The sequence below is a fragment of the Hippopotamus amphibius genome, chromosome 4 (genome assembly GCF_030028045.1).
Source record: "Hippopotamus amphibius kiboko isolate mHipAmp2 chromosome 4, mHipAmp2.hap2, whole genome shotgun sequence".
Classification (NCBI taxonomy): Eukaryota; Metazoa; Chordata; class Mammalia; order Artiodactyla; family Hippopotamidae; genus Hippopotamus; species Hippopotamus amphibius.
The window spans coordinates 14,330,954-14,452,469 of record NC_080189.1 but is presented as its reverse complement, the minus strand read 5'-3'; the positions used below and the strand labels follow the sequence as shown (position 1 = coordinate 14,452,469).

Here is a 121,516-nt window from a genome sequence, read left to right as displayed (position 1 = left end):
GCCCCTTTCTCACTTCTCTCCAGGAACTCTGCTCTGACCTCATGCTTTTTACCAAATGCAAGTTTGTGTGCCTGAGGCACAGTGAGGCCAAACAAACCTAAGCATCAGAGTTTGGTGTAGAGGAAGGTTTATTGCAGGGCTGAGCAAGGAGAACAGGTGGCTCGTGCCCCAAAATCCCAAACTCCCCAATGGTTTTCGAGGAGAAGTTTTTACAGGCAAAATTTGGGGTGAGGATTGCAGGATGTGTGACTTTCTTCTATTGGTAGTGAGATAACTGGACAGTGCTCCAGGAATCTTGTGCTCAGCCTAAAGTTACCATCCTCCACCTGGGTGGGGGCCTTAGTTCCTGCAGAAGAGCTCAAAGAAATTGTTCTGTATATTCCTTCAGGAAGAACCAGGACCCTGCCCCGAGGCTTCACTATTGTGTCTCGCCTGCTCCTGCTTTGTTTCTGCCTTCCCTCCCTTCCCTGATTAGCAACTGTTTGAATCTGCCCTTTGGAACTCAGGGAAGGTCAAGGAGACTGAATGAAGCTTACTTCCTACAAACAAGAAACCAGGGACAGGAAAAGGATTTGTACCTGGGAGGGCCCAACTGGGTCCTGCTGGGTTTCATTCTGATCTAAACACACAAGTTACAAGTTACACTCTCACAACCTCAATACCCAGGCATTTCTTTGGCTAGCTCTTCCAAGCTTTTGCCAAAATGCAACAAGAAAATCTCAACTCTTGGGGGAGGGGGGTATAAACTGGGAAATTGAGTTTGACATACACCTACTACTATATATAAAATAGATAACTAATAAGGGCCTACGGTATCAATACTCTGTAATGGCCTATGTGGGAAAAGAATCTAAAAAAGAGTGGATGTGTGTCGACTAAAAAATTATTCACAACTTAAAAGTTGAGAGTTATATGTTTTATTCAGTGGGAATTTTTAGGACTTCAAGCCCAGGAGGCAGCATCTCAAGTAACCCTGAGAAGACTGCTCGGAGGAGGCAAGGGGGGAGCTAGGATATGTAGGAGTTTGTAACAAAGGGCAGGTAGCAGACACAAAAGATTACTGTTAATAAAAGAAAATCAGATATTTCAAGGTATTTAGCACTTTTCTGTGTATGGAAAGGTGCAAGAGTCTGGGCTCACTGAAATCACTTCTCTGATATTCACCTCAACTATCTGGGGCCAGTATCCTGAGTTTTCACGTTCAGAGTTTCCTCAGGGCTCCTGGAGGGAGTGGCTACTAGATAGCAGGTATTCTTTGTTTCCTTCCTGAGTCCCTCAGGGCTCACCAGGTCACCGTCAGGTGGTGGCTGCAATCCTTGGTGACTGTGACATCCTTTGTTTACTGATATGGCAGGAAATATTCCATTTATTATGTGTATAGGTATAACTGATTCACTTTGCTGTACGCCAGAAACTAAACATTGTAACTCAACTGTACTTCAATCAAAATTAATTTAAAAATTAAAACAATTAAAAAAAAGAAATTCTCAAATCTCAATTTCTCCTCCTTCCTTTCTTTTTCTTTTCTTTCTTTCTTTCTTTCTTTCTTTCTTTCTTTCTTTCTTTCTTTCCTTCTTTCTTTCTTTTTCTTTTTCCTTTTTTTTTTTTTTTGACCAGGGATTTATTGAACCCATGCCCCCTGCAGTGGAAGCATGGAGTCTTAACCACTGGACCACCTGGGAAGTCCCTGATCCATTTTTCTTTATTGCTTAGTATTTACCTTCTAATTTACTATAGAATTTGCTTATTTGTTATTTATTTTTTAATTGTCTGTCTCTCCTGGCAAGAATATAAGCTCTCTGAGGGTAGGGATCTTTGCCTATTTTGTTCAAATATATCCCAAGTCCCTAGAACAGTGTTTATGCCTATAGTAGGTGCGCAATAATATTTGGGCAATGGATGAAAGAATTCTCTGATGTTAGAAAAATTACTGTGCCTTGTCTCATATCCCTATCAAGAGGAATAATGATGTTTTGTATCATAGGGAAGCAAAATAAACAAACAGTAATCTCTTTCTCTGGGAGAAAAGTTCAGCACAAGGGCAATCCATGCATTTCTTCACTCACAAAATATTTATTAGTGATTCTGCTGGACCAGTGCTAGCCAAAGAGCCAGGTTATATAGGAATCATGAGTGAAGTTTAGTGACTGAACATAGTAGCCAGGTGACACTGGGCAAGTTCCTGCCTAAGTTTCCTCACTGGTAAAATAAGGCTTATAGTACACCTTCCTTATAAATATTAAATGAGTTAATATATACAAGGCTCAAGGAACAGTCCCTAGACTTAGTAACTACTAGGTAAGTATTTGCTATTATTTCTGTTGGTCTTTTTATATGATATTAAAACAGGGTTGCCAGATTTAGCATATAAAAATACAGGATGCCCAGTTAAATTTGAACTTCAGATCAATAACAAATTGAGTTTTAGTATAAGTATATCCCAAATATTGCATGGGATACACTTATACTTAAAACATGTTGTTTGTCTGAACTTCAAATATAACTAGTCATCCTATATTTTATCTGGCAACCCTACATCAGAACCATACTTGACACTTTTCAAAGGCCTTTTGCCCACATTGTCTAATTCAAGTCTGACAACAGACTTCTTCTTTTCCCCACAAGTACAGAGTATTATGGTTATTTAAAGCAACTTTTGCCACTATAATTATGAGGGAAATCTACTTCACAGCGGAACGTGAACATATTTTTGTTATCTCCCTCCGTAAAATGACAACAGACTTTTGAAGCGAAGCAAGCACAGGTTACTTTGCCCCTTTAAATCTGAAAAGGTGAAGTTGGAGAGACAGGCAGAGATGCTGAGTAGGAACCCACAGCCTGTGAGTGACAGAGGAGAGCTTGAAGCTTGAGGAATTTCAGCTGTGGGGCTCGTGTTCCTTCCCCTGCTGGTGCTGGCAGTCAGGCTCTCCCCTAGGGGAAGCTTTTAATTTAAAAGGGAAGACTATAGACAGGACGCATTCCCAGGTCTGTGCTGAGTGCTACAAAATTAAAGAAAGTATAAGAGATACGGCTGGCATCCTGCCAAGCCACTGAGGCTTCTATTGCTATGAGCAGATCTACTTTGCACTGTGTTGCACAAACTTTGAAAACTCTAGTCTACACAATAAACACCGATATTAATCTTCCTATTATTTTCTTCCGAAAGGGGGTTCAAATAGTGATTTGGTCCCTGTAAAAACACGTTGTATTTTCACATAGGTCAGTGGTTCCCTGCCTTTTTCAGTCTAAGTATCCTCTCCCACAGTTTATGAATTATTTTGTATTAAATGCTGTGTTAGTTTTTGGTTTTGCATAAAAAAATATTTTATGGGACTTCCCTGGCAGTCCAGTGGTTAAGATTCCACTGCAGGGGGTGAAGGTGCAGGTTCGATCCCTGGTCTGGGAAGTAAGATCTGGCATGCCTTGTGCGGTGTGGGGAAAAAAAATTATAATAACACAGTTATGTGACTAAATATTTGTAAAAGTAGAAAAGGGCATGATAAAGATTCTCTCCTTGACCAAATTCTCCTCAGGTTCCCCTGAACTTTTCAAAGAGGCCTCAATTTTTGGACTTCTGTATTCATCTCTGCATCTGTCCAATTTTAGCAAGAATCCTGTTAAATTGGTTTAGCCAGAATCCTCCATCCTCTATATCTGATCACCCTCCATATCGGATAGGGTGATCTACTGTCTCTCAGGTGATGGCTGATCACGCTGGCCTGCCTTCACCAAGAATCCAGTTAGGTCAGTTTAGCCAGAATCCCCCTCACGCCTCATGTTTCCTCTTAGAATTTTCCATCCAGTTAACTCCCTCCCCCCTCATTCTGCTCCATGGCTATAAATGCCCCCTTGCCCAAGCTGTGTTCAGTGTTGAGTCCAGCCTCTCTCCCACTACAAGACCTCACTGCATGGTCCCTACGCCCTGCGCGATGGCTTCCCTTAAATAAAGTCTGTCTTCCTGTGCTTTCACAAATGTCATTGCACAAGTTTTTTCTCTAACAGAATATTTTTTTCTTTAACACGTACAGAGTAAAAAGTCTTCCTCCCAATGCTTCTTTCCTCTCTACAGCCAACTACTGTTATGAGTTAATTTGTGTATCCTTTCAGAGATATTCTATGCAGATTCAAACAAACATGTCCATGTATTTTTCCCCCTCTTTTAAATAAAGCTAGTGGCCTGCTACATACCTTCCCTCCACACCCACCTAACAATCACTATATTTTGGAGCTCTTTCTATATCAGAACCTAAAGGAAATCTTCATTCTCTTCTATGGTTGCATAGTTCTCCATTGCACGGATATACCATAATTTAAATGACCAGTCCCCTGGTATGAACAATTGATTTGTTTACTGTCTTCTATCATAATAGCGCTTTAATGAATAACATTTTATATATGATATTTTGCACATGTGAGATTATGTCTATAGGGCCAACTCCTAGAACTGGCATTGCCGGGTCAGAGAGAATGGGCATATCGGTCCTGTTCACAGATCTGATGACTGCATCCTCCAATATGCAGTCCCACCACCAATGTATAAGGACCCGGCCTGCAAACACCTTCTCCAAGCCAACAAGCCACTAAACTTTTGGATATTTACCAATTGGGTGCGGAAATCACATTTCAGTGTAGTTTTAATTGCGATCTATTTTTATTTTTTAACTTTTTTTTCTTTCTTTTTTCAAATGTTTTTTGTTTTGTTTTGGCCATGCCACGTGGATTGTGGGGATCTTAGTTCCCTGACCAGGGATTGAACCCTCAACCCTCGCCTTTGGCAGTGAAAATGTAGAGTCCTAATGATGCTGAAAGCTCAGCCTCTCGAATCTCAGAGACAGAGTTTTGGGTGAGGTAGAAAAGGACAGTACTACTTTGCCAGGCAAAGGGGGACACAAAAGCTTCCTGTCTCAAGAAACTATGTGTCCCAACCCAGGAGGATTTGATAAGTAGTTTTATAATATTACAGAACCTCAAGGGTAGGGTTGCTGACAAGATTAGGGTGTGCACAGGGTCTCAGGTGGTTGGTCTCCTAATCTTGATGAGCTTCTCTGGTCCCTTTAATCTTGCCTCAGGTGGTTTCTTGGCCGCTCCTCACTTGATTAGCAACTTCTGCCCTTTGGAACTCAGGGAAGGTCACAGGAGGCTGGAGTCTTGCCCACAAGAAACTGGGGGTGGGGGGGCGGAGAAGGTGAGGAAAAGTTTCCCTGTCGAGGAGCCCACAGGGCCCCGTCCCCGTCCACCCCATTTCACTAAGCACTGGACCGTCAGGGAATTCTCCCTCTTTTTTTAAATTTAAGTATAGTTGACTCATAATTTAAAAAAAAAATTTATTTATTTAGTCTTTGTTGCAACATACGGGCTTTCTGTAGTTGCGGAGAGCGGGGGAGACTCTTCAGTGGTGTGCAGGCTCTTCATTGTGGTGGCCTCTCGTTGCAGAGCATAGGCTCTAGGCGCATGGGCTTCAGTAGTTTCACCACATGGGCTCAAGAGTTGTGGTGCACAGGCTTAGTTGCTCAGCGGCATGTAGGATCTTCCTGGACCAGGGCTTGAACCCATGTCCCCTGAATTGGCAGTCAGATTCTTAACCACGGCGCCACCTAGGAAGTCCCAGTCCATATATTTTTGAAGGTATATAATCTCTGTTAGGGCTATACTACTTTTTTTCTTTTTCAGAAAAGTTCTCACATTATCTTTTCCACATGAACTTTAGAATCTGATTGCTTAATTTAAAAAATCCTGTTATTTTTATTTTTAACAGCTTGGACTCTTTCTCTTCAGCTTTAGCTCTGCATTGCCCAAAATCTTTGTCGAGTAAACAAATGAATAGGTAAGCCAAAGGACAGACGTAGGACAGAATGCAAATTTAGACTTGTGCAGGCTTACCCTAGCTCGAAGCTCCCCTCCCCCACTTAAAAGGACAGGAGCTACGGTCTTAGGGAAAAAATCAGGAAAACTTGGAGCAAAGTCTTTAACTAGCCCGGTGTCTCAGCCCTTTGCCTACCTCCACCCCACCCTCTCTGCGCAGACCAAATAGCTTTTGCAGTTTGAGGGTATTCTCTTAGGGAGGGGCAAAAAATGCTAATAATGTTTCCAGTTTCCATTCTTGCCCTGGCTAGGAGTGTGAGCTGACATCAATGGGTAATCTCCAAAAGCACAAAAAGGCCTGGGGACACCCCAAGGGGCGAGTGGGAAAAAGATCAACTGGATTTGAGAAAAGGGCTCATAGTAAGCATTTAAAATACCCAGAAGTTAGAAAAATCTTATCTGCTTTAATGTTTGCTTTCTAGGATGTGTGTGTGTGTGTGTGTGTGTGTGTGTGTGTCTGTGTGTTTTAGCCATTAGAGTAAATGCTCCTCTGTCTTCTGCCCTAGTGAAACCAAGCTTTCTAGGAAAGAGGCTGGAGAGGGCAGCCATAGGAATGATCTATTTCAAAAGAATTCTTGAGTCCAGACCAAGAAATGGGTGCTGAGAATGAATTTAAGAATTCCCTAGCCTGGGATTAACATATACACACTACTATGTATAAAAAATGATAACCACCAAGGACCTACTGTATAGCACAGGGAACTGTACTCAATGTTATGTAATAAACTGTAAGGGAAAAGAATCTGAAAAAGAAAATTGCTGTTCTGTACACCTGAAATTTACATGATATGGTAAATCAATTATACTTAAAGAAAAAAAAAAAGAATTCCCTAGTCTTATTTGGTTAAGAAACAGAATTTTTTTCTTTATCTTTTTAAGAAAAAGCCTCTTAGAGGGATGGGATAGGGAGGGTGGGAGGGAGTTGTGGGAGGGAGAGGATATGGGGATATATGTATAAATACAGATGATTCACTTTGTTGTACAACAAAAACTGGCACAACAGTGTAAAGCAATTATATTCCAATAAAGAGCTTTAAAAAAAAGAAAAACCCTCTTCCAGATACAGCCTAAATGGGCCACAGTCTTAGGATAATGCCATCAGTGAATGTACTCATTTATTCATTCATTTAGATAGGGTCATTATGTAACAGGGAAGAGCTAAATAGGACTCCACGTCGGATCTGTTTCTTTGTCTTTAACCTTTGCTTTTTGCTGCTTTTGTTATTATAATCATACATGATGGCCTGCCCCAGGGAACACTGCCCCTCTGCCTGAATGTTAAACTGAACTGCCTATGTTTAGCCCACAGGCAGACAATCTGCCCCGCCCACCTGTGTGAAAGGCTGCAAAAAAGAAGCAATTAACATGTCCCCTCACTGAGGCTGGTCATTCCGGGAGATGTTTTGCTAGACTGATGGCCCTTTCACTTTACTTCCTCACAGCCTCTCCCTCTCTGATTCTATAAAAGAAACTGGCATCCAGACCCCGATAAGATGGTTTTTTGGAGACACTAGTCTGCTATCTTCTTGGTCTGCCACTTTCAGAATAAAGCCATATTCCTTGCCTCAACACCTCGTCTCCGATTCATTGGCCTGTCGCACGGCGAGCAGAGAGAGCTTGGACTCAGTAACAATCAGGGAAGCCTTTTCTAAGATGATATTTGAGCAGTGACCTAAAGGATTAGAAAAATAAGCCGATTGAAAATCTAAGGGGGGAGTTCCCTGGCAGTCCAATGGTTAAGACTCTGCGCCTCCACTGCAGGGGGCAGGGGTACAGTCCCTGGTTGGGGAACTAAGATCCCACATGCTGTGCAGCATGGCCAAAAAGAAAGAAAACCTAAGGGAATAGTGTCCAGGAAGGACAGAGGGAAGCCCTGAGACGGGGTCATGCTTGTATTATCCATGAACTGCCAGTGCCAGTGTGGCTGGAGCTCATTGAGCCAGGCTAGTGTGGCCAGAGACAGGGCAGGATGACTGGGGAGCAATGAGGAGAGAGAGTGAGAGACAGGGGTCCCTAGGAGAAGAGTCCTCCTAACACCAGTTCACAGCATGCTTTGGGTGTGAGTCTAGCAGCCAGGCAGAAGTTAGCAAACCTTGTGAAACTGCACTGAAGCAGCAGGCATCCTGGGGTGGCCACTTGACAGGAGGAGACAAGGGATGCTGTGAGTCGGGGGTAGGAACAACACAGACCCCTTTTTCACCCCTGAATAATCACAGGTACAGGGTGTCTGTCTAGCTTTCTGTCTGTTTATGCTTCTTTCTTTAACTATGCTTGGTTACTTGTGAAAATGTACTGTTCTTTGTCCCTGAAAAATTACTGGTGGCAATTCCCTCAGAATGAAGGGGACTTTCTCTACAGATGGGAATGGGTAAGGGAGAGAAGGTTGGGGATAGCTTGGTACAGATACCTGGTGGGAGGGAGCAAGGCAAGTTCTAGAAACTGAGAAAACGGAGCTTTGTAGAGATATTAAAGCTGGAGAGGCATGTAGGGGCCTGTATTAGTTTGCTAGGGCTTGCTGTAAAAAAGTACCACAGACTAAGCATCTTAAACAAAGGAAATTTACCATCTCACAGTTCAGGAGGCTGGAAGTCCCAGGGTGGCTTTCTTCTGAGGCCTCTCTCCTTGACTTGCAGACATCCTGTCTCTTTACAACATCTTTTCTCTTTGTGTGTCTGTGTCCCAAAGTCCCTCTTCTTGTAAGGACCCCCGTCATGTTAGATTAGGGGCCACCCCAATTACCTTATATAACCTCAGTTACTTCTTTAAAGGCTCTGGCTCCAAATATAGTCACATTCTGAGGTGCTGGGAATTGGGGTTTGAATGCAGGAATTTGGGGGAGAGGGGCCACAATTCTGTCTATAATAGGGCCAAAATTTGTAAGGCTTTGTAGATCATATTAAGGATTTAATTCTCATTCTAAAAGTAACCAGAAACTATGAAAAAGTCTTAAGCAACAAAATGACACAGCATCTTCAGATTTAGATCACTGGCTACAATGCAGAGCATGGAATGGGAAGCGCCAGAATAGATGCCCACAGACCAGTGACGAGGCCATGAAAATAGCCCAGCAAGAAAAGATGTTATCTGAGTTTAGGGGAGTGTCAGTGGAGATGCAAGATGGCAAATTTGAGATAGATTTCAGAAGTGAAAAGGCCAGGACTTGGGCACAGGGCGGGTGTAGGACTCTAAAATATTTCCATGTTTCTCCTCTCCTAGAAGTTATGAATCTAGTTTCTAGACTCATATTTAGCCTAGAAATTAAAACGTTCAATTTAACTATCAAAGTCAAGTCAATTAATACACTTTATCTTTCTCCCAGAAAATACAAGATCTCAGAAAACAGCCTTCATTTGTCATCTATTTTAATTAAGGCCTTACTAATATTTTATACAGTCAATGTTTAATTCAACGCATTCACATATCTGTCACTTTCTGTACTCTTCATTCCATCTTGCACCTCAGACCTTTATATGGAATCTTTCTGCCTAAATTTCACCCTTCAGTTTTCTTTAGAAAGGGCTGATGGACTTTGTTCAACTAGATGTTTATTTTACCCTCATCTTGAGGGGTATTTTTTTTTTTTTTTTTTTTTTTTTTTTTTTGGTGTAGAACTTATAAGCATCAATTGGCAGTTATTTTGAGAATATATATGATTTTCTGTTGAGAAGTCAGCTGCCAGTCCACGGTTGCTCCTTTGAAAGAAATTCTTCCTCTGGCTGCTTTTAAGAGTTTTCTCTTTGTATTTGGGTTTATGCCATTTCACTATGTGATTTGTCTGGATACAGACTGCTTTTTATTTATACTGTTAGATCTTCACTGAGTGTCTTAAATCTATTAACTGATTTCTCATCAAAACTAGAAATTGTTCAGCCAGAAATACCTTTTCAAATACTACCTCGGTATCAATCTCTCCTTCTTCACTTTCTGGATCTCTGATTAATTATGTTACATCTCACTCTGTCTGTCATATCACTTAACTTCTCTTCAATATTTTCCATATCTTTGACTCTCAGTGGTGCATTCTGGAAAGTTTCTTCTGCCTTACCTTCCAGGTAACTCTTCAGCTAGGTATAATTTGTTAAACTTCCCCCTTAGGTATATTTGGCAAAGTTTTGTTTCTGAAATTTCTATTTGGTTTTTTCAAATATATTAAGTCACTTTTTATAATCTCTTGTTTCCTGCTTGTCTTCAAATATGTCTTTAATTCTTTAAACATAACAAAAAGCAACTGTTTTAATTCCATCTGATATTTGCAATATCTGAGAATTTTGTGGATCCATTTATGCTCTGCGCTATTTCTTATTTACAGTGCCATTTCCATGCATGTTATTATATTTTTTAAAAGAACTTACTTCGAGGTATGTGTACATAAAGAAAAACCATAGTTATATGTCAATTATATCTCAATTTTTAAAACTACACAAAACGGTATTACTTGAATTCTACATACATATATCATGTAATTTTGCTTGATTTCTTTCTTTCTTTCTTTCTTTAACTATGCTTGGTTACTTGTGAAAATGTACTGTTCTTTGTCCTTGAAAAATTGCTGGTGGCAATTCCCTCAGAATGAAGGGGACTTTCTCTACAGATGATTTGCCTTTCTTTCTACCAGATCTTGAGAGTACTACCAGCCAGAAACAGAAACCATGATAAAATGGTCCCTGGATCACCCAGGCAGGACAAATCTAACTGCTAATCAGTTAGAGGGCTAAAACTATGGTCACAACTTGAAGAAGTTTTTTTTTGTTTGTTTGTTTTTAATAAATTTATTTATTGGCTGTGTTGAGTCTTTGTTGCTGTGTGCAGGCTTCTTATTGTGGTGGCTTCTCTTGTTGCAGAGCGCAGGCTCTAGGTACGCAAGCTTCAGTAGTTGAGCCTCAAGGGCTCTAGAGCACAGGCTCAGTAGTTGTGTTGCACGGCTTTAGTTGCTCCACAGCATGTGGGATCTTCCTGGACCAGGGATCGAACACGTGTCCCCTGCATTGGCAGGCGGATTCTTAACCACTGCACCACCAGGGAAGTCCGCCAAAAGCATTTCTAACCAGTGCATGACTTAAGGCTTTGCACATGCTCTTCCCTCTCTCTGGAATGATATTCCCTTCTCTCCTCAATCTTCAGACCTCAGCTCAAGAATCACTTTCTTGGGGAAGCATTCTCTAGGCTCCTGACCCAGTCCAAACCCCTCTGATACACTCTCAACTCCAATTCTCCATCCTTCATAACACTTGTCATGATGGCAATATTGTGTTTGTGTGTGATTGTTTGAATGTCAGCCTTCCCCCCAAAATCTCTTGAGAATGGGGACCGTATTTATATTTGTTCACTGTTGTACCTCCAGTATCTATCACATACTCAGTATGTGTAGAACAAATGAATGAATGAATGAAAGTCAACAAGGGCATGCATTCATTCAAACTAGAGCAGTGTCTGGCACATCATTCCAATTCAATAAGTGTGTCTCATGAGTGAATGAATGAGTCAATGAATGGAGGAAACAAAGGCAAAAAGAAGCAGCACCTGTCCTCGAGGAGTTTAGAACCTAAGAGGGGAAGCGGACCCCAAGCGACCCCATTTTACTGGGAATGTACAGCAGTAGAGGCATCTGCAAGGTGCTGTCAGAGATCAGAGAAGCAGCCTTTACACCAGACGGGTTGAGAGTAGGGGTAGCAGGGAAGGTACCACTTGAGCTGAGCCAGCCATGTGCCCTTGCCGCAGACTGCAGACGCACAGGCGGGGAGCTCAGGGACCAGATGGTGGAGGAGGGAAGCTGGAAGCACTCCTACATTCACTGTTGGAACATAAAAACCTCGGCAGGAAAGGGCAGGCTGCAGCCAGCTCTGGGGGAGGTGGGGAGGACAGGGAGGGGTTGGATTTGGCCTGCAGGCAGCGGGGAGCCCTTGGAAGGTCTTGGGCAGGAGCTTGGCGTGGGTGCAGCGGTCAGATCACAATCTAGCAGCAGAAGAAAGGTAGCTCTGGGTCCTGAGCTGCCAGCTTCACTGTGGTCACCTACCCTTCCAGGTGGGATGTTTCCGAGTCCCAGGCAAGGTTTCTCCGCACAAGCTGTTCCAAAAAACAAATTAGCCCTGTGAACTGAGTCAAGGAAACAGGTCCTGACCAATCAGCAAGGACTCCAGACCTGAAGGGCAGATGTCTTTAAAATCCACGGGGGACTTCCCCAGCAGTCCAATGGTTAAGACTACACACTTCCACTTAGTTCAATCCCCGGTCGGGGAACTAAGATCCACATGCCACGCCGTAGCTAAAAAAATAAACAAAATAAAATAAAGTCCACAGGGACCACCTTGACTCCAGTTTTCCATGCACTCACCCTCAGGGGCCATGTCCTACCTTAAAAACAAAAACAAAAACAAAAACAAAACCCTAGTATATATAAAATAGATAACCACCAAGGACTTACTGTATAGCATAGGGAACTATACTCAATATTTTGGAATAACCTATAAGAGAAAAGAATCTAAAGAAAAACTAGATATATATATATGTATGTATAACTCAATCACTTTGCTGTACACCTGAAACTAACACAATATTGTAAATCAACCAGATGTCAGTAATATATATATTAAAAAAAATCCCAGATACCTTCTCTACTGTTTATACCCAGGCCTTTTCAGCCCCCATAACTGCTTTACCTCCAGCCACTGCTCTTATAGCCCATTCTCCGACTGCAGCCTATATCTCCCCTACAGAACTCTCAATCCAGTAGGGGTTTCAGGCACAGTCATCCTGTAAACCCAGGACCCCCCAAGAAAATGCCATGCATCCTAAAATCTTTCTTGGTCATCAGATCCTCCCCTAAATCAATGAAAGGCTGCAGCCTTTAAATAGAAAGCTGGCCAATTCGATTTGATTATACTCTGGCAGTGGGGATTCTGGTTCCAACACTGCATTTGAAATGTAAAAACGTGTGGTGTGATCCAAATGTCCACCAACAGATGAATGGATAGAACAAAACGTGTTTTACATTCCCTGGCAGTCCAGTGGTTAGGACTCCACACTTCCACTGCAGGGGGCACGGGTTTGATCCCTGGTCCTGGAACTAATACGATGGAATGAATGATTCAGCCTTAAGACAGAATGAAATTCTGACACATCTCCAACATGGGTGAACCTTGAGGACATTATGCTAAGTGAAAAGAGCCAGTCACAAGAGGACAAATACCGCATGATTCTGCTTATATGAGGTATCTAGACTATTCTAATTCATAGAGACAAAGTAGAATAGAGGTTGTCAGGGCCGGGGTTGGGGAGAAGGGGGGAACTGGGCGAATGGGTACCATTTTTCAGTTGGGGATGGTGAAAAGGTCCTAGAGATAAAGAATGTCGTCATGGTTGCACGACAATATGAACATGCTCACCTCTGCCAACTCTACACTCAGGAATTGCTTAGGGTGGTCAATTTTATATCATGTGTAATTTAACACGATTAGAAATTTTAGAAATATGAATGGGTTTAGGAGTATTTGGAATAGATAACACACACACAGTTGAGTGCCTGTTCCGTATGAAGTCCTGTGTGAGTCTGAGCTGCACCAGGAGCCCAGTGTGCTCATCAGGAAGGCAGACATCACTGGAGAGAGGACCCAGCACCAGGCACTGCAGGCAGCTACCAAATAAGGAGGTATATGAGCTATAAATAGCTGTTAAGACTGGCTGAGGCATGCCCTGACTTTAAGATCAGCTCAGCTGTTGGCTGCCTGGGAGACACCAGGCTGTAGCTCAGTGTGTTTCATCCCTCCTTGTACCCCGCCTGTCCTGAAAAGGCCTCCAGCTCCTCCCTCCCTCTTGCATCTGCCCAATGGCCCCATCAGCTGAAGGCCCTGGAATCCCGCCCTGACCGGGTTTCTAGACCACACTTCCTGGTTATGGCCGCAGGTGCTCTAGCAGACAGTCAAACCTGGGGTCAGATGGGGACACAGAAGGGCGGGAGGTGAGGAGATGGGCCCCAAGTTCCACAGTCACCTAGAGGCAGAGCTGGGTGAGGATGCTCCATGCCTCACTCTCTCCCAAACCTCACTGTCCCTTCGGTGCGAGGGCCTCTCCAGGGTACAGGTAAGAATCTGGAGCAAGGCTGAAATTAATCTTTCTCTCCCCCGGGTGAGGCTAGGACATTATCAGTTTGCCAGTGAGGTGTCCATCTACTGGGCCTACACGAAACACTCGGGGGTGATGACATTTTCTTTTCTTTTCTGGTGTGTGTGCAGGCAAACAGAAGTGTGTGTAAAAACAATGTGTATAGTTCAAACTGCAGGAGAACAGTCTATGTCATCCCAAAATGGCACATTTTGGGATAAAGATTATTTTGAGCTGAAGGCAATTGAGAATCAACAGATGCTGGGAGGGTTCTCTGCCCTTTTGCCCCCTCTCCTCCTATTTCCCTTGTGAAGGGACCAGAAAGAAGAGCGCAACTCTTATTACAGAGACGGAGGCGCCAGCATTGGGATGAGTCTGCACAACCAAATTTTACTAACATAACCCTTATCTGTCATTAGTTTCCCCCATATATTTCCTAGTCATTTCTCCGCAATTTATTGTCCCTTGAAACCCAAACCATGTTTCCTTTGTTAAAATGATACGAGCCGCTGAGTCTAGCCATTTCTTTTTTTTTTTCCTTTTTCTTTTTAAATTAATTATTTTTGGCTGCATTGGGTCTTTGTTGCTGTGCATGGGCTTTCCCTAGTTGTGACGAGCAGGGGCCACTCTTCGTTGTGGTGCACTGGCTTCTCATTGAAGTGGATTCTCTTGTTGTGAAGCCCGGGCTCTAGGCGTGTGGGCTTCAACAGTTGCAGCACACGGGCTCAGTAGTTGTGGCTAACAGGCTGTAGAGCTCAGGCTCAGTAGTTGTGGTGCACAGGCTTAGTTGTTCCATGGCATGTGGATTTTCCCGGACAAGGGATTGAACCTGTGCTCCTTGCACTGGCAGGAGGATTCTTAACCACTGCACCACCAGGGAAGTCCTCGAACCAATTCTTTGATTTTCATTTACTTTTTGGTGAACTCTCAAGCATATAAATATTTATAAAAATTGTGTACCTTTTATCCTGTCAGTCTGTCTTCTGTTAGTCTACTTCACAAACCCTAAAAGCGTAGAGGAAGTTTTTCCTCCAACAAAACCACACCCAGGCACCTATCACCTGTATCAAGAATATTATCATGTCCTAGCAGACCTGCCCTCTGTGCTGCTGCTTCTTTTTTTAAAATTAATTTTTATTGGAGTATAGTTGATTTACACTGTATTTTTTTAAATGACTTTATCGGCTGCGTTGGGTCCTTGTTGCTGTGCGTGGACTTTGCTATTGCATTGGCTTCTCTTGTTGTGGAGCACAGGCTCTAGGTGCTTGGGCTTCAGTAGTTGTGGCACATGGGCTTAGTTCTTAACCACTGCGCCACCAGGGAAGTCCCTGATTTACACTGTTGTGTAAGTTTCTGCTGTACAGCAAAGTGAATCAGTTTTATATATACATATATGTCCACTCTTTTTTAGATTCTTTTCCCATACAGGTCATTACAGAGTATTGAGCAGAGTTCCCTGTGCTATATACCGTAGGTTCTTATTAGTTATCTATTTTATATATGGTAGTGTGTATATGTCAGTCCCAATCTCCCAATATATCCTCCCCCCTTCCCTCCTGTGTGCCTCTTCGATAACACATCCTGAACCACTGCACTAAATTTTGTGTTGATCTTTCCTTTGGTTTTCTTTAGATTTGTTTTTAGCTGCACATGGATTCTCAAACAGTACATTATTAGGTTTGCCTGTTTTAAAATTCTCTTTAAGCGGAATCTTACTCATATCCTCTGCTTCTTGCCGCTTTAGCTTATGTTTGTGAGATTCATCTATCTCGGTGCATGCGGTGTAGTTTACAGATTTTTCACTGTTGCATAGTGTTCTGTTGTATGGTTATCCAACACCTGACATATATTCTACTCTTGATGAATATTTCATTACCTCCGGTTTTTGGCTATTACCAAAGATGCTGCTCTGAATGTTCCTGGAGATGTCTTGTGATGCACATATGCACGCACTTTGTTGGGTGTATGCTTAGGAGGGGAATTACTGGGTCATTGGTAATCAATTACTCTACTTGCTAATGTCAGTTTTCCAGTGGCCATGCTATTCATTCCTGTCACATCCTGTTGCTCCACAATCTTACGTTTTAAACTGTATACCCAACAGGAACTGAATGCTCCCAAGCCCCTGCTCTTCTTGCTCTAGGCCATCGCCCAAGCTGCTGCCTGCAGCAATTTTAAAAAGATGTAATCTTTCTCAAGTGTTGAAAGAGTTCTAGAGTTAAACAGTGGTGATAGTTGCACAACTTTGTGACTACGCTAAAAACCACCAAAATCTGCACTTGAAAAGGGTAAATGTTACAGTATGTGAAGTGAGATATATTTCAATGTAAAAAATTGTCTGACTAATTTTTGATCATCTGGAAGGTTTGAAATGGTAACACATAGTGGTTTCAATGTGCATTTTTCTGATTAATATTGTATTTGAAAATAGTTTCATGTGTTTATAGACCATTTGTACTTCCTCTTCTATGAAATTACTATACATTTCTTTTGCCTATTTTTCTGCTGGATTGTTTGTCTTTTCCTATTAATTCCTAGGGGCTAGTTACACATATTTAGGTCCTAATCCTTTTTTGGTTATGTGTGTTACAAATATCTTTCCCCAGGGTACAGCTTATCTTTTTACTTTACAAACAGCATCCTTTGATGAAACAAAGATTTTTCCACCTGTGTTTCTTTTTCTTTTTTTTTTTTTAAATAAATTTATTTACTTTTTTTATTTATTGGCTGCTTTGGGTCTTCGTTGCTGCACCTGGGCTTTCTGTAGTTGCAGCGAGTGGGAGCTATTCTTTGTTGTGGTACACAGGCTTCTCATTGCGGTGGCTGTTGTTGTTGCAGAGCACGGGCTCTAGGCACCCGGGCTTCAGTAGCTGTGGCCCGGGAACCCTAGAGCACAGGCTCAGTAGTTGTGGTGCACGGGCTTAGTTGTTCCATGGCATGTGGGATCTTCCTGGACCAGGGATCAAACCTGTGTCCCCTGCTTTGGCAGGAGGATTCTTAACCACTGTGCCACCAAGGCAGTCCCTGTGTTTCTTTTCTTAAATTACATCTTGAAAACTGAAATAAATTACAGACCATAACATGCACAGAACTTAATTGTCGTTCAGTGAATTCTGACAACTGTGTACACTCATGTGACTACCACCCTAATTAAGATATAGAAGAGCCCCACTACCCCGGATTGTCTGTTCTTGCTCCCGTTTAGTCAAATCTTTCATCCCAACACCACAATCACTTTCTGAATTTTATTATCACAGATGAGTTTTGTCTTTCTTCGGATTTCTATATGAAGAGAATGATGCCGTGTGTATGTATTGTTCTCTGTCTGGCATCTTTTACTCCGCACACTATGCGGTTCATTCGGGCCATTGTCTGGGTCAACAGTCCATGCCTCCTTGGTAAGTAGTGTCCCATTCTATGAATACACTGCAATTTATCCAGCCTCTTCCTCGATGATGTGCCTATTTTTACTATATTCAAAATTTTCAGTCTTTTGCTTTATAATGTGCACTTTTTACGTCTTATCAAAAAATGTCTTCCTCACCTTGAGGTCAAATAGGCATTCTCCCGTATTGTCTATTTTTTTTTTTTTTTTTTTGGCCCCAACCCACAGCATGTGAGATCTTAGTTCTCCCACCAGGGATGGAACCCGTGCCCCTTGCATTGGAAGACAGAGCCTTAACCACTGGGCAGCCAGAGGGGAAGTCCTTCATACTGTCTTCCCAAAGTGTTGGATTTATGGGAATTTCCTGGTAGTCCAGTGCTTGGGACTCCACGCTCTCACTGCTGAGGGCCTGGGTTCAATCCCTGGTCTGGGAACTAAGATCCCACAAGTCACACGGTGAGGCCAAAAAATTTAAAACAATAAAAATAAATAAATAAATAAAAGTGTTGGATTTAGCTTTTCACACATTGATTTGTTCTACCAGCAGCTATTTACCAAGTTCTAAACATACTAATTTAAACCTCATAAAATATTCTTTCAATTTAATAGATGAGGAAACTGAGGCAGAGACATTAAGTGACTTGCTCCAAGTCCCACAGCTGGTGAGAGGGACGCCAGGGGTCGAACCCACGCCATCCCCAGAATCCATGCTCTTGAACTGTTGACATACTTTGTTGGCTATCTGGAATTAATTTGTATGTATGGCCTGAGGTGGGGCCCAATTATCTTCCTTTTTTCATATGGAAAACCACTTTTTCCAGTACCAGAGGACAGTGTGATTCAGGGATACTTTGAAGTAGCTTCAGAACAAATCACTGCTCTTTTAGCATAAAAAAAGAAGAAAGGAGGAGAAGGAGAAGAAGGAGAAGAAGGAGGAGGAGGAGAGGGAGAAGGAGAAGAAGGAGAAGAAGGAGGAGGAGGAGGAGGAGGAGGAAGAAGAATAGGAAGAAGAGAAGAAAAGAGAAAGAAAGAAGAAAGAAAGAAAGAAAGAAAGAAAGAAAGAAAGAAAGAAAGAAAGAGAAGAAAGAAAAAGGCCAAGTACATGCCCCATCCTCAAGCACCCTGTCCTCCCTACCCTTGGCCCTACAGATCATCAAGCGCAGTAGGAGCCTCTCTCTCCTGCCTCGGGCCCTGATCTTCCCTTTCCAATACAGTGCAAAAGCACCCAACATGCCCTTCCCCATGTAAATTGGTGCAGCCACCATGGAAAACAGCATGAAGTTTCCTCAAAAAACTAAAAATAGAGTTGCCATATGATCTAGCAATCCCACTCCTGGGCATGTATCCGGACAAAACTATAATTCAAAAAGATACATGCACTCCTCTGTTCATAGCAGCACTATTTACAACAGCCAAGACATGGAAACAAACCTAAATGTCCATCGACAGATGAGTGGATAAAGAAAATGTGATATGTGTTTTTATAGTGTGTGTGTATATATATATACACACACACAATGGGATATTACTCAGCTATAAAAAAGAATGAAATAATGCCATTTTCAGCAACATGGATGGACCTAGAGATTATCATACTAAGTGAGTAAAGTCAGAAAATGAAAGACAAATACCATATGATATCACTTACATGTGGAATCTAAAATATGACACAAGGGACTTCCCTGGTGGTGCAGTGGTTTAGAATCCGCCTGCCAATGCAGGGGACGTGGGTTCGTTCCCTGGTCTGGCAAGAGCCCACATGCCACGGAGCAACTAAGCCTATGTATCACAACTACTGAGCCTGAGCTCTAGAGCCCATGAGTTGCAACTACTGAAGCCCACACACCTAGAGCCCGTGTGCCGCAACAAGAGAAGCCACTGCACTGAGAAGCCCACACACCATAAGGAAGAGTAGCCCCTGCTCACCCTCACACAGCAACGAAGACCCAACATAGCCAAAAATAAAATATAAATAAATAATTTAAAAAAGTTAAAATAAAATGACACAAATTAACCTATCTAAAAAAAGCAGAAACAGACTCATAGACATAGAGAACAGACTTGTGGTTGCCAAGGGGGAGGGTGGATGGTGGAGGGATGAATTGGGAGTTTGAGATTAGCAGATGCAAACTATTATATATAGAATGGATAAACAACAAGTTCCTACTGTGTAGCACAGGGAACTATATTCAATATTCTGTGATAAACCATAATGGAAAAGAATATGAAAAAGAATATATATATGTATAACTGAATCACTTTGCTGTACAGTAGAAATTAACACAACATTGTAAATCAACTACACTTCGATAAAATAAATTTTTAAAAAATGCCCTTCCCCAGCCACAGAGGGGGTTACCATAGGTTTGAACTGGGAAAAATGGTACCAAAAACACTCCAGCTTTCTTATTCCTCTTTCATAAGAATCCCTGGTCTCCTTTGTAGAGGGCACTGCCCACTGTCCACTGCTCTGAGACTGGCAGTAAAATCCCAGTGTGCGGATGGTGAGGGGCCTGCAGAAGTCGGGGCGTGGTCTGGGACAGAAGGTTTGAGCTGTTTCAGGTTTTATTTCAGGGCTGGAAGCAAGGCCAAGATGGAGTGAACTATCTGAAGTCTGGATACAGCCTGTTGATGAGTCTCCGGGAGGGGGAGCAATCAGGGAGATGCTGTTGGGAGCTGTGTGTACAGAACAGGCAGTAAAGCACGGAGTGAAGGGTCACTTGAGATAATGATATCAGCTGTTGCAGTGAAAATATGCCTCTCTCTCTCTCTCTCTCTTTTTTTTTTTTTTAATTTTTATTTATTTTTTTTAATTTTTATTTTTTGGGGGTACACCAGGTTCAATCATCTGTTTTTATACACTTATCCCCGTATTCCCTCCCTTCCTTGACTCCCCCCACCTCGAGTCCCCCCCACCCTCCCCGCCCCAGTCCTCTAAGGCATCTTCCATCCTTGAGTTGGGCTCCCTTTGTTATACAACAACTTCCCACTGACTATTTTACAGTTGGTAGTATATATATGTCTGTGCTACTCTCTCACTTCATCTCAGTTTCCCTTCACCCCCCGCCCCCTCCCATACCTCGAGTTCTCCAGTCCATTCTCTGTATCTGCATCCTTGTTCTTGTCACCGAGTTCATCAGTACCATTTCGGCTATGTCGGGCTCCCCGCAGCCCTTTCTGGTGTCCGAGGCCATCTGCTGGTGTTCAGCTGGCTCTCTGTGGGAATGACTGCGTCCTTCCGTGCATTCCCAATGCATCTGTGGAGAGGGATGCACTCCACGTCTCTTCGCCGCCATCTTTTCTCTCTCTCTTTTTTTTTTTTTTGGCCCCATCACCCAGCTTTCGGCTTGCGGGATCTTAGTTCCCCGACCAGGGATGGAACCCTGGTCCCCTGCAGTGGAAGCGCAGAGTCCTGACCACTGGACCACTAGGGAATCCCCAAAATATGCTTCTTTAGTGAGCAGTCTTTAACAATTATGAGGAAATTGTAAGTGCACCTTTGTGGTAGTTAGGTTATTGGTCACAAGGGTTGCTGTGACAGTAGCCAACCGCCCTCCCCCCACCCAGAGCTGAACACCAAGACGGGGGTTTTCTCTCTCCTGCTGTTGAGGTGTGGGTGTAGCTTCTACTTTTTGCAGCCTGTTGGGTCCCATAACCTGGGGCAGCTACAGGCTCAGCTTATCCCATATAACAAGCTTATTCCCCCTTGTCCCCCAGTGGCTGCTCTTGTCTTTTTACTTTTGGCTGCGCAGCATGTGGGATCTTAATTCCCTGACCAGGGATCAAACCTGCGTCCTGGGCTTCCCTGGTGGTGCAGTGGTTAAGAATCCGCCTGCCAATGCAGGGGAGACGGGTTCGAGCCCTGGTCTGGGAAGATCCCACATACCGCGGAGCAACTAAGCCCGGGAGTCACAACTAATGAGCCCATGTGCCACAACTACTGAAGCCCTCATGCCTAGAGCCTGTGTTCCACAAGAGAAGCCACTGCAGTGAGAAGCCCACACACTGCAACGGAGTAGGCCCTGCTCTCCACAACTACAGAAAGCCCACGCACAGCAACGAAGAGCCAACACAGCCAATAAATAAAAATAAGTAAACAAATTTATAAAAACAAAACAAAACAAAAAACAAACCTGCGTCCCCTGCATTGGAAATGCGGAGTCCTAACCACTGGACAGCCAGGGAAGTCCCCCTTGTCTCTTATTTTATAATTTATTTATTGACATTGATTTGGCTGTGCATGGTCTTAGTTGCAGCATATGAACTCTTAATTGCAGCACGTGGGATCTAGTTCCCTGAGCGGGGATTGAACTTGGGCTCCCTGCACTGGGAGCCCAGAGTCTTAGCCACTGGGGCACCAGGGAAGTCCCTTGTCTTTTATTTTAATTGAAATATAATTCACATACTACAGTCAAAAAAGTTGTCATGTAACCATCACCACTATCTAATTCCAGACCACTCTCATCACTTCAAAAAGATCTCACCTCTTTTCAGCTGCTGCGGGCAGCAGGGTGTCAGGAAGGCTCAGATCCTTTTCCACACTCAGCTTAAGGTGAGGAGGTTTCGGTGCTTCCCTGAAGGTCATCGGCGGCTGTGGGGGTGCTCAGGCAAACTGTGTTGCCTCAGCCGTGGGTGGGTTTGGGTGCTAGGGGAGCTGCTTGGCTGGGCAGGCACAGTGGAGACGGGGGTGGGGTGGCAAGTCCGGGGGTAACATTCAGGACAGGCCCCACCCAAATGACATCTCCCCCTGAGCACAGGTCTTAGCTCTGCAACCCACGTTTTTGGGGCTACATCTCAAGAGTCAGCCGTTGAACCGGAAATGTCCTGCAGGGGTGACTCTCTAAACGGTCATCACCACAGCCTTTCTCTGAGGGAGCTTATCTCAGAGGCCGGAGGGAAGACGGAGCTCTGGGGCTGAGAAAGGAAGGAGGAGGGGCTGACCTAGAGAAAGCAGAGGAGAGGGAAGACCAAGCTTTAGCAAAATTCAGTCAGGCCAACCACAATGCACACGGCCTGTCCTAAGGCTCCGTTTGTCACTCCCAAACCTCTGAGGAAGGCATTGAAGAGCTCCTTCACAGTCTCCCGGACCAGCGCTGCAACAAGAGCCCAAAGTATTAAGAGGAATATATATAACTTTACCAAGTAGACTCAGTGGGAAGTGCTTTTAGGATCAATACCTGTGGCATGGAAGGAAACAACGGCATAGAGGAAGAAGTTGGCATTTATTCTGTAGAAACACGTGTGAATGAATATATGTGATATATGCCCAAGGTTAATATAATTGCACAGAATATAAAGGCACTGCAACATTCCTCCTGTGTTTTTTGGTATTATTGTTTTTTTGTGGCAGCAGGCACATAACATAAGATGTGCCAGTTTAACTGTATTTAAGTTTACAGTTCAGTGGCACTAAGTACGTTCACATGGTTGTGCATCACCTGTTTCTTGTTTTTAAAGCGCACTGTTCTGACGTGGCTGGAGAGTGCAGGACAGTTTCTGTCCTCCTCCGTGTAGCAGGGCCCTGACCCTACCTGCCCCCCAGAGGCCAAATGCCCCCATCTCAAGACAGAGGGCAGCTTTGGGCATCTCTCTGCTTCCACAGCCCCATCTCCACACAGAGCAGGGCTTGACTAGCCTCAAGGGACCATCTGGCTGGTGGGAACCAAGGACATGAAGCCAGGGGAGGCCACACCCCTGGGAAGGCACTGACCCCCTCACCCTGTGCGTCACCCTAGCACGGCTGACCCTGGCTTGGCCTTGGCAGGGCTGCTGTGCCCCCTCGGTTCCTGCCAGAGCTTCCCCAGGCCGGATGAACCAGGGCAGGGTGGGGAGAAAAGGGGCCTCAGGCCCGGGACCCAAACGGAAGGCCACGGGGCTCCCGTCTGCTAGGGTAGCTGTCGGCCGGCGCGGCCCTGCTGCCTCCCGGCTTGTCAGGTCTGGTTGCCACCCAGAGCCCCACTGGATGAGCCCTTTCACACCTGTCCAGGGCCCTGGTGAGAGTGACGGTCCGTGTGAATCTGGAGTTCTCTGCCAGAAACACAACTCGGCCCACATTCCGCCTGTGGGGATAAGGGAATTAGCTCTATTGTAGGAAGGGCAACCGGGTGCGAGGTTTGGTTGCAGGACTTAACTGTGTGCTCTTAGGATTATGGTTGGGATTGGGAGGGGTGAAGGTTGTAGGCAGAGGAGAGTGAGAGGGGCAGGTAGGGAGCCCAGTATTGATCAAAGGTGAGATGGCTCCCTGGCCTGTTGGTAGGGAAGCTGGCAACGGGCCTCTGTTAATTGTAGCGTGAAGGAAGTTGCAGGCTGGCAGCTGAACCCCACGCAGAAGCTGGGTGGGGGCGAGGTGTGGTCACTGGACAAACCAGGGAGTGAAGTTAATTGGCCTTAACAGGTGCCAGCAGTTAAGTGGCCCCTTTCACCTGCCTTTTGCTTTTCTTAATAACCTTTGCTCAGCCAGGAATCTCCTTCCTCCTCTGCCTGTTTCAGGCCCTCCCGAACACCCAGGTCCAGCGCTGAACTCTCAGCTCACATCAACCCTCCCTCAAGTCTGAGCTGAGTCTCCAGCCCCTGCTCACTTTGCCCTCCTCTGAGTTCACCCCACAGCCGTCTCTCCTCGGGATTTTTGAGGGCTTAACCTGTACTGCCTTGGGTTTGCTTTTAAGCCTAGGCAAGGTAACTAGAGTAATGGGACCTTTTAAAAAAAACAAACCAACCAACCTGAATTCACCAGGTCTGTGGCCTCTTGCAAGCTTTCATCAATGTTTTTATTCTTTAAAGCATTTTAGAAGCTCTTATGTAATGCTGAACTCAGGCCACACGTGCAAAAGTCTTACTTCCAAAACTTGGCCCTAAGATTACTCTCTGTCAGTGAAACTTAAGGGAGAATTTGCATCTAAGGGAAGAGACAGGTCCCTTGAAGAAGTGAGTCACCTAAGACAGAGGCCCGTAAGTACCTGAAGACATTTGGGGAACTCCCAGCGAATCAAGGGTTCTAGGGCCTTGGCCCTAGATAAGTCGAGATGGATCCCAGGAATCTGCACTTCAAACTAGTATCCCAGGCAGATTTGATGCAGGTGATGCCAACCACCCCTAAGAAACATGAGGTCCTCTCTGAGAGGAATGGCTGGAAGGTGATGGATATAGCTAAGAAAGCTGGATTCTGTCTGAAGAAAGGAAGGGAGCATAGGAAAGGGGGTACCCCTCATACATTGCGGGTGGAAGTATAAAATGATGCAGGCTCTATGGAAAACGGTTTGATGGTTCCTCAAAAATTTAAATGTAGAAATGACCATATGACGGCAATTCCACTCCTAGGTATATACCCAAAGAAATTGAAAACAGGTGCTTAAACAAATACATGCATACACATTTGCAGCATGGACTTTTCTGTTAGTGAATTTCCCCCCAATAAAATAAAAAGAAGGGGGGTAAAAAAGAAAGAAATGGAGGGCAGGGGGTGGGGCAGGGGTAGTGCCAAGGGTCAAGGAGCAGGCAGGGCAGATGGAGCACTACCTGGGGAAACGCCCTCCGTAAGACGAGGAAGTCTGGGGTCCCCCCCCGGGAGACGTCCCTTGGGACTCTCCAACACCCTTTGCTCCGACTTCCTACTCACCAAGCAACTTTCTGATTATTAATGTGGTCTCCTAGGAGCTTGGTGCTTGTGTTGAAAACAAGCTATCTGAGATGCCAGGAACGGCGGTTCCGGTCAGCAGCAGGCTGCCTCCCCTGGATGAAGAACTCCTTTGGCTTCATGGGATAGGCGTCCATCTCTACTGAGCTTGCTGCCCGCGATAGAGACAGTATAATACCGCTTTCAGTAGCATCGTGGGAATTGTCTCTTTGGTCGGCACACAGTTACTGAGAGATGCCTCTGTGCCAAGCGCTGGTTTTAGGCTCTGGGAATTCAGCAGTTGAACGTGATGGACACAGTCCCTGCCCTCATGGGGCTTCCATTCTAGTGATCAAATAACACACGTGACAAACAGCATAGGTATGGGCAAAGAGCAATGCTCGATAAATGGCAGATCTTATCACTATTCTTGGTCTGAGCTCAGGTTCGCTATCTCCAGCCTCTTACCAAGACATGCCAGCTGCACCTGCTGCCATGCCCCCCTTCCCTTGCCCACCAGCGTCTCCAATATTCCACTGCAATAAAATCCACCCAACAAGCCTGCTCCAGCTGTTTTTCTTGACCAGGTGATGGACCATGAATTGAAACACGATAATGGAATGCTTCTAAACACACATTCTTTATGGGAAATGTATGAGTTTTATTGGAATTAGAGGACTTGGTTCTTAGACAGCTGGTGTGAGGGAAGATGCAAAGGTTGAGTGTTCGTGATCCGGTCTAACACACGTGGCTTTATGGCCACACTTTCTTTCTGAACCCAAACAGCGTTATCCATCCAGATCTGCCCTAGACTGTGAGCAGGGGTCATGACTCTTTTTTTTCTTTTGTCCGTGATGCTCCCCAGCCCAGTGTATCACTTCGCAAAATGTAGGCAATTTGTTAGTTGATTTAAACTTACGCAGAGTAGGATGGGAGGGATGTTGGAAAGTTGAGCCTTGTCCAACGATGTTCTGCTTCTTGACCTGGGTGCTGGTTACACGGACGTGACGGTTCGTGAAAGTCTGTCAGGTTGTACGTTCATGATCTGAGCACTTTTCTGTATGTATATTTTATTTCAAGCAAAAATGAAAATGAAAATAGGGCAAATGTACTAGGATACTTTTACAAAGATGCTTTCCTCAATGCACTTTATGATATTAAAAATTGGAAATAATCTGCATGCTTGAGAGGATTGGTAAAATAACTTTTAGTATACCTAGAAAATAGAATATTATACAACCATTAGAAATTTATTTATTCACTTGGGGAGAGTCAGTATCAGAGTAGGAAGAAGGGTGCAAGGAGCCAAGAAATTCAGGTAGTCTCCAGAAGCTGGGAAAGGTCTCAGATTGCCCCAAAGCCGGAGAGGAGGGCAGCGCGACCTCCCGACCCCGCCCAAAGCCTCACTGCTGGGCTCTGGACGGACCCTGCCGGCCGAAACCCCGTCTGCCCTTCAGGCCGTGCGCCAGCTGCAGGCCTGCGTGGGGTTTGGCATGTGAAAAACGGGATTGGTGGTCGTAAATGTGGAGCCTGCAAAACCACTGGACAAGCGACCTCTGTAGTCTACATTACTTGACCGGAAATCAAGTTGGAGGCTCTGGGGAGGGAGCGCCGAATCCAGGATGCTAGACCACTCGAGAGTCCTCAACCACAGGGAAGATTAATTGCAGAGAACTCTCACGGAGCCCTCTATCAGAGCCTAAGACCCGGCTTCGCCCGACTGTCTGCAACTGCCAGTGCTGGACACCTCACACCAAACTACAAACAAGACAGGAACACAAACCCACCCATCAGCACACATACTACCTAAAGCCATATTAGGCTCACAGATACCCTAAAACACACCACCTGACACAGCCCTGTCCATCAGAGAGAAAAGACTCAGAGCCACACACCAGAAAGCTAGCACCAGACCCTCCCACCAAGAAGCCTACTCAAGACACTGGACCAACCCCAACACAGCGGGCAGAGAGCAGAAACAAGAGGAATTACTACTAGGCAGCAGAGGGAAAGGAGACAGCAAATACTATAAATTAGACAAAAGGAGAAATTTATTTATTCACTTGGAGGTGTGGCGTAAACAATATAATATGAAATAGGTTAGAAAAGAAAGTATATTATAAAATACTAAAAGTGATCATCTCTGGGCAGAATATTGATATTAATAAAGGTAACTAATCTGAGGCACTTAGTTACAAATAATTGCTGAGCCCCCATACTCAGAGCTTCTCTTTCAGTCTTCCTCCAACCCCCAGCCACACATATCCACCCAGGTTAATTCTTAGGCATAGTCTCAGTCCTACCCTTTGGGGGTAGGGATGGGGTGGGGGGCCTTGGACCCCTTTGAGAATCTGATGTAAACTGTGGACCCAAAAATGAATGGACACACCAAATCTCAGATACAATTTGTGAGGTCCATGACTTTCATTAAGGACCCTTAATGTACAATGAGAGCTCAACCTCTCCTCGTTTTCCTCTTTTCCTCTTTTTTTTTTTATAATTTTATTTATTTATTTATTTATTGGCTGCGTTGGGTTTTCGTTGCTGCACACGGGCTTTCTCTAGTTGCTGAGAGCAGGGGCTAAATACAGGCTCCTCATTGTAGTGGCTTCTCTCGTTGTGGAGCACAGGCCCTAGGTGCATGGACTTCAGTAGTTGCGGCACACGGGCTCTAGAGCACAGGCTCAATAGTTGTGGCACACAGGCTTAGCTGCTCCGCGGCATGTGGAATCTTCCCAGGGCAGGACTCTAACCCGTGCCCTCTGCATTGGCAGGCGGATTCTTTACCACTGCGCCACCTAGGAAGTCCTCCTCTTGGTCTTATTTTCCTCAGAAGACCCCCCCTTGCTCCCAACTCCCTAAAGGTCAAGAACCTCTGCCAGGCAGCAAAGCCCCCTGGGCCACTGCCAAGGTCAGAGCACATCCCTTTCGTGTGTTTTTGCAAGGTTCCTTGTACCACCCAGAGGGAGTCCACCGGCCGTGGGTTGGCCGCGGCATGGCCCTGAGGCCTGCTTTGAAAACGCGCCCACTGTTCTCTTCCTGCCTCCCCACCGCAGCCCTTGCAGGACAGCGCCCCCTGGAGTGCAGCCTTGTCCCGCACCCCCTGCTTCTTCCCCTCTGGCTGCACAAGTCCGAGGAAGCTGTCCCCAAAGCTACGATGCTCCTTGATAACAGGCAGAAATGCCTCCATTTATCCTGCTCATGTACTAGCTCACGTGTGCTGCTCCGGGTCCCTACATGGAGATGGGAAAATTTCACATCGTATAAATAGGAACAGGGTCAAAGCAGTGGCTCCAGGCAGCATCATAAACTTTAGGACCCTGAGAGTATTGTATTAACAGATCTTACGAGATTTCCCCTTTTTGTGTGCACCTCTAAAAGTCACGGACGGCTCAGGCAGGGATGGCGCTATGGCTTCCAAGGGGAAAGAGGCTGGCCGGAAGAGTCAGGTCCATTTGGGACCAGAGGAGTCGGTGACATGACAGCAAGTGGCCTCGGCCACCAGGTGGCATCACCGGCCAGCCTGAAAGTGCAGCTCATCCCCAGAAACCAAATCTTTTTACTGTTCTCATTCTCCCTTTTCAGTACAGATCTGACTCCACTCCACTGCCTGTCGATCCTTTCCCAAGAGGCCTGCCGCTCTGACACCCGTGTGTGGTGTCTGCCGTGTCTGTGGGCGTCGCCATAGTGCTTCCCCCTTAACCCCCTGCACTTGTCCCCAGTTCTGCCCAGAGGAGCACCTCAGTTCCAGGTCCCTGGTGGCCGCTCCTTCCCATCTCCTCCCCTTGGCTCCGGAGCAGAGCTGCCAGGCAGGATGAACCAGGAAAGATGACACTGGGCAGGACAGTTGTCTTAGCCTTGGCGTAATAAAAGGAAAACCCAAACACTTTTCTTTCTTTATTTTTTTTAATATCTAAGATTAAAAAAAAAAATAAAAAAAACCCCAAACCAACAACCAAAACAATCCATTTGAATGTGCCTGGTCACAGGTCCCATTTCCAGTGCTGTTCTAAAGAAGCCGCACCTTCCGGCGGCTCTGGGGTCCCGGGTCCTGGGGGGAGCCCAGTGGTGGCCAGAAACCACCCTGGCCTTTATCCTGGCACCTGGGATAACCAAGGGCCCAACATTTCAGAAAGACCACCAGGACTGTTTTTAAAACATGGGGTTGCACGAGGAGGAAGTTTTCCCTGGAGGCTGGGTTGAGGGCTATTTCTTGTGGAGAAACTTCATTTTACTGCCTAAAAAAAGAAAATGAGAACATTTCACCAGGAAGACAAAGGCGCTGAGTTAAATCCTGCCCTTTTCACCCCAGCTGTGGTGTGGACAACTGTGGCCTCCCACACCACCCCCGCCCGGAGCTTCACCCCAGTGCTCAGGAGAAGTTGGGGGGATTCACCCTGCCTGGTTGCCCCCTCTGCACGCCTCATACACCTCCCCCGTGAAAAGGGATCTTCCTCAGACTTGGGGAGTTTTGAAAGGAAGAATGTCAGAGCTGTAGATGTTGCGTCTGACATGGTGATACAGGAAGCACTGACTGGAACGCAGCCCTGAGAGCCAAGTCTCCCAGCAGCGCGGGAGGCAGGCGGTCCCTTCCTGGGCGGCTGGGCATCCTGGGCGGCTGGGCATCCTGGGTGAGGCATCAGCACGCCCTCCGAGGGGCCCTCCGCGCCGCAGTTCTTCCTCCCTGGGGCCTGTTTCCTCCTTCATCTTTTTTGCTTTCTTTTCCTCCTCCTCCCTTTCCTAGGAAGGGCCTTTTTGCTGATTAAACGGCAGTCCTTCTTAAAATTCTTATGTTTCCACTTTTCAGGGGCATTTGGAGGCTGGTCCAGATCTTTACTGCCAGACGCCCTTCTCTGGTTCCACTCTGCATGCTTCTAAGCCCACTATCCCAGAAGATGTAAGAGTGTGGGAGCGAATAGTGAAAGAGCAGGAAGACAGCCAGGCCCAGCGAAGCAGGGAGGGGCCATCTGTGTCCTTTGCTTACACTCTGGGGACAGATCAGAACAGCGGGCAAGATGCTGACTTAGCCCACGCAGTGCAGGCCTCAGAGCTCTGCAGCATCAGGCCCCGGGGCCAGTGGAGGGAACTGGCCAAGACCCCCATGGCCCGGAGGCTGCTCATGGGAACCGAGACCCCTGGGCCTCACCTAGTCCCTTCAGGAACTTGTTGACACCACTGTGTTCTCCACTGGGGAGTGTTTCCAGGTACTCTTGGGCTCGGACCTCAAACAGACCTGTGGACAAGAGAAATCCCAACCATTTTAGTTCCTTCTCTTCGAGCTTCTAAACAGATCCATTTCCTTATTGCCGCAGAAAAGAGAAACCCTGCTTCTGAGAGGAAGTTGCTCCTATAAACGTGCTCTGAATCATGAGATTTATAAGGGCTTTTACTGCCCTTATAATTGTCCAACCTGTGCGATAACTGTCTTTGGAAAGCTGGAAAGCTAGCTCGTAGATGAAATCCTTATTTTTACTCAACAAACATCTTCCAAGCATCTACACTGTGCCAGGCCCACGGTTTCAAAGACGAACCAGGTGGCCCTGACTCTCAGGCACTCCTGAGACCTCTCTTTTCCTTGCATTCTCCCATAAGAGGGCCCCTGGCCAAGCGGTTTGGCCTCCTGAGAACCCGGCTGCCACCTGTGAACTCAGGAGGGCGGGCAGGTCACCTGTGAGGGCCTTCCGTTCCTACCTGGGGCTGGAGCCTCAGGCATGCTGTCTTCATCTCCTACTGATCTTCCACGGAAACGGGGCTCCTTCTGGGCTGCTTTTAAGCCTTACGTCTTGATCTCTCTATCAAATAGTGATCTGTGTACCCAGCAGGTCTTGTATTGAAAGGACTCCTTTCATCAGAAGTTGTGTGACTCCTACCAATCCATTTTCTCTCGTGTCTCCAGACAGCCCTCATCAGAGTACCTGAAGCCGGCCAGCTTCCCTTTCTGCTTCACAAAGAGCTCTGGGAATGCAGAGCTTCAGTTCCTCAGCTCCGTCTCTGCGATCACAGCCCCACAGGACACCAAGGCCTGGGCCAGCTGCTCCCCTGGCCCCCACCCCTGGTCACTGTGTGGCATCTCCTCCATGTTAAGCATCTTTTCTGTTCTCAGGTCTAGCTCCCATCTGGGAGCCTTTACTGACATTTCTAGTTTTTAGATTCCCAAAAGGACTGAAAAAGATGTAAGAAAGAGACAGGAATGCTTTCAGCCTCCTTTTGCACACTCCCGCTGCTCCATCACTAGACGCATGATGGAGTCCAGCAACAGGGACAGGGAGACGAGGAGAGACAAAGGGAACCTCGAGGAGAGAGGCATGGGGAGGGGGTGGCCTTGTGGATGACCCACAAACTCCGCAGGTTGAGGGAGCCTCTGCTGTCCTACCTCCCCCTTGGCCAGCCCGCTGGGCGTCAGCGGCACCATGTATAGCGGAGGACGTGAGCCATCCTCTCCTCCCTCCCTACCCCATCCCCAGCCCTGGTGGAGAGGGCGAGGAAGAAGGCCAGAGGGAAGGAGAGGAGGCCTGAGGAAAAGGAGAGGAGGCACCACAGAGAAAGGACGGAAAGGGTGTCCTTGAGAGCTTCGTCAAGCTGGAGAGGACAGAACAGGAAAGGACTTGCCGCCAGAACCTGGAGTGTGGTTCCGGGAGTGGGGAGCAGAGGGAAAGCAACGCCCCAGGAGATGGCAGGACAGCGGGGCAGTTTCGCCAGCTCAGACGCAGCGAGAAAGAATGTCCTCCAGAGGAGGCCGCACACCGCTCGTGTCGATGCCCTGGCCCCTGCCCTTCCTCCCTGCTCACCACCCACCCGGGTCTGGGCATCTCCGGCTGCCTCAGTCCCCAACGGGGAAGACACCCCCTGACCTTTGGCGTCCTGCCGGCGCAGCTCCCGCTCCTGGATGAAGCCCCGAAATGTCTGGGTCTCCATGAAGACCTCCAGGAACCGGCGGAGGCTCTTGGAGGAGACGGCTTTGCGGAAGGCTTCTCGCTGCAGGGTCCTCTCCTCACGCTCGCCTGCCGTCAGGAACAGTGAGTAGTGGCCCACGATCTCCACGAAGAAGCGGACAAAGGCTTCAGACACCACCTCGTCCAAGGGGCTGGACTCAGGGCCTGAGCAAAGTGGGCAAGGACCAGGATTGGTGAAGGCAGAGGGCTGAGGCAGAGCCTCTGGGACAAGCCAATCAGTAAGACAAGGATGGCAGAGTGTAACAATCCGCGGAAAAGGTTGCCCACAGGGAGCATGTCATTCCTTCCCCACCTTTGGACAGATATTTTAGGGCCAAAATGGGGGTGCAGTGGGGTGGGAAAAGTCTTCCCTACAGCTCATTGTTGGAATAAAGGGGGTGAGCACCCAGCCTCTCTCCTTGCACACCTCTCTTGCCTATTTTCCTACTTAACCCAATGCCAAGTGGGACAGATGCCCACAGTCCATTTGCTCCCTGACTCCAATGATGGAAGAAGGGGTGCAGTCCGGGAGGTGGCTGAGCATTTACCATGCTTGCAGTCCCGGGGCCCGTCATCCTGGTCACAGGCCAGGTCATTCCTCTGCTCCAGAACGTGTTCCAGGGCCACCTGAAGCTTCCGGGGCAGGATGGAATCCTCGTCATCCATCTGCAAAGCAGGAAAAACATGTGGGCCGTCGCCCCAGTGCTTCTGGGGATGGCGGCTGCATTCTGGCCAGCAGGCACATTGGACACTGCAGGACAGGCCTGGCACAGCTCTTGGTTTAGTGGAAAGAACACAGCTTAGAACCAGAGGTCTGAGGTTTGAATCTTGATTCCACTTTTTACAAGCTATGTGTGCCTCAGTTTTCCCATTTGTAAAATGGGCTACCAATCAGTATCTACCTCATTGTGAAGATTAAATGCAACATAGAAGATGGTGATGAAAGAAACTGAAGAAGATATAAATGAATGGAAAGATATTCTGTGTTCATGGATTGAAAGAATATTGTTAAAATGACCCTACTACTCAAAGCCATCTACAGATTCAATGCAATCCTTATGAAAATTCCAATGACATTTTCCAGAGAAACAGAAAAAATAATCCTAAAATTTGTATGGAACCACATGTGTATGTGTATATATAAACATCCACACACCCTGAGTAGCCAAAACAATCTTCGGAAAGAAGATCTAAGCTGGAGGCATCATAATTCCTGATTTCAGACTTTATCATAAAGCTACAGTAATCAAGATGGTATGGTACTGTCATAAAAACAGACACACAGACAAATAGAACAGAATCGAGAGCCCAGAAATAAACCCATACATATATGATAAACCAATATCTGACAAGGGTGCCAAATATTCACTGGGGAAAGGATGGTTTCTTAAATAAATGGTGTTGGAAAAGCTGGACATCCACATATGAAGGAATGAAATTAGACCCCTACCTTATACCACTCACAAAAACTATGTGGAATAAAGACTTAAATATAAGGCCAGAAACTGTAAAACTACAAGAAGAAAATATAGTTGAAGAGCTCCTTGACATTGATCTTGGCAATGATATTTTGGGATGTGACACCAAAAGCACAGGCAACAAAAGTAAAAATAAACAAGTGAGAGCACATCACACTAAAAAGCTTCTGCACATAATCAGCAAAATGAAAAGGCAACCTACAAAATGGGAGGATATATTTGGAAATCATATATCTGATAAGGGGTTACTATCCAGAATACATAAGGCACTCATACAACTCAATATAAAAAAAGATGGGCAAAGGACATGAATAGACGTTTTTATAGACGTCAGTATGTGTATATACATGTGTATGTGTATATATACATATCCATACACACACACACACACACACAGAGTAGAATATTATTCAGCCATGAAAAAGAAAGAAATACTGCCTCTTGTGACAACACGGATAGAACTTGAGGGCATAATCCTAAATGAAGTAGATCAGACAGCAAAAGATAAATATTGTATGTTCTCACTTATATGTGGAATCTAAAAACACTGAACTCAGAGAGTAGAATGGTGGTTACTAGGGGCTGAGGGGTGAGGAAAATGGGGAAATGTTGGTCAAAGAGTACAAACTTGGGACTTTCCTGGTGGTGCACTGGTTGAAAATCTGCCTGCCAATGCAGGGGACACGGGTTTGATCCCTGCCACAGGAAGATCCCACATGCCACAGAGCAACTAAGCCCGTGTACCACAACTATTGAGCCTGCACTCTATAGCCTGCAAGCCACAACTATTGAGCCCATGTGCTGCAACTACTGAAGCCCACGCGCCTAGAGCCCATGCTCCACAGCAAGAGAAGCCACTGCAGTGAGGAGCCCGTGCACCACTATGAAGAGTAGCCCTCGCTCTCTTAACCACTGCGCCACCTAGGAAGTCTCTTTTCAATCTTTTTTAGAGTTTATATATAGATATACATACACACACACAGATATATATTTCTTTTTTGTTTCTATTCTTTTTTTAAAAAAAGATCAGCAAAATAACGTATATAATTTTGCATCCTGATTTTTCCACTTTGTATTATATGATGAAATTTGTTATCAAATATTATGTAAAAGCATGTCGAAAAAGACAAGTGTCTATAGTTATAACCTATACAAAGATCCTAACTGTCAGCAAACAGTGTTGCGACAGGCACGTGGGAATCAATCCTTTGTCCAAATCCCTCCTCTTTGGCCCCTGCCTTCTGTCCTGTCCTCAGTGGAGCCCTGGCCAGGGACTGCCCAAGCCCGCCGGCCTGTTTGGCAATTCCAGGCCCACCACGGAGCCTTTCCAGAGCTGGAAAGCTGAGCTCCAAACAACAAAGAGGTGAAAACAGAGTGAGCAGCGGGTGGAAGCCCGGCTTCTTACTCACCTGTCTGAGGAACCGATTGTTGACGAGGTCGACCACAAGGACCTACGAGATGAGGAAAAGGGACTATGATTGTTACCGGGGCTTCCGGGATACAGGGATGGACTCTTAGCCTTCTTCCTTCTTGGCACCCAGAGAGGCAGCTGGGGTGGGGGTGGAGTGGGCCATTTGTGGTTTCCTGACTGTAGCCACAAATGATGAAGAGGGGAGGTGGGGGAAAGGGCTTTCCAGAGATGCATGCTTTCAACACTGTAACCGCAGGCTGGGACGTGTGTGGACCACAGGCTGGACTCCCTGCCCGGCTCGTGGACTGGCTAAGGCAGAGCCGCTCAGGCTGTTCTTCAGTGTGTGGGCCACTGAGGCGGGGCTGGAGGCTAGAGCCCCCACCTGTTCCCATTCCACTCGATTCTGCCCCCCCACCTCCGCCAGGCCTCCCCCCTCCTACCTCCCGGGGACGCACTCGGCCCTGTCATTTCTCTCAATGGGGTAGGAGGGGACAGACCCAGAGGCCCGGACCCAACGGGAGAGTAAGTCAAGTGCAGGTGCTGGGCTTCCACCTTCCTCCTCCCTCCTCAGAGTGAGGCTGAGACCCAGGGCCACAAACCAGGGGGAGGCACGGGAGGGGCCCAGGGTGCACCCCTCAAGGAGGCGCTCCCTCACGGGGTCAGCACGTGCCGAGCCCCAGGCCTCAGCGTGGGCCACTGGCTGTGACAGAGGACAAGCGGGGGCCTGGATGGCCACCGTGATCCCACCAACAGTGGGAATCGTGGGCTCCAACACACGGTCCCGGAGCTCCGGGAGCTCCCCTTCCTTCTCACACCCTCTCCGGGGGTGGCACTGAGCCGTTTGCGGGATCAAGGGTACCCACGCAAACTCTTTGCAGTCCACAAACCCACATTTGAAGACCTGAGTCTGCTGGTTAATATCTAACGGGACTGTAGGACTATCTGGGCGATTAGCGGAGCTGCATCTGGGGACACGGGGAGGATTTCAGGGCCAGGCGTTCCCCGGGGTTCAGGACTGCGCAGCATCGTTTAGTCCCCAGGGTTCTGCTCTGACTGCTGGACGGTCTCAGTACCCGGGGACAGAGACTATTCAGAGGAAGGGGCCGGGACTAAATAACCAGAGAAATGCCAAGTAGGGCTTCCCTCACTTGGGTGCTAACTTGAAAATCCAGAACTCGATCATGGAAAACATTTTGGTGGTTGTCTTTTTAAATGATATCAAAAACGACCTGCTTGTAGGAGCACAGTCTTTGTCAAGACTTGGTTATTAGCCCAAAGATAACTTCCCGTTATCGTTAGCTCAGCGTGTGCTTTCTCCCCGCAGGGTCGGGGGCGGGAGGGGTGGAGAAGGGCACGACGTGGGGCGTGGGGGGGCCGCTGTTTATGGATTAGGCGTATGGAAAGCGGGTTACATTGTCGATTGCTGTTCTTCTCTGTGGGTATCCGCGGCAGTGGTTTCATTTACACGGGAAACCGAGTGTGCAGTCACCGAGGGTCCGCTGAAGCTGACTTTGGGGGGCTAACTTACAGACAAAGCCGCGGGGTGCCCCGGGCTCCCCCGACCCTGCCTGGGGGCAGAGCCACAGCCAGCGCCTCCCCTCTGCCCCCGCCCCCAGGAGGCAGGGCGCAGGGGACACCCCCGGAGCTCACCTCCTCCAGCGGCAGCTCCCTGAGCAGCGGCAGCGAGCTGGTGAGCAGCCCGATGAGGAAGGGGGTTGGCGAGCACACGATGTCGACCATGGCGGGCGGCAGCACGGGGATGTAGGTGTGCTGCCAGGTGAAGGGGTAGATGAGCGCCACCATGGCGTGGCAGCACTTGGACAGGGTGCTGCAGGGGGGAGAAAGGGGAGAAAGGGCCACCTCAGGGAGGGCACGCAGCCTCCACGGAGGAGCCGGAGAGAAATGCTCACGCTCCAGCCCCCGCACCCCCCACGCAAAAAAAACCCCCAAACAACGAAAGCCTCTTTTCTCACGGGTGCTCCTTCGCTTATTGAAGATGCTTTGTATTTGAACACACATCCTCTCTGCCAAGCATGAATACTTAGGCGTGGTCAGGGAACACGGGTAAGTCCTTTCGTGTTTATGTGCAGCCGTCCGCTCCAAATGGCTGTTGTGTAAAAGCGAAACTCATATACAGTTGCTTCTTGCCCAGAATTCAATACATAGGAAAATAACATTGAGAGAAACAGTCTCTCTTAAAGCAGAATGATCATCATGTAGCCTTTTTTTTTTGTTTTTTTAAATTTTTATGTATGTATTTTGGCTACCCCGGGTCTTAGCTGCAGCACGCAGGATCTTCGTTGTGGCATGTGGGATCGTTAGTTGTGGCATGCGAACTCTTAGTTGCAGCATGCATGTGGGATCTAGTTCCCCGACCAGGGATTGAACCCAGCCCCCTGCGTTGGGAGCGTGGAATCTTACCCGCTGGACCACCAGGGAAGTCCCATCATGTAGCCTTTTATTGGCAAATGCTGGGCCTTATTAATCGTGCGTGATCCACAGTGCTTTGCTCAGTGGCTGGAGTCAGGCTCAGTTTGTTGAATGAATGGTGGATTATCTGGAATTCTCAATTTGATATCAGTTCTACAGAGCCGCAGCACAGTGATGGCTGGCGCCTTCCAACATGAGTGAGCGCAGACTTTCTCTTCTTAGCCGGCTCACAGCAGCTCCCCTCTCATTTCTAACATGCTGTTTCTAAAATGCTATGGAATTGGAAACTTTAGAAGCTTGTTAGAAATGTCTAATGTAAGAATTAAACAAAAGTGAGGGCCCAGTGGATTCGCCCCTGAGTTTACCAAGTCATCTTCAGGGCCCTGTAACCAGCATTTCATTTGTTAGGACATCTTTTGAATGTTTGCCCTGGTTCTTAGCTGTGTTCTGGATAGATGAGTGCTCCTTTACCAGGTTCCCATGTCAGGCACCTATAAACTCATTGTCATGAAACTTTCCTGAGCCCATTTAAAAAAATCACTTAGCTCTGGTTTACTTAAGGAGAAAAGAGGTTCATTAAAAGATACTGGCTAGCAAGTGAATTAAGCCAGGCAGAAAGAGCTAAATATTGTATGATTCTACTTACATGAGAGACTTAGGCAAATCCATAGAGACAGAGTAGAAGAGGGGTTAGCCGGGGCTGGGGGAAGGGAGAGCGGCGCGTTGCTGCTTAAAGGGTACAGAGTTACAGTGGAGATGATGAAACAGCTCTGGAAAGGGATAGTAGTGATGGTTGCTACCCCTTAATGCCACTGAACTGTACACTTAAAAATGATTTAAACGGTAAATTTTATGGTTATGTATATTACTCCACAATAAAAAAACAACCCCCCCCAAATCATTTACATTCCTCTGAATCTAGTGAATTCTTCTGAATCCAGCACCCCCTGAGACATCCTTAAAATATACACTAGCCCTCTTTTCTATCCGGCTCCCATTTGAGGGCCCCTAACCTAATAAGGGTAATGTTGAATCTCGTCCATTTATCAGCATGTCTCCTAAACTTCCTGTTCTCTATCTTAGCAAATAATTCATCTCCTGATACTCACTGGAGTCATGAAATGCCTCTTAGTAGCGCAGCATCCACATATTTCACTGATATTTGGTCTTGTGTTTTCTTTCAAATGATCACCCCCAAATGAGAAAGTGCTACCCCAACATTGTGTTTGTATCACGATAATACCTTCATCAGCTGAGTAAGGGTGAGACAGACTAAAGTTTGGACGTAAACCAAGGAGAGCAACATCGATAACTCAGCCAGCAGCTTGGGGTGAAGTGACTTCTGCTTTTCAAAGAATCTTCTTGAGAAGCACAGAGCTTTTCTTCTTAAGGCATCACTTTCTCCCAGATAGTCAAGAACGTTGATACTTTTAGTGAATTGCTTACCACTTATGTTTAATTTCCTTGATCTACAGATCACTGTGTTGAATTCACTTTGTTCTAAGACTTTTTGATTTTTAGGACTAATCTGTATTTGTGTGTGGCCCGTCTACAAGGTTGATGTGCTCAAGTACTACGGGTATGAGGTCACGACTTAGAAAAGCAGGACGTTACAATATAAAGGATAGTTAAGTGTAGAGCAGGTTTTTGCAGACTATAATTTGTAATCCATTAGGCAGTCCTGAAATAATTTCAGTAAGTTGTGATGAGCATTAAAAACAAGTACAACAAAAAGAACAGAATAGAAAACAAGAGAGTGTGGTGCATTTTTTCCAATTGTAAATAACTCTCTGTGTCTATTATGTGCGGTGTACATTGGGTCTGAATGTAAAATGTATTTCTTATCGTGGACTGCAGTAAAAAGGCTTGGAAGCCAATGATCTGAACTACAGAACTGAGGGGTGGGGTGGAGACAGGCAGACAGTGATGGTTGAGTTGGAACTGTGATGTTACATGTTTTACGGGGATGTTGGCTTTCATTTCCAAGTGACTACAGAGAGTCCCTTAAAAGAGGCCCTAAGAAGGAATTCCTTGCAGGAAGCTTTGTGTATGAAATCCACATCTTTTTATAGCACATTTGTTATAAGTTCCTAAATATTACTTGGAGAAGGAGTGGATCATGTGATGGTCTAGGCTGTCATCCATGATCCCTTCAGTGAGTCTTTGAAACTGTCACTTTAGTCAATTCACTAAAGGAGGATAAAAATGCAGCACTCATGTTTAAGAGTTCGTTTCCATTTCAGAGGTGTGGTTTATGCATTTCTGACTCCAGGGAAGTTATAGAATCACAGAATTTTAGACCTGGAAGCGTTTAGAGATGGAGCGCATCGTCTTTTGAATTTTACAGCTAACGAACCCGAGGCTAAAAGAGGTTAAAGTAACCTCTGCATTCTGGGTGGGGGCAGGGTGGGGAGAGAGGAGTCCTGCAGACTAAGGACGTAAAGAGATATAGACTGAGGAAGGGAGGCACAAAGAGGCACAGACGGAAGCCTTTGGGTTTTTCTCAATCACTGCAATAGAAAAATAAATCTGTTTAACTTTTTTTCTCAACTGAAAGAAAAGGCGTGCTGCTGCCTTTTGCTTTCTTTTGGCCTCATGCCTAGAAGGAGAAAGTCTAATGGGTTCTCCCTTCTCTCTGCTGTTGCAGCGCTTTTTGTCTCCTGGCTGAAGCCCTGCAGTGCCAGGCAGCCCCAGCTCAGCTGCAGTGAGTGTAAACCAATTGGACAGAACAAGTTGAGAAAACAATGATAAGCAATGCCTGTGCTAGAGACATAGGGCCGGTGAGTAAATGTCACAGAAAGAAAGAAGAAATTCATTCATTTAACTGGAATGCCGGCAGCTAAGAGACAACTGTACTCAGTTTGGATGAGAAGAAATGACAACGCAACTGCATCACCTGTTGGCCACGTAGGTAGGCGCTGCCACTGTTGATGATTTCTCCTAACAAGTGGTTTTAGTTTGTTTGTTTGTTTGTTTTTAAATAGTCGGATTCACTGATGCGGCTGGGTCCCAATGTTCCACACCTGGTACCTACTGCCACCTTGGCGCCCGCGGAGCACAGGGCGTCAGGAGCCACATGGCAGGCAGGTAGTGCTGGCAGCATTGAATCCCTCTTGCTCTCCAGCCCACGCCAATATTCTAAAAAAAATTCTACCTCTTGAAACAGCAGAAGGAAAGGCCAGATTCTGTAAATAACACAGCCAGTGGCAGCTCTTCCCCCCAAATAAATGGTAGAAGAGAAAAGAAGGGATTATTCTTAGTATAGCCTGTCGAATTTTTATTCCCCAACTCATGAAGGCTAGAGGAGCCTTCCATGGGGGTGGGCGCTGCTGGGATTGGTGGCTTCTTAGGAATATGCAAAGAATAGTCTACCACATGCTAAGGATGACTCTTCAAGTTCGCGTGCCGCTTACTGTGTACCCTTACTGAGCATCTGCTGGTTGGAGCAGAGGCAGTTTTTTGAAGGAAGTCCTAGGAAGAGAGTCCCGGCAGCTGGCTCGCATTACAGTGGGGGTGGAGGAAAGGAAGGCCAGCGCCCGCAGCTGTGATCAATTTGTACAAAAGCGAGGGAGGGAGGCGATGCCCCGTGGGAGGCTGGCTGGGCCACAAGGTTAAAAAGATGGGCACAGGGGAGAAGGGTCAGGTCCCAGAATGCTCTGCGATTTGGTGGTGGTTCCTGAGAGTTGAGACGTCAGAATACACGTGTGACTGCTTAAGTTCTCCTGGAGAAGACACTTTGGTTCCGGTTGCTACAAAGCCCTTGTGCCATGTGTGGGGTTACTGTGTCTGGCAGCCTCCCAACTCACCTAGCAACCAGTAAGAATCAAGCACAGAAAAAAGCAAGCGATGAGTTTCCAGAGTTGGCCAGACCCCAGGAATCTGCAGGATGAAACCACCGGCATCCTTTAGCATTCCAAGCAAAGCGTTTCTCCTACTATGCCTCATTCCCAGGAATGGGAGAGAAAGGTAACTGTGATCTGGTCTGGGGTCTGGTGAGACCCAGTGGGACGTGGCTGCCATGTTTCCATTACTATACTTTCAAACCCAGAAGTAATTTGTCACCGAGTTAAAAAGAACACAGGCTGAACCTCAAGAAAACTAGGTCTGCTCCTCTCTACGTAATCTCAGGTAAAGCCTTTTCCAGGCTTCAGCTTCCTCATCTTTACCATGAGGAAAGTGGACATTCCAGCTTTAATGTCTACAAACTATGAACTATAAGAGAGAGACAGCCAGGAACTGGAAATAGGAGCCAGGAGCTGGAAATAGCTGATGTTGAAAAGAACCAAGGCCTGTCGTTGGAGGGTAATTCTAGAGCTCATTAGTGCAGACAGGACGGAAGAGCAAACGTGACACCTCACTCTGAGGAACTAATGCATACAAGTGTTGGAGAGTTTTTAAGCTGCTGCAGTAAGCCCCCGAAAGACTACACACAAAGCCAGCGCAGCCTGGGGAGGGATCTGACTCCAAGGGAAGAACTGGAGTTCGCTTCCAGCCCGAGATTCTGTCAGTGCTGGGTTTGGAGTAGAAGAGAATTTGTGGCTATGCTATTGTCTAAATCTTGCTTCCAGTGTATCTTCGTGGTGTTTATAGGTGAAAATAGGTAGTTAATATTTAATATGTAATCAATCTGATGGCAGTGTGCTATTAAAATTGCATTTTTCATAGAACTCTGCTGAATTAAATGTAGGTATCTCCCTGTCAGCCACTCTGAGGACCTCTGAAGTAGTATTCAAGATGTCAGACCACCAAGGTGGCAGCTACTCACACTTTCAGGTGGGCCTTGGCAAGCTCACCTGCCTGGAGAGGGCATGCCACAAACCCAACCTTTTTTCTGAGACGGCAAACATTGCTGATGCAACTGATTCCAGACAGGATAGGGGACCCCATTTAAGCTTACAGAAACCGATTAAAAATGAACCCAAAAGAACACACAACAAGATGAAGGTGCACAGCTACCCATGGACTTATTTGTTCAGTTACCCCATCTCAAGGCCAAGGCTCAAACTCTATTATTTGTCAAGATTTGACCACCTAATCCTACTTATCATTAGCTAGAAGTCTGTCATCCGGCTTCTGGTCCTAATGCACTACAAAAAGATAAAAAGTAAATTTCTTGAATATAAAAAACTTCTTCCTGTCTAAAACTTTTGTACAAATTGTTTATGTGCAGCTCTGAATTTATTATTCCGCCTAGTCTGTGGATTTGGCCAAAACTTTGGGAACCGAAATTAATAAACTAAAAAACAAAATGTTTATCATCAGGGAAATGAAGAAAGGGGCATAGGGAAATATTTATTTAGGTTGTTATGACAACAGAACAAGCCATCACAACAACATTCTTTCTTTTCCATCTGCTAAACTTTGGCTTGACAGAGCCTTAAGAAACACTCAATGTCCACCCTAAAGATGAAACGGAGCAAAAATGTTATTCTAAATTTGATAGATTTTTGGCTCAACTTAAAACCGTTTTATAACTCATACAATATTTGCCACAACTCCCAGCTATTTCCTCTTGCAGTGGGCAGATGCACTCGCAGTGATGAGTAAATGAGTTGTGTGGTGGGGGAGGGTGCTGGCGGCAGTGACTTCAGGCCTCAGGCAGGCACATGTCCACCCCGGGATGCCTCGGGGCCACTCGCTGAGTTTGCGGCGTGCCCTGTTCTCATGCCCTGCTCTGTGGTCTTGAGCAGACTGGGGCTACAGACGGGAATCAGGAGCGGCCTGCTTCCACTTCTCGCTGAGCAGGGCTGGAAGTCAGTGCCTGTGCAGCCCGTGGAGAGTGGTGCCTGCTGATGAAGCTGCAAGTACCAGCTGAACTAAGGCGGAAGGCTTCCTTCACAGACTTTCCCAGGTCAGGCAACTCGTGGCCAGCCACTTGTTTGTCATGGCCTGGCCGAAAAACACTCCAATTCCCTATAGCTACTTTCCCATAAATCAGAACTAGGTGGAGGCTGATTCCTCCCAGGGGAACACCCTTAGGCAGAGAGAGCTGGAGAAGAGAAGACGGGTTCTGGCTTTCTCACTCTGTAACTTCACACACACCATGTTCTTTGGTGGCGTTCCTGTGCTTTGATCATTAGCTAGGTCCCTGTCCCCCAGGTGAGCCAGACTTCCTGTGCGGGCTCCCTGTTAGGGGAAGGGGCACACCTGAGGGTCTGAGAGGCCCACAAAGAGAAGGCTGCACTGAGGGCCCCTGAGAAGAAGGCAACGAAAGCTGCAAGAGGAGGTGCGGAGGATGCCCCCAGCTGCTGAGCACAGGCTAGAGCAGAGGCCTGGGAATCCCATGAGAGAGGATCCACAACATGTATGTGTGTCTTTAACCCACGTAAGGTTAAGAGGGACATTAGAGGAACATGTGCAGTGAGTTACCACGGCATCTCACTGCCCCAAAGTGCCCATGATCAGAATCACTCTAAGGGCCATACTATCCAGATGGTTTCTACTGAACCAGATCCCTCAGGAGAGGAGTGGGCCACGTGAGGGTGGGGAGGGGGGATGTCTGGTTATAGGGCTGACTTTCCCTCATTAGCACCTTCACAGACTCCCAGAGCATTTGAGCTAGAGGGGTCCCCCGGGAATTACACAGTCCACTCCCCCACTCCACAGCTGGGCAGATGAGGTGGTCGCCCCCTGGGGCACTTTGGAAAGCACAGTTTGCCTGAGGGGGATGAGTCCTGGGTCAGGAACTGGGGTGTGGGGACCTTAGCAGGTCCTGGACTGAGATCACTGGGAGGGCAGACACCAAGGAGCACCGTGCCTGGAGGCCTGGGGCACCCTTGCCCACGGAATCAGAGAATGCCAGAGCTGGGAGAGACTTCAGGGGTCACCCAGTCCACGTGCCTCACTGGGGTCCCGGCTGGAAGGTCAAAGGCTGTAAGGGAGGGCGGACCCTGGGGGGTAAAGCACAGATGTCTTAGCTTCTTCAGGAGACAATTCTGGCCTGGCTGCCAAGCACAAAGGGGGTCCTAGTGGCATGTCTTTAAAAAGACTGTCCTTATGTGTTTCTGTAGACAGACAGCCTCACAGACACTGCCTCCACCCCACCCCAGACCATGGCGGCCTGCACTGCCCGCTCCTTCTCTAGAGCCAGCTGCCCGTGTCTCAATCCCAGCTCCCCACTGACCCCTTCCTCGAGCAAAGTGACTTAACCTCCATGTGCTTTTTAGTTTCCTACTAACAGAACCTAACTGATTGAGCTGTCAAGAGCCTGAGAGAATACAGGCCAAACCCTCAGAGGAGCCTGGCCCAGGGCAGCTGCCGGCGTTCCCTGCTGTCACGGCTGCGCTGTTACTCTCATCAGGCTCGCTCACGCTGTGTTTCCATCTCTTCCTGCCTCAGAGCTCTCAGGGCCTTTCTTTCTCTGTTTCCCGGCCTCTTCAGGTCCGCACGGAACTCGTGCTGGGTGGAAAGATAATTTACCGGGCAAGAGAGAGAACACTGAGCCATGCGTAACAGGACGATGACGGGCTGCTCCTGGGGACCATGAGGCACCAGAGCCCCAGCAACTCAGTGCCTCCGAGAGGCCAGGCACAGACAAGCCCTTGTTTCCTAAACGAGGAGACCCAGGGCCAGCGGCTGAGGATGTTCAGGCCTCCTCCCTATTCGGGAAGGCCCCTCCTGTGTGATGAAAGACAGACGTGCATGTCTGAGTGTCATAAAGGGTCTAAAAATGCTACTCAGGTATTTTATACACACATGCACGCGCGCGCACACGCACACTAATTCGTGCACCACGGCCTGGCTCTGAACCCAAAGAGGGCACCAAAATCATCTATGTCCCTGCTGCCGCCTCCTCCCCTACAAAAATCCCATCTCCTCAGTGCCCCACATCTGGCAGCTGCTGCAAAAGCAGACCGCCAGTGGGCAGGAAGGGCCCTGTGGTGGGAACGGCTTGCAGCAGCCACAGAGGGCATCCTACGCTCTCGTGGGTGTTTGCTGCTCGAAGAGGCTAGATCTCTCAGGGCAGAGTGCCAGGCACCACGGGAGGTGGGGTGAGGAGAGACGCTCCAGAGTCCCTCCAATCAAACCACCGTGGTGACGTGTCTCCTGCCAGAGCGGGAGGGGAGGGGCGCTGGGAAAACCGACTGAGCCCCAGCGCAGGGCAGGCTCCATTCTCAGGGGTGCGGTCCCTTCATTGTCCACGGTCTCTCACTACAGCCGCTCGTGTGAGGGGCTGCCCAGAGTCCAACCTGTCAACCCGGAAATCTGTCCAAGGACGAGGCAGAGGTGGCCAAGCCCCTTCCCAGACATCTCTGTCCTCAGCACCTCCCCGTGTCTTGGTGCCCCGAGCCTCTGACGCAAGCCCTCGCTGCCCTGCAGGGATGCGCTGGTCTTTGATGAGGCTCCCCGCCCTTTCTGTCCCCACCTTCTCTTTCATTGTCCCTTCGAGAGAAAAACAGATGAGGCTTTCCGTTCCCCTTTCCCCTGAAGAAAGCCTGGGTTAGGGCGGGGGCCACAGCCCCTGGTGGCCGTTCCTCTTGAGCCATGCCCGTCTTCTCAGACGTTTTCTCAGGCTGGACCTTTCTGGAGCCTCACATCTTTCAACCAGAAGCAAACGCTGCAAGGGACTGTCTGCCCCATCTCCACTTCTGGCGGGCCTTCCACTCCTTGTCTGGGTCTTTCTGAGATCCATCACTTTCCCCTCCCCCAAAGGAAAGCCTGACAATTCTACAACTAACGATGGTGGAGGAGTGGGGGATGGTGGGGTTTCCAGAGGATACAGACAGTTACTAGCGTGCTGGTGAAATCTGATCCTGGTCACGGGAGGGTTATTACTCACCCTCAGCTTCCAGGGCCCCAACCTTGAGAACTCTCTGGTCCGAATTCCCCAGTGCCCAGGGAGCTTGGACCGCTGCCCGGCGCCCAGCACCAGCTGCAGGCTAGAGGCAGGGCCTGTTCCTAAGCTGACAAAAGTACACAGGGAGTACAATAACTATGACATGAGACGTGAACAGCTAACGCGAAGGCAGGCAGGGAGCAGCCGGGGAGCAGCCCAGTGGCTGCCGTCCAGAGAGCAGCAGCATCAAGGTGACCAGCGGGGCCGCGGCGGAGAGAGGGCTGCGTTCCATTTCCCACCACGCCTGCTCACGGACCCCACGTTCACACACTTTGTCCTTTCTGTTCTTCTTTCCCTTTTCTTCTTCCTCCCTTTTGTTTTCTAGGGTTGAGAGTCACTTCCTCTCCAAACCACAGTTCTCCAAGTTTTGTGTTTTTGGCATTTCTTCTTTCCAGGTGGACTCTCAGCTGGCCTCCTCTGCCTCGCCTGGGTGGCTGGCCCATCTCTAGCCGGGGCCCCCATCTCAGTCCCTCCTGGAGCTGCAGCCACCACTGACGCAACTGTGCCCTCAGTTCCAACGCAAGGAAGGCTCTGATTTGACTTGGTATTTTGAAATGATGAAAATGCCGGGATTTTTTCTTCTTTTTTACAGGTCAGAATTAACCCTGCATCTCCTTCAGGATCTTCTTTGATAGGTGGCCTGGGCTTTGCAAATCACTGGATGTGACCGTGAGGATGTGGGTGCATCCTCCTGAGCAGCGAGTGTGGGTGACTTAGGTGAGTACTGAGAGGAAGGGATGCCTTAGGCCCCGCCTGTGCTCTCCAGCATGGCCCTGTAGCCCTCCATGACCCGGGCCTCGCCCACCTCTGCCAGCGTCTGGCTTCCTCTCAGCTTACCTCTTTGCTCAGCTACACCCAGCTGCTCTGCGGTTCCCACAGGCGATGCTCTTGGCCTCCCCGTCTCCCTGCCTTTGTATAGGCAGCTCCTTTTGCCTGGAATGTGCTTTCTACTTGCTCTTCGTCTTAAGATGCAGAGAACTCACCTCCTCTAGGAATAAGGACCGTCCTCGGTCTCCAGAAATGCTCTGCCTTTACAACATGGTACTGAGTGGTCTGTTTACTTCTCCATTCCCCGCCTGGGCTGAGGCCTCTTTCAGGACAGCTCTGTGTCTTTCATGCCTGTTTCCTAGCACATGGTAGGGTGCCCAGCACACAGCCAAATGAGTGAAAAGTAGGCCAAGTACCAGAAAAGCAGTGCACAGAAGTGCGGGCTCACCTCACTTTACACAGCTAGTGTCCCCCACAAACCTCCAGTCTTAGTTGCCCACTGACTCACACGCCTCCTTCAGAGGAGCTGCCCCTGCAATCCCAGGCAATCTCTGCCCTACAGATTCCAGACAGTGCGAGACTGACTGTCACTCAAACACTTTAGCAGAAGCAGCCAAGGTTGGTACCTGAGCTTGTCTGCGATGAAGATGACTCTTCTTTCCAGAAGCAGGGAGGCAAAAACACAGAGCAGGTGTCGGACGCTGAGAGAGGAGAAGAGAGACTCAAAGTCCACGTGTTCGAGCCGGGAGTCCAGCGGGCGGCACAGTTCAATCACCTGCCGGGAACGAGAGCAGCATGAGGGGCCCGCCTGCCCAGCCAGGTCTCTCACACGTGGCGCAGGCCTGCGGCTCTGCAATCCTCTGCAGGGGTGGCCCACTGCCGGGGGAAAGGGGAAGAACAAAAGGGAAAACAAAAGGGGTTGGGAGAAGAAAGATCGCAGGAGACTGCGGAAGGAGGTGTATTTGGTAGGGACCCCGTCTCACAGCTGCGTGTGAGGACAGTTTCGATGGAGGTGGTGAGAGAGGACGGCGGAAGCAGAGGCCCTCGGTGCAAGATGGCTGGGGACCCTCCCTGTCGGTGACATATCTGGAGCCCGCATGACTGTTGAGGTCCTGTCCCTTGCAGTCCCACAGCAAAGTCCCTCCGTCTCACAAGGGAATCACAGGCCCATACAGAAGGACCAGCAGATCCAGGCACCTCTTTCATGACTCACCTCCTCTAGAGGGCGATTCTTAGTGAACGTGACCCTGTTCCAACCCCTTCCCAGTGATGGCTCTTCCAGCGTGTGTGCTCCGTGTGTGCACCTTCTCGTTCCACACTTGTTGACATGTTCCTGAGTTCATCTCAAGTCACTACTCACGTGCGACTGTTTCTTTTTAAATAGCTGACCCCTTCTTGGTGAGTGGAGAGTGGCTTCTACTCTCAGCACAGCACCTGCCCTGGGCTGCCCGGACACAAGGCTCACTAAGGTGGACACCCCCATGGCCAAGCCACCCGCGTGTGTATGACGTGGTTTAGGATTCTCCAGCAACAGGGAGACGGCTCCTCTCTGTGCTGGGAAGTTGGATTGTTCCAGAATATCCCAGACACATCCTCATCCTTCCTGTCTCCAGAGGTGACCTGCTTTTCCGAGGGCCTTTAGAACTGGAGACTCAAGGCTGAATGGGATCTGCCCTCTGATATCCACAGCGTCACACCCAGGGGATGGGAAGGATGAAAACAGACTCTGGCATCAAATCCCAGCCCAGCCAAGGAAAGGGACATGCTTCAAAGTCTAGGACGAATAAAAAGTAGTGCCTGAGCTCGTCGTCCCTGAAAAGAATCCGCTTTACGCTATAAAGTGGCGGAGGTGATGCAGACTGAAAACCTAAATAGGTTCATATACAACTTGTGAAGGTAGTGGGCTATTCAGAGAAGCTAAAGATGGTCACTGCCCTGGCATAGTTCTGAGACAGAATCCTGGGCTGCACGGACTGGACTTAGGGTAGAATTTATGATACTCTCACAGCTGGGTGATCTGGACCAGCCTGAGGAGCAAGAGGACATCACTGAATGTGACAGCCCACTGAAAGGCCACCCCTGGGACCACTGGGACTTGGCCACTGTCTGGGATACTCCCCCCAGGACAGGAATGGACTCTGACGGCTTACCTCAGTTCCTGATCCTGGCAAGAAGTTCTTGACAACAATGGTTTTGCCCAGGGCTGGGAAAGGGGCTTCCAGGACGCTCCTCATGAAAGGCTGGACCAGGGCGGGAGAGATGCCGCGTCGTTTTTCTACCTCATCCAAGATCTGCAAGGGGCAGAAAAGCAGCTCAGCTATCCTGAGGTCCGGTCACCGGGCGGAGCTCTGTTCCAGATGGAGTGGGCCTGCCACAGAGGCTGAGGAACTGGGGGGGAGCCCTGTGGTCCCCATGAGGCCAAACTTACAGCCCCCTTCACCTTATGCGTTAGGCCCCAATTCTTCCCTCTATGCAGCCACTGTTTTTCCATGTGACTTTGCAATTTCTCCCACTAAAGGGGTGAAGTAGAGTTCCTTGCCCCCTTGACTTTGGAAACTGGCCTATCTGCCACATGGGTATGGCCATGTGACTTACTGGATTAATATATACATTCTCAATGGGGAGAAGAGCATTCGCAAGGGGGTAAAAATTGGTTTGGGGGTTGCTGGTGAAAAAACGTAGATATCGTGAGGGTTTGTAGCCTTCTAACGGGCCACGGTACATACACAGATATGCAATATATCTATGGAATTAAAATTTCTCTTGGGGGTAATCGTTAGGGCAGCAGAAACCCAACCCAATGAGATTCCACTTCATACCCATTAGGATGGTTCTAGTGAGAAACAGAGAACCGGTACTGGGGAGGAAGTGGAGAAACTGGAACCCCCGTATACTGCAGGTGGGAACGTAAACTAGTGAAGTTCTTCTTTGGAAAACAGTCTGGCAGCTCCTCAAAAAGCTAAATAGAGTTACCATGTGACCCGGCAATTCCACTCCTGGGTATTTAACAAACCAGTGAAAACATGCTCACGTGAAAACTTGTATATGAATGTTCATAGCAGCATTATTCATAGTAGCCCCAAAATGGAAATAACCTAAATGTCCATCAGCTGATGAGTGATAAACAACATGTGATATTCATATAACGGAACATTATTTGGCCACAAGAAGGAATAACGTCCTGACACATGCACAGCACGGAGGAACCTTGACAACACGATGCTAAGTGAAATAAGCCAGACACAAAGGGACAAATAACGTATGATTCCACTTACATGAGATCCTAGAGTCGAATTCATAAAAGAGACAGAAAGTAGAGTAGAGTGGTGGTTGCCAGGGGCTGGGGGAGGAGGGAACAGAGAGTTAGTGTTTACTGGGTACCGAGTTTTAGTCTGGGGAGACGACACAGTTTGGAGATGGACGGTGGTGACGGCTGCACAACAATGTGGGTGAACATAACGCCAACCATCTGTACCCTCAACAATGGCCGAAATGGTAAGTTTCACGTCATGTGTATTTTAGCACAATAGAAAGAAAATAATATGACAGGAAATTAAAAATAATTTCATGGGGAGGGGAGGCAGTTGAGAAAAAAATATCTAAAAAGGCTGCTTAAGGGAGCAATAATGAAGAAAAGGTTGAGGACCCCAGGGCCAGCAGAAGGAGGCAGAAGTGACAGTGTGCCAGTTCCAAGTCCCAGCCTTAGGAAGCCTGCCGATGCGTTTCTGCTTGCCCTCTTGTGCCCCTGCCACAGCCACAAGAAAAGCATGCACGGGACAGCTTACTGTCTGAGGGGGGTGACAGATGCGTGAGCCAGCTCTGCATCCAGACCTGTGGCCGAAAGCACAGCCCAGCCAGCCCAGATCAGCCAAGCCCCAGCCTACCAGCAGCACACGAATGAGCCCATGGAGACCGGCAGAGCTGAAGCCCAGCTGCCTGCCCCTCTGTGACAGTAAGCGATGGCTGCTCTAAGCCACTGTGGTTTGTTACACAGCATTATTGTAGCAACATTTATGCCCTTCTTCAGAGATTCTGAGAGCCGTTCTTAGCCATGGTACCCCTCGCTGTACCAAAGGACAACTTGTCATTTTGTTTTATTTTATTTTATTTATTTATTTATTGGCTATGTTGGGTCTTTGTTGCTGCACACAGGCTTTCTCTAGTTGTGGTGAGTGTGGGCTACTCTTCGTTGTGGTGCAGGGGCTTCTCATTGCTCTGGCCTCTCTTGTTGTGGAGCACAGCCTCTAGGCACGTGGGCTTCAGCAGTTGCAGCACATGGGCTCAATAGTTGTGGCTCACGGGCTCTAAAGCGCAGGCTCAATAGTTGTGGCACACGGGCTTATCTGCTCCGCGTCATGTGGGATCTTCCTGGGGCAGGGCTTGAACCCGTGTCCCCTGCATTGGCAGGCGGATTCTTAACCACTGTGCCACCAGGGAAGCCCCCAACTTGCCATTTTAGTCTCCCTTGTCCCTCACCTAGAAATAGCTTGAGATCTTGGAAACAGTTACCAGAGCTCTGTTTATGGTTCTATGCTGAATACTTGCTGTGTGCTCTTCGGCAAGTCTTCATACTACATTCCTAAAAACGTCGCGATCACAAAACTGACATGAAAACGTGGGATTGTGCCGCACGTGAGCATGTTAGGATGTTTACTTGCTCTGCACCCCCTACCCACGACATAGCAACGCAGCTTATGTGAACTCCAAAGCTGCCGCTGGATGCTGGGCCACCTCACGTGAGCCGTTTATGCCTGGATTCATAAGCATTCTCACAACAACAAAGGCTGTGACCTACAGCCTTATTTCCACGGTTAAACAAACCCACGTTGAAGATGGGCGCGAGCAGCAATGGGTATCTGTGCTAGAGCTTGTACATGACTGACTTGAATGTACAGCGATGACCACCTCCGTGAACTGGAGGTAAGACCATGACTCAGATTACAGTGATCCCATTAACTACTTCAGATTTGCATACAGGTTCTACTGCGACAAGAGGTCACACTACATTAGTGTAATTCAGGCTTCCTCTGACTTCAGGAGGAGGGTGGGCAGGAGGGAGTCTTTTGTTTTGCAGTGTTTTAGGGAGTTCTGCTTACATCCATGGACAGTAGATGCAGGACTTCAATTCTCCAAAAGAAAGCTCAGACTGAAACACATGCTCGAGAAGGATTTAAAATAAATTTATGGAGGGATGTCCCTGGCAGTCCATTGGTTAAGACTCCGGGCTTCCACTGCAGGGGGCACAAGTTCGATCCCTGGCTGGGGAACTAAGATCCTACACGCTGTGTGGTGCAGCCAAAAAACAAAATTTATGGATTATATATTCCTGTCTGGTTAACACAGGAAACAAATGTTGAAATATACCTACTTTTTGAGATTGGCGTCATATAGCATAGTGATTATCTCCTATACACCAATCTGGAATACTGGGGTGCACGAGCCAATCCACCATGGCAAGTCCTATGTCTCGATATATTGGCTTATTTTCCAAAGAAAAGGACCAAATTACACTAAGATTTTGATAGACTTTAAGCAGTCTTACAATAACAAATCTTGCACACACACAACGGATATACACACACATGTACGCAACACATAACGTGACAAAAGATAACGCTTAAGAGAAGGAAAGTAAAGCATATGGAACATTCTGGGGAGATCCTCTGCCCCTCCCACCCTCACATGCAATTACTTTGACCTTCTCCCCTTCCCCACTTTCTGGGCCACAACCTTCATCAACTCTTATTTCCTGTTCAAGTGATTAGAGAAATAAGGAGGCTCAAGGCAGAAGTGGGAAGAAAAACAGGGGAGGGAATACGAGGATAAGTGTCCTGGGAGCTGGGGTGTCTCTTGTGTCCTCCCGGGCCCCGCCCTGCATTCCCTCTCTCCCTTCTCTGAGGCCCCAGCCCTCACCTTTGAAAAGAGGCTGAAGCATCCCAGGCGGCTCACGATGCAGTAAACTTCGGGGAGACGCTTTCCTTTGCCACCAGGCTTTTTGGAATGAAACACAAGGAAATCATGAGTGTTACCAATCTCAGGGGAGGAAAGACCCCAGATGTTCTTAACAGGGTGCCTACTGTTTCCACACACCATAGCTTTTGAACATCAGTGAGGTAAGTAGTTACCAGTACGCCATCTTATGGGTGGAAGCACTTCTGGTTACACAGACATATTTTTAAATTCTCCCAAAAGGGACCAAATCAACAGTGTTGTACACATAGCAGGTGCTGACCACGGCCTATAGAACCACAAAACAAGGAATCTTAGCTTGTTTACCCATATCACTGCACTTCCTCCCAAGGAGCTTATTTATTCCTTACAATTATTATAATAATTCCCAATGAGAAATCATTTCTGCAAATCCTTTTTGGAAACTGACTTAATTTACAAAACAAAAAAAGGAAAACAATCTCAATACTTAAACTCTGAAGTAATTATATCCACAAAATTTATTATCCCACTTAACTTTTTCGATTATCATCCATACTTCTTATTCACTAATTCATTAAACATTTACTGAAAAGCCACTATGTGCCATGCATTATTCTTGACTATATCAGCCTATTTATAATAAGACTAAAATATAGCCTCAGGGGGAAATGATTTACCACTACAGAAGACTGTCCCAAAAATGGGCCTCAAAAAGACAAGTTCTAAAAGGTTTCATGATCATTTCACTGAAATAAGTTTCTGACTTTTAAAGGTGAATGTTCTGAAGGAGACACAAATTATTTGCGTCATGAACAATAAAACCATCCTTCTTCTGCCTTCACAACTATTATGAATGTTCTCTGTAAGCTATCAAAGTCTGTTCAGAGCACTTTATTAGAAAGGACACTTGGCTTAAGGAGAGAAAGGTCATTTATTTGGCAGGGAAAACAACGGAGAAAGTATTTTCTTTCCAAAGGAGACAATGTTCCCATCTACCAGTAAGACTCACATGGGTCCCCAAATATTCCTCCCTGTCTTTAATTGCCCTGATGAACTTGCTACACCTCCTGTCCCTTCTCTTGTGGCACATGGTGAAAGAGACCTTAGGAAGCCAGCGCTGGCTCTGCACAGAGCTCTCGCTGCCTGAGAGCAGGATGTACTGACCAGCAGTCTTCGGCAGTAACCAAACCTTCTGCTCCCATCTTCTCCAGTTAAGACAAACGAGAATGTTTCACTGTGGTTGGGAAAACGAAAGCACGTTATAAAGCAAAACAAAACCAAAGACACATCGTGGTGAGCAACCAGGGGACATTCCGGAGGATGCTGTCAAAAAGGGCTGCCCCCTGTCTGGCCTGTCCATCTCGGTGCTGGGGCTCCGGTCACCTATAGCTTCAGAGTCTGTGCCAGGGACAGGGAGATCTAAAATGTCACTGCGTCCTGAGAGGAAGTGAGGGAATTTCTTTTCACCCTGAGCCCTTGTATAATCCTACCACCTGGGCCATCCCATTGCATGCATACAGCAGTCATTACCAGGCTTCTACTGTGGTGAGCCTGGGAGGGAGGTGGCATCTGCTGAGCTAGGGATGTGACTCAGTGAAGGAGCAGTGGAAGAGCGGGACGGTTCTGTGTCCCTCTCGGAACTGCCCCTCGCGTGGCTCTCCCAGGCACTGTCTGTTCAGGTCAGCCTGAGGCTTGAACCGTCCTTAAAGACAGCTGGGTCAACTTCAAGGAACTTAGTACCCCTAAAACACGTCGGATTTGGAGCCTCCTGAGTTTGGTCAATTACTGAAACATCTGATAAAAAAATATTGGTACCCAACAACATGGGTTAAAGCAGACATGTAAACTTATCACAATCTGAGCTGGATGGGCTGTTGAAGACGTGTTTCCAGAGCACAGGACAAGGATTGGCGATGGGCAAAGTTTCCCTAGACTATGAATTACCCTATTGCCCATCACGTCCGTTTATGAAACACATTCCCGGATGGAGCAAGAGGTCTGAGGATCTGCATACTTAGCAAGATGATTCTTGTCCTCAGGCAAGTTTTAAAAATGCCCATGGGGGAAACTGCTACACTCGGGCGCATCAGGATCATGTAACAGGACCACGGGCACACCCCAGATCACGGGGTCTGCCATCTCTGACCCCTTCCAGTTCTCGCTGTGGTCTTTGCGGGAGGGGAGAGGAGACAGCAGCACGTACCTGGTAAACTGCTGGACAGGCGTCCAATCCTTGGCGTCGGGGAAACAGAATTGGGGGATAGCCTTCAGCTGGTCCTCAGCTTCTCTCAAGAACTTGAAAGACCTCTCCAACTGCAGTGAGAAGGGCGAGAGAAGGTTGGAGAATAAACCCCAGCACTGGAGAAGGAGGCAGAGGCTTGGCAAGAGCACCCCTCCCACCTTCCTGCAGCCATGACTGCCGCCTTCACCTCCATTCTGAGGAGGGTGTGCAGCTCAGTCTGCCTGGGCTTTCTTCCCCAGAGCAGTTCCAACTATAGTCTTATGGGGGAAGTGAGGAGAAAAAAAATGGTGTGCATTAGAAAAATGTTCTCTATGCCGAACATTCTGGAATATATTTTAATCAATAAGGAAAAGCTGTCACAGCAATCGCTTCCAAATTGGAGACTCATGAATCTGCAAAGACAGACCCTCAAATCCAGTCTTCCCACCTCTGGACCCAGGCAGAGCCGCCCGCCCCTCCTCCATCTAGGCAGAGACGTTTGACAACACTTTTTAGTGAATACATCCAGCTAAATTATATTATATGGTGAACCTTAACTCATTTCATGAAGTCTTTGAATGTCAGAACTAAATGAAAACTAGGCATCATCCAGCCTGACATTCTTATTTTAGAGATAAGAAAATAAGCCCCAAGAAGTTAAGTGATCTTGTCCATGATCGCCCAGCTAGTATGGAATCTAATAAAGAATCAAAATGATCTTAATCTCTGGTCTGTCTGTCTTTTTCTCTCTCTCCGATTCATCTGACACATCATAGACTGGATGAATACTATCTCATTTCAAAATGGAACTAATCAATAAAGTCTGATTTAGAAAATATATGTAAAGCCATGAGTCTGCTTGTTCTGTGTCTGAACAGGTATGAGTGCTTTTAAAAAGTACCCCATTCTGGGGAATCTGTTGGACAATGTACATGTAGTTAACCATACTGTCCTACACACCTGCAGATGCTGGGAGGGTGAATTTTATGTTATGTGTTTTTTGCCTCAATTGAAAAAAAAAAGGCACTCTATGTACAAGTTTGGGATACAGAAAGGAATAGCTTATAATTCGCATAGTTTGCTTATAAATTGGTACTTCTAAAGTGTTGGGAAGAATTATTGGCTTTTTGTTGTGTTTTTGTTGTTGATAAGTTTATATTTGTTAAATTTCCTTTATAAACAATTTAAAGAAAAATAAATTATGCTAAAATTATGTTCAGTCATTTGGAATATCAGATATTTGAAGTGAGTGGAGTATGAGTTTCTAAAGTTAGAAAATTGTAATGTCTAACCTAAATTCTTAATATAATATATTCCATAACTTCTTATTTTGTTTCTCATAGTTTGCCATTGGCCTCCACCTTAAACCAGCCTGGTAGACAGTTTCTGATGTCTGCAGGCCAACAGTACCTTTCGACTCTTTCACAGAAGATCTACAAGACTTCCCAAGGCCATGAAACGTCAGAGAAAAGAAGTCTCTGAAGAGAGCATCCTAAGGAATACAGCACCAGGCTGATGGCTTTCGACTTGAAAACCCACTTTTAGTATGATTCCCCGTTGGCTAGATCAAACCTAACTAAATCTGCTACTACTGTTAATGGCTGAGACAACTATCAGTGAGTGAAACACAGTCACCACATGTAGACTGAAAGCCAGTCATTAATTGTCTTTTAGTTTTTCTTCGTCAGAATAGTCACTCTTTCTTTGCTGTGTAAGAAAAGAATACATGTTTCTCTTTCATCCATGGAAGAATGTTCTCTCTTCCATCCATGACTCAGAAGATTCCAAATGGTCCTGGAACAGTCTTTCAGTTGATAATTCACTAGCTCAGACTGTTGCCAAAGCAGTACATTTTGATTACCCTTGGACAGTCTCACAGAGAAGCAAATACCAGCAGGGTGTTGTCGTTGGAAGGGGTCATTAATTACCATAGAGTGAAGGACCCCAAACTATAAATGATACACAAGGAAGGAACAATGACATTTCTCCAGAGTGGAAACAGCATCAGGGAACTGAAGAGCTGGCCTCGTAGGGAAGTGAGTTCTAGCGCTCTGCGCTCTTCAAAGTGGCCCAGTCACCATATGGAGGCACCCACCCTCAGATCACATGCACGATATCCACAAATACGTGTATACACACATGTGCCTACACACACTGTCATCAACATATGCGTTATCAACCCGTATATGCACACACATGCTCTTACACGCACAGGAGCACATATACAGGGAGCGGCACACAGAGATCTCTCTTACAAATGTGACCAATCACAGATGGCTGGAAAATAGCCTGACCTCCGTGAGTTGTCATAAAGATAACTGAGAGCTATCAAGGATTTTAGTGGAACACGGCAGGCATGATCTCTAGTGCGTAAACTTTGATTAAGGTAACTATAGGAGTGGGGGATAAAACTCATGAAAAAGCATTTAAAATGAGAAAGGAGAAAAGGAGCCTTCAGACAGAGGAAGCAAGTGAAGGCAAGGAGATATAAAGTAGCCTGGCATGCAAAAATGCATGTAAAGAATGACCACCGTAACATTAAAAATATGTTTCTAAAGAAACACTGGGACTTCCCTGGTGGCGCTGTGGTTAAGAATCCGCCTGCCAACACAGGGGACATGGGTTCAATCCCTGCTCTGGGAAGATCCCACATGCCGTGGAGCAACTAAGCCCATGCACTATAACTACTGAGCCTGCATGCTCTAGAGCCCAAGAGCCACAACTACTGAGCTTGTGTGCTGCAACTACTGAAGCCCATGTGCCTAGAGCCTGTGCTCTGCAACAAGAGAAGCCACCACAATGAGAAGCTCATGCACCAAAACAAAGAGTAGCCCCTGCTTGCCTCAACTAGAGAAAGCCCGCAGGCAGCAACGAAGACCCAACACAGCCAAAAATAAAATTAAAAAAAAAATTTTTTTTTTAAAGAGTAATAGAGAAATACTGGCAGCAAGATATATTTCCAACAGAAAGAGATTAGGGTATACCCACATAAACGCAGCATTAAGTAATTTCAAAAATGTTGTTTTAGAATTTGTGTTAAATATGTTTATAAATAATGATAGGTTTACAAAACATGACAAGGAAGTTACAAACTGTATGATCTCAGTTTTGTAAGAAAATTATACTATGAGAAAAGACGAAGAAAACACAATAAAATGCTATAGTGATGACCTCTGTTAATGCATAAAGATTTTTTTCTTTATATATTTCTGGATTAGTCCCCCTTTCAACAGTGACTATGCAACTTTCCGCCCCAAAAAAGTTTTAACGTGATGTCTAGGTGTCAGGAGATTCCATGTTGGAAACCCGAGCATTCCATAGTTAGGCTGAGTCATTAATTAATTCACGAATTAATGCTTTTATTCTTGGAACAGTGATTAAGTATTGCCATGTGTATAACACTGTAGTAGGCCCTAAGGGAAGTAAATAAAATAACAGGACAGCCCTTCATGCCTCGGTGCTCACTCTGTGTGGTTCTCAACTGAACGTGGGCACACCCACAGCCCTGGGGTTTTCAGGGGATCGTCCCTGGAGGTCAAACGGAGGAAGTGGAGGGGGTGCCAGCGTGGAGGGCTGACGCCTATGGTTTATTTCAGTCATACATATTTCAATCCTAAACTCCAAGCAGAGGACTTGATTGCTCTGCTGGACCCCGGTGGGCAGGATAGAAGGAAGGCAGGCCCAGGAAAGGACAGGGACAGCTGGAACTGAGGTCTTGTAGATGCTGGGATTATGCTTGGGTGGTGGCAGCAAAGGGAGGCCCTAAGGGGACCAGGACACGAGCACCCTCCCCTCTTCCTGTCTCTGAGCACCTGCCCTGTATGGACTGTACACAGACTGTCACATTTTACCTGTGAGTCTTTGTAGGCTTATCCATGCCCTCCTGTCAGAGTGTAAGCTCTGTGAGGACAGGAAACACATTTTCCTCACCTCCGTAATCCCCTGGGGCCAAGCAGAAACCAGCTTGAATGTAAGAGAGTCTCAGTCAATCCTGGCTGAACTGAATTAGAACATGATGGAAGTTCTTTATTACTGTGTCAAAGCCTAACAATACTTTATATATTAGAGGCCAAGCCATTTTAGCCTTTAGTGTGCACTGTTTCATTTTAGGAGCCATAATTTAATATACGGTAAAACCAAGTCCACACGGTGGTGACCGTGTGAGAACAGAACAGGATTCTCATGCATGCACATATACGGAGGTACCCAGGGCACACAGAGGTGTGCCCCAAGGATACAAACATGACACTCCTCACGAAGAGCTGTGTGGTTGACGGGAAAGAGGCTTCTAGGACAGGGTGGGACGAGCTGTGGCTGGATAAAGAGGCGGGAGGGTGAAGAGGATGGTTCAGTCAGCACAGCGACCACAGGAAGTGAGTGTTTCTGTGCCTGCTTCGAGTCTCGAATCTCACATCTCCTCCCAAACTCTCCAGCAGCAGGTTTTGGATTTGATATACCTTAATTAGGACCCATTTTTGAAATTCTAGACACTGAATGTTCCTCGGGCTCCTGCACCTCCCTGAAACCATGCATCCCAATAAGATTTTGGCAAGAACGCTGCAGCCCCTGGCAGGCCGCAGAGCCCGGCCCACCCTGTACCTTCAGAGGGAACTGCTGGGTGAGTTCGGGCACATACGCAGCCCCGGCCTGCTTCTTGTGCAAAGACACAACCACAAAGTACTCAAAGAGCTGCCTCTCCTGATACTCGACGAGCTCCCGGTCCAGGGATGGGTATCTCGGAGCCTGCTTCAGGCGTGACTTCACATTGACCAGGCGCTGACTGTGGGCTGGAGCGGGGTGGGGGGGGGGGAGAGAGAGAAAACACCTGAAAATGACTCATTCCCAAGGTGGAACTGCAAGAGCTGCAACAGGTTATGTAATTCCCAGCTCACAGCACTTTTTCTAACCCTAAAGCAGCGTCCCCGCATTTAACAAATGAGCACAAAGCTCTTTATCTGGGGCTCTTGTCACGGCTCTAGAAGGACCAGCACCCACCAGGCCGTCAGGCTGATCAGGGTGCAGGAGCCTGGAATGCGGCGCCTCTGCTTCACTGTGGATTCGCTGTCTGGACTTGGGGCAGCGGCTTGAGTGACCCCTGGGTTCCTCTGTCAGATGGGGTGAGGACTCCTCCCCTCACCCGCTTCCTTTATCTTTCAGTTTGGAGGATGTGACAAAATCCAGACCATAGAGCTTTTGGAGCTGAGAGATTGTAAACATCCCGTGTGACTCAACTGGCAGAGCCCTAACTCTAGAACTCCCATCTTCTCCCAGCCTTCTCTCCTGCCACCATTCTGTGCAATGGAAACGACTGGCTTCATTCCAGTGCTGGGGCAGGGGGCAGGTGGGCGCTGGAGGTGAATGAGGCAGGGCCACTGAGCAGACGGGTCCCCATCACCCCGCTGAGCAGCCCTGGACTACAATTCTTTGGCTTCCCCCAGGGTCTGAAAAATTGTGGAAAACTCACTAAAGCCTAGACTGAGATCACCAACTTTAGATCCACAGGGACCAATAATTTCAGTGACTTCATCTGACAGATGAGGAACTAGAGGCCCTGGATCTCAAGTGATTTCCTCCAGATCACAGAGCCATTTTAAAAGAAGTAGGACAAGAGCCTCAGGTCTGTGGAGTTCCAGGCCAGCATGCTGTACCTTACACAGGTGTGAAAAACACCTATGACATAAGGCACGGGAACAGGGAGTCGCTGCAGTGGTAGCCGCCCTGGATCTCTGGAGCAGAACCGTAGGCCCAGGGACTGAACAGGCCCACTGTGGCTGGGCTCAGACATCCACGTGCAAGGCTGCTGTGCCCTGCTCCTCTCCCTGAGCAGGAAGGGCCACCTTCGCAGCTTCCCAGTCACCTGCATGCACCCTGCACAGCAACTGCTCTTCTCACCTTCCAGCTTCTCCTCCGTGTCACTGTCAGACTCACTGTTCTCATCTGTCACTAGACAAAAAAACACAACAACAAAAGGAAGACAGTTGCAAAGGTGGGTTTTTCTAATGCAGGAAACGTGTTACATGGGGTAGCACAAATCCAAGATTTCTAGTTCAGAGGGGCTGTTTTCTTTTTGTCTCTTTAAACGTCATGAACAAACTATGTCTTTGTCCAACTAAATGTGTTTCCAAATTAACTTGGCTTTGGTTCAGATGGTACTGTATAAATACAGCAAAGGACACTGGCCCTTTTATGTATATTAAGCAAAGAAGGTTGCTTCCCTGGTGAGGTCAGAGGGTGCAGCCCTGGGCTGACCTGATGGGTGGGCAGGGAGAGAGGATGCTGGGAGACATTTCCAAAGCCCCCAACTTGTTCTCCTCCTTGTTGAGCCAACCCCCAACAACAGGAAGCCGCTTCTAGGAAGATTGTGTTTTCAGATTCTTGGGGGAGAGGGGCGGGTGGCGGGGCCCTACCTTTTCCTGAGTTGCTCTCGGTGGACTGGGACAGCCTCTTCACCCGTTTCTTTCCTCTCCGGGCCTCATAAATGGCATTGATTCGCAACACCAGCTGCCGGACATAGCGAGAAGAAGAGCCAGTGTGAGCCATCTCCTCCCATGGGCAGCTGGGATTCCTCCGCTGCCCATTCTCTTTTAGGACAGTGGCGGGCACGGAGAGGAGGCGGGGCAGACATTTCCCAATGGCCTGCTGGCATCCTTCAATCATTCCTTTCGGCCAGGGGCGAGCATGACTGCCAAGGACACTAAAGGACACTGCCAGCCTCACTGATGGACAGGCGGTGTTGTCTGAACGCGCTAACACATCCAGCTGAGACTCAGAGGGAGGCGATTTCATTGGCTAATGGTGTGATGGCTGCTCCCCCTCCGATACTGCAATGTCACTGTGGTTTGGGAAGGAGCTTTTATCTCCAAAACAAAATAAGAAAAGGAAGGGACAGAAAAAAAAAGTTCCCAGGCAGGGCCCCCTTCCTGGGAACCATGTCAGAGAGTGTCTGAGCAGCAGGAAGGGAGCAGGGGTTGCAGTGGCTCTTGAGTCGGAGCTCGGGACTGCAGGGAGGAGCGCTGTGCACCGGGCACGCTGCCCTCCCTGCAGAGGACACATTCGCCGCAGACTTGCTGAGGCCTCTCATGACCTCTCTGGTGCTCAGAAGCCGAGCCGCTCAGCAGACACCTCCTTACTAAGCAGCACATCCTCCAGGCTGACTACAGCAGAACCATCTGGTGACTGAGGCCCTGGGTCACTTGCCCTCAGGCTTTAGAGCACCACCTGCACCTTTCAAGAGCAGAAGCTTCCTGGGTTCCGCCTGGTTGGGAGAAAGGGAAGTCTACCCGTGCATAATTGAGGCAAAGCAACTAGTGACTTTAAAGGGGAGCTGTCTGTAAGCTACCTTGAAAAGTTTAAAAGTCTTTCATATGTTGGGAAGAACAGAAGGGGATGTGCTATGGTAAACTGGGTGATGGGTACCCGGGCAGGCACAGTTGCCAGTACCCATCTCTGCCCTCCACTCTTCTGATCTGCTCCCTAAAGTAGCTCACCAGCTCCCATCTACAAGCACTGGCTCACCAGGGAGGAGGAGGGCTTATTCTCAAGATCTCCTTGTGGCGGGCCTGGTGAAAATGGTAAGTTTTATGTAATGTACATTTTATCATGATTTTAAAAATATAAATAAATAAACAAGTGAGTTGCTAGGTCAAATTGTTTTTGGAGGAAAGGAAATTTTTAAACCCATTCAAAATCTCCCCACAAAATATCCAAAAGTAACTAGAAAGAAGACATTTACGATATAGTTAACAACCTTCCATTTATTCAAATAAAATGAACACTAGAATGGAAGCTCCACGCAGGCAGGAATTTCTGTCATTTTTGCTTACTGCCGTCACAGTACCTTCATGGGATGGGGCAGGGCCTGGCACACAGTAGATCTCAATAAATATTTGATTATTAATTTGTTGAATGAATACTAAGCATCTCCTAAGTGCAAGGGATCTGGCTAGGAGCTGTGAGGGATGAAAAGACATACGGGACATGGCACACGTTCTCAGGGAATTTACGAGCTAACAGGAAGGACCAAGATGTATTCATAACTACCATGCGAGACAATTGACGAGTGCCATGTAAGTAGTATAAGTGATATGACAGAAGGTTTTCCTCATTTTAAATCAGGTCATGGAGTAAGTGGAAGCCATATACATACTTCAGTCAAATCTCTGTTCCTTTACATTTAAAAAAAATTTCCCCAGGGAGAAAAACTCTAAACATGTTTTCACATAAGTGAACTTAGGAGATAAGTTTTGTTGTTTTGAAAAGTGTTCTGAAAAAAAAAATAAAACAAATAAAAGTGTTCTGTACCAGAAGTATTGGCCTTCTTAGAAACTTTTTTTAAGTTGAAAAAAAATATTTTTAACTATAAGCTCATTTGGAAGACAGTCTGTTTTAGACAGAGTCAGCTGGTACCTCATTCTGTCTATGGCGGCTGCCAAAGAAACAGAGGATTCCACATAAACCTGCTGCAGTGCTGAGGGGGCGCGCGCGTCTCGTTATAAAGGACAGCACAGCGTTTCATGAATCCTGAGGACATCGCACTGCTGTGCAATTAGCTGCTCTGTTTCAGCTGCCACATTAACAAAAGTACAGGGTTGCTAGGAGAATATAGGGAAGGACTGTCTCTTTCTCTCTTCCCTCCTTCACTGGGATCTTCATTCCTCTTAGGGCTGAGGCGGGAGAAATCAAGGGAAAAAGCCACACTTCCAGAAGGGACTCTTATGTTACACATAACAGCAGAGGCAGCTGAAGGAACCCCAGCCAACCCACTGTCTGATGAGCTGTGAGTAGACCTTAAGTCCTTCTTGCCAGATAAAAACACAAAAGCAAGGGTTTTGAATAGCAAATGCTTTATGCTTCCAAAACCTGGAAGTCATAAATGTGCCTGAAAAAGAACCTTTGACTTCAAGTGAAGGATTCAGAGCATTTGGAAAGAAGCCTTGTACTCAGGAGTGGAGATAAGCCTAGGTTAAGATTAAGTAGCAAGTGACAGAACTGAGGATTCATGAGATTGCTAATAAAATGTAATTATTCGTTTTCTTTTTAAACATTCCTTTGAAGAACTGTGTACTTCCACCTTTATGATTAAAATTTTAATAAGATTTTGTTGTTGTTGTTGCGAAAGTGACAGGTAAAATATGCTGATTTTTCTCCGGATTTGATTACATCTGTCAAAGCCTATTTGAATAAGTGCCTGGGCACTATTTCAGTGGTGGCAACTCACTTCAGTTACAGGCAATAAACTAAGAGGAAACAAACTACTGCTTGCAAATTAAACACATATAAAGTGGCAGAAATAGTTCTACCCTTCTCTCCACCTCTCTACTTTCATATAAAATATGTACACATATTCTCTTCCCCTCAATCTCAAAAAATCTTTTTTAAATATGAAAATAGTATAAAAGAGGAAGTGATGGGTAAAAGTGTAGGGGTGGAAGACAGAGGTTAAATGCTTATGAAGAGATCAAATAGTCAAACTTTGAGTTGTATCAAAGCTCTTTTAACCTAACAACTGATTCATTTGATTGTTGCTGTTTCATTTGCTAGAATAACAGTGGGGCTGTACAGATGTTAATAGCCACTTGTAATTATCCCATGATTGTAGGTGTTTGACATTATAGATACACGAGCCATGCCAGAGCCAGAGGAGGAGAGTTAAGGGAGCGGCTCGAGACCCCACACTTTGGGGTCCCCACGAGCAGCCGTATGACAGCACAGGACAGGGACTGAAAGACAGCCTAAGGGAGACAGAGCGATGCCACCGGGCTAAAGGAGGCTGGGATCCACGTACTAGTGGGAGCTCACTGAGCAAACATCCAATGATCGATGTGCAACCTGCACTGCGCCCTGGGTAGGGGAAGCGGAAGCAGGAGAGCAGGAAGGGGAACGAGGCCTGACTCCTGCCCGGGCCCCTCTCTGCCCTCCACCAACAAAACAAAGCAAGAAGTGTGTGTGCCCTCACCTCCTTCCACCTACAACCCCCACTGCTGGGCTGCAGGTGTTAGGTCTTTTCTTGACCACCTGACCCTAACTGCCCTTTCCCTTCAGAATGCACTTTTTGGGGGCAGGGCCGCACCCTGTGGAATCATAGTTCCCTAACCAGGGATCAAACCCATGCCCCCTGCAGTGGAAGTGCAGCGTCTTAACTACTGGACCGCCAGGGAAGTCCCCAGAGTGCCCTCTTGATTGTCAAGGGGACTTAATTTTACTTGAATAAGAATGTTGGGGGTGGGGGTGATATTATGGCTCAAAACACGGATTAACCAAACTGGGTCAGGAGGGACCAGCTTGTGAAAATGTCCCTTGACTTTCAGGTGAATGGGTCACTTTGAGAAATCTGATGTATAGACAGCCCACCCTGCCTTCCTTTTATTCCCCCAAACTCATCCATACAGTTTTACACTACTTTATGGGTTTCATGATCCCCCTAAAGTCCATCCGTGGACTCTGAAATGAAGAATTCCTGCTCTAAAAGTTCCTAGGAAGTTGCTACCAAAGTCGCCAATGAAGAATGACAGGCACTGAGAGGCTGGACCAAGCAAAAGGAGATGTAACAGCAACAGCAGCCACATTAGGTGCACATCCAAGCCGCTGGGCACGTTTTGCCTTTGGGGCTGAAAAGAGTCACAAAGGATGTATTTTTTTTTTGTGTGGGATCTTCCTGGAGCAGGGATCGAACCCGTGTCCCCTGCATTGGCAGGCAGATTCTTAACCACAGCACCACCAGGGAAGTCCCAGGATGTATTTTTGACAAGTGCTTCCTCGGAGCGCAGGCTCCACGTGGTGCCACCTCTGCGGGAGGAGGGGATGGAGTCTGAGTCAGAGCACGATGGATGGCGCTCTGCCTTTTGAGGCCATGAAGGAGGGAGATGTGGCATTTTGAGGCTGGGCATTTGAAACATGGTTTGGGGTCATAAGAATCCTTAAGGCAGGGAGAGGGATGGCTAAGAGGAAGGCTACAGGACCACAATAACTGTTATGACAAAGGCCCAGATATCTCAGCCTGCTGGCTTCACCATGTCTACCCGGCCTGTGGTGAAGCAGGTAGAAGGGCCCAGGGATTTGATCTCTGCCCAGACTTCCCCTTTGCAGGGAAGGGGGGTGCACACCTGAACATGAAGCTTGTTGCAAGTCTTACCTTAGGTATCTTTCTCTTCTTCCTGCCATTCTGTGGGTCTCCGAGGTTAAAGAAAGTGTCATCAGGGCTGCTGGGGGTGGAGGGAGGGCTGATTTTAGAAGGGGACCCAGTTCCATCCCGACTCAGCTTCCTAGTGTCCAACAGTTTGAAGTTCCTCCTCTCTGAATTTGGCCGGAAAAAAGCAGATTTGGACAAGGACTGCTGTGACGGGAGAGGAGAAAAGAAGAGTAGATAAATACAAAGGGACTAACTGAGAGATAACAGGTGGTGGCAGTGATGGAGACCAAGAAGATCAAAAAGGAAGCTGGTCTACGTTCCCGAGGGTACGCTGAGTTTGTCTATGCTATTATTAGAGCTCAATAAGCACTTCTCACCCAATTATGGAAAATGAGTATGATAAAGGATGCGAGTCTAATCCAGTCTCTCTTTTTAGACAAGTGGGAACTCACCTGGCTCAATCCCTTACCTTTACAAATGAGGTTTTCTGACACAATGCAATGGGAGTTACAAGACCTAAGCATAGCTTTGTCCCTGCCACTGGCAAGCTGAGTGCTGTCTTTTGTTTGTTTGTTTGTTTTATAAATTTATTTATTTATTTAATTTATTTATTGGCTGTGTTGGGTCTTTTGTGGCTGCACACGGGCTTCCTCTAGTTGCTGCGAGTGGGGGCTGCTCTTCATTGTGGTGCGCAGGCTCCTCATTGTAGTGGAGCACGGGCTCTAGGCGCATGGGCTTCAATAGTTGTGGCTCACAGGCTCTAGAGCACAGGCTCAGTAGTTGTGGCACACAGGCTTAGTTGCTCCGTGGCACGTGGAATCCTCCCAGAGCAGGGCTCGAACCCGTGTCCCCTGCATTGGCAGGTAGATTCTTAACAACTGCACCACCTAGGAAGTCCCTGAGTGCTTTCTATACAAGGAATTTCACTTCTCTGGGCCTCAGTGTCTCATTTCTAAAAATGAGCTGCTTTAAGGTCAAAAGGCAAATAAAAAACCAATAAAAAAAACTTTGCAATTTATAGAACTCATTTTTCTAACACATGCTACAAATTAATAAGAAGAAAACTAACAACTCAAAAGAAAAACAGGCAAAAGATGAGAATTGAAAGTTTATAGAAAAGCAACTATAATAATTTTCAGATATATAAAAGATTCTTAGCTTCACTTAACTTCACCAGAAAAAAAACATTAAAACTCCACTGAAGAAACATTTTTCTTTTTAAAAAATTTTTATTAGAGTATAGTTGATTTACACTGTTGTGCTAGTTTCTCCTGTACAGCAAAGTGAATCAGGTATATATATACATACGTCCACTCTTTTTTTAGATTCTTTTCCCATATAGGTCATTACAGAGTATTGAGTAGAGTTCCCAGTACTATACAGTAGGTCCTTATTAGTTATCTGTTTTATATGTAGTAGTGTGTATATGTCAATCCCAATCCCCCCTGGTAACCATCAGATTGTTTTCTACATCTTTGCCTCTATTTCTGTTTTGTAAATAAGTTCATTTGTACCATTTTTTTAGATTCTACATATAAGCAATATCATATGATATTTGTCTTTCTCTGTCTGACTTACTTCTCACTCAGTATAACAATCTTTAGGTCCATCCATGTTGCTGCAAATGGCATTATTTTGTTCTTTTTTATGGCTGAGTAATATTCCATCATATACATGCACCACATCTTCTTTATTCATTCATCTGTCGATGGACATTTAGGTTGTTTCCATGTTCTGGCTATTGTAAACAGTGCTGCAGTGAACAATGGGGTGCATGTATCTTTTTAAATTATGGTTTTCTTTGGGTATATTCCTAGGAGTGGGGTTGCTGGATCATATGACAGCTCTATTTTTAGTCTTTTTTTTTCCTCAGATCTTTATTGGAGTATAATTGCTTTACACTGTTGTGCTAGATTCTGCTGTACAACAAAGTGAATCAGCTATATTTATACATATATCCCCATATCCCCTCCCTCTTGAGTCTCTCTCCCACCCTCCCTATCTCACCCCTCTAGGTCATCACCCATCATCGAGTTGATCTCCCTGTGTTATGCAGCAGCTCCCCACTAGCTATCTATTTTACGTTTGGTAGGGTATATATGTCAATGCTACTCTCTCATTTTGTCCCAGCTTCTCCTCCCCTTCCCAAGTTATTTTTAGTCTTTTAAGGAAACTCCATACTGTTCTCCATCGTGGCTGTACCAGTTTACATTCCCATCAACAGTGTAGCAGGGTTCCCTTTTCTCCACACCCTCTCCAGCATTTATTGTTTGCAGACTTTTTTTTTCTTTTGGCTGTATCGGGTCTTAGTTGCGGCACGTGGGATCTTTTGTTGCAGCATGCAGGCTCTTTGTTGTGGTGCGTGGGCTTCTCTCTAGTTGTGGTGTGAGGGTTTTCTCTTCTATAGTTGTGGCACGCAGGCTCCAGGGTGCGTGGGCTCTGTAGTTGTGATGTGTGGGCTCCAGAGCGTGTGGGCTCTGTAGTTTGTGGCACGCAGGCTCTCTAGCTGAGGTGCACAAGCTTAGTGGCCCCATGACATGTGGGATCTTAGTTCCCTGACCAGGGATCAAACCCGCATCCCCTGCATTGGAAGGCGGATTCTTTACCACTGGACCACCACGGAAGTCCCATGTTTGTAGACTTTGATGATGTCCATTCTGACCGGTGTGAGGTGGTACCTCATTATAGTTTTGATTTGCATTTCTCTAATAATTAGTGATGTTGAGCATCCTTTTATGTGCTAAAGAAACATTTTTTCACTCAAAGATTAGCAAAGATTAAAAAATCTGATAACTCACTGTGTTGATGAAAGTGAGGAAATACAGTCACTTTCACACTTTAATACACTGTTGGTGGGACTGGAAATTGGTACACCTCTATGGAAGGCAATCTAGCAGTGTCAACAAAAGTACAAATACATATACGCTTTGACCCAGTAATTCTATCTGTAGGAATTTACCCTACTGATATGCTCATACTTGTGCAAAGTTATATTGTACAAGGAAAGTCACATTATGCAAAGTATATTGTGCACTGTGTCGTGGTTTGTAAATACAAAATACTGGAAACAACCTACACATTCATCAGCAGAAGCTGGTCAAATAAATTATGGTACATCCATATAGCAGAATACAGTGCAGGTATAAAAAAATATTAATGGACTGATATGGAAGGTTCTCTGATTTATATACTGTTAAGCATAAAAGGCATGGTGTAGAAAAGTTGGTATAGTATGCTGGGGTGTGTGTGGGTGTGTGTGTGTGGGGGGGTGTTGAGGAGCTATTCTGCTGGTATAGGCATAGATCAGTTCTGGAAGGATACACAAGAAACTAACAGTGGTTGCTCTAGGGAAGAGAAATAGACAGGGGTGAGAGAAAGACTTTTCACTGGTACTTTTCATACTCAAATTTTGAACATATGAATGTATTAACTACTCAATAAAGTAAGAAAAATTAATAACATAACGATTCTAAACAACTTTGACCACATGTTCCAGATGCATGTTTTATGATACCATAATTATAGCTGCAATGTTTCTTTTTAAAAATTACCTAACGAATTAGATGAGATAAAGGTATCTAGCAGAGTACCTGATACATGGTAGGCATTCAACATAAGCTTTTCCCTTCCTTCCTCTTATGACATTGACATTTTTTCATACTTTAATGTTCTAACCGCATTTTCTTTAGAATATTGTTTATGTTCTTTTCCTATTTAACCTTTGGGATACTACTGTTTTCTTATTATTTTGGATGAGCTCTCTATATAGAACAGATATGAACTATCTGTCAGTTTTGCTCCAAGTGTGTTTTTCCGTGTCATTTGCTTGTATTTTTATTTTGCTTATATGGAATTTTGTTTTTTGTTTTTGTTTATCTGTTTTGCCGCACAGCTTGCAGGATCTTAGCTTCCCAACCAGGAATTGAACCCAGGACCACAGCAGTGAAAGGTAGGAGTCCTAACTACTAGACCACCAGGGAACTCCCCACATAGCATTTTTATGTATGAAAATCCGTTCATTTTTGCCTTTGTGATTAATCTCTTTCTTCTTTCCCTAGAAAATCAGTATCTTTTTAAAGATTTAATGTATATTTAACTCCATTTTCTTTTGGATTTTCTTAGTTTATTTTGAACATATTTTATTCATTAATCCATTAGTAATTTATTTATTGTGTTAGTCGAAATTGATTTTTTTCCCCTCAAGCTAACTTATCCCTATTCCATTTAATAAATGAGACTTTCTTTCTCTATCAATTTATATAAGACCACATTTATCATATCTTAAGCTCTCACAGAATAGTCTTATTTTGCTCCTTTGATTTCTCCATTCTTGTTTAGTTCTAAACAGTATGTAACAATAACTCCAGAACCTTTTTAAAGATTTCCAGGAATAAAGACTCCCAGCCTTCCTAAGTGGCCTCCTCCTGTGTCTTATCGTGGGTCTACAGAGAGCAATCAGTTGCTCAGCACCGCAAGCCCTGAGTAGAAGAGGTTGGTCTGACTTGTTCACTATGAGCTTCTTTTTTTTTTTTCCTTTAAGAACTTTTATTGAAATACAGTTGACAAGCTTTTTAATAACTAAAGCAGCACAGAAGAAGGGATAATGACAAGGCTTCTTAAAGACCAAATTCCATTTGCAATGAAGTCCAAGGAAATGGCCCCAGTTGTTTCACTGCATTGGAATCTCATACTAAATTGTTGGCAAAAAACAGGTATCTGTTTTTATTAGAGATTTAGATTGTGATAGTGTTTGTTCAAAGAAGTTTTGACCTATGAAAAGGGCTGAGAACAAAGAAAACAAAGGGAGTGAAATGAGGCACGTGACTTTCTAAAGGGTGTGAAGTGACCTGGTGGAGGCTGTGTGTGGGCTGCATCTCCCAGTGGTCACGCTGCTGGAGAGGGGCGCCCTGGTGTGTCCCAGAGCACCCAAAATAAGCCACCAAATGTCCAGGGAGCTTTCATGAGGGGGTAGAATTTCATTAGCTTCTTAAGTGATGAAAAGGCTTAGTGAGATGTCAGGGAGAGCGTTGTCAAGTATAATAAGCACAACGTGAGGACGGGAATAGAGTCCAGGAAGAGCAAATAAAACCAAAGAGAGTCTTCAGGGCTCAGAGCGAGTGCAGTGAAACAGATGGAAAGACGGTACAACAATGACGACAGAATTGTCTGCGGAAGGCCTTTGAAAGTGAGGGTATGAAGCCAGCAGGGATCAGCAAGCTTTTTCTAAGAGGCCAGAGAGTAAATATTTTAGGCTTTGTGGCATATACTTTCTCTGTCGCAACTACTCAGCACCATCACTGTAGTGTAAAAGCAGTCATAGACAATATGTAAACAAATGAGCTTGGCTGCGTTCCAATAAAACTTTATGCACAAAATTAGGCAACCAGCAGCAGTTTGCCAAACTTGAACTACAGTACAAAAGGAAAACCACTGCAGGACCCTAGGAATGACTGTGGCAGACTATGGTCCGGAGACGATCCCAGCTTTCGATCAGAGCGCCTCAGATCAGCGCGCTCTGATGACAGCACGCCCACCCATGGGGTCTCTACGGAGCAATCTCTGCGGAGCGGCCTAGCTCTGCTGCACAGTCACACAGACAGTCTGCTTAACCTCAGAAATATTCAGTTCACAACGGACTCAACCAAAGATCTGCAGTGTCCAGAAGGGAAAAGCAGACAAGAACCCTCTGTTGAAACCTCTTGATTTATTTCAGGAGACTGAGCAGGATGGGCCCTGGCCAGGGAGCATCTTCGTGGGGGGGTCCTGGGCGGGTGGCAAGGAAGCCACGTGCCTTGTGCCTCGAAGAGGGAGCTGACCTGGACTCAGGCCAGGTTCATTCACCCTTCTTGTCTGTGAATGGTGGCTGACGGCTTAACTCCTTCCAGCCCTTGAATGTCCCTGTCTTACTGCCTCAGGAGACTGAGAGCAGGAGACTAAAAGGGTCCTTGATATAAAATATCCCATCTCCTCTTTACCTCTCTCAACCTCACTCCTACTTGCCTTTACAGAGGCCTCCCCCAGGAAATACGCAGATGCCCTATGCACACACATACACACGTGTTCACATGGGCCCACAGGTACACATAATCACAAGAATACATAGATGTTCCCTTAACTATACACACATGCAAATACACAGGAAAGCACACACCACGTTCCAACGATTGGGACATTACACTAATGTAATGTAAAGGCATTGCATTCAATGATGGCATGCTACGCAGGCAATACACGTTGTTTTCAAGAGAAAGTAATGACGTGGGGAAATACTCATGATAAATGTAAAAGAGTATATACAAATGTATATACAATATCAACCCAAATCATTTTTTTATGTATACACACACACGCACACACACGCACATGCACACACAGTGTGACATGTTCTGGAAGGAAGTAAACCAAGGTGTTAACAGTGGTTTTCTCTGGGTGTTGGGATTACATGAAATTTTTAAGAAGGCTTTTAACATGCCACACACACACACAATAATCTATTACAGGAAAAAACACAGGTGAGTGTAAAGAAAAAATAAAAATTCCCAATTATGGATGAGTTTTTTTTTAATTGTACTTCTTGGTATTTAAAAAGAATTTCACAGTGAGAGTCTTCTGTTTTTAGAAAATGAGAGTATTTTATAAGCAACACATATTGAAAAGCACTCTTTTAAAAAACTTTTTTTCTTTAAAAAAATTTTTTTAATTAATTTATTTGGCTGCACCAGGTTTTAGTTGCAGCATGCAGGATCTTCAGTTGCGGCATGTGGGATCTAGTTCCCTGACCAGGGATGGAATCTGGGCCCCCTGCACTGAGAGTGCAGAGTCTTAGCCACTGGACCATCAGGGACGTCCCTGAAAAGCATAATTCTATACATTTAGCAAACACACATAAATAGTAACATTGCAGGCACTAGTCTAAGTGGTTCATAAGAATTAATTTGATTAATCTTCATAAGACCCCTAGGAGGATTGTACTACTACCATTCTGTATTTTTACCAGTGACATACAAATATACAGAGATAGGATTATTTGCCCAAAGTCACACAACTAGCAAGTGGTCTAGGTAAGTTCTGAACGGAGGCAGTCAGGCTCCAGAACCTGCACACTTGACCAGATACGGCCTCTACACAGCCACAGCTAAGAAACAGGTGATTTGCTGGTGGAAGATGGTGTGGGTGGGCTATCCAGGCAACCAGAGAATGCCAATTAGTGATTTTTTTCCCCTTAGGTGTCAATACATAAGAAAGAATATCTCATATTAGCCTAGATTTCCTTTATGACAAAAAATGGTTCCTACCATACTCACTGTGCTGGTCTACGTGTGGGAATGGTGGGAGACACACAGCAAGGAAAGAAAATGGCCCCTTCTCCGGAGCCTGTGCTGTGTGTTTATAAGCATCAGCATCTGCCCCCAGCTGAACGTCTCTCCTTGCCGAGGAAAATCTCTCCAGTTGACCCTTACGTCTCTACTGGGACTAGGCCATGATCTAATTACATAAAAATCCCTCAAGATGTCTTAGGACCTTTCTGTGGTTGGTAGAGGAGGCTGCCACAGAAAGACGGTTTCAGTAAGTTCTAAGCCCCACACGCAGCCCAGATGTGGCAGATGCGCCATGAATATTGATGAGCTGAAGGGAGGAGGTGGAGAAGCCTGCCGCTGACCCCCGGAACGGGGACACAAACCAGACACCCAGATGTGGGAAAGCAGAGGACTGAGCATGACATGGAGTCTTGCTGATGACTTGCAAAGGCTTGAAACACCTGCAAGTATCTGTGGCAATAGGACCTGTGCACTGGGCAACTGGATTCTCTTTCTGCACGACAGCTGCCTCTGGACTTCAAGTTCTCATTACAGGATTACCTACTGGGTTTCACTGCTTTGGGGACAGACAACCTAGGTTTTCTCTAGTCTGGCAGGAAAGGGAAGAAAAGGGCTGCTAAGCCTTTATTTTCTGGTACTAGGGAGGAGCACCCAGTTCTGCAGGCAGAGCTGCTTTGGGCAGATGTTTTCCATTGTCCCTAAGAGGCCATGCAGTTCACTCCCCGCATGAAGTGAGGTAGAACGGAGTAACACACAAAGGGGGCAGACTGGGTGTGACAGCCTTCTTCTTCTTTTTTTTAAATTTTTATTTGAGTATAGTTGATTTACACTGTTGTGCTAGTTTCTGCTGTACAGCAAAGTGAATCAGTTACACATATACATATATCCAATCTTTTTAAAATTCTTTTCCCATATAGGTCATTACAGAGTACTGAGTAGAGTTCCCTGTGCTATACAGTAGGTCTTACTAGTTATCTATTTTATATATAGTAGTGTGTATATGTCAATCTCAATCTCTTAATTTATCTCACCCCCTCTTTGCCCCCTGGTAACCATAAGATGATTTTCTACATCTGTGACTCTATTTCTGTTCTGTAAATAAGTACCTTTTTTTTTTAAGGTTCCACATATAAACGATATCATATAATATTTGTCTTTGCCTGACTTACTTCACTCAGTATGATAATCTCCAGGTCCATCCATGTTGCTGCAAATGGCATTTTTTTTTAATGGCTGAGTAATACTCCATTGTCTATATGGACCACATCTTCCTTATCCATTCCTCTGTGGATGGACATTTACATTGCTTCCATGTCCTGGCTATTGTAAATAGTGCTGCCAGGAACATTGGGGTGCATGCATCTTTTCAAATTATGGTTTTTCTCCAGATATATTCCCAAGAGTGGGATATTTGGATCATATGGTAGCTCTATTTTTAGTTTTTTAAGGAACCTCCACACTGTTCGCCATAACGGTTATACCAATTTACATTCCCACCAACAGTGTAGGAGGGTTCCCTTTTCTCCACACCCTCTCCAGTATTTACTGTTTGTAGACATTTCTCCAAAGAAGACATACAGATGGCCAAGAGGCATGTGAAAGGATGCTCAACATCACTAAATTATTAGAGAAATGCATATCAAAACTACAATAAGGTATCACCTCACACCGGTCAGAATGGACATCATCAAATAGTCCACAGCCTTCTTCCTCTAAGCCAGACTTATCCACCTTGGGAAATGAAGGATTCCCTGAATGTTAAAGGCATCCGCATTCCAATGAAGATACAACACATTTCAAAGGCAAGTAGAAACTATTTGCTAATTATCAGTTGTCATAGATTATTTACGATGACACTTTTCCATAGGAGGAGAAAGCAGCAGTTAATTGGTTTGGGCAAGTATTGCAGCAATTGATTTGGGTGGGAAAGAGCCACCCTTCATGAAAGGTTCTCCCTTCCACTCTCTAGAGGGAGATTCCCTTTGCAACTACCATGTCTCAAGTGTATACCTCCTGCCCGCCAGCAAGTGCTGACCTCGAGTGGAGCCCAGAGAGGAAGGTGGTTTCTTTTCTTAGGCTGGAAAACAGTTTCTTTCACTGTGATTTAAACTGACACTTGCAGCCTGGATTTGGTTTTCCTTTATTTAGTTTCTTCAACAACTAAACCACTGTATAACAACTACTTTTGGGAGACACAAAGAAACCGAATATACACTTTCTGACCTTGAGGAATGTACAATCTATTTGGGGAGATGTTTTTAAGATATATCACATGACTTAAATCAGAATTCAAATCATCACAGAGATGTCATAAGACACTGTATACAATTTGGTGTGAAATGAATGCTGAGCCCACTGAGTGTTACAGGCAAGCACAGGGGGAACAAGTCCCAGGGACTCAGATGGCCTGGAAGCTTCCTGAAGGAGGCAGGATTGAGCCAGGCCTCAAAAGATGGGAAGGGAGAGGTCCAGGCAAGAGCCAAGGGCAGAGGTAGAAATAACCTAGCACAGGGGTGGGCAAATTACGGCCTGTGGGCCACATCTGACCCATCACCTGTTTTTGTACAGGCCATGAACCAAGAATAGTTTTACTTTTAAATGGCTACAAAAATAAATAATATCTCACGACACGTGAAAATTACATAAATTAAATTTCAGTGTCCATAAACAATAAAGTTTTACTGAAACACAGCCTCACTTACTGGTTTGCATGTAGTCTGTGGCTGCTCTGCACCACAATGGCAGCACTGAGCAGTTACAACAGAAATCATGTATTTACTCTACGGTCCTTTAGAGAAAAAGTTTGCTGATCCTGGGGCTGCAGTATCAGAGGGGCAGATAGTAGGCTCTGGCTGGAGAGAAGATTTTGTACTAGGAACTGTGGGAAACAGGTAACCAGGGATCAATTATGAAGGAAGTCTAATGCTATGCTAAAGGATACGAATTCATACTAATCTGTTCTCTGTTTCTACAATTTTGTCATTTAAAAAATATTGTAGGCCTTCCCTGGTGGCACAGTGTTAAGAATCTGCCTGCCAATACAGGGGACATGTGTTCGAGCCCTGGTCTGGGAAGATTGCACATGCTGCGGAGAAACTAAGCCTGTGTGCCACAACTACTGTGCCCTCAAGCCACAACTACTGAAGCCCATGCACCTACAGCCTGTGCTCTGCAACAAGAGAAGCCACCACGATGAGAAGCCCATGCACCACAACTACAGAAAGCCTGCATGCAGCAGCGAAGACCCAACACAGCTATAAATAAAGTAATTAATTAATTAATTAATATTGTATAACACTACGGGAGTGGCTTTTTTCACTTGCCGTAATTCTCTGGAGATTTATCCAGGTTGTTGTGTACATCAACAGCTGATTCCTTTTTACTGCTGAATAATATTCCCTCACATGAATGTACTATACTACATGTAACCATTCACCCACTGAGGGATATTAGGGTTGTTTCCAGTTTGGACCATTATGAATAAAACTACATGTGCAAAAATAAAAAAATTAAGAAAAGACTATGAATTCAATTCTGTCGGCAATGGGTTGAAATTATCATGTATGTGAATATAGTAATATTATCTGTATGCACATAGTACAAAACTGCAAAAGGTTCAAAAAGACATTCTGTGAAAACATCAGTCTTCTTTCCTGACCTCCAGATACTCAGACACTCAGACAACTCCACAGAGGTACTCACTTACTCATTCTTAGGGACCCTTACAGAGATATTCTTGTACATTCACAAACATATGAGTTTGATGTCAGGACATTCTTCTTTACAACTGTGTAACGTGGATGTACTATCTTATTTACAGCTGGGGAGAATTCTGACCCGGAAGATAAAATGCTACTTTAGGAAGCCTTGTTGAGCAGAGGGGTTCCAGGAGACCTAGAGGCAGGAAGAGGAAGGAGCCTGCTGATGTACAAATCTAGGAGCCTGGCAGTGAGGGTGGCCTGGCATCCCAGTGTAACCCAGAACTCCAGCCTGCTCAAGGCCGTGGTGCTGGGGACCCCTGTCCTCCCACCGCTCCTCTGGGGGCTCATACCTTGGCAGGTGTCTCAGGGATGGAGGTGGTGGGAGAACCTGGGAAGTTCAAGACACACTTCTTCCCAAGGCAGCGACCATGTAACTCAACATCCTCATAAGGGTTTTCCTTCATTGGCGGATCTGCGGTCAAAGGCAACAGATCAGAAAGTGGGAACACCAGGGAGGTTCTCCTTATCAGATCCCTACCCAAAACCCTGGTCTCTCCGTGTGGGGATGTCTGCTGTCTTGCTATTCATTTAGCCTTCCTCTTGGTAACAGACCTTGGTTTTCACTGGGGTAACTCCCTATCTCCCCACTCTTAGACATGTGAGATGAACTCCACTCCCAGTTTCAGGGCTTAAGCCAATTTGAGAATCCCGAATGTCTGCCTCAGTGACCATTTCGGGAAGGGCTCATATTCCAGGCCTAAGCCAATTGCTGCATGGCATTCTTGGGCTCTGAAGGTGAACCAGGGACCTAAAGCAGTCTAATCAGAATGATCCTCAGGGATTTTGCTGGGCCTTGCAGGACACAGGCTTTCCTTTCTCGCTGCAAGGCCCAGATTCCGGGGAGCTGATGGCAGCCAGCATGGGGATTGTGGGAAACCTGCAGAGAACGGAGCTAACCTGAGAGATAAGAAATGAGGAAGAAAAAGCCAGTTCTGGTCACATGAGCCAACAAACTCCGTTTGTTGTTTCAGCTGGGTTTTCTGTTCCTTGTAACTGAAAGCTTCTCTGTCAGATACACACTGCTAAGAGAAGTCCAGATCTCATGCCTACTTTGGATTTGGGGAGCCTACTGCTTTGGCAGGAACCCATCTCCGGCAGCTTGGACACAGCAATTCAAACAGCTCGGCTTAGTATACGCCCTTCCTCAAGTCTCATGTTTCCTCCTACCATGGAGTTTCTTCTAGTGCTGATGATTGCATGCATGTGTGTACATGCATATCTGCCTGATCTGCCCCTCGCATAGGGACACAGATGGGTTCCTCCCTCCTACCAGCTCACTTCTTCCCCCACTGCCACCCCCAACGTATGCAGACATGGTCTGAGTTTACACTTCACTGAAACTGTGATCCTCCCTGAAGATTATTTAACTCACCAAATCTAAGTGCACACAAGCTCTGTGAATCTGAGTCACATTTTGGAATCAGCGAATTCTTTAGAGCAAGGCCAAAGTTACTTTATAAATAGAAGACATTCATTTCAGTCTGAATTTTGATGCCGTTACTGCCACATTCCTACAGTTTTGGAAAGTGTACGGTGGTCTTTGGTTTCCTTTCATTCAGTAATCCCTACGATTCACTGAGAGTCTATTAAAAGCCATGTGTTTTACATACAATTTTCTTCAGTCCTCAAATAACCCTGTAGGTAGCTGTCATCCTCCTTAGTACAAAGATGAGAGAGTTGAAGTTCAGAGATGTTAAGTCACCAGCCCAATGTCACACAGCTAACAGGTAGCAGAGCCAAGAGATTCAGTCACGGATATTGAGGCTCCAGATCTCGTGTGTTTCCCGCTGTATGACGCTGCCTCCTTGGCCGTTCATCGCCAGCCCTTCCTCCCACCTCCAGCACATTTTCTCTCACATATTTCTCCATGGGTCACTCCTCCACCCACCTACCTGATCTCTCATTCATTTGAGTACATGTTTGTCTTCGGATGCGTGTGTGTGTGTGTGTGTGTGTGTGTGTGTGTGTGTGTGTGTGTGTGTGTGTGTGTGTGTGTGTGTGCGTGCAGTTGGCCCCATTTCCTCCCTCCTCCTTCTCACAGACAGACTCACACAGACATTTTGGCCTCTTACCTAGAATGTCTTCATAGACGTTCTCCTCCGATAAAGTGCGTGTGAGCCCCAGCTTAGTCTGTGCGTACCAGTCCACCCTGCTGTTCTCAGAGGAAGACTGCAGTAAGTCTTCAAACTCATAGGACTTTCTGGGTTGTACAAGGTGGGAAGAAAAAAAAAAAACAAAAAAACGAGACTCAAATCAAATCAGGCTGGTTCAGAGAATATACGCCAAAAATGGGTTTTTTTTCCTTGCAAAAATTTCTAATACTGAAATCAACTCTTTTTTATATGAAAGTGTGAAAATCCTCAAATATGAGATGTGGCTTTTACTTGTGAGAATGTTTATGCTATTATGCAACTAAAGATAGTAAAGTATACATATAAAATACAATCCCAACGTTGTAAGTAAATACACACATAGAAGATAAAAAGAAGGGAAGTGAAACATACAGCTGCTATCTCAAGACCGAGGGGTGACTGGTGGCTTCTGTTCACTTTCGCTTTTCTGGAGTTTTCAAATATTCTACAGTGTTTACAGAGCACACATTAATAATCAGAAAGGAACAGTGATGGCCAGTTCAGAGCCGGCAAGAGGCCTGGGCACCTCCCCCTTTCTCTCACTCAAGTGGTTATTATCAGAAACCCAAGGAGCGGCTGGGCATCCCCACCCCCCATCCCGGCCCCAACCCTGAGATGTGTGCAAATGTGGCTGGGTCTCTGTCTGGGGCCTGGCTCACCGCCACCCTCCCCCCATCCTACATCCACACAGGCTGTCCCTGTTCTGCTGGTACTGACTCTACTGTGAAGTCCAGCCCCTTCTGCAACTCACCTATGCACACACGCACACACACACATACACGGCCACTCACCTTGAGTTTCTACCATCTTCTGTAACTCTAGGAACATCTGAGAGATCGCGAGGTAGGTCATATTACGAAACATACAAGACATCACCCATCTCACGGGTTCACTCCACCTCCCCCCTTTTTCTTCTCTCTCTCCCTATCCTTCTCCAAAGTAACTCACTTCTCCCTGTTGGGACAGAACAGAGGCTCCCCTTCTATCCACCCCAAGCAGATTCATCAGGAATCTCTGCTGCACACACCCAGCCTCCTGTGAATGGAATTTAGGTGAACATGCAGTCCACTCACGTTAAGCAGGGCACCTCCCTGAGCTGACGTGGTCCCGGCCCTTCACTCCTCCTTGCACAGGGTCCAGATGCTCACAAACCCCTCCGGCTCAGGAAGCACCGCTCTTCCCTCTCACTGTGTCCACGTGTGTCTAGCACAGCGTCCCACACAAGCCAGATGGCAGAGTGCAGCTGACTGCTTAGAAACGCGCAGCACCCGTTTCCTCACCCACACCTCCAGCCCCTGGAGGAAGCACCCCTCTGGTGGCTCTAGGATTAAGCAAATCTAGACACAGATCCTGAATCCTTCATTCACACGTCTTTCCACCTTGGATAAACTACCCGAGCTGAAACTCAGTGTCCTGATTTGTAAAATAGTAATTATCTCATAGGATTGTCCAAAGAACAGAAAAGAGAATGCTTGTAAAGTCCTTGGCACCTAATAAGCCCTCAACAAATGTTAGCTATTATCATTACTGTCATGATGCTATTAATTGTTTATGCAGCCAAGGCTTTATGTGAACATTTACTGTGTGGGAGGCACTGTGCTCAGGGTTTAATAAATAAGGACAGAGTCCTGCCTCAAAGAGCTTACATTCTAGGGAGGAAGACAGATGTTCAACCAGCTCACATACAAATAAACAGAATCATAAACTGGGTTAAGTTCAGTGATGGAAAAGAACAGGTTGTAAGGATATCAAGGAAGGCTCAATTTAGGTTGTGGGATGCATCCGGGAGGCCTGGAGGAGAAAGTCACTCACTGAAGCTGAGACTTGATGGATAAAGACCTTAGTCAGGGGAAGAGTGTTCCATAAAGAAGGAAGGGCATGTGGGAAAGTCCTGAGGCTATAGAGAGTGCTCGGTGCCTTTCAGGAAACAGCAGACAGACAGCACGGGTGGGCTTCAGGGAACAGGTGGAGAGCGCCATGCAACAAGATGGCAGAACCAGGCCGAGGCCATTTGTCGGCTTTCCAAGCTTTGGGAATTTCTTGCATTTTACATCTTTCCCTGTACACTAGTCTCTCGCTTTCTTTACACATGCACGGGTTTCCTCTATCTTCAAAAGCCTTCAGTTGAAGCAATGACCCTTGTGGTTCTGCTATTTCTCACCTTCCTTGCCAACATTTTTAAGTGGGGGGCGGGGAAGGAGGAAGAGCAGAAATTATTCTCTGAGTTTACTATGGTTCACCGGTTTTTCTTTCCTTCACCCTCTCAACTTGTCCGCATGCATCCCTTTTCTCAAACTCCTAAAGGTCACTAGCGCGTTTCTGGGGGAATCTAACCACATTCTCAGTCCTTTCCCTAAACGGCACCCCTTGGTTTCTAGAGCATAAGGCAGCAGTGCTCAAAGCCCGATCCATGGGCAGGGCTGGGGTGCCAACTGGTGCCCGTCCTTGATGCCAAAAGGAGAGAAATTGAGAGTGTTTAGAACCTTTTCAAGCAATTTGACAGAATGAACTTAAGAAACAAATGGAGGTTTGTATACTGACGTCTTTTTTCACTTCTTGCCTCTGGTAATTCTTTTTTTAAATTATATTTTACAAAAGTATTGTTCAGCAAAGGACTGGAAACACCTGCATAAAGGCCCTCCAGATGGTTTGAGGAGGCAGGTGCAGGGCTGCCCTAACTCTGCTTGCCCTGTCAGACCACTCTTGCTGGGCCTGCACTGGCACTCTCTACCTCCTCCTATTTCTGGGCTATTGGTGCTTCCCAAGGCTTCTCCTCTTTAGGCTCCATACTTTTTTTTTTTGGCTGCATTGCGTGGCTTGAGGGATCTTACTTCCCTGACCAGGGATTGAACCTGTGCCCTCAGCAGTGAAAGCACCGAGTCCTAACCACTGGACAACCAAGGAATTCACTAGGCTCTATACTTTAAGATCTGCACAACTGAATTAATCACCCCTTAGCTCCGCCCCACCCATTCCTTTATGAACTTGAACCCGGCACTTAGGACAGGAGCACAAAGACAGGCTTCTAGGCTTGATCTCTAGGGCCTTAAGTCAGGTCATGAGGCTGAAACTGTCACCCGTGCCCCAGGGTTCTGATTATGAACGGACGCTTGTGCCCCCCCAAAAGGGGATACGAATCCGTGAGCCTCTTCTTTCTCCCCTTGAGGCGTCCAGCGGGGAGAGGAAGGGCTGAGCTTCAGAGCTCTAGCAGATGGGGCCTGAACATTTCCTGGTCTGGCTGCCATTAGCCCAGGGTGGCAACAGCTGACTGGGGCTGGAGCTGTGGCCCAGAGCAGAGCGAGGTAGCTGGCCTGGAGTGGGCCAGAACTCCTGGGTTTCCCCTGCTGAGCAAACCAAGTTACGTTATCTAGAGTCCTCAGCACGGACACTACATAGTAGGGAAAATACAACTGTTCAGAGACCACAGAATCATTCATTCAATACTTACTGAGCACTGACCACATGCTTGTCTTGGATCAGCACATTCAAACTTGGCAACAATCTTGTGAAGGATTACTATTGTTATACACATGCTATGCATGAGAAAACAGGTATAAAGACATAAGGTAAACTGCTCCAAGTCACTCTGGGAGAACCCAGGAAATCTGGTAGGAGACTGGTGCTCTGCAAGAGACAGGCGTTACGCAGAGCATGCAAGTAAGGCAAGGCAGGAGGAGAGCCGCAGTCACGGTCCCGAGCTCAAAAGAGGTTGAGCTTCCCAAGTTTGTTGTTAGGAACGTGAACTATTTGATTTGATTTGATTTTACTTATTTACTTTTTATTTTTTGGCTGCATGGCTTGTGGGATCTTAGTTCCCCAACCAGGGACTGAACCCAGGCCCTAAGCAGTGAGAACTCGGAGTCCTAACCACTGGGTCCTCCAGGGAATACCTGGACTAATTTTCAATATAAAACTATTTTACACATTACTGAGCATTGCCCAGGCAAGCCCTCTATTTCCCTCTATTTTCCATAATGTAACTAAACTATATGATGAAGAGATGCTATGAGGCCTCATAGGGAAAAGAGGGGACAGGTGGGGGTCACGTCACTGGGAGCTGAGCAGTTTCTGCCACAATGGCAGGAAGCTCCACTCCCAGGGACAGGGTGGTAGTCACCACCTACAGGTAAAGCCTTGACTATCTGGGATTTCAGCGTGACCCTGGCTAAGCTGGGCCTTTTCTTTGATTGCAGAAAGGGGCTGCAGCTGTGCCTTGCTTTGCCATGGAGCGCGCTCTATCACTGTTTATTTTTAAAAATCTCATTTGCGGTACCAGGGAAGCAATATTTGTACAGGTCAAATTTTTAAATAATAGAATTATTATAAAGTATTTATGAAATAATATCTGAATAGTTCAAATGTTTTTAATAATAAATGCCCTAACAATAAAGATGCTTGTATGCTAAAGGCTCTCTAAGTCCCAGTGGATGGCTCACTTATTTAGAGCATATGTGACACAATCAGGAATCTGGATCATCTGTTCAGGTTTGTTAGGATGGGATTAGCCTATAATCCAAATGGCTGCTATCAGACACTCTGGGATTTCAAGCTACAGTCTGAATGTTTTTTATGATCCTTCCATATTTCCAAGAACAAGATTCTAACATAAGGTATGAGCTATACTTTGCATTTGATTCCCAGCACATGAAAGGTACAACCAGTCTAAGTAGTATTAGAAAGCCCACTTTTAAAATGTTACGAACTTCCATGAAAAAAAAAAAAACTGATTAGAGGATGGTTACTCACAGTGCAAAACTCTTACTTAACTTACAAAAGAATTCATCACAGGATTTCTTAAATAGTAGTTCCATTTCTGTATTAAAATGTTGGTTTTCAGGTGACTAATTCTTATACAGGAAGGCTGAAACACAAATTTTAAATCAACATGAAGCTACCGTCCACACAAGATCAAGGAGAAACCAGAAATCTTTACATGCCCAGCTTCTAGAGGCAGTGGGAAAACAAAATTCCAATCACAAAGTTCGATCTCTCATTGTCCTGTGTTGGTGACATATTTGCAAGCATTAGCTTTATCAGGTTGCTTGAGTCCTCCTCAGCACTATTTCCATAACCTGCATAAATGCCTCCAGGGACTGCAGTCCTTTGGTTCTGAGCCTCAAGTAGGTGATTAGGTCCCGAAGAGGAGAAATATGATTAAACTAATCATCCAATCACTTAGCTAAGTCTTTTCTATGAAAATATTTTTTAACTTGAAAAAAAGGTTTTCATACCTCATTTACATATTAACTTTGAAAAGAAAATTTTGAAAGACTAATGATAACCACATTCGAATTGGCTTCTCTCTCCATTTAAACATTTCCAAGTTTGTTCCACATCCAGCTGCATGTTTAATAAGCACCTTCTTAAAGGGTGGAATTGAGCTTTACAGCTGGTAACGCAAAGGTAACAGGTCCCTGGGACTTCCCTGGCGGTCCAGGGGCTGGGACTCCACGCTTCCACTGCAGGGGGCACGGGTTTAATACCTGGTTGGGGAATTAAGATCCTGCAAGCCACGCGGTGTGACCAAAACAAAACAAACAACAACAAACCCCCTGTAATTTCAAGTAGTATTTTGAATGTTATTTGTGACTTTTCCATATTTTTGAAAATGAAATACTAACGTAAAAGCTCACCCCACATCTCCGTTTAGATGACACATGGTAAGCTCAAAATGAACAAATCTGAAGTTGAACTCATACCACATTCCCCTCTCCCTGACAAGGACCAGCTCCCTTTCCAGTGCTGCCATCTCCGTCCACGTGTTTATGCCTCAAACCTGGAAGTCCTGAGCGAGTTTCCCTCTCCATCACTGCCCACATCTAGCCAATTCACAAGCGTTCTACCTGCAAAGTATCCCCGGGATCCACCCACTTCTCTCAACCCCCACTGCAGCTACACCGCAGGGTAACCCCAATAACTCCTTGATCTTCCTCCCACCCCCACAACTACCCACCTTGTCCACTGGTGCCTCTTCCAGTCTCCAGCTGCTGTGGGGTGGAGCAAGCTCTTAAAAATGCAAATCAGATTGTGTCTGTCCCCTTCTTAAAAACCTTCACACGCTCCCCATTCCTCTTTGGTAACAGGCCAAAACCCCTGCCTGGTCTACAGGGCTCTTCCAGGGCCAACTCCAGAGAGCCTCTGGGCCTCAGCTCATACCCTTCCTACCCCTCTGGCCCTTTCACGTCCTCCAGAGTGCTGAAGTCTTTCTTGCCCCAGGGCCTGTGCTTGTTTGTTCACTGAAACTGCACCACCCGTCTCCCAGCCCACTCCTTGGCCTGGGAACCTCAGGCCTTGCATGAGTGTCACTTCCTCTGCCAGCTGGCCCTGTTTCCATGGCAGGCTAGCTACCCCTGCTGAACATTCCCATAGCACCACGGGCTTCCTCACGGCACCTAGAGTGGTTAATTACGCAACTAGCTGTGTAGTTCTAACTATTACTAGTATGTAAGTTTCATGAGGGTAGGGTCTCAGTCTATCTAGTTGGTTGCTATATCCTAAGACTACATAGGTACATAGTAAATATTTGTTGGTTGAATAGGTGAATGAATATTTTAAAAGCTGGTTTTAATGGCCACCTTTACTGCTTATAATTTATCCCTATTTGGGGGTAAAAATATTTTATCTATATTCTTAGAGCTAATTTTTAGTCAATTGTTTGAACACAGTCCCCCCATAATTATTTTCAGCTGTATTTAAGTTCACTTGGACGGCCTGAGACCCAGCACCCACCTGAAACACCATTCAGATGAGCTTGAACCCAGGGATGCCTTGCTCTGATTCCCTCAACCACCTCCAGCTGCCACAGCCTCTCTTCTTGCCTCCATCCCCAGTGACCAAGGGCAGCTCTCCTCCTCGGGAAGAGCATTCATACCACTGTTACTGATCCCCTTGGCCTCCTTAATCAATAGAAATTGATCAGAGACCAGACAAGAAATTCAGGCAAGGCTTTGTCGGGGCCCCTGCTGCAGCAGCGGGGAGCAAGAACAAACAACGGGGTCCCTTGCTTGCTTCCTTGCTGGGGGGTGGGGTAGCTGGTTTTTTATATGGGGTGAGGGTAGGGTGCCTCCAGGGGTCGGGCCGCAGGGGTGGCTGAGGTGGTCTGCCCACCCCTTAGGTGGCGTATGCAGGGGACATGTGCAGTACCCTGCTTTTGCTCCCAGCGCTCTGAAAGTGGCAGTTGGGTTTTTTGGTCTCTTTGTGTCTTTTGTCCAGATTTTGCCCCAACTGTGCATGCACACAGTTATTTTTAGTCCCTTATAGTTTCTCTGTATTTTGTTGCTCCAGGAGACGTCTGTCCAGGGGCAAGCATTGCGGCACTGCAGTAAAGGGTCCCAGGTCTCGGCCTGTCTCACCACCAAGGGATCAGAGTAGGGGCTGAGCGAGCGAACGCTTATGTCAGCTCGTAGCTCTCACTCTGTTACTGGGTATCTCCTCTGCCGAGCGCTGTGCTGCGTTTCTGCTTATCTCTACCCTGGATCCAAAATAGAAAAGTCAGAAGAGAAACTACCCGTAGCCGCCATTGTGCCTAAAATCCAACCATTTTCACACGACGATCACCGTTCTAATGTAGAATAACAGCCACCCTCTCTACTCTCATCTGTCTTCCAATGCAACTACTACTGAAATAGATGAATTTACAAAATCAACCCTCTCAGAGGCTTTCAAAGTAACTTTTGCTCTGACTCTCAAATTAATCAAACAATTTGCCCCTTTGAAGATTTTAAACATTCAGTTTTTAGACATGGTAGAGTTGCCTCATGGATGCCACAGTGACTGAGACAGACTCACAATGACAGGGACAGACCACAGCGTGGCTGGTGCATTAACTTTAACGACTAAGCCCATGATAGCCGAGGGCTGCTGCCCAGCCAGACTGCTGTGGGGATCCCTATCAGTCCTAGGGAAGATGGAAAGTATGGGATCAACAACAGAACCGTATGACTTCGCAGCCATATCATGACCGAGGCTTCACGTCCTCAGAGAGTTCTGAAAGTCTTACACTAAAGCCCCAAGGAAAGGCTGAATCTACATGATACCAGAACAATCAGCTGAAAAGTGGAAATTTTGGTTAATGTAGATATTTGGTACTATAAAGATCTAAAATCTCTGTCATGTGATCAAATTACACTAAAATAAAAAATCTGAATTCAAATGACAACATTTTGGGTAAACAGACACGTGAATTCAGGATGCTGCTAACACTTAAAAAATAATAACTTTTCTTGTTAAATGTCAGCCTTAAGGCATTGCTGCCAAAGTTATGAAACGTATGCCGTAAAACACCCATAACCAAGTTAATGCTGCTGTAGGACCCTTATCTTTGGAATTTCCTGATATTTGAGGGTTCTTCATTTTCCATTTTAGGTTGAAGGCATAAGCCCTTGCATTTAATTTCCTGGTGCTTTAGAGAAATGAAGAAAGAAAACAGAAGAACGAGAAGGAAGGAGGAAGCGGAGAGAAAAGAGGAAAAAAGAAAAAAGATCAGGGAAAAATAGGAAGAGAGCAAGAGAAGAAAAAGAAAAAGTTTCTCAAACAGAGCATCTCAATGCACTGGTTTGGCTCTTGCTGAGGTGGACTAATCGGCCTATGAAAAGAAGCTGAATATGTCCTTGGGAGCGCACAGCCTGGCCGTGTAATTCTAAACCCTCATAACCTCAAAATCCTTAATCATTTCTTTCTTCAACCTTGGCTTGGCTTTCCTGCCTCAGAGAGGACAGGAAGTCTGCCAAATTCAGAGTTGAGCCTTTTCTCTTCTTTTTTTTTTAAGCAATAGGACCACAATACAGAGCATACTTTGTTTTTTAAGAGTAGAAAGCGAACATCTTGCCCTAATCACCTCCATTGTACAATTTTAAACAAAACGAAAAACCCAAAGCCAAAATTCTTAAAACACAGCTGATGCAACCATATTCAAACTGGCCAAGAAAAACTTCATCTCTGGACTGAAACTAAGTAACTTTAGCTGGTTTTAAAGAAAATGCTGCAAGACTGAAAAGAGCAGATGGTAGCTAAGAGAGAAAAGATAATGGGACTAACTGTTCACCAGATTGATCTGTCTGCCCAGTGATGACACAGTTGAAAGACTCCAATTTCCCAGAACGAAGCTGCCCCTGGGAGGGTGGGCCGCTTTGGAGGAACAGCCCAGAAAGGGCATAGAAGGGCTACTCTGGGGAAGCCCTGGATACAGGAGCAGAGAAGTCCCGAGAGTACTTAGGGCGGCCCTGAGGTTGGCACAGGTTTGGGAAAGGATTTAGAATTGGAGATGGATTCAAACCTTCTCAGCACATGAAGAAGGAAGCCTGTAAATTCTTCTACAGAAGTCACATAACACTGATACCAAAACCTGATAAAATTAGTACAATAAAATCCAAGTATAGACCAGTCCCATTTATAGGATGCTGATACAAAAATCTTAACTAGAATATTAACAAAGAGAATTCAGCCTTGTGTTAAAAGAATAATGAACCAGAACAAAGTGGGAGTTCATCCCCAAAATATTAGGATATAAATTCACTATTAATAGGTCAAAGGAGAAGAACCATACAATCATATAAAGTTTCTGAAAAGTAATTTGACAAAACCCAATCCTAATTTTTTAAACTCTTAGTAAAAAAAGGGTTACCAATGAACACTACCTTGATAGTATGAAAACATAACTCCAACAGAGTGCTTGAGAGTAGAACACCAGAAGCATTACCACTAAAGTCAGGTGTGAGATAAGGTTGCCCAGTGCCACCAGCACTATTATTTCACACTGTTATGAAAATATTAGTCAGTGCAATTTAGTAAGAGAAAGAATTTCGAGATATAAATCAAAAAGAAAAACGTAAAATGATAATTCTTTGCAGACAATATGATTATATACATAGAAAGTCCAAGAGAATCAACTGACAAACAATTAGAAACAATAAGAAATTTCTTTAAGAGGTCTTTTAAATGAATAATATACAAAAATAAATGGTTTTCTTAAATACAAAGACCATATAATGAGAAAAAAGATTACATTAACAATGGCAATAAAAGAATACAATACTTAGGAATAAATTTAGCAAAAGTATAGAATCCCAATTAAAAGCTGACATATTTTGTGTGTGTGAAGTTTGGTAGTGATATATAGAACATTTAGAAAAATACACCCAAGAATATTCAAGACATTTTTGAATAAGGAGAACAATTAGGAAGTAAATAAGAGGTTTATAATTAAAAAGACCAAATGATCATTTGTATGTGTATTACATGATAGTATATGCAGAATGTCCAAAATAATTCACTAATTATTAGCAACAATAAGAAATTTCTGTAAGGTCTACTAGATATTAAAGCAGATTATGAGGTTAAAATAATTAAAATGGTGGTCCTAGAAAAGAAATAGGCACTCTGATTAATTAAACAGAACAGAGTCAGAAAAAAATAACAGCTAACATTTACTGATCATTTACTATATGCTAGGCTTTGTTTTAACTTATGAGTAAATATGTTTGCAAATATTTACTCATCCAATCTTCACAACAAAGCAATGAAGTGGTCACTATAATTATCTCCATTTCACAGATAAGTAAAATGAGGCTCAGACAAATTTAGTAGCTTGTCCAATGTCACACAGCAGGTAAGTAGCAGAGTTAGTAAGTTCTCCGGCTCTAGAGTCTTCCCTAAGGCTATATTCTGTTCACCACAGCATTACTTGCCAACTGGAAATAACCAAAGTATAAATCAGCAGGGGAACGGCTAAATAAAATATGGTTTAGCCCCATGGTATAAAGGTGGCAGCTAAAAAAGGAAGGTGAAAAAAAAGGAAGGTGGTAATATTGAAATATCTCAATAATATCCTAAGTAAAAAACAGTTGATACAGAGCATGATTTCATATTTTAAAGGATATAATAGATATGTGTGCGTATTTCTAGAAATTCTAGAATATCCAACCTTTTTTCCCCCTGGGAAAGAACATAAGAAATTACATTTTTGGCACCCAAAAAATGCTACCTGACAGACCATGTTGAGTAGGGGACCGACATGATCAAACGCATATTTCTAGAAAACTCCTCTGGCTGCTGAGGAGGAAGACACTGGGGATGAGGGGGTGTGAATACAAAATGACTAAGGTGGTAGCAGTGGAGGAGACATAGATACAAGAAGATGTTTAAAACTAGAACCAAAGGACTTGCTGTTGTATTAGATTGGGGGTATGTGAAAAACACAGCAATCACAAACGACTCCTAGGTCTTTGGTGTAAGCAAAATGAAAGGTGGTATCATTTAATAAGATAGCATCTATTTTGGGAGGAGACTGTTAGTAGTGGCCAGGATTGAGAATTTAGGTTTAGACATGTTAAGTCTATGCTATTAGATAACCAGATGGAGACCCAACCAGGAGAGACTACCCAAACCTGAGGCTGGGAGAGAGTCAGGGCTGGTGATGTACATTTGGGAATCGTAAGCATGTAAACGACACTTAAAACCAAGGGACTAGGTGAGATCATTTAAGGGAGTGAGTGTAAATGGAGGAGAGGTGACCTGAGCCTGGGATGGGGTGTAGATGGGTTGAAGCGGGATGCTATTCTGACATGCAGAGGGAGAGGAAAATGGAGCTGAGAAGGAGCAGCCAGTGAAGTATGACTATCAGGAAAGCACGTGGCCTAGAAGCCTAGTGAACACAGTGTTTCCAGGTGGTGTGAGCCAAGGTGCTCCTCAAATGCTGAGAGGTCAATCAGGAAAAGAACAGAGGACTGGCAACTGGATTTAGCAAGAAGGAGGTTGTAGTTGGACTTGGCCTAGAGCAGTTCCAGAATAAGTAGCAAAAGCCCAATTGCAGTGAGTCAAGATAGACACAGGAGGGGAAGAAGTGGTGACAGGAGGTACGGACAACTGTTTTGAGTTTTTCTCAGTAGCTGGATTCCAGATTAGCAGATATCAAACCAATTAGCCCATTACAGAAGTAGACTAGAAACTAGGTTTCAAAACGGAAAAGAAATTGTTTCCAAAGCACAGATTTTTACCTTCAAGCATTCACATTTTATTATCCAAGGTATTAATATTATAAACTATTTACCATGTGTGCATCTATACGTATAAATGAGAAAACTGAGGCCTTGAGAGGTTAAGTAACAAAGTTACTTAGGTAGACCATGACAGGGCCAGGGTAGGCCAGGCAGTGTGTTTCTAGAGCCCATACCAAGAAAACACATGAAAGGAAGAGCCAGGAAAGATGCTGCACACCACGCACCAGGTGCAGGTGGTAGTAGCAGAATGAGCATCAATTAGCACCAGTTAGTAGACTGCCAGTGTCCACACAAGCTTTCATTTAACTCCCGGTTACCGTCTGAATTACAAGTACGCATCACATCCAAAGGGTGATTTTTCAAAGCCAATACCTTTTGTTGGGGACAAGGAACTAACACAAAACACCTGAATCAGTTACCATGTTTTCAGGTTTAATCAATGAACCATCTTAAGCTATGAGCAGCCTCGACTAACTACGATCCAACAGTTTAACAAAGTAAATAATTAGGCTGAGAACAGAGAGTTGCAATGCAGCATAAGGGCTCCAGCAGACAGTCACTGGTCACCTACCTACCTGTGGTCAGCACTGGCTTTTGGTCTCCCGCTCCACAGTCTTCTGTTCACAGAGGAAGGCGGGGGAGAGGAGGGCAGGGGCGGGGGAGGTAGAGAGGGCAGAGGAGGCAGGTTCCTTTTATCCTTCTGGAAGCTGATGCCTGGGTTCCCATCCTTGTCCCCTTCTCCATCATGTTTGAAAGTTCTCCGGGGTTTGGGCAGGGGGTTGATGAAGGGTTTTGCGGGGGATTCCTCCAAGCCCCTGTATACACTCTCCAGGCTCTGGTCGCAGGGCCTCCTGCATGAGCCTTTCCTTTCCTCTGCAGCCTCAGCAGCCGGCTCCCTGGCTTCCAGGTCCAAGTGGTGGGCCCTGAATGCTGAGCCACTCCTGCCCCCGCGGTTCTCAGAAAGAGTGGGTCCCTCCTCAGCCTTGTCCGGCAGGCAGTGTGGGGAATAACAAGTGCCTGGTAACTGGGGATCCAACCCCGCAGACCCGTCCTTCAGAGCCTGCTCAAGTTTCTTGACCTGCTTCAGCACAGAGAGGCTATCATTCTGAAAGCGCTGTTTGCCAAGCCTGGGCTCCCGGCCTCTGCCCGAGCTAGGAGCCAGCTCCCGGGCTGGCTGGCTCAGGTCTTGCCTCCGCTCTGCATCCTGTGCCCCCACGTTCACTACCCCTTTATTCCTCTCATCCTCTTTACTCTCTGCGTCCGGCCTCGTTCCGTTCTGAGCCTCTGCAACCCGAGTCCTCGAACCATCACTGTTTCTCCTCTCCATCACACACGACGTCAGGTCATCCTCTTGCCCATCTGCTTTCCTGCCAGGGGCAGGAGTGGGTACCTCCTTTTTCCCCTCCCATTCTGATATCTTGTCCTTTATGCTGAGGGACTTGTGCCGGGCCCCGCCTTGGCCAGGAGGGCAGGGGTTCTGAGCACCGCTGAGTGGCCTCTCGCTGGCCCTGCTGGCTCCTTTAGTGCTGAGATCTGAAGCTGGGTCGCTGATGATCATACCTGAGCTGAACATGTTCTGCTGAAAGCAGTCCACTCTTGGCTCTAGCATCAGCTTATGGAGGCTCTCTAGTGGGCTTCTTTGGAAGGGTGAATCCTGATCAGTCTCTAGGAAAGGAATGGAGGACCTAAATGGCTGCTTTTGAGGGTCTTCCCCAGCCTTTGGACCTTCCACCTTGACCCTGAACAAGAAAGACAAACACTGAGTGAGGGACTCTCGATTATTGTTCTTGACGAGTCATAGATATTTGCTAGTACTTAGGTATATATGTTATATACTAGTTGCAAGCCACAAACCACCATTAAAAAAAATCACTTTGTGTTTTTCTTGGGGAGACAGCATGGTGGAATGAAAGGAGCTATTGGATTGTGGAGTCCAACAGACTCGAGTTTAAATCCTAATCCAACTACTGACCAGCTGTGTGACCTTGGGTAAGCTGCTTAACTTCTCTAAACCTCAGTTTCCTCATCTGTGAAATGGGAATAATAAACATATCTAACAGGGAGGCTGTAAACATTTAATAAGTTAGCCCATATGAAACATCTACCATGGTGTGAGTGTACAATAAATGGTAGTTATCATTATTAATAGCTATTTTTTTAGTATTTTATTTATTTGGCTGCAACTGGGTCTTAGTTGCTGCATGCAGGATCTTTGTTGCAGCATGTGGGCTCTTAGTTGCAGCATATGGGATGAAGCTCCCTGACCAGGGATTAAACCCAGGTCCCCTGCGATAGGAGGGTGAAGTCCTAACCACTGGACCACCAGGAAAATCCCATGTTAGCTTTTTCCTCTGATGAAAATAGGGGAAGTTTCGTGAGATAGAAGATTATATCAACAGATGATCCTTTGGAATAACTATTTAAAACAATGCCATAAGTCATGAAGTTTTTCCTAATTCTGGGCCTGATAAGTTGTCCTGATTTGTGTGGGTAAAGCCACAATGATTGGCGGCATTTGAACAGAACCTCCTCTGGAATGTGAGCCCTACTAGGCTGGTGTCTCCGTGAGTGCAGGGATTGTTCTGTTTTGTTTTGAATTGTGGCCTGTTTTGGCTACTGCTGCATCCCTGGCACCCGGAACAACATCCGGCAGAGTGGTCAGTAAATATCTGTTGCATGAATGAGTGAGTAAACAAGCAGATTCAGATCTCACGCATGGCCTAGAACTGCACTGCCCAACATGGTAGCTACTAGCCACATGCGGCTATTTAAACTAAAATCAAATTAAATTAAAGCTTCGGTTCCTCAGTTGCAGCAGCCATATGTCAAGTACGCAGCAGTCGCGTGTGGCTAATGGTTACTGGACTGGATGGAGCAGAACATTGCCATCACTGCAGAAAGTTCTGGCCTAGCACAGACATGTGGGCATATAGGCCTCCAAATGTTATTTTAGGAGGTTAGTTAGTGCCACAAAGATGTTAAAAATTATTTTGAAAGAAAAACAGAACATTTTAAGCTATTCTAATGACAATGGGAGTATCTGTGTTTTGAAATGAAAAGCATTCTTCTACCAGCAAAGGTCAGGGCTGAGCACAGGGACCTTAAATGTGCCAAGATTAGCAAACATGCAGGGACCGACTTCACGGTGCATGTTTTCTGAATACACAGAGCTGACTATACAGGAATTCGGAAACTCCAGTTAAGGTTCACATGAGGGATGAATAACCTGCAATTCCATGCATACTGTTACTTTCTAGCTTTCTATTCCAAAGACTATCTGTTTCTGTAAAGACTTCTCCCCGGACTGGGACATGAACATAGAAGTTATGTTGTTCTTGGCTGCTCAGCATAAATCAGAAACTTGTGAAACTGCAAACAAATTTTCATGTGTTAAATATGGCCATCAAAGCAGAATTCCTTATTTAAATAATCAATTAGGATTCATAACAGAGTGCTTACAAAAAAGAAACACTTTTTTTTTAAGAACTTTTACTGAGATACAGTTAACATACAATAAACCGCATATATTGAGAGTGTACAGTTTGGTATCCCAAGCTCTCAGTTTGTTCCCCCCCAACCCTCCCCGCTTTCCCCACTTGGTCTCCATATGTTTGTTCTCTACATCTGTGTCTAAGAAACACATTTTTTAATGGTCCTGTCACCACTGAGGACGTCAGCATGAATTCAAATTTTAGTCATAATCAGAGTCAGAATCAGTTTGTAATTTTACTGAGAGGTCACAAGGCAGAAATTTAAGTCCTTGCTCTCATTGTGCTAGAGGCAGGATGAAGAGCCAGGACACATAAAAACACAGCGCAGGTGAGTTCACGCTTCGTGAGAAATGATGATATAATAAATAATCATTAACATCATATGCACTGTTAAAAAACAGACAGTAGATAAATACATGGCTTTAGAGTTAGAGACACCTGGGTTTGGACCTGGGCTTCATTTTTTCTCACCTTAAAATGAGAACACTGGAATTTTACTGGTACAGAGGCCAAATTCATCTTGTTTGCTGTGCCCATTACATAGTAGGTAGTCAATAAATGAAATGAATGAGTGGATGTGTTAATAATATATGTAACACGCCCAGAGCACAGCACGCATTGTAAGTCTTGATAGCAATAAATGGTACCTAGTGTTATTATAATGATTACAGTTATTGTCTAAGATCCCAAACATCCGGAGCGGCTTCACAGTCACTGAGGCCCCATCTAAAAACTGAAGAGGAAAAAGGGCCAGCTTGCTAGAAAACCACGCTGGAATTACAAAGCTCAACAAGAGCGGCAAGGATAATGGAACCAGGGCAGAGAGCCTGCTCCACGTGGCTGCTGCACCCAAGAATTTCTTGAGTTCCTGTTTCAGAATTCTATGGCCCCAGAAGGGGCTCTGGACTGGGATGCATCGCTGCGAACAGCTCCATGATTTGTGAACAGCTCAGCGATTGCTAACTCCATTGCGGAATGTGAGAGAGGGTACCGGAGGAAAGGGCTCCATTTGGGAGAAAACAACCCTGCTAACATATAAAGCAGGAATAGCAGGTTATGTGGACAGCTGCAGCTGCAAAGCTTTAGGACTCAACAATAATTAAAATACCTGCACATCCTAGAAGCTAGCAAAATAAACACTGGACTGGAAGGCATACATGGGGATAGGGCCTGAAGTGGACGCTGGGCACCAGGGAGACCTGCCCTTGACCACTGTGGTCTAGGGTTGTTGACTGAGTGCAGTGCATGGAGATGGTTTACAGGAGGCTCATCAGTGAGACTTGGAAAAGAATGCCTCCTTATTCAGGGAGGCGAGGTTACTGGGAGGGAAAGGCAATAGAAAAAAAAAGGAGACAAGATCTGGGCCCATTTCTGCACTCCTAGGGGAGAAAAGTTCTTACTTGTCAGCCAATTTGTAGCCCAGGTTTTCAGTCTGGCTGTGGCTGCCCCTGGCCGGCCTGTGCACTGTCATCATGTCAGCACCAACAGGAGCTCCAAGTTGCCTGGGGGAACAGGGATGCACACTCAGTGAGCCATGGCAGCAAATCTAAGGCCCCTACCCCAACCTATTTATCTCTGGTGGATTCCACCCAGGAGTAGAGGATGACAGGGATGTACCATACAGAATCCCTGACCCAGGAAGGGGTGGGGTCGAAGGCACAGAATCCAGAGGTCCACCCAGATTCAGACCCCATGCCAACAACACTTCTCATGTCTGTGTGTCTTTTAGATAATGTAACCAAAAATTTTAAGAAAACATATAACCTTAGAAAGTAAAACATAAATGCCCGCACAACTTGACACTTTTTCAAGGCTCTGTAAGAACCTGTGATGTGCTAACAGCCCCTAAAGAAGAGAAGAGCTATTACTTTATTTGAAACAAGAAATAAACCACCTGCTAAAGTGCAAATACCGACACAGAGCTACTCTATTCTGCTGCTGCTGCTGCCCTGATGCTGGGTATAAACCCACACTGTCTTTGGCTTTGGAGCCCTGCACAGAGATTCACATGTTTTTCCCATCGAACCTCCCAGGAATCCCTCTTCCACCTCCTTCTCAGGTGTCCAAGATTCCTTTCCCCTTCTCAGGAAGGTTTACCTGCCAGGTGACACAGTGGCTGCCCAAGGCCCTGGCCTAGGCATCCCTTCCCCCCAAGAAATCAAAGGACTGGGCTTTAAGACGTGCATATAGCTTTTGGGAACAAGGACAGGGAGGCTAGAGGGAGAAACAAAAAAAAGGAAAGAAGAGTGAACATGGGCAACAAATGAAAAAGAGGGAGGTTATGAAATGGTGAGTTGGGACTTCCCTGGTGGCGCGGTGGTTAAGAATCTACCTGCCAATGCAGGGGACACGGGTTCCATCCCTGGTCCGGGAAGATCCCACATGCCTCAGAACAACTAAGCCCGTGCACCACAACTACTGAGCCCGTGCTCTAGAGCCCGGGAGCCACAACTACTAGCCTACGTGCTGCAACTCCTAAAGCCCTCGTGCCTAGAGCCCGTGGTCCGCAACAAGGGAAGCCCCCGCAGTGAGAAGCCCATACACTGCAACGAAGAGTAGCCCCAGCTCACTGCAACTAGAGAAAGCCCATGTGCAGCAACGAAGACCCAATGAAGCCAATAAACAAGTTAATTACTTAAAAAAAAAAAAAAGGAAATGGTGAGTTGGAAAAAACCTCTAGAGAACTGTGTGTTTGGGGAGGAGGACAGAGCTTGGGCCTGCCCACGGAACCCAGCTGTCCCCTTTCCCAGTGGGCAGCACCCTGCATTTTGGGGTATGTCAGCATTGAGAGTAAGCCCAGTTCTTGAAAGAAGCCAGGCCCCACGGCTCTCCCCTCCATTAGGGAGAAGAGCCCTGAAAGGCCTTTCAGGGACAGGAAGGAACTCATTGCCCCCTCGTAATGCTCTGCAAAGCGTCTGGAGCCTCTCCATTCAGCTGGGCTGACACACACTGCTCTTCTGCCCTGCATCTGGCAGTGGCCCCACTGGACTCCAGGATACAGCCACTCCCCAGCACCCTCGGAGCGTCTGCACTCCATCTCCACACAGACCAAGCCCGCAGTGCTGCAGCCGTGCCCCGCGTCAGCAGCAACTCTCCCCTCCCGCCCTCTTCTTTCAAGCTGGCATCCTCTTTCTGTGCACTGTGAATAGGTGCCAGGATGTGCAGGGTGCTCTGGGAATTCAAAGATAAGTAAGGCGTGGTATCTGCCCCTGCCCCCGGGGAGAGCACCAGGACTGTGCTTGGGTCACCATCAGCCTCATAACCGCCTCTGTCCCCAGGGGAAGGCTTCCCAGGAAGCCATAGCTTTTTCAAAAAGCACAAAGCCCACTGTGTCTAATGCACAGAGAACCATGTATGAACGCTGACGTTAAAGATCCCGAGAAGCACTTAAACAACACGGTGCTTAAGTGAACTTGATTCCCATCAGGCAGTAATAACTTCCAGTCTGAAAACCACAGTCTCTAGAGAAACGGCTGATACCATAGCCTGAGAAGCGAGTTTTCAAGCAGGCTTAAGGGGCTGGAACTGAGGGGGCGTAGAACCTGAGACACACTCAGCAATCAGCTCACCAAGGTTTCTGAATTCACAGAAGAACGGAAAATGCTGCTCCCACGAAACTTTGACACTTTCCTTTTGTCTCTGACGTTTAAAGGTCATTAATTAGGTGACAAGCCTAGCCTAAATTGCTAGGTGGGAGCATTCTGCGACAAATTACCAAGATAAACTTCTCTATCACTTTATAGGTCTGGGATTACCAGATGGAGCTGCTTCCCAAAGCGTGGTCCATGAAAGTTCGTTTGTTTTTTGCACACTGGAACATTTTCATAAGTTTTTAAAACTGTCTTACAAATTGAAGATATTTTGTAAATGCCGATATCTATAGCTGATTATGTTTCTCAATCCAGTCCATAATTGAATCCTGTTTTTCTTCTTGCTAAAGCGAATACTGTAAAATCTGTTCTTGACCCAACGGTTCTCTTCGGGCGTCAACGTCAGGTTGATGAGAGGGCTCAGGTGCTGTAAAGAAGCGGTGGGACAGTCTTCTCAGCTTTAACCTGTTAGGAGCTCCCTTCTACCGTCACAACCTGTTACTCCTAATTACCTCTCTGAATCACCTTCACTTTTTCAAAAGAGAGAGATTATAGTGAGACGTTTCTGGCCACTCACAAAAGCCCACGGAAAATTTAACTGCTCCAGACTGACATTACTAGATCAAAATACTGTATTATTTTGTGACTCCTTTAAGTTTATCCTCTAAGGCTTGAAATTTTAGCCTGATCTCTAAAAACACTATTTTTTTTAAGGGGCTTAGAGTACTAAATATGAGATCATTCATTTAAAAACAAGTATTTCCCCAAAAAAGGGTTAAGATTTTAAAACAGATATAAAGTGTTTTCCCGTAAGTAGGAAGGAGGCAGGTGACATATCAGATCTTTTCCTGAGAGCAGTTCTTATAGGAGAGCCCGAGGGTGCCTGAAGGAGGTAGGGAGCAGCCCTGTGCGCAGAGAAGCGAGAAGCCCCCAGCGGGGAGATGGTAACTCCTTTGAATCCGGCCCACGCCTGCCTGCTCTCCTTCCTCCACTGCCATTTGCGGAACCAGCAGAGGCAGGTGGGAAACAGCACCTGGGGGAGCCAGTACAGTCTTCAGGACCAGGAGCCCAGAAAGACAGCGACGCGCGGTCTGCGGCCTGGCCTCTTAGAGTGCTTCTACTGATAATAAAGCACTGTTCATATTTTGTTCTGGGCATTAATTAATTATCCATTTATGATATTTAAAAGTTACATAGGATGCCATTGATTGTTGATACCACCAACAGTAATAGCCTTCTTCCTGTCAGCCCTGGTGGGGTTTTTATGTTAGGAACAGGGAGGTGACACATGGTCTCAGAAATTTTACTATCAAAGTCACTTACAAAAAGAGGTTTGGATAGTACTGGTTTAGAGACTGCTATAAAACAAAATCTGGACAGGTTTAAGCCACGGGGAGATGGGGATGGGGGTGAGGGGAGGAAGAACTGATTTTCCCCAAATCTTAAAACAATACAGTAATTTAAAAAATGAAGTCTGGAAATGTTGATCAACGGATGCACGGATAAACAAACAAAATGGGGTCTAGCCATACAGCGTAATGTTAGCTCAATGTTAAAAAGGAATAAAGGACCATTACATGCCACAGCACGGCTCAACCTTGAAAGCACATTAAGTGAAAAAAGCCAGATACGAAAGGAATAGTGTATGATTGTATTTATATGGAATGTCCAGAACAGGCAAATCCACAGAGCGAAGGGGGAATTGGGATGATTGCTAATAGGTAAAGGTTTCTTTTGGGGATGACAGAAATGTTCTGGAATGAGGTAGTGATGACAGTTGCACAAGATAGTGAATACAAGTCACTAAATTGTGCACTTTTATTTTTTTTTACTTTCTGGCCTCCCTGCGTGGCATGCGGGATCTTAGTTCCCTGACCAGGGATCGAACCTGCGCCCCCTGCAGTGGAAGTGTGGAGTCTTAACCACTGGAGCGCCAGGGAAGTCCCTACATTGTGCACTTTTAAATGGTGAATTTTATGTGAATTACATCTCAACTGAAAATACAGTATAAGCATATTCAAGGGAAAAAATAAGAAATTTTGGTCGCGGAGGAGGTAGAGTGAGGAATAAAGTATACATAACTATAATTTTCCAGAGCCCTTTAGTGTCCAAAGGCTAGTATGCTAGTTCTAAAATATAGGTAAATATATATTATACATAACTTGATTCATAAAATGGTCAGACTTGAAATACTGAATGAAAAATACAGTTTATATCATAAATGATTACATACTAATAAAATTAAATTTTCAATGGCTTTTATTTGTGTTGCAAATAAAACTACAAGCTTTTCAGCTTTAATGATTTGAATAACTTAGTTTTATCAGCTTATAAAGAACAGGCAACAAAACTGAGAAGAAACTATAACAATTACAGTAGAACAAAAATAGTTATTTTCTCGACTGAGCTTTTTTTTTTTTTTGGCCTTGCAGCTTGTGGGATCTTGGTTCCCTGACCAGGGATTGAACCCAGGCCACAGCAGTGAAAGCCCAGAATCCTAACCACTAGGACACCAGGGAACGCCCTGAGCATTCTTCTTATTAGCAAGCATACCCAGATGGTGTTTGTTTTCAGAAAATACGCTGAGAAGGAAAAAAACACCCAGCCCACAATCACATAATACAACTCTTGCTGCGTCCAACTGCTTAGTGAAGCTCATTCCTGAGCCTCTCGGTGCTTCGTTTTCATTACCTTCAAACCAACAAAAACAATTTAAAAAATTAAAACAGGCCACTAGAGTTCTTTACATTACAGCTTTTTTTTTTCTTGAGTCTTTTCAGAAAAAAGCAATTTTTTCACATTTGGAAGAAAATGGGGGATCCTGAAGCAAGTGATGGAAGCCAAAGGCTACGTGCTGCCTCAGAACCACACCTGGGGGCCACACTTGGCAAAATCACAGCCTGCACTCTTGGACCAAATGCTTAAACCGTGCCTGCACACCACAACCAGATACCAGGTCCTCAGTGCACACGCCAGCTAAAGCCTGCGGCAGAGCCAAGGTAATGGCTTTCCTGCTAACCATCAAAGTCTTCCTATCTCCAGGAGTTCTGCTTTGAGCCAGAAGATTCCCCCATCAAATAAAAGTGTTCAAGAAATGTTTGTTGAATGAGCGAACACATATACCATTTTCTTACACTCAACAGATGACTGGATAAACAAAATGCGGTCTAGCCATACAATGGAATGTTATTCAGCCATGAAAAAAATGAAGGACTATTACATGCTACAACATGGATGAACCTTAAAAACATACTAAGTGGAAAAAGCCATACACAAAAGAAACACAGTACGATTCCATCTACATGAAATGCGCAGAACGGGTAAATCCACAGAGATGGAAAGTAGATTAGCGCTGACAGGGGCTGTGTGAGGAGGACTGGGCAGTGACCACTAACAGGTATGGATTTCCCCAGGGAGGAGAGTGATGAAAGTGCTTTAAAATTAGACATCGGTGATAGTTGCACAAAATAGTTAATATGCTAAAAACACTAAAAACTGTATATGTTAAAAGGGTGAATTTTATGGTATGTGAATTATACCTCAATAAAGCTATTATTATTATTTTTTAAATCAGCAGGGACAGCTGCTAAAAGTGAGGAGTCCTGTCCCCACCCCAGACTGAGTGAATCAGACTGTTAGAGGAAGGTCTAGGAATCTCCATTTATAAGTTCTCTGGGGAATTCATAGGCTTAGCGTTGAACCCTAGAGTTTATTTTCCTGTTATTGGCATTGTCAGTCAGCAGCAGATCTACTCTCCTTTGCCCTCTTCCTTCCTAAGGCAGTCTTTTACTCCAGTGTGTCTGTTTGCTCCTATTTTTCAGAGCATCTCTGAAATGTGATGGATGTGTTATCAGCATGCAGTGAGTTGCTCCTGTCCCTCAGGCCCAGGTGTAAATGCTCCAAGATGCTGTTTCACAGATGCTCCCTTACACAGGCAGGCTTCAACAGCAAGGCCCGTTTTCACTCTAAAGAGAAGTCTCAAGACCAGGAGCATAATCTGAGTAATTTTAAGGCTTTCTGTGGGTATGAATACCCAGTTACTGACAATATTTTCTTTGAACAGCTTGATCAGTATTTTCTTGACCTACACCTGTTGGTTGTCTGACAAATGAAGCCACTGGGAATGTGTGGCTTGAGCAGCCTGAGGCTGTAGACTGGACCACACTTCGTGATATTCCTGAGGCCAGAGATAGCGCAAGATTTTTATTGTTCGCATTTTTTGTAAACCCAGGAAGGATTTTTTCACATCTGCAGAACACTCCTACATAGAGAGACATATTTGGCCACCTTACTAGGATGGAAACATATTTTTCACTTGACAATATTTGCAAATCATGTTTCCCCTCACTCACTTGCAATGTGGAAATACTTCCATATGTTGCCTTTGGGTTCACAATTTTGTAGAGGATAAAAAGCAAAAAACTACAGTTAGGTGGCCATCTTGCATATGAACACTAAACTACTGTGTCCATAAGGTTTTAGTGGTGTCAGCCCTCCCAAGTTAATGCGTGATAACTTCGAGTGGCACCTCTCTGGAAAAAGTATGTTTGCCATAAATCATAAATGTAGGAGTTATGAGAGTTATGAAATACGTTAATACTGCCAAAATCTGGTTTAAAAATCTGAATTCAGGTCAACATATTTTCTTTTAAGTAAAAAAAGTACACTTCCTTTTGTTTCTTTTAGGTATTATAGGTCACCAAACTGGGAGGAGTCAGGCTCTAACTTCTTCTAACTCCCAAACATTTAAACTTGCTCTTCCTTTTCTCTGTTCTTGGCTAGGCCTGAAGCCACTTCTTATTTCTAACCTCTGCAGAAGACAATGTCCATGTTCCTACCATTCTTTTGATGAGGAAATCAAGCCAGGGGAAGTTAAGTCACTTGCTTAAGTTCATACAACAACTCTTAAGCAGTAGAACCGGGAATGAGTCTATGTTTTGAGCCCAAGCTTGGTGCTCCTTATACAATATCACTGTGGCCTCATATTACATTATCTAATCTAGATGAGAACTAGACTCTAGCTCTTTATTTTGAGTGTTGTTCAGCTCTTCAAGATCAGCAATTGCTTTATCCTTTTAACACCATGCGGAATTTCAACAAGCACTTGCCAACTGAGTGAGCTGGGAGGGAAACAAGGTTTTTTGTGGGTCTCTCTTTTTATGGTTCTGTGATTATACATTTCTCTACTTTGGGAATCTATGCTAAAGAATAATCCTAAATATGGAAAAATGTACGCATAAATGTTCATAGCTATATTATTTATAATAGTGAAAATTACAAATAACTCAAATGTCAAGCAATATAATGGTAACATAAACTATAATACAGCTATTTGATGAAATATTATATAGCAAACTAAGTTTAAGATGACTACAATTCTATTGAGATAGAAAGTAGATTACTGGTTGCCTAGGTCAGAAGTGGGTGGGTGGGAAAAATGGGGAGTGACTGATAATGAGCATGGTGTTTCTTTCTGGAGTGATGAAAATTTCTAAACTTGATTGTGGTGATGGCTGCACAACTCTGTGAATACACTAAAAGCCATTAAACTGTACGCTTTAAATGGGTGAATTGTACTATATGTGAATTATCTCAATAAAACTGTTATTTTTAAAAAAGAAATTAAAAAGTTAAGCTTAAAAAAAGAGACTGTTGGGACTTCCCTGGCAGTCCAGGGGTTAAGACTCTGCGCTTCCACTGCAGGGGGCACAGGTTCAATCCCTGGTTTGCATGCCATGAGGCACAGCCAAAAAAAAAGAAAAAAAAAAAAAGACTATTACTAAATGGAAAAAACGCTCATGGTGTAATGTTAGCCAAAAGGAACAGGATCCAAAAGCTTGCATACAATATGAATAAAACATGTTTTTAAAGGGGGTGGGGGGAAGGAATCTATTCCTACTCAAAATCTCACACATAAGAAAATGACTGGAAGGAAATATAACAAAAGATTAACAGTAGCTGTCATCCGGTAAGAAACTCGGAATGATTTTTTTTCTGTTCTACTTATCTATATTTTCAACAACAAAAAAATAGATTTCCAAATTTTTTTGTAATAAGCATGCGTTATTATTACTATTACAAATAACAGGGTAAAATGTAAATTCTGCTGTTATCTGTGGGTGTCTGGGTCTGCCCTGTGGCGCCCCCAACAGGCCACTTGGTTGCCTTGCAGCCACAACCACAGCTGCAGGGCATCGGTTCAGCTGAGCCCATCACTCTACTACTTGTTTGGCTTTGCCACAGTATCTCTTGAACAAAAGTGTAAGTGATACTTTATTCTCATTACCTCCTTTCCCTTAGTGACCACCAAGACTTGGATCCTGGTCTCCAGTAACCAGTTCCCAGTACAGACAAATAGGCATGTAATTCATTCTTCCAACTGATAATTGTGTCTACTTCATACAGGGAACTGAGTGAAACTGGGAGAAATGTAAAATAAATCATTTACTTGCCCTCTGAGAGTTTTCATTCTCATACAGAAAATAAGATGCACATGACAAGACTGTATTCTATGCTTGGAAGTTGCTAAGAGAGTAGATCTTAAATGTTTTCACCACGCGAACAAAAAAAAAAGTTAACTATGTGAGACTATAGATGTGTTAACTAACCGTATATGGTAATCATTTCACAAAATACATGTATATCAAATCATCACGTGTGCACCTTACACTTACACAATGTTATATGTCAATTATATCTCAATAAAGCTGAGGGGAAAAAGATGCAAACAAATATAATACAAAACAATACGATAAGCAAAATGGTGACAGCAGATTCCTTTGTGGATCTGGGCTCAAAGGGTGGGCTGAATTTCCTTTGGGGTGTATGGGTGAAAGGCATAGGTGTTTGCATAATCTCAAAATGGCTAAATGCTTAAGGAAGGACAAACCACTGAATAAAAAGCAGCACTGATTCTGTAAGGAATTACAATTGATTGGCTGGATTTCCTTGCAGGAGTCAATCAAATGTGAACTAAGGCAGAATCTGAACACAGCTTGTGTAGACTTCTGAAAGCTTCTACCAAGATGTTACCAGAAGCATGGAAACCTTAAATTTTTTTATTTCAAAATAATTTCAAGTTTACAGAACAGTTGCAAAAACAGTACAGAAAACTCATATACTCTTTAAATTCGTCAAGTTTCAATATTCTCTCTCAATTAAAGAGCGTTCCAAAATGCTCTTTCGGAGCTTTAGGGACAGTGAGTGCTAAGAAGCCACTAGAAGCCTTCAGTGCTCATGAGTCTAAAAGAAAATAGAATCCTACAAAACCAGTTTGCTGAAGTAAGCAAGCACACCCAGGTCCAAAAGACAACTCAACCCCAACCCACTTCTGACCCTCCACCAGGACTTCCCAGGAGGCCGTTGAACACTTTAAAACCAGGTTACCAAACATGCAAGAAGAGCTAGGAAAACACAGAAAAACTTAAAAAGCTGGGGGACAGAGGTGACTGGCCCTACCAGATATTCAAACATACTCTAAAGCCTCCATAACTAAAACAGTATGGTACTGCCACAAGAATAAACAGACTGATAGAAGAGAAAGTCTAGACACAGACCTAAGTACTCAGAGAACTTTATATACGATCAAGGTGGCATCTTAAATCATAGGGGAAAGATGAGCTTTTTTATGAATGGTGCTGGAATAACCCAAAGATGTTCAAGTAAGATCACACTGCGAATCTGATGTGCCTGCCGTCCTGAGGATGACCTGGGTCTTTCTCAGAGCCAGAAAACCAGCTGCAGGCAAGAACCAGCTCCACAAAGGGGCTACAGCCCTGAGGGGTTGACAGTAGCCCCTGAAGGATCTAACCAGTGTCTGTCATAACCCCTGAAGAGCTCCAAATGCCCTCTGAACCTGCTGTGACTTGAACACAGTTTCAAAATTCTGATTTTCCTCCCTATGGCAGCCCTAGAGCTTATCATACATTTGTACAGCACCTGACTTCCTTCTCATACACACATTACAATATACACAAGCCCCCTCCCTCCCGCCAATTTCCAGATGTAATTCTTGTTACGCTTATTTGGAAGAGAAGATGAAGGTTCAGACACTTGCCCAGGATCACAGTGTTTAAGTAGCAGAATAGGGAATCTTATGATTTGTATCCTTCTACTCCAAATTCTGTATTTTGCCCCCAAACCTTGTCTGCTCTCTTACTACCTTCAACCAGAACCACCCAACTGACACCTCTCACAAGCTTGATGCAAGAGTCTGCTACTCAGTGATGCCAGTACCCCTTAGGACAGTAACCTGAAGGCCTGACCCCTTTTCTTCCAAGGGCAGCGAGCAGGAAATAGCTTTCATTCATAACTTTGGGGAAGACCTAAGGCTAAGGAAAGGAACACTGTTACATCCTATGATCTGTTAGGCACTGTATTAAGCACTTTACCAACATAAACTTAGAAATAACACATCGCCCAAGAGAAATGAAAACATATATCCACGTACGTTCTTGTACACTGACATTCAGAGCACATTATTCTTGATGGTCATGAAGTGGAAACAGTCCAAATGCCATCAACTGATGAACAAGCAAAATGTGGTATACCCAGACAATGAAATAATATTCAGCCTTCAAGGGAATGATGACACATGCTACAACATGGATGAGTCCTGAAGACAGTATGCTAAATGAATAGAAGCCAATCACAAATGACCACACATTGTGTAAGTTCACGTACACTGAAATGTCTGGAACAGGGATATCTATAGAGACAGCAAGTGGTTGCTTAGGGCTGAAGAGAATGGAGTGGGGGTTGGGGGTGATGGCTAAGGGGTATGGTTTTCTTCTGTGAGTGATGAAAATGTTCTAAAATTGACTGGTGATGGTTGCACAACTCTGTGAATATACTGAAAACCATTAAAGTGTACACTTTAAATGCATGAATTTTTTTGGTATGAGAATTATACTTCAGTAAAACTGTTACAGAAAAAGAAAGAAAGGAGGAAGGAAGGAAGGGAAGGAGGGAGGCAGGGACTGAGGGTGGGAGGGACGGAAAGAAAGGAAGGAGGAAGGGAGGGAGAAGGAGCCGGGGTGGGAGAGAGAGGGAGGGAGGGACAGACTAAGCCTCTGGCAGCAAGTACCAGGTACACGTTAGGAAGTTATGATAGCATCCCTGGGATTTTAAGAGACGTGTGTAGCCCCCAAACCCTCATGCTAGTACACCATCACCTCCTGCACAAGCACTATCGCTAGCAAAATAGCTAGTGAATCTGAGGAACCAGGATTCTTATGAAGACAGTGGTTAAGACAAATGAACACATAACGGTTACAGAAACATCACAGATAGTACATCTGACCGGCACTACCCAGCGCTTGCTTACCTCACAAAGCGGCCCCTTTCCTGCAAACTGCCCCTTCCCTCCTCCAGAGAGGCCACAGGGACCCGGGCAGCCATGTTTGAATGATGATCCCACCCACCTCCAGAGCGGATTGGCTCTAGCGGAGGCCTGACTCAGGTCAGGCCAATCGGATTCCGCTTCCGGGGAGTTACGTCAATCCGTGTGGCGGGAACACGGAAACATGGCGTTGTGAGGCAGCCATTTTCCACCCTGTGGACGAAGGAGCAGAGGGAGCTGGGCTGTGGGGGAGAAGAAGGATGCCAGTGGAAACAGGGCTCTGCCCTCCCTCAGTCCAGTGCGCTCTTGAGGCCAGGCTGCATTCCTGCCCACGGGTTCCACAAGATATCTTTATACCCTTGTTTGCTTAAGCAACCAAAAGAATCCCCACTAACACAGTGTCATGTTCAATCTATGTTCAACTACTTTCCCAAAACGAAAAGAGAAAGCTAGTGTGTGTGTGAGTTTTAAACATGAATCTGCACCCATAGGGCTGAGGCTGAGCCAACCGCAGCTGCGAAGGAAACCAAACCCGCATTAGGTTTGCCTTCAGCCTGGCACGGAAGGTTGCCTGTGATCTAATCATTCCTATTACACTATTGAGGGTCAAGAAGCCCCCTTCCCTTCTTGGGGAGACTCATCATGACACTGGAGGTGCTGGGAACATCTGAAGTCTTCATAGAGCCATGTCATGAGACCTAGCCTTTCTAAAAACCTGAACATCATAGTATAAGCATTAGTATAGGAAGATCTGCTGAACTCTTGGACGAAGTTAAAATAGGACATAGTATCAGAAGGTGTATAGTTTTCTTCCTTCCTTCCAAATAAAACCTCACTGAAAAAACTCTGGCCCTACATTGGAATGGACCAATGAGAGGTTACTTACTGTGGGCAAATGAACACATAAAAGAACGTAGGCCTTCTTCAGCTCTTATTTTGGATCTACAATATACAAGAAAGCAGATCTCACATCTCTCCCACACGCACTAGCAGGGACACATTTGAAGGAAAAACATTTACCAGAGGTTGCATTGTCTGGACACCAGAAGAGCTGAGTTGACAGTAGGAAAGGGATGGACGAATCCTTTTCCCATCCCTCTATTTATGGGAGTCATTTCCTTTCAGGAAATGCTGCGCCCCTTCTCCCAGGACCCTGTTGGGAATGACGCCTGCACTGGCTGACCCAGCCTTCCACATCCTCCTCCTGGCCTCGGCAGCTCTCCCCCCCGTGACCCCGTCAGTCACTGGGAACCCAGCCTGTACATGACAGTGCTTCTCAGAGTCCCCAGTCTAGTGTGGAAATTCAAAGAGGAAAGGGGGAAAAGGAAGATATATATACATAATGAAGCCAGAAAAGCCCCTGACGTGAACAGAGGAAGGGGGCAAGGGCTAGAAATGACCACACGGTGGCCCAGGGTTTTGTGACTCGCGCAGCCTGTCACCTGTCTTGGGCGGGGGAGTAGGGGTGTGTGGCAGAAGCAGGAGCAGGACCCAGGGTTCCTGTGGCCCCATCTGGGGCTCACTCACCTCCTCCACACTCCTTTCCCTTCCCCAGAAATGTACAGACTTGCGTTTCTACAGAGAAGCTATCCCAGGAGAACCTGGGTCTACTACTTACATATTCTTTTCTTCTTTTCTTTTCTGTCAACGGAGGAGCCCACCTTTTCAGAAACCCGGAGAGAATTCTGGGGTTAGCCCTGGCCACCCCAAACTGAAGTTCTTCCCTTCGCCTCTGAATGTCTCTGGACATTTTTAACTTAACTACACTTGATAGTCCTACTAGATGCGCATAACCATGTGGTATCTCTTTCATGGTTGGCTTTGTTATTTACGTGGTTTATTTAAAATTTCACATGGTTATGTTTGACACCTGAAATTAAACTGCAACAATGAATGGATGATTAACATTGATCGAACACTTACTATTTTCTGACGCCAGGGCACTGCCTGGCCATCCCCTCCACTTCCAGAGGCAGCCCTTAGGCTGCCATTTGGGGGGTTGTTTTCCCTCTGAAGGGTTCCCTCACGTTCATTTTAACCTGGCCTCACTAATTGGTAGTATTGAGGAGGGAAGGTAGGGCCCCCTGTGGGATCTGCCCTGTGTCCTGGCCTCTGGGCACCTGGAAGCCCACACCCCACCAGAAGTACCACTTGCAGGGGATGCACCTGAAGGCCACGCTTTATTTGCTTCCCGGCTCCGGCTGTGCTGCCCGCAACTCCTCACTCCCCAGCTCCTCTCCCCCTCGCCTTCCTGCCCTCCTCTTCCCTTCCTCCCCCTCAGACCCTTTCCCACCCTCTTTTGCTGGCTTCTGTTCTCTTTCTTTCCATGAGCAGAGAGTTTCCAGCCTGGCTCCAGGCCAACACATTTGGACAAAAGGCAGCAATCTTAGAGGGAGACGTCATCTCCCATCCCCTTTCCCGGGGCCAGCACTGTGGCTCCCCGAGCCCAGAGAGAGAGCAGGGGGCTGCAGCTGCTCCCGCCCTGCTCCCAGTTCTGGGAACCAGTTTGAGAGATGGCACATCGTGGGGGTTCAAAGCAAAAGCTTTGGAAGCAGACAGACCCAGATTCCAATTCCAGCTCTGCCACTTGCGTGCTGGGGACCTTGGGCAAGTGACGTCTCCAAGCCCTAGTTCTTGCCTCTGTAGAATGGTGACAGAAGCAGCGCCTGCTCTGAAAGGCTTCCACACCGTGCGTGTCCTGTAAGAAGCGCTCAACACGGCTTCTGTTATTATGAACCGAACGTAACTCTGCCAAATAATACAAGTGAAGATACAGGACTCTGTGTTATCAACATCATCATCTCCACTCATCTGCCGGGCTGCTCACCCAGCCTCCATGGTTGGCAAGTGTGGTAAAACTGTACCACCTCTCAAACATATCACTACTGTTACAATGTAATCTGTAAAAGTTGGTGTTAAAATCGGAAAAGGAGCTGACCCCTTTCTCTTCGCAGTAGAGTCAGTGCTCAGCCTCCACGCCAGATGTGAAAGGAAGGAGGGGCCCGCCCCAATCAGCACTGCCTGCTTCACCCTGACTCCCCTTCCCTCCCACCCTGTTTTCTGGCTTCTCATAAGCTGAGGCCCTGTTTCTGTTTGTTTACTATCTGTGCCTGGTGTTTTGTACTCAGAAGTTGTGCGGTGCCTGGGAATGTGCTCAGTTTGATTTAGTTAAATTTTGAGCTATGGGCAATGGTCTTTCCTTATGATTTTATTTAGTTAATCTAAGCCAGCATGGATGGATTTGAAATTAATCAGTAAGATTAATCAAGAAACTGAGCACAGTACTCTGTGTGAGGTGCTGCTGGGAAATTCACAAATATATGGAATGGTCCCTGCCCCCAGAGCTAGGGATAAAAGATGTAAACCTGGGACTTCCCTGGTGGTGCAGTGGTTAAGAATCCACCTGCTAATGCAGGGGACACAGGTTCGATGCCTGGTCCGGGAAGATCCCACATGCCACGGAGCAGCTGAGCCTGTGCACCACAACTACTGAGCCTGCGCTCTAGAGCCCTCAAGCCACAACTACTGAAGCCTGCACGCCTAAAGCCCGTGCTCCGCAACAAGAGAAGCCACTGCACTGAGAAGTCTGCGCACTGCAACGCAGAGGAGCCCCTGCTCGCCACAACTAGAGAAAGCCTGCACGCCGCAATGAAGACCCAAAGCAGCCAGAGATGAAATTAATTAATTAATTAATTTAAAAAAGATGCAAACACAATCAACCAACGGCAAGAAAAGATTACAACCGTTCAAGGCAAAAAGACAAGATCAGTCCAGGGAATGCCTGATACACATTTAACGGAAGCCACAACGTGAGAGTGGCTTGGGGACTAAATTCAAACTACAGTGGTAAATATGAAATAAATATAACTGGAGGAATTTAGAGGCAGGCAACAAGTCAGAGGAGTCACGGACTGCTTCAGAGAAGAGGTAGAATCTGGTGGCCCTCTGACTAGATTGGGTGCCCATAGTGGGGAGAGTGTTCAGGCGAGGCCAGAGCATGAGGAAAAGGGGATGCATCCTGCCCCAGACAAAACTGATGGGGAACCGCGGAGAGGAGGATGCAAGGGCTGGCGGATGAGACTTGGAGACGTTCTGGAATCATAAAGAAGAGGTAAGGTTTGTTCTCCTCGGAACATAAAGCGGAGACATGATGAAGATACATGTTCTTTTTGTATATTCAAGAGGAAATGTGTAGGGACTTCCCTGGTGGTCCAGTGGGTGAGACTCGGTGCTCCCAATGCAGGCGGCCTGGGTTCGATCCCTGGTCAGGGGACTAGATCCCACAGGCATGCCACAACTAAGAGTTTGCATGCTACAACTAAAGATTCCACATGCTGCAACTAAGACCCAGCGCAACCAAAATAAATAAATAAATATTTAAAAAATAATTTAAAAAAAATAACGTTTAAAATAGGCCTTTAAAAAAAGAGAGAGAGGAAACGTGTAGAGCAGGCAGTCAGTGGTAGAGATCTAAGAGTCTGGTGAAAGAACAACCCTGGAGGTGTAAACTAGGGATGCAGCTGAAGAGCCGGTGAGCATGGACAAGCTCTCTGAGGGAGAAAGTGAAGCCAAAGAAGAGAGTGAAGAATTGCAATGAGGGGCTGACTCTGATTTTGCCCCTGTTACCCAGCTCTTGACTCAGTTCTTTTTAATGTCTCTTCATCCGGGCCTTCCAAGTGGACAGGGAGGCCTCATGACAGAACACCTGCATTGGGCTTCTTTTTACTCCTCTGCAGTGTCTAGACCAGATCTTGGTCTCTTGTGGGTGTGGTATGAATGCTTGTTGAAAGAGAAGAAGAAAAGGAATGAGGGAAGATCTCCTTTTCCAAAGACAATTAGGACAACCCAGGTGGTGCGGTGTCTCGGGGGAGGAGGCATTATTTGAAATACTTCACAAAGGTGGGGCTCGGACACCAGCCAATTCCAATGGCCTTGCTGTTGACCCTTTAACGGCTGGATCTGATCTAGGGGGTCCTAGGATTGTGGGACATTGGAAGTGACTATTTACAGAAGACTTTCAGCGTTTCAACAAGTGGCACAGATGTGTCACCAAACCAGTTTTATATCAACTGTGACCTGGGTCAGGTGCGTTGCATACGTCAGGAAACTCAAAAACAACGAGAACAGCGAATGAGCTGTTCAATGGCTGCATCATGAGTGACGGGATAAAGTCTCCACAGATGGTTAGGGATGGAGGCCAGATCTCAGGGACGTGAGAAGGAGACTGTGGAACCGCCCTAGGGGTTCTTCCAGGTGCTCTGTCTCCCCATCCTCAAAGCAGCATTCTTCTCTTGCTCTCCAGTCAACAGGCGGCCTGAACCTGAGTTGTGTATGTACCTAGAAGCAGCCTCTGACTCTTTTCTCTCTTCCCTCTGTCCCAGGCCAAGGATCTTGGCTGCCCTGTGCTCAGGTGAAAGGATAGCTTGAAACAGGAGCCTCTCTTGACTCTGTCTCTGTCTCTCCAAGTCTCATCATTTTGGGAGGCATCAAGGAGCCTCTCCTCTCTGATGTTTTTCTATCCAGTTAGATGCATCGTTCAGCTGGGAGATAAACAGAGCACTGGTCCCTTTTTGATGTCCTGGGAGCTTGTGTATGTTTGTTGATTGTCACAAACACAGATGATGAAATGGACCAGATGTAAAGGATGTCAGGCTGCCAGGGAGTTACACTTGGGGTTGGAGGACCACACACTTCATTCCACTTCTGAACAACTCTCACCTCCAGCTCCGAGTATCAAGTGGAGACATCCCTCTGAGCCCCTAGCGAGCTAGAGACGTTGCCCTGGCAGAAGCCCAGCGCACCCGCAAGCTGCTTTGGTGGGAAGCTCCTCCATGTCTTCCCAGCCACCGACCTGACTAAGTCTATGGCTGAGAAACTGGTCCCACTCCAGCTGCAGGCGACGCAAGTTCTATGTCTCATGCTGCCCCATCTCTCCTGCCCAGCGACCGAATCTGTGTTCTATGGCTTCTCCCCAGCTAACTTCTCTCCTGACCACACAAGAGCCGTTTTGATCCTGATTTGTGGCATGATTCCACACAAATGCCTCTGCTCGGTCATCTGGGGAGGCTGAGCCTGTATTTCCCAGGGACGTGAGAAGTACAAATAAAACTAGAGAAGTGTCCTGCCTTAATGGTTCCAATTTGCTGGGGAAAGGCAGCTGCTACTTTTTACCTAGTGAGCTGTGGGGAGCAGGGACAGTGGCACCTGTCTGCTCTGACTCATTCAGTGGGAAGGAGTTGACACGCAGCACCAGGTTAGCCACCTGACGCCCTCTCCTCCTTCTCTGCACTCAGGCCTCTACTCTATGGGGGATGAGAAAGGCTGGCGGGGGGGAGAGGGATGGCACAGAATCACGTCCCTACGTCAATGCACCTGGACCAGCAGGGAGAATGGATGGGCACGTACAACCCTTCACCGGGTGGCAGTTTGCAGGAACAGTCCCAGGAGAGGCCTGCTGTATATCAATTAACGATGTATCTTTAGTGCTCCCTTTTTACTTCCCCAGTGTCCCACTTTGTAAATATGGTTACCTAGCCATTATCCACAGTGGATTTGCAGAGAACTTGGTACTAAATCAAATTTGACCCTTACTACACCTTTTCTCCTGAAAAGCAGGGAAGTATGAGGGAGAAAGAGAGAGGCACCTTGGATTATTGCCCTGGCTTGTCTCTTGGGTGTGACCCACCCCACCCATCGCAGGTTTCAGCCTCCACAATTATGTGAAATCGTGGTTATGTGAGATCAAGACTTTGGGAACCCAAAACCAGCAGCAGAGGCAATTATGGGACAATTTGTTGGGTGATGATCCATAACGTAAAAAAAATCTCTTAGAAACTCCAGTTTCAATATGTTGCCTTTTTAAATGTAACAAAACTCACAATAATAGATTGCTTCCCTGAATTACCACACTACGAATTTTAACTTTCATATTCTCTTAAATAGAAATTCATAGTAAATTCAGTGGGGAACTAGGGTGGGGATGCTTGGGTTAGGCGAGAGAGAGGTAATAATATTTTATAATTTTCTTAAGGACTGTGTATCAGAATCTTATTTTTAAAATATCCATCACTGGGCACAGATAGAGTCAACATACGTTTGGCTTTGAAATCTTTTAGCCTAGCAATTCCACTTCTGGGAATTTATCTTACAGAAATGTTGGAACAGTGCTGGAGAGTGTTTGCAGTGACTAAAGTCAGAAACAACTAATTGCTCATCAATAGATAACACGTTAAACAAACGAAATCGATCCATACAGAGGAAGACTAGGCAGCTGTTAGGAAGCAGAGGACTATGTATGTCCCACATGGAATTATTCTCACAAGATACGATTCAGTTATGAGAGCATGCTTCCATTTTTGTAACAAACAAACAAACAAAATATACCACATGTAAAGAAAAGAAGTCTAGGGGGATTTGGTATATCTACCAAACAGGGAGTGCCTCTGAGGAGGGAGTCGGTATGGGGAAAACTTTCCTTTTTCATTGTGTTCTTTCTATGTATTACTTAAATATTTTACAACAAGGATAACTTTCATAGTTTACATATAAATATATATGCGTATATAAAAGTATGTATATAAAAGTAATCTTAAAACTTTTAAGTACACTTTTTAAGAAAAAGAAAGGAAATGTGTTTGATACTCTGCTTGAACTGGTCTGACAGTCCTCCCGATAAGGCATGCAGCCCTTGGAAGGCCTGGGTACCATGGAAGAACAGTCATGGTCACAGTCATGGCTTCCTGTCCTGTCCCCACTCTCCGGCTCAATCCTGCTCTCACTTCCTTCTGAAGGGAAGCATGGAACCTCTTGGTTCTCCAATACAGAGGGAAGCTAAGCTCTTCCCTAAGCTTGCTTCGAGGGTGATACACCCCTTCCTTCCCTAAGTCTGGTGGGGTGGGGTGGGAAGGAGCCATGACTTGGCTTTTCATAGTTCAGCTAGTTGGAAAAGGGAGTCTCAGGCTCACGCCTCTTTCAGCGGACCACAGGCCAAGGATGAAAGTGTCAAAGGGAAATCAAAGAGAAAGCAATTCTGGGCTCCAGCTGGCAAAGGGCTTAACTTCTAGGCAAGCTGAGTTGGGATAAATTTTTGCCCAAATCAGACAATGATTTTAACACGAGGGTGAAAGATGGTCTGACTCTGGCTTCCCGACATACTGCTGTCTTTTGGACGTCAGATGTAGAGAACAGAGTTAATCACTCATCTCAGTTCCAGGCACTGACTTGCCTCCCATCATTAAAGGGGCAGTTGTGCCTATGAGTCCCTCTGTTTGGTGGCCAGGAAGGGGTTTCAAAGAGAGCCCAGGGTACCTGTGGCAGCTGTTTGCAAGAAGGGACCATGCATGGACACAGGAGACTGGGAGTGACAAAAGGCACAAGCAGTGGTCTTTGTCACTCATGAGTACCTGTTAGACATTACATGGACCCTGAGGAAGCAAAAAAAGGGGGCTGGATTCCAGAGATAGTGGGGGAGGCTGAGTCAGCTTCACTCACAGCCAAAGAAGCAACTGCCTGCAAGGTATATTTGAGGGCTGTTGGGAAAGCCATTGAGCCTCAAAATATTTCCCCTATTATCCTGTCAGAGTTATGAAATTCAGCTCTTAGAGATTCATTCCTTTTGATTGAGACTTTATACATGTTAAATTGCAAACTAATTCTCCCAGCTTCTTTCCAATCTAGAAGACAGAGGTCAGAGAACACATATACTTGAATATCAGGAGGGAAGTAGAAAGAATCCAGGGACTTCCCTGGTGGTCCTGTGGGTAAGACTCCCCACTCCCAATGCAGGGACCTTGGTTCGATCCCTGGCTGGGGAACAAGATCCCACATGCATGCTGCAACTAAGAGCCCTCATGCTGCAACTAAGCATCCACATGCTGTAACTAAAGATCCCTCACACTGCAACTAAGACCCAGTGCAACCTAAATACATATTTTTAAAAATTATTTTTAAAAAATGAAAAAAAAAGAATCCAAAGCTCAGATCCTCAGCACTCAAGAAAGACAGACCTATGTGGGTCCCAGGCAAAAAAGAGAAAGGTGCTGAAGCTTTTCCGTTTTGGCTAAGGTGCAGCACGGCATACAGTAGTATTAGACCAGACAGATCTAACTATAGAAGGCTTGTAATTATGTTTTTAGAATTTCTGTTCAAAACAAGTGCTTCACACACATACACACAAAACCTCACATACATGTGTCTGTTACTAGCATCTTTATCTGTATCTGTTCAAGGTGACTTTAGATCTTGATGTTGAAGGCTGACTAGCCAGTTGATTTCCTTGTGAGTAACAAGCTTCCAAATTTTAAATTCTATGGGGTCCTTGCTTTTGGAATCTGAGCTTTCTGTCCCCTGCTGTGATGAGCCCTCCAGGTGATTGTTAAAGCAGCTACTCTCAACCTTGGGACCTTTTAAAAATACTGATGCCCAGGGGCCACGCTCAGTGATTTTGATTTACTTGGTCTGGGGCAGGGCCTCGGCATCCGTTGTTTAAAAAATGCCCGCCCCTCCCCCCCCCATTTACATGTGTGTTCTAATGTGTACCCTGAGCTCAAAATGCTAAGAATTGTGATGGGGCGGGGGTGGGGTGGGGGCGGATGGAGTAGATTATCATATCTACTCAACGTTAAGTTAAGACTTCTACCGTTGGCAAAAGGTGGTTTACACTTTGGAGGGCAGATTAGAAATGCGTTGACATAGATTCTGCAGATGCACCTTTCTGCAGAAACCAGTGGGAAGGGCCTGGTGAGGAGAAGTGCAACTGAGTGTGGAACCTTACAATGTTCTTCGGCAACATTCCTCAAGCTGCAGAGCACAAGTTTCCCACCCTCCCTGACCTGAGTAGAGTGGCTCTCTGGTGTCTTGCGTCCCCCTCTTTCCTCACCCCCAGAAGTAGCCTTAACATCAGGTCTGAGGGCAGAAAGACCTGGACCACGAGGGGAAGTAGACTCGCCCAGCTGAATGGAATCCTGAAGTGTTCTTCCCATTCTGTTTCTCTTTGGTCAGGATATCTGATGCCAACATTCCCAGTACTCTGCCCTACCAGGCCTCTTCTCCAGACCAGTGTCAGCCCACCTGGCTACGGGCCATGCCAGGATGTGCCTGCCTCCCCCTTCATGGTGGGCACCCGAGGTGCCGTGCTCTCTACGTTCATTAAAGTAGTTATCACCTCTTCGTACACTTGAGAGCCTACGGGCTCCTCCATATAGGAGTCGCTGGGCCCTCACTGTCCTGCATCACAACTGCCCACAGGCCTGAGCTGGCACTCACCTACCTGCCCCCTCCCCGCCCCCCGCGACATGTAGTATATCCCCAAGTCATAACGGGAAGATGATATAGGAAGATAGTCATGCGGAATTTTATCTTCCCATCTTTTGTAACACTGACAATGAAGTTGTTGTTGCTGTTGTTTTTTAATTATTTATTCTATTTTGGCTGCTCTGGGTCTTAGTTGTGGCACACAGGATCTTCGTTGCAGCATGCGGGATCTTTTTTTTTTTTAGTTGCGGCATGCAGGCTTCATAGTTGTGGCATGCTGACTCTTAGTTGTGGCATGTGGACGTCTTAGGTGTGGCATGCATGCGGGATCTAGTTCCCCGACCAGGAGACCAGGGATCGAACCCGCGCCCCCTGCACTGGGAGCGTGGAGTCTTACCCACTGGACCACCAGGGAAGTCCTGACAATGAAGGCTTTTTTTATGTCATTCTTTAGTCTTTACACAAACTTCCACACAACAAACTCCCAGCTGAGCTCAATTCCAGGAAAAAAATCTGTCCTGAAAATGAATTTGTATGCTTTCTCTTGTCCAAAATCCAGAACTGTGTGATCTAGTGTATTTTTGTTTGTCTCTAAGCTGTCAGAAAATTTAGAGCCAAATTCGTTGTCCAAGTGTTATAATCCTCTAAATTCAGGCCATTCAAAACATCCATTCCTTTTGCTTTGCTGCGTTTTCTCCTGAGCTTTTCTGCATTTAGTTCTCATCTAAATTCTCTGACCCTGTACCCAAGTCTGTCCCCAGGTCCCGCCTCTTTATCTCTTGGCTCTTTCCATCTCACATCACCACTGCCATCATCCTGTGCATCAGTAACAGCAGCCTGGGTGCTGCAAGGTCTTGGTCTCAGCCTCCTCTGAGCCTCCACGCAGCCAGCAGAGTGAACTTTCTAGGATACAGACTGATCCCATGGCTCCTGCCTCAGCGAGATCCTCCTTCTCTCTGGGAACTACAACCATGAATTCTCCCCAGACTTTCCTGTCCTCCTCCCTCCTGCTTGGTGACTTTGCACATGCTGTTCCCTCAGCCCGAAACAACCTTCCCTGCTTTGCTTTCTTGGTGAAGGGTTTTCAGGGCTCAGCCTGGCCCTATCCGTTCCATGGGCTTCCCCTGAGCTGGGCGGTCCTGCTCTAGCACACAGCACTCACAGCCAGGCCAGATGCAGGCTGGATTTAATTTTTTGTTTGACTACTCAGGTAGGATGGTGAGTGTCTGGAAGGAAGGGAGATATCTTAGTCATCACTGTGTCCCTAACGCCTAGCATGCTGAGCTGTAGAGCTCAAGTGAATGAATGCACGACACAGCTAGAGTTCAACTCTTCTGGAAAAGAAGGACTGAAGGCCAGCCTTTTCACTGCGCTTCCTATAAAGTTAGTTTGCCCTTGACTCCCTGCAGACTTCTGCTCACCCTAGGCGGCCCACCCCAAAGACGTTCTACTCCACTCCTCTGGTGTGTCTGATACTTGATGCCACAAGCAGAAAGAATTTTCTTCTCTTTTATGTAGTAACCACCGCAGGTGTAAGAGTTGAATAACAAAATTACTTCAGAGTGCCTATTATAACTCTGGGGCCATTATGACCCTGTGTCATTTAGAACATTAGAGAAGTCTCATCCCTGAAGCACATCTTAACACCAGCTAGAAGTCCGCCTGCTTCTTTCCCAGCACCAGCTGGTTAAGACAAGTCAGTGCCCTTCCCCTGCCCCCATCTCTGCCCCTGGAGGGCAACGACCAGCTGCCCCACCCATCCCCTCAAGGCCAGGGTTCCCCCGCTGAGGTCTAGCTCTCCTCAGTGGTTTGAGTCCGTTCCCTGCGACCCTCCTAAACATCTTTACATCCCGTGTTGTGAACAGACTCCCCCTGGGCTCCATCTGCTCCCAACTCCATCCTGAGGCGAATAGTGGGAGAAATAAGATCATACCATCAACTTCACTTTCCTGTTTCTCAACACTGCAAACTCGGACCGCAGTGAGGGGGGCCTGGCTGCTCAGCCTTTCTCGATTCTTTCTCTAAACACAGACGCACGTACGCACACACACACTCGCGCGGGACCCAGCACGGCGCAGGGCGGGGGCTCTGCCCGGTTTCTGCAGGTTTCCCCGGCGCGGGCCCAACGGCCTCCCGAGTTCCCGGAAGGACGTCCGGGCAGCACTTTGCTCTAGACCCGCAGGTCGGGCTGAAGCGCCACGGTCCCCACGTCCGCACACGGCAAACCCAGCGTTCGGTCTGCAAAGAGCCACTTCCCAGCCGCGGGTTGGGGCAGCTCCGGCCGTCTCCGCTCTCCCCCCCGCCCCCCGCGCGTCCCCTCCTCGGTCCCCACCCCGGCGTCCCCCGGCCCGGCCCTACCTCCCGGCGGGCCGCGGCTCCGCGGGCTCCGAGGCGCAGCTCGGGGGCGCCCGGGCGGGCGGGGGCGGCGGGCGGCGGGGGCCCGCGGCGCCATGGCCCGCAGCCCCCCGCGCTCCTGTCCGCCGGGCCTCTCCCGGCGCCCTCCGCTCGCGTCCCCGCCGCCCGGCCGCCGCTGTGGGCAAGTGGAGGGCGGGCTCGGCCGGCGGCCCCTTCCTCTCCCCGCGGCGCGGCGGCTCTGAGCCGGGCCGCGCGCCCCGCCGCCCCCCGCCCGCCGCCGCTGCTGCTGCTCCGTGAGCTCATCCGCAGCTGGCGGGCGCCCGGCCCGTTGCCACGGCAACGCCTCTCCGAGGGCCGCGCGGACGCGAGCGGCTCCCGTAAACAGGACCTTCTGCCGGACTCTTCCCCTCGCCCTTTTTGGGGGGATGGGGTGGGGAGATGGCGGCTTAACCCTTTCTTTGCTGGAGACCACCGAGTGGCCGGCTCCGTCTCCACCCGGCCCGGGGTTTATCCGCGCAATGCGCTCAGCCGGGGACTGAGACCCTGATATAGATGCACTGGAGTGGCGGCGGCGACACTCCCTGCCCTCAATTCATTCCAGTCATTTTAGGCGTTTGTGGGGCACCTACTAGGGCTCAGGCGCAGGGCTGGGGGCTGGGGCACCCTAGGCAACGAGTCAGCCGCCACCCTTGCCCCTTGCAGCTCCAAGTCTGTCTGGGGCGCCAACACCCTGACACTGTCAGTGAAAGCCCAGGGGCCCTGAGCGCGGGGCACAAGACTCCCATACCGGGCGAGGAGGGCGGGGGGCGGGGGCCTGGCGGTCAGGAAAAGCTTCCCAGAGGAGAAATGACTTTTGGTGCCTGCTGCCCCCACTTGCGTAGGACAAAGGATCAAGGAACACAGACTGGCACGATCTAGGACTGCCAAATGAGAAGTACACGTGAAAATGCTGTGGGCAGTTGATGCTGAGGGCAGTGGGGGACCACATAAAGTTTCTGAGCAGAGGAGTTGCCTGCTGAAAGGGAGATGGAGTTGGCAGTGGTGATTTATGGGTGTGGGGGGAAGGCTCCAGGCCCATCTCTACACCCCCAGGGAAGTCATTCTTGTCTTTCGCCCAAGGCTCCTAGAAGGAGGGACCCAAAGCCTAGGCAAGGGGTGAAAAGGGAGAGAGAGGTTAGCCTACAAATTCA

The 121,516-nt window shown here is 46.2% G+C and overlaps 1 protein-coding gene across 1 annotated transcript; it reads right to left on the bottom strand.

The window, feature by feature from the left end:
• Positions 1-28,875: 28,875 nt before the first annotated feature.
• Positions 28,876-120,449, bottom strand: DENND2A (DENN domain containing 2A). The gene is made up of 20 exons (XM_057733641.1): positions 120,330-120,449; positions 96,191-96,292; positions 91,875-93,038; positions 79,244-79,371; positions 77,462-77,583; positions 66,095-66,295; positions 61,371-61,464; positions 60,856-60,906; positions 59,563-59,750; positions 54,946-55,055; positions 53,907-53,976; positions 52,725-52,802; positions 48,962-49,102; positions 47,438-47,586; positions 36,428-36,605; positions 34,776-34,817; positions 32,437-32,554; positions 31,808-32,053; positions 30,103-30,189; positions 28,876-29,194 (listed from the first exon to the last, which is right to left on the bottom strand). Exons 2-20 carry the CDS (start codon positions 96,262-96,264, stop codon positions 29,163-29,165), a joined length of 3,273 nt encoding a protein of 1,090 aa, XP_057589624.1. The 5' UTR covers positions 96,265-96,292; positions 120,330-120,449; the 3' UTR covers positions 28,876-29,162.
• Positions 120,450-121,516: the final 1,067 nt, after the last annotated feature.

Excerpts from the sequence above, each read along its gene's own strand:
- DENND2A (XM_057733641.1), bottom strand. The coding sequence starts at position 96,264 with ATGATGACAGTGCACAGGCCGGCCAGGGGCAGCCACAGCCAGACTGAA. Across the intron at positions 52,803-53,906 it reads GTTACTGCCGAAGACTGCTG|CCTGGTGGCAAAGGAAAGCG; the intron begins GTCAGTACATCC and ends CATTCCAAAAAG. Across the intron at positions 32,555-34,775 it reads ACAATCGGTTCCTCAGACAG|ATGGATGACGAGGATTCCAT; the intron begins GTGAGTAAGAAG and ends CCTGCTTTGCAG.